This window comes from Malaclemys terrapin, chromosome 1, assembly GCF_027887155.1.
Source record: "Malaclemys terrapin pileata isolate rMalTer1 chromosome 1, rMalTer1.hap1, whole genome shotgun sequence".
Taxonomy (NCBI): Eukaryota; Metazoa; Chordata; order Testudines; family Emydidae; genus Malaclemys; species Malaclemys terrapin.
The window spans coordinates 48,165,369-48,309,547 of NC_071505.1; the positions used below are offsets into that span (position 1 = coordinate 48,165,369).

The window sequence follows — 144,179 nt, forward strand, 5'->3', positions numbered from 1 at the left end:
GGTGCTAGTGCTATCTGACCAGAAAACACACAATCCAAAATACTTTTAAAATTGATCAATCAATACTATTAAGGACAGAAATTTCTCTACATGTTTAAACAGGTGTGTTGGCTACAGATAATAAAATGTTATACCTGCATCTGGACAGAATTTAATCAATTTAAAGTTGAATATGGATTTCATGTATTTATTATTATTTATACTGCTATTGTACCCAGATACCATGATGTTGATCAGGGCCATATTGTGCCAGGCACTGTACAAACAGAGGAAGACAGAGTCATTGATTCAAAGTACTTACAACCTAAGGTCTGGAAGACCTAGCCCATCAAGCACTTCTTGTGCACCAGTTGGCTACAGCTCTCTGGCCCAGAGGTGGCTGTATTTCAGTGGGTCTGGGTGCATTTAGAGCCATACTGTAGCTCTTCTACATGCCCCTCCAATATCTGTAACCCTCACACTGAGACTGGTCACAATGGGATTGCCAGTACTCAGGGAGCCCAAGGATTCCACCGGGCTAACTCCACTGTCAGCTTCAGTCTCTGCAAAGGGGAGGGAGAGGATGCTGAGTCAGGGTCCTTTCCAATCCAGCCCTTGGCACTAGCCAGGCAGATAAGGAACAAATACCACACCCAGTCCATGGGTGATGCAGCAAGCAGGTTCATGCTGCATTCTCCAAAGCTCCAAGAAGGAATGTCTGATTTACAGGACTCTTAGGAGTTCTTGGAGTAGTGAGCTCCCCACTACCCTGGAGGCAGACTTCTGGCTATATGCCACAGTCAAGCCTGAGTTTGTAAAGCACTTTGTGATCTTCTGGGATGAAAAGTTCTCTATATATGTAAAATATTATCATAATTATTGGCTGCTGTTGGAAAATAGGGAACAGGAGCAGAGCTAGAAAATTACTCAAAGGCCAAACCTCCATCCAACCCTGCTGTGCCTGTCACATTTTGGCAGGAGAGAGTGGCAGAACCAGCCATCCTGCAAGTCTTGTAGTCACTGAACCTTTCTTTCAAGAAAGAACAATTATGAACTGTGTTTGGGGATAAATTACTGTGGATGTCCAGATCAAAAGAAATGATGGCTATAGAATATTAGGGTAGCGGCTTTTGAACATATAATGTATTTTGTTGAAAAAACCCTAAGCAATTAAGAAATTATGTTTCCAGTAATTTTTTAAGACCCTGGACCAGATTGCAGGAGGTGGATTTAGGGGAGGAAATTATTAACATTATCTTCACGGAGTTTTCCATTTGGGGAGATGGGGTTTCCTGCTATCCCATCCACAAGCCTGTTCTATGCAGAGTTGGCTGCACTTCTACCCTGAGAATATCACTAAATGATATCTCAGATCCCTTGAGACGTGCTAATTTTAAAGGGTCTGATAAGGACACAAGGCCATCCATATGAGGTCTCTGTGCCTTAATACTGGCACTGGGGACCCTAGCCCCTGGTTTAGGCCCCTAGGCAGCAGCTCTATGCTGTATTGCCAGGACTCTCACTGCCCTGGAAGCCTTGTTAAAGGGTATTTCCTAGCATGGAAGGACCTTTATGGAAAAGCTAATGCAGGTTCAGGCCACAACAGCATTTTGATGGAATCAATGCTGATTGCTGACATGCCCTGTTAAGGCTGTATCCCCACTTTGAACTTTAGGGTTCAAATGTAGGGGCCTGCATGAAAACTTTTAAGCTTAACTACCAGCTTAGCTCTGGTTCCGCTGCCACCATTTCAATGAGCTTCTTAACCCTTTACAGGGAAAAGGATTTTGGAGTCTCTGGCCAGGAGGGATTTTATTGTACTGTACACAGGACAGCTGTTACCCTTCCCTTTATAGTTATGACATGCCCCTTATGTCTTGAAGTAGAATCCTCCAAATAAGAAACAGTCTTTATGGAAAAATGTTAGGTATTATCCATTAGATCCCTGAAATTATGAAATAAGAAAATAGAGCATCTCAAACATATATGACGTTTTATATTTTCATTCTATTAGCTTTGGTTCTGTAGGAGAAAAAGTAAGTTGAAGAAGAAGATATCTGTAAATGTTGAGTGAAAACTTGCCTGTGATTGGAATCAGGCAACTAAGAAAATATTTCAAAATCACTGTAGCAAATGATTATTGATCCTTTCTAGGAACTTGAAATTATAGATAAATATAGAGCATAATCCCGCAACAGTTAAAGATATGAGTAGTTGACGTCAATAGAACTACACCTATGAATAAGGGCTGTTTGTATGATTAAGGGTTGCAGGAATAAGCCCAGACATTTTCATTGAAACCTCTGTGAGTTCTGATAAAATTTGCATTTTTTAATACTTGTTAGTGTATTTGCTCATTATGTGGGCAGTGTAAGACTTTTTATGTCCTTAATTATTCCTTTCCTTGCTTTCAATTGTTTAGATTTTGTTGATGCCATCAGTAACTAGAATGGATAGGTTACCAGACTATTACAGTGAAGGACTAAGTAAACTAATAATGACACCCACTGACCCTGACCTCATTTGATGCATGTCTGACAAGACACACATGTGCCCTTGGTATGCCGTACATACAGCCACAGTGCAACCTATCTTCACCCCAAAGGTTGGTAAGAAGAACTACAAAGCAAATGCAAATTTTCAGATTAGAAGCTAGTGTACGTCTCTCTCATAATCAAAGCATGACCCTCCAGGCTATAGTGTTTCCTAGCTAAGTTACTGGCCCTCTCTGTTACTCCTTCTGAAAAATGTTGTTACTCATGCTTTTCCTTTTTCTAGTGTTTTCCATCTGTAGATCTCAAAAGTGTGTAGATTTCCTTATCTTAAATTCACCACTGACCTAATTAACTACAAAAATTTGAATCAATTTGTATGACATGCTGTGACCTAGTATATAAGAGGCTGGCCTATGTACAGTTTTGTAAGTCACTTAAACTCCCTAGACCTGGTTTTCCGGTCTGTTCTGGCATCAGAGAGTGGGCTTAACTGGCACCCCTTATGTAAGAAGAATTCCCAGGTAGTGTAGAGTCAGTGGAATGGTATAGAACATGTTTCTGAGATGTTACGCTGGATGAACCCAGTGTGCAGAGAATCTCTATTGTAAATACTGCATAAAATTCATAGGTAGAAATATATTCAAGATGATTTTGAAAATTGGACTGAATATGGATTAGTCCAGATATTTGCGCAAACATAACACTAGCAAAGAAGGGTCTAGAAGCAGATCAAGGGGTGAGGACTGGGAGGCAACAGGGAACAACCTATGAACCTATGAATCAGCTATAGAAGGCCATCCAATGTTCTCTTCAGAAACTGCTCCCAATTGTGTTATTTCTATGTTGCCATCTAGAGTTGACTAAAGGAAAACAAGTGATTTCGCCTATTTATTTAATGTTTTACAACTCTAGGACTATGGGATCCAACACTATGAATTTCTATGGACCTGGGAGTCTGACATCTTTTCTTAAAACAGGATTATTTTAAAGTTATGTAGTAGTTTTAACATTTTGGGTTATGTTTCAAAAGTTATTCACCTTTATTATATCTGTGACTGGCATTTGCATGGCAGATAATGGCCCTATTCGGGCCTTGTTAACATTACAAGAAGAATGTTTTCAAATTAAGAAACTGTTCTTGAATAATTTCTTGACTGTTCAGGATCATGCCCTACACTTACTTAACAGGGGTGCTGGAATAATTTGGATAGTGGGCGTGCTGAGAGCCATTAACCAAACTGTAAACCCTGTACGTAGTGGAATCCACTCAAGCCAGGGGGTGTGGCAGCACGCCCAGCACCTCTAGTTCCAGCACCTACATTACTTAGTTTCAAGTTCCTAAAAAGGATCCATCATAACAATCTACAATATTGATTTTCACTTATTTACCTGATTCCAGTTACTAACTGGTTGGCCAAATTCTCCGTGGGTGCAAATTAACATTGCTCCATTGATTTCAGTGGAACTATGCTTATTCATTCTAGCCAAGAATCTGCCCATTATATCTGGATTGCACTGTGTAAATTTTACTCACCTTTGCATTGCCATCAAGGCAATTTGTCGTATTTTCTCCAAAAGAGACTCAATCTGTTTATGAGATTCATAAGGCTTCATTGTTTTCATGGATTCTGTGACTTACATTGCTTTTTAAAAAGTTATACATGAATTTTGTATGTGGGTTGGTAGACAAGATAAGAACTGCACAGATTTCACAGAGAATGAGAGCTGGTAAAAATGGGAACATTTTTCTGAAAAAAATGTTCCCTTGTGATCAAAAATTTTCAAAATTCAAAATATTTTTAGTCAACTATATTGAGAATACTGAGAATTATCTTGGATTTGCAGAGGTTAGTCAGCAACTGGTACATTCAAATCTGTCCACCAATACACAGCTCAAGCAAATTTTTCAGTTAGTTGCACTAAAACAGGAAACTTATGCCCATAATCTTGACACTTTTTCTCCATTTTTGTTAAAAAGTGCCATAATAAAACACAAGCTCTAATGTCTGGTGGAAATGCATAAATAATTACAGAACACTGCATTGTTTCTGTGGACAATTCTCACAACAGTAAAAACTACTTATTCGTTATTTGTAGATATAGAGTAACAGTTTCAAAAGCTCAGGCTGCTAAGGGCAGGTCTACACTTAAAATGCTGCACTAGTGCAGCTGCGCCATTTTGGCGCTTCTGTAAAGCATCGGCATAGTTAATCCACCTCCACAAGAGGCAGTAGCTATGTGAGAAGCCCTCCCATCAACATAGTCCTGGGGGTTAGGTCAGTACAACTGCATTGCCAAGGGTGTGGATTTTTGACACTCTTAAACAATGTAGATATACAGATGTAAGTTTATAGTGTAGACTGGGCCTATGTCACTTAAGTCTCATTTTCAAAGGTGACCTAGGCACTTAGGAGCTTAAGACCATGGGGTCTGAACAATAACTGGGGGTTTAAAACAATAGACTAAAGTCAGCTTTGAAAATGAGATATAGGCTCCTAAGTCACTTAGGGGGACTACTGAACACTACCCTAAGACAAAATACTGAGATAAATTTAATGAATAATTACCAATATGATGTCAAAGACAAATAATGCTGGGCAAATGACATGATGTCTTTAAGAACTACTAAGTTGATGTAACTTTTTGGTGAGCAATCCTATTTACATGTTTTACAACTTTGATCATCACGACAACATAATGTTGGATCCTCAAAAGGACAAATTGCTGCACTTTTTATTTTTAATATAGAAGAAGCTTAAAACATGAGGGGTGAGACGTAATGCAACACAGAAAGCAGAGTAATCAGTTAGAAATTTACCAATCTTATCTCACAAATATATGATATTTATTAATTCATTAGTATATGTTATGCATACAAAGCTTTTGATAAGTTGTTTCCCTCCTACAGTAGTTCTTTGTTCCTCAACACACAACTATCATTTTAAAAGATCTGAAATCATAATTTTTATAGGTTCTAGTCTCCTATATTTATTTTAAAATAATATACACCTCTATGCTGATATAACCCCGATATAACGCTGTCCTCGGGAGCCAAAAATATCTTACCACGTTATAGGTGAAACCGTGTTATATCGAACTTGCTTTGATCTGCCGGAGTGCGCAGCCCCGCCCCCCCCGGAGCACTGCTTTACCGCGTTATGTCCGAATTTGTGTTATATCGGGTCGCGTTGTATCGGGGTAGAGGTGTATAATATTGTAAATTCAGCAAATCTGTCTGTCTCACAAAGGAGCAAATTGTTCCTTTTGAAACATGCAAACAACTCCTTGCTGACACTATTGGAGGCTTTGCACAAGTAACTGAGGGCAGAATTTTGCCCACAATGATATTTTGATTTCTTTGAAAAAAAAACAACAGTGGTCCCTGGCACACAGAATATATGCGCAAAGGGTAAGATTATCCCCACCACTATGGCCTTTTTATGCTGCTGTGAGAGCATAAAAGAGCCAGTAGCACCCTGGATTTGTCCAGGGGAGAACTTCCTCCGGTACGGGCTTTATCCAAGGCAACTTTCATGGCTCTCTGTGCCTGTACCACAAATTCTGGCACAAGAGGCTGGTCTGCGGATGGGAGGGATGCATCAGGAAAGGGGAAAGCTTCAGCACAGCAGGGATTCCATAGGCAGCTGGCGACCGGTTGCTGGCAGTCAAAGTTATTTTGAGGGTCACATCAGCTCTGACGGTGGCTTAGATTAGAATCAGGAGATTAGCTGAGCTTCCCCTCATGCTGGGTTGACAGTTTTGTGCTTCTAGACATACCTCACAAAATCTCATCCAAAATGTCTACTCATAAATAATTTGAAGCCGCAATAGTCAACCACGGTCTCTTACATAGTATGGGGCTTTCTTCCAAACTTTCACAATGATGTGGTAGTGCCCTAAAGAAAAATAAGAATTTAAAATAAAAACTGAGTATCACAGTTAAGAGAGGCAGATAAGAGATCCACAGATTCATTTTTTTTGCGTCTCTGCGACACCATTCTATAGCTAAGTGCCACTGATTTAAAAGATGAAGGTGAGGTAGATTTTGCCCACCTTATTTTGAATCAAATATAATATGATCTTTACTAGGACTGTAAAATGGCTCTGTGCACACGTTTACGAGTCATGTTTCACCTACTTACGTCCAGATATTGCCTTCACAGAGTAATTACAGTTTATCACCTTAATAATACAACATCTGTGAAGCAGGTGGCATGAAAAATCAATTATTTGATGTATATTTATTTAAATGTTCCTTTATAAAGCACATATCGAAACCAAATCTATGCACAAATACAAGCAACTAAAATCAGATATCAAAAAACAGATAGCGCAGGCCAAAAGACCAGACACCTTCAACACCTTGCCCCAGATAACACCGATAAAACATTGCCACAATTAAAAGGCCTGAAAAAACAGGCAAGTCTTGTGCTTCTTAAACTTTGTTTCTACTATGAAAAGTGGCCATGACTCTGTAAAAATAGCAGTTTTATTCCATGGAGCTGTTCCTTTTCTGAGTTGTACCTGCTGACTTTAGTGACAAAAAGCTTTTACTGCTTTTTATGCAGAGGACCTGCAGAATGAACACAGCTACGAGAGAAAGATAGATTCTATTCCTCCTTGTTCATCTTCAACGGAATTCTTTAAAATTCCAATCACCTATGCTTGCGTATAACAACCATCATCTTGGTAGTCAGGGAAGATTGAACCCAGAAGTTCCATAGCATGAACTTAAGCTAATGGGCTAAGACTGCAATCACGGATATATGTTTGGAGGATTGTGGCATTATCCCCTGCTTGTACTGTTTGTAGCAAACCCATATCTTTCGTGGATCAGGCACAGAAGGGAACACGTAACACACATTGAACAGTAGTTATATATGCAAACTAATTGATTGCAATGGGATTTCACTAGGAATTCTCATTGGCTATTTCCAGCCAGAATCCTGAGTGGTGCCAAGTGGCCAGAATGACTCCAGCCCATCAGTTTATTTGCAACCTTGGAACAGGGCTTGGACTCAGGCTTCACCATGAAGTCACACCAGGACAGTCCTTATGGTAAAGTAGAGCAGGCTCAGGATCTCCTTTGGGAATATGTTCTAGAGTAAATCTGGTTAACCTGTAGAAGTTCGGCATAGTCTTGTTTCTCTGCTAATGCTGACTGCCAGGTCAGCCACAATCCTCAGGCTCCCCCCCTACCTCAAACAGCCCAAACTAAAGCTGTCCCCTAATGCTGCCTCACTAGGAATCTACACTGTAAGATTTCCAGGTGGAACTGAAGATTCCTTAGGCCTTAGCCTATAAATTCTTAGTTTGGGTCTGGCTGCCTGGGAGATTGCTTTGCTCCCCATTTGATGCTGTCACAGTTCAGTTCAGTCAAAATGCTTGATACGGAGGTCCCCCAATACAAAAAAGAGGTAGCTGCTGGTGGGCATTTTCCATAAGAGACCCTCCACTTTGGAACTTGCTCCTTTGTCTGCCACAGCCTGGATGTGTTAACCTTCTGGTTATGTTGCAAAGCCCATCGTTTTCCCCAGGTTTTTTGGGAAGGGATTGGGCTTGGGCTGGAGGGATCTGTTATGTTTTCTATGGGCTGGTTTGTTTTATTTATACTATATTTGCTCATGGATGTTTATCTGTTCTTCGAAGTGGAAGAAGCGATTCATGGTATTAGATTGCATGATTGATATCGTTACTGCTACTTTGTCTAAAAAGCACCCAGAGCACCTATTGAGGTGGGCACCTATTGAGACTTCTAGCAATCAAAAATAAATTAAATATTAATTTCTAAAAAGACACACACCCACGCACCCACCCATACAAAGAGATGCAATTTGTTGTGCCTCTTATAAAATCATCTAATAGCATTTCATTTTAAAAATTGGCTTTAATTGATTTTCATATTTCAAGCTTCATCCAAAAGGATCTATTTTTATTGTATTGCTTTGGCTTCGACTTTATTGTTTCATTCAACGCTAGTCTATTGAGATCTCTTTATACATGGTATTTTCTTCTTAGCCATATTTTATTGAAATGTCAACTAGTACTGGAGTTCTTCTTTCCATGGATTTTTGAAACTTAGAGATATCTTGGTTCTTACATGATACTTTAATAATGTTGCCAATCCTCTGATAAGTTGTTCACATCAGATATTTAGCCCCAATACCTAATGCTTGAGAATCCACATTGATTCTCTTCACGTTCTGCCTCTGCATTCCAAGATTTATGAATATTAAGTTGTGCTTGCCCCAAAGCAAAAGTATACTCGCTAAGATATTTGCTGAGATCAGGAGTCTCTATGCCCCATTTTTAAAACAAAGGCATTAATAAAAAAGCACTATAAAATGTACAACATTCAAAAAATAAGGAAAACAGGAATTCAGTATTTTTTAATAAAGTGTGGGGGGGAAATCAGTTCAAAGCACCCTATTCAGAGCTACCCTGAATAATGCAAGAGCAACATTTATGAGACTGGTACAGAATTATCTCTGCTAAGAAATGTGAGTAAATCCTTGAGCTCTACAGCTATGACCCTTGCTTTTAAAACCATGGTCGTCTACCGTAAAAAGGCATCCTTCGCTATCATTTTAACCCTTTCAGACACCAGGGGAATAACAATATATGGTTGCATCTAATAACATGGAACTCTTATATAACATGTTGCTTAAGGCCTTTAAGAAAGGAGCACTAAGTTCTCCTCCTCTTAACCATCCAGCAAGGAGACAAAATAGCCAATAGTCCTTGTTTTCACACCAGTGTTGGAAAACTCTCCAAACTAGATTGTATACATATTTCTGCAAACTTGATAGCAATACCTCCTACGTAGAGCATTTGAAGAAACAGTGAAGGACAGTAATTATTGTGTCTTATCCATCCCTATGTCAGAACCATAGTCTACATTATGTGTAATCTGGGGACACTTGTGACCAGTCCCTGAAAACAAATGGCATAATGAAAGTGAGAAGTTACGTGACCTAGCCACAAGTTTGGCATATCAGGGCCAATTAAATGAAATTAGATTTACTCCTTCTCTCTCTCTCTCTTTTTTTTTTTTTTTTGGTCTACTTTCTTCTTAACCATGAGGGAAAAGTACAGAAAATACATAGTCATCTCAGAACATGTAAGAACATTAAGGCATGCTAATCAGACATGGTTCCACTCAGGACATTGAGCCCATGTATCTAAATTTTACCTTGGTTCATATTTACTTCTTAGTCCACTAAATCTCAATTATACCTCAGTACAAGTTACTAACTGCAAAATATGCTTGTAACAGAAAAAAAAAAAAAAGCTGAGCTAGAACCTTGAAAATTCACAAGCCATGATCTATAGTCAAAATCTGTTTGAGCTACTTAGATTAGTAGGTAGGAGCAAAAAAGTTAAGTTAATCTCTTATTGAAATAAGTGCAAAACCTTTCAACGGAACAGAAATACACATACCTAGGGTGTGTCTTCACTACCGGCCAGATTGGCGGGCAGCGATCGATCCAGCGGGGATCGATTTATCGCGTCTAGTCTAGACGTGATAAATCAATCTCCGAGCGCTCTCCTGTCGATTCCTGTACTCCAGCTCGATGAGAGGTGCAGGCAGAGTCGACGGGGGAGCGGCAGCAGTCGACTCACCGTAGTGAAGACACCGCGGTAAGCAGATCTAAGTACGTCGACTTCAGCTATGTTATTCACGTAGCTGAAGTTACGTAACTTAGATCGACCTCCCCCCCCCTCCCAAGTGTAGACCAGGCCAAAGTTTCAGTACTAAATTCACCCGTGGGGTTGCCAGTACAGCTTCAAAGTTTTAAATACATGTACATACACAATTTAAAAAATTAAAAGTAATAGTATACTGGTAACAGATTTTTTTCCCAGAATGAATACCTTTCTCAAGATCCTTTCCAAAAGCACTCACTATCTCTGGAGATTTGGCCCATTCTGATTTGATTGTGGAAATAAGCATTCTGTATTGCAAACAAGTTGCAAAAAAACCCCAATCAAATGCAGGAAAGAATATAAATAGCTGCTGGCAGAGTTAACAGTGGATTACAGGCTTACTAACAGGTGGAACACACACGTAATCACAAAAGCATTGCATTGAGACAAGTACAGAACCAAACCAATACTAATCATTTATGGAGACATATATTAAGATATTCAAGGTTCAATTTCTAAACTGTGACTGCATAACATGACTTCTGCCCCTCTGTTTGTAATTACATCACTTTCAGTTATATGTATTAAATGGTCCCCAAGCTGCTCTTTAGAAAATAATAAATTGCTTAATTTTAAAAGCAGCCCCATATGGTTAAGATAATTCAAGAGATACAATTGAGTAATATAATTCATAATTTTTTATTTAAACCTTCATATTAAACTAAAAATAGAGATCTACAGTGTTTATTACAGTAAATATTCTTATAAAAATAACAGCATATGAGGAATTCCCAGCAGGCTCTGCATAAGCCGTCAGTGAAATATCTCATTGTAATTATTTTTCAGCAGTTTCCTCCTACTGTGATGCACATTGTTATTATATATACTCCAGAACACTGTGCAACAAAACAAGATGTTGGTACTTCTCAGTCTTCTGAATGAAGGAGTTTCAATGTAACTTTTATTAGCTTATAATTAAATGGTGGGGAGGCAGAGAGGGAAGTACATATTGAAAACCCAGCTCCATCCACAGGAAGCTGGTGGAATCCACAAACCTTTTTTCCTACATGTACAGCGGCTTCATTGAATATTGGCATGATAGCTGATCCAAGTGATGTTTCAGCACAGTGGCCTTCTTCCTAAGTGGCAGAATGAGGAAAACGCTTTGGGTTGTCCCACACTACATTAGGCTACTCCAAATAAACTGAGGATGAAATACTGAGGCATTACATGGATTGCCTGATAGTATTGTGGGCCACATTTTCTTTAACCTGCAGCTGGTCAGGAGATTGTAATCTCTTTTTAAAAGATACCAGATGTGGGTCTCCTCACAGTTAGCCATGCTTTTATCACCCTCCAGGCTGGATTACTTCAGAGTGCCCTGGATGATGGTGTACAGTACAAAGAAAGACTGTCTTGTCCTGACAGTCCTCCAGCTGGTATCTCTCAGGGGCTAGCAGAAGACAACCCTTAACTTTCAAATTTATTTCCCCCACCCTCTTTGTCCAACAGAGTGTGTGTGGTGACCAACTGGCCTCTGGTTTTATTCATACTCTTTCATTTGTTTGGAGAAGCAGTTTTGTTGCGTTTGCTAATTTATAAAGGTTTGTTTACCTGACACCTTGTTATTCATATTACTGTATTATTTGTATTGCAATAGCACCTAGGGATCCTGATGATCGACCAGGAGCCCATTGCGCTAGGTGCTGTACAAACTCAGAAGAAAAAGGCAGCCCTTTCCCCAAGGAGTTTGCAATATACGTTATGCTGTGTTTTCTATTATGACCATTGTAAATGCAACTAGAGGCTGGGATATGTATCTTATACATGGAAAAAATGAAAGATACACCAGTCTGAATAGTCAAAAGTGAACTTTACCTGCCTCCAGACCAAAAGCTACATTTTGCTCCAGAATAGCAATCTAACATGAGAAAAACAAGTGGAACATAATTTGAAAATAATCACTTAGAATTGGTTTCTGCCACCCTTACTTCGTTGTACCTTATTCCTTGAGTAGTTTCACTGAAATGAATGGGACTACTTAAGAAGTATAGGTACTACGCATTGTGAGTAACGGTGGCAGAATCTAGTCTTCAGTTTGAACAGGCTGCCTTTGAGAAATGGACCTTTGCCAATATAAAAGGAGCCTTCTGAATCTCAAAGATCTATAAGAACAACTAACAGTCACTGCATGCTAACTCTGAAATATAATACAAGTGCTAAGGAAGAGTGAATATTACTGATATCAGTAAACTAATTTTCTCATTATCCGTGATATAAATAGACCCTAAATGAATTACTGATGTAGTAGAACCACTTTTGTAAGGTGTAGGTGGGGGAGGGGGAAACCCTAAGGCACTTCAAAAATTATAGTGGTTTTTATTTTGTACTATCAAGGAAAGAAGGAATAAAACACTGGAGGAAATATATTCATTAACGTCCCTTGAGAAAATATATTAATTATCAACAAAGGCTCAGCCAAAACGCTAAGACAACTTATGTAGTGCATCAGACAAAATATGCCAACTAATCAAAACTCAAGACAGACAAGATTAGGCTTGTGCAGATTGTCTCCCTGACATGCAGCGTTCTAGACAAGCAAAGCGAACATGCTACCAGACAAGCAAGTGAACATATTACACAAGGACCTAAGAAAACTACAAAATGATCAAAGACGTCTTCAATATCATAATTTAAAAATATAATGGGAAGGTAGACAGGATGATATAAAGAAACAGATCTCTTTGATATGCAAGTCAAGAGTGAAAAAATGACAGGCTCATAGAATTTTCAGATAAGGATTTAAGATTGTCGTGCTTTCCACAAGAGCAGCCTAGGAAGTGAACATGAAATGCCCAGCTTTTAAAATGAGATTAGTATACTTTTGACAAACTATATTATTCCAATATTGTAAAATTCAGCCAGTGCCAGAAAGGAAGGTATCACAGAACTCAGTGATGTAACATCTAATTAAATACAAAGCTAGAGAGAGCAATGCAGTTAAAGGAAGAGTCAGAGTGAGTGTCTGCCCTCACTGCATGAATTGCAGAGAAACCCTGCTGTGAAATAATAGGACCAGGCTCTGCTGATTTCCCCACCAGCCCTCCAGAAAGAAGGAAGCTGCAAAAAAAAGTAGGGGCTTTTGGCAGGTCTGTGCTGAGGAGTCATTACTCAGTTTAACTGGAAATGGAGCATCACTATCCCAAAGGCAAGAGTGCTTTCAGAAACACAGGCTGCAGCACTAAATACACATTGGAAGACTGGCTGCAGGAAACCTCTTGTAACATTAAGATTTCAGCTGCAGGAAGCCCTATATTTTTATTTGTTTTAAAGCTGGCTGTGAGAAGTCATTTATTCTTTGCCAGACATTGGTCATGTGAGGAACTGCTTTAGCCTACTGCAGCTGGAAAAAGAAGGAAGGCAGCAACTCTGCAAAGAAGACACTGGACAATCATGTGCAGCAGCCAAAACATTTGGAAAATGGGGTGAGAGAGCAAAAAAGATTAACAATACAAATAAGATAATCAGACAACCAAACATCCACTGGGAAACGACAGGAAGAGTGAGATTTATAAACCCTTTGTTGGCATGCTCACTGCTTCTTGTTTGGCGTGGATCATTGGTGCTTTAGAGGTACAATACACAGATAATTCTATATCTAATGTATCTAAACTATGTGCAAGAAGGGGCTCCCTAAGGCCCTGGCTAAAATTGTCAGTAAAATCAAAGAAGGTTTGGGATGATCTCCTGTTTCTGATAGTGTTCACCCTGCTTGGATACAGCTATGTCACTCCTGCCAGAGGTGAAAATATTCATAGGGTTCTAACAATATCTCTGAAGAGCAAATCTTTACCGTAGGAACCAGGGCTGGCTCTAGGAATTTGGCCGCCGCAAGCAGCCAAACAAAAACAAACAAACAAACAAAAAAAGCCGTGATCGCGATCTACGGCGGCAATTCGGCGGAAGGTCCTTCGCTCCAAGCAGGAGTGAGGGACCGTCCGCCGAATTACCGCCAAACAGCTGGACGTGCCACCTCTCTCCGGAGTTGCCGCCCCAAGCACCTGCTTGGTAAGCTGGTGCCTAGAGCTGGCCCTGGTAGGAACTGACAAATGACATCAAAGGGCAGGTATACTTAAAAACTTTGCAGAAGGATTGCACAGTTCCCTGGTCCATCATGTTGACAAGCACCTTCTCTCCCAGTACATGAGAGTTAGAACAGGTTAGTGAGGAGATTTTTTTGCAAAAGCCTCTTTTTAAAACAAACACTTTGATAGCTCATCTCTTGGGACTTAACCCCCATTGACTTCAATGGGCATTGACTCAGGCCCTATATATGTAAGCATGTCAAGAGACAAAAGGAAGATAAAAGGCAAACACATTTATTGAAAGAAAAAAACAAACACCCTAACATATCTAAATGGGGGTTGGGGGTGGAGGAGAAATTTCAGCACTTCTGAGGATATGGCAAATGGAGAGAAGGAAAACAAGGGAATTTACAAATTTGGTCAAGAGTGAAATTTTACTCTTTCTGCCAGTGAACGAGTATTTTTATTTTATTTTTGTTTGTTTTGGTTTTCGTTTGTCTGAAAAACCTGTCATTGAATAAATCATGAATGTTCATGAATGTCACCAGTTTTAAACATAGCCATTCCCAGAGAGAAATAATACCCTTTTGACCTCCAAAACTTGACTTTGTTTGTTTGTTTGGAGGCAGTTGCTCAAAAGTGCAAAACAACAAAACCAAAAATTGATTGAATGTCTCGCTCTTTGCGTACTGCTCAAAAATGTGTTTTTTTTTTTTCACCTGGTTGGCTGGTGGTGTGAATGTTTTTTGCACAGCTCTGTAAGATTCCCCCTGCACTAGGAATAGAACAACAAGTTACGAAAATGGTAAGAGGAGTGCCTGGGGAAGAAAGCACTGCACAGAACATTATAAAGATCAGAGGGAGCCCAGAAGCGGAACTAGAAAAATCTGTTCACAGTGTGCACCACTATGTAGAAATTCCCAGAAAACTCAAATACCACTATTGTCATTTTCAAACCAAGAAAGCTAAAAAAGGTGACAAAAGGGACCTGAGAAAGTACAGATTGTAAGTAGTATGGAAAGATTTTATCATGACATTTTGACATCAAACAACAGAAATAATAGATTTCAAGTCCAATCAAGAGAATAATCTGTCCCTGAATCTAAATTCTCTATAATAGACCATCTCTATATATGATGAACAAAGCTGCTAAATATGCACATGTAATCTATCCACTGTGTATGGAACTCATTGACTGTAAGAGAGCTTTTGATTTAAATAAAAATAGATTTGTTATGAGCCAAGGCACATACAAAAAAAAAAAAAAAAAAAAAGAGTTATATCCAGCCTTTGAGAAATAAACATGAAAATGAGACTTCCACATACACTTAGACAAGTAAAGGGAATAATTGCCAAAACAAAGAATGAGAGACAAGACAGAGCCATCTCTTTTGAAAGTATTCAGCATCTATATAGACAATAAATACTGAACTTGAACTATTTCAGTGCTGCATATCTTGCCAATTGACAACATAAAGGAAATATAAGAATTGATAGAATATCTAATATGTGAGAGCCAAGAGAACTGAAAACTTAATCTGAGAAAAATGAATCTTATGCTCACAAAACGTAGCAGAAAATAGCAACATCACAAAACAAATATACCTGAAAATGGACAGAAACTAGAAGACATCAAGGACCAGGCTTAATGAGTTTGAAAATCATTCTAAAAGTACGAGCGCCATAGACACCCAACGAGGTCCTGTTCCTGCTGCATAGCAGTCATTGAGCAAAATTCTGAGCTCAATTACACCAGTGTAAATCAAAGTTGGTGGGCTGATGCTCTAGGTTTTGTGTAGCCAGGTGCAGAATTTGTTCCACTGACTTCAGTGGGGATGGGATCAGGTCCTAACATTTGTTCTGAAGTAAAATGAAGAGTTTCAAAGTTTGGTGCTTTTCTTAAAGACCCAGCTGCTGAAATCAAGAGTTTTCAGGAGAATCTCAGCTTTTTCTTTCCCTTTTTTTGTTTTTTTAAGTAAGTTCTAGCCCCCTTGGTTGAAGGGAAAATCTTGAAAATGTGAAAGCGAGTGTTATGTGGCAAATACCAATGGATCACTCTGGCATTCAAAGTTCAGATAGCTGTAGTAAAACCTTCTAGATTATGTTTTCAATTATCTCTGTGACTGACAATATTCCGAGATCTAATAATGTGTAAAGATGCAGGCCTACATGTATTTTCATTGTTATATGTCTGGACCCCAAGTGGAAGCCTAGCTGGTGGTATTCCACTGTGAGATTTAGCTTGGGAAAAGGAAACTGGGCTACATTTAGGACTGGAATTACATTGTCCCTGGGACAGATGATATGGTTTACATTTGTTGCATTGTTTGGGAGCTGCACGTCAGCATAGATTTGACTCTTTCCCCAATGCTTTGGCTTCTGAGCTATCACAGTAGGAGAGATATGTGGGCCTTCCACATGCTCACTTCTGAGTTTCCCTGGGTGCATTAGCTCTTCTTCCATTAATTTTCTAATGTGGAACGGGATTTCCTCTGTGTGACAAAACCACAGGGTGAACTCTGTTATCTGTGTAATTCAATTTGATGTCCTTTGAGTTTTCCAGTGCTCTGGAATAGGGCAGCATGCATTTGGAGTAGCTGATTCAACTTGTCAGACAGCACACTGTGTAACATGTGTATCAGTCCTAATTCAGCTGTGGAAGAATAGGGTGTCTCTCTTGTCAGTCACTCTGTATATTGGGCTATTCACAAGAGCACTGCAGAAAAAGATGTCAACTGTGAATACTCTAGACAAGGATATTTATTCTGATGTATTAAAAAGGGCTCATGTGAACCCTGGTACAAATATTAAAACTTCCAATCAAGAAACAATGTTCTTTATGCAAATGACTTAAGGGGCTATGGACGTCTGTAAGGATAATTCATAATTCAGGAGTGGTCCAGGATTCCTCCCTAACATTGAACACCTAGGAATAATGATTTCAACCATCTCCAGATGCTAAAGAAACTCCATCACATCCTGAGAGTCAATGACCGGGCCTCAGATGGCTGAGAGTCTTGGATAGTCATCATGCTGTGGTTAGCAAGATCTAAACGGCTTTAGAATTGATTCTTCTTGCTGATGTGACTTGGGGGAGGAAAGTAGGAGGCAGGAGGTAGCAGCTGGAGGACCAAGCAGAGGAAAGACACTAGCAATACAATTTGCATCCCACCAAATGCAGAAACCTCCTATCTTATGGTGCATAATAAGCAATTGGCACCCTGTTGTAGGCTTCCGCATGTGATGTTCAGAACCAGTTTAACAAAAGAGGAATATCTATAACAGAGCAAACACCTTCCTTTAATTATACTTGGATAACTAAATATATTATTATTACTAGCCACAACACACACAAAAACAGATGAGAAATCTAAAGAGAATCAAATATCTGGATGATGCCCTGGCATTCAGGATTTAGCTGAAAGATGTGTAGCCATTCAGGTGGGTAGGCAGATAGTTGGCCTAACTATACAGCTAAATACATCCACATACTTTTAAAAAAAATTATATAACTAATGTTTTATACAAGTTATATTAACGCATCCATTAATACGAATGTGATACATGCACAGATCACGCTTCTTGTCTATTTGGAAAATGCCTAGCACACCACTGATTCCTACTGAAAAGAAGAAAAATAAGCTCACCTGAGCAAAGAGTAAGACATCCTACATTTGTTCAAATCACATCCCATTTTGATGAATCTTCAAACACAGATGCAGAAAACACACTTTCTTTTTCTCATATGCCATTTTCAAAACGTTAAGGTCCTAGAGAATTACAGTTACATGTGTAGACAGCAAAGTGCCGCTCAGACACTCATATTATGCCTCATGTGTATCTGAGCTTAGAACTGGGCCCAACTAGTATAGTAACCCAAACAGTGCAGCCTGGTAGCACCTCATACATAATTAGTACTATATCAAGCATCTATGTATTACACTCACCATGGAGGACCACGGAGAAACAGAGGATATGCACTTCATATGCTAATTTCTATAAAAGGCTCAACAATGGATTGCACTATAAAAAGTCCTTATGCTTTCATGTAATGGAATGCCCTTTGTGTGCTAGAATCCTTGACGCGGTACTGATAGCCTAGTTGTATCACCCACAGTCAACAATATCTTTCCTTTCACCATACTGATTAAATGAGTGACATTTGCTATTGGGGAATCCCTCATGGAACAATAGGAGCTCATATGCACCTAGCCACACTACCAGTAATGACATGATTCTGAGGGAATCTGAAACCCTACCTCAACAAATTTATTTCTGTTTTTCAACCTATATTCAAAGCAATACTTTGGCATTGTAATGTGTTTCTTGACAGGGCTAGGGTAAATTCATCATGCTAAACTGAAATGTTTCTGGCAGATGTCTACTCTGCAACAATCAGACTGTGTGTACTATAATATGTGACAACCACAGTGCTACTTCTAGCTGTAAAATTACAAGTATAATACTTTATTAATGCTAAGTCTCAATGTAATTATGATATGCATTTTTTAATTAGGCAACTTTTTTTGCAAAAAAAATTTCTGTACTTTATTTATATATATGCAAAAGAGATTTGGTTTTAAAAGTAAATATTGAGGAAAAAATTACGATTACAAAGACACTAAAGAAGAATTTTTTATACTTACCAAAATTATTTTTCTCACTCAATTTACACCCCTGAGAAATTTGAAATAGATTTTTTTCTCCCCAATCCTTATCAAACTTTCTACTTCGCTACCTCTCACCGCTCATTTGTGACTGTTACTCTTGAATGACGGAATCCAGAAGCTGCTTTGGAAACAGACTGTGACTCAGAGGTTCTGAGTATTGGGCTCCTGATGCTTCAGGGAGGAAGTACACTGTGCTGAACCAGCAGCAGGAGCACCAGTCGATGGGTAACATACACTGTGCCAAGTCACAATCTGTTTCCCTCGCTGCTCCTGAGACAGTAAAACTCTGTGCTGCCCCTTGAGAGGATCAAATCATAAATCAAACAATCTAGCCCTAAATGAATATCTACACTGAGATATCTTAAATTTGAAATATTTAGAGAAGTCTGTGGATTTTGTCAATAAGAAAATTGACAAAAAAATGTAATGCTTTTAAAATTTTCCAAATAGCTTCTTGACTCCATCATTCAAGGGTAGCCATCTAGCCCCAAAGACTGTCCCACTACCCTTCCACCACCATATTCCCTGCTTCTTCCCATCCTGTGCTGCACCCTGAGGTATGAGTAGCTCACAAGAGATCAAGGGAGTGTCTTATATCCCTTTGCTCTTTTGCATAGGCACACAGGACTAGTGACCAGCTAGTCCCTAGTTCTGTTCTTTTACAATTTTTGAGTATATTTGTAAAGGTTGTGACTGAAGCCATGCTGACAGCTCCTGAGACTGAAATCCCAGTGACCCTCTCTCTAATACATCAGGCTGCATTTTGTCTTGTGAACTTTCAATAAACCCCTATAGCATGGATGAACTTTCACGTTTTATTTCACTGAGAGTGGACTATTTAGCCATTCCTCTTCTCCCCCTCACTCCCATTTTATTAACTTTTGTATATTAAGTAAATTCACTTTTTACCTATGATGTTTGTTTTACAGGTAGTTCATCTAATTTAGAGTATTTTCTCAGGAACTTCAATTTAGCATTGCCCTTGAAATTATCTTTTTATGTGTTTTACATTTTTGCAATAGAAATTAATCTTTATTTGCATTATTAGTCGAGAGCCATATCCTACTCCCATCCTATTTGATATTGAATTATTTGATATTGGTATTGAAAACATCTGCCTCTGTCCTGTTATCCCAGGGAGCCGCCTTAAAGACACATGTCTGTGTGTAGTGAGTCGGTGTGGCTCCCCTCCTGCCCGGAAGAGGGAGCCCACGTGCAGGCACCAGAGTGGGTGGGACCACCACCGCCTGTCCCCGCCCCCCGGAAGTCAAGGGGCGGGACAGGAAGTATAAAGGCCGGCCGCCAGAGCTCAGTCGGCGGCCAGCCACCGGAGGGAGCAGACGTGCGGCCGGGAGCTCCCGGCCAGGAGACCGTCGAAGACCGAGGCCTGGACCCTAGCTGGCCTGAGCTACCCCGGGCCCGCTACGAGGAGGAGCCGCCGGAGCCCGTTCACGCCCGCTACTGGGAGAATCCCTGGGAACCGCACCCCACTAACCCTGAGGGTGAGACTGGACCCGAACCCCTTCGCCCCTGCTGCTATCCAGAGGAGCCGCCTGAGGACCATTGGCCGGACTTCCCGGCAGAGCTACCAGACTTGCCGCCGAGCCCGGGCAGAGAGGAGCCCATGCAGGTGGACTGGCCCGATCCCGGCGCAACGAACGAGGTAGGCTTTGAGGGGGATCACGGAAGTAGCCCGGGGGTAGCCGACCCCGGTCCGGCTGTAACTGAGTGTGAGCCTATGTCAGTGTGTTGCGGTCTGGATACCCCACTGACCAGCAGCGGCAGCAACCGCTGTTAGGGCCCCGGGCTGGAACGCAGTGGAGTGGGTGGGCCTGCGTTCCCCCCTGCCACCCTCCGCACGGGTGGCAGGCTTCCCCCTCACCCAACGCTCGGCTACAGAAGCCTAGGCGTACCTTATTTGAACTATTTGCTCGCTCAGCCCCTGCAACAAGGGCCTGAGCCTAACTGTGTTTGCCCCGCCCTGATCCAGGGCCTGGGCTTTGAACTATTCACTCGCTCAGCCCCCTGCAAACAAGGGCCTGAGCCTAACTGTGTTTGCCCCGCCCTGATCCAGGGCCTGGGCTTTGAACTATTCACTCGCTCAGCTCCCTGCAAACAAGGGCCTGAGCTAACTGTGTTTGCCCCGCCCTGATCCAGGGCCTGGGCTCTGAACTGTCTGCTCGCTCAGCCCCTGCAACCAAGGGCCTGAGCTAACTGTGTTTGCCCCGCCCTGATCCAGGGCCTGGGCTCTGACTGCCTGCTCGCTCAGCCCCTGAGCTAACTGTGTTTGCCCCGCCCTGATCCAGGGCCTGGGCTCTGATCTATTTGCTCGCTCAGCCCCTGCAGTCAAGGGCCTGAGCTTTAACTGTGGTTGCTCCGACTCTGCACTAAAGAGCCGGAGTTTCGGGACTAACTGACTGCTTGTTCCCACAGTAGTGAGTCGGTGTGGCTCCCCTCCTGTCCGGAAGGGTCGAGCCCCGGCTAGGACCTACTACATTTGGCGCCCAAAGTGGGGCACGAGCCCCTGCCCCTGTGAGAAGGGGCTAGAGGGGGAGTGGCCGTTGCCCCCCCCCCCGTTCTAAGGATGGATATGGAGCGGCTGTTTCAGCTGCTCACGGAGAGCCAGGAGCGACAGCAGATGGCCCAGCTGCAGCAGCAACAGCAACAGCAGGCCGCTCAGCTCGCGCAGCAACAGCAGCGAGATGCCGCCCAACTCCAGTTGCAGCAGGAGCAGCACACCGCCCAGCTCGAGCAACAGCAACAGCTGGTGCCGCAGTTGGGAGTCAGCTGCAGCAGTTGCTGGTCACGCTCCCTCGCCCCGCACCGGGGCCGGCAGGGGAGGCTGCGGAGATGCCGCGGTTAGCTGCCCCCCTTCGCTTGACTAAGATGAGCCCAGACGACGACCCGGAGGCATTCCTGGTCACGTTCGAGCGGGTAGCCCTCGTCGCCGGGTGGCCCAGGGACCAGTGGGCTACCCTCTTAGCCCCCCACCTGACGGGGGCGGCCCAGGTGGCCTATCGGGGATTGGCGGCTGAGGAAGCACGGGACTACGACCTGATGAAGGCCGCGATATTGGACGCCCTCGACGTCAGTCCCGAGACTTTCCGACAAAGGTTTCGGGGCCAGACTTACCCCACCGGGGCCCGACCGCGGGTAGTGGCCCAAACCTTAAAAGAGGCTTGCCGACGGTGGCTACAGCCCGGCACCCGGACGGCGGAGGAGGTAACCGAGCAGGTGGTGTTGGAACAGTTCGTGCACACCCTACCCTCCCGAGGGCGCGCCTGGGTGCTTCGCCACCGGCCGACGACGCTGGCCCAGGCAGTGTCACTAATGGAGGACTTCCTAGCCGCCGAAGATGCGGTAGGGCCCACCTTCCGCCGCCCCGGGCCCGAACCAGCCCGCGGCGAAAAGAAAGGGGAACCCCCGAGCGGACCACGACACCCCGCACCGAGGCCCGACCCCCGCCGCGAGACCCAGACCCGGCACGCGGACCCGGCTCCTCGGACCGGACCAGTGGCCCCGGGCCAGGGGCCCCCAAGGGCTCGGCGAAGCCCCCCCCCGGAGCCCAAGCCGAGAAGGCCGCCAGAGCAGACGACCTGAACTCGGACCCTGCTTCAGTTGTGGGAAGATGGGGCACCTCCGGCGAGACTGTCCGGAGATGGATTGCAGCTATGGGCAAGTGTGGGCGGGCCACACTCGAGCCAGGCCAGCCATGAACCCCAAGCTGACCGTCCCGGCGGCCGTCGGAGGACTGACTACGCGGGCCTTGATCGACTCGGGTTGTGGCCAGACGTTGGTCCGTAAGGACCTGGTACCGCCGGGTGATACCCGCCTCGGATGTATTCATCTACAATGCATCCATGGGGATGTCCGACCATACCCCAGCGCCCGGGTCCCCCTAACCATCGCGGGGATCACCCGACATCTGGTGGTTGGGGTAGCTCCCCATCTTGCATACCCTGTGATCCTCGGTCGGGACTGGCCGGCCTTTGAGGAAGTCCTACGGTCCACGCCGGCCCTGGAGGCTGATCGGCTGGGGTCCTCCTCCGAGACCCCCGAGCAGGGTCCGGCGACCGAGATAGACGACACGGACGCAGCGGGACCGCCGCCGGAGCCGGCCCCTCAGCCCCGCTTCGATACCGATTTCTGTCGGGACCAGCGAGAGGATCCCACCCTTAGCCGCTTCTACGAGCAGCTCGCGGCAGTAGACGGGAGTGTTGTGGACCCTCAGCGGGCCACCCTGTGGCCCCATTTTGAGCTGCGCCGGGACCGGCTCTACCGCCTGGACCGTGACCCCCGCACCCAGGAACCACAAACCCAACTGTTAGTGCCCCTGTGTCACCGGTGGGCGGTAATGAAGTTGGCCCACGATGTGCCAGCCGCCGGGCACCTGGGGCGAGAGAAGACCCTCGCTCGAATCCTGGCGCGCTTCTTTTGGCCAGGAATCTCCCAGGAGGTGAAAGAATATTGCGCCTCCTGCCCAGAGTGTCAGAGGGTCGCCCCGCCCGGGATCCCCAAGGCACCCCTGGTCCCCATGCCAGTGATGGAGACGCCCTTTGAACGGGTCGCCATGGACCTCGTGGGCCCCCTCCCGAAAAGTGCCGCGGGGTTTCAATACATCCTGGTTTTGGTGGACTATGCCTCTCGGTTCCCCGAAGCCATCCCCCTGCGAAGTATTACCACCCGGACTATCGCGGGGGAATTGCTGAAAATCTTCGCCCGAGTAGGACTGCCTAGAGAGATCTTGACCGACCAGGGAACGAACTTCACGTCCCAATTGTTGCGACAGGTCTGTGCCCTCTTAGGCATCAAACAACTCCGGACGTCCGTGTACCACCCGCAGACGGACGGGTTGGTGGAGCGATTTAACCGCACTTTGAAAAGCATGTTGCGGAAATTCCCCGCAGAGGACCTCCGCCACTGGGACCAATTCCTTCCACCCTTGCTGCTAGCCATCCGAGAAGTCCCGCAGACCTCAACGAAATTTTCCCCTTTCGAGCTGCTGTATGGACGCAGACCACGGGGCCTCTTAGACCTGATGAGAGAGACCTGGGAACAGTCAGCGTCCCCAGCCCAGGGCCTCCTGAAATATGTCATCCAGTTACAGGAGCACCTTGCCCAGGCCGGAGCCCTGGCCCGCGAAAATTTGAAGACGGCGCAGGAGCGGCAGAAACGAACCTACGATCAGGGAGCCCAAGTCCGGGAGTTCCAACCAGGAGACCGTGTCCTACTCCTCCTCCCGTCTAGTGAGTCAAAATTGTTAGCCCGGTGGCAGGGACCTTACGACGTCGTGCATAAGGTCGGTCCCGTCACCTACGAGGTGCGGCAACCGGACAAGCGGAAGGGAACCCAGCGGTATCACGTAAACCTGCTGAAACGGTGGCAGGACCGGGAGGGCCTCTTAATTGACCCATGCCCGCCCGAGCCGGAATTGGGACCCCACGTACCCTCGACGGATGACCCCCCGGCACCCCAATTAGGACAATCGCTCACGGAAGAGCAATGTAAACAGACTAACTGCCTGCTGCAGACCTTCAAACGAACCTTCACGGCCGTACCGGGCTACACGTCCCTGGTCAAACACTCCATCCAGACCGAGCCAGGGAAAGTGGTTCGAGAGACGACCCGGCCCCTGCCCTATCGGATGCGGGATGCGGTCGAGGAGGAAGTAAGAGCCATGCTGGCTCTGGGCGTCATTGAGCCGTCCCAGAGCGAGTGGCGTAGTCCGGTGGTCCTGGTGCCCAAGCCGGACGGTACCCGCCGCTTTTGCATCGACTTTCGGAGGGTAAACGCCATCTCGCACTTCGATGCCTACCCGATGCCCCGTGTGGACGAGTTACTGGGACGCCTGGGGGAGGCCCAGTATATCACCACCTTGGATCTCAGCAAAAGCTACTGGCAGATCCCCCTCGAGGAGACCTCAAAAGAGAAAACCGCCTTTGCCACTCCAACGGGGCTGTACCAATTCACGCGGATGCCATTCGGTCTCCATGGAGCCCCAGCCACCTTCCAGCGGCTGATGGACCGACTTCTGCAGCCCCATCAGGACTATGCGGCAGCGTACCTAGACGATGTGGTCATCTATAGCCGCGGCTGGGAGGACCATCTGCCCTGGGTTGCGGCGGTCCTAAGGTCCCTACGACAGGCGGGCCTGACCGCCAACCCCAAAAAGTGCCGTATTGCCTGGCAAGAGACCAACTACCTCGGCTATACCGTCGGGGGCGGGCGGGTCAAGCCCCTCGTCGGGAAAGTCCAGGCCCTCCTGGACTGTCCCACCCCGTCGACCAAACGGCACGTTCGGCAGTTCCTGGGCCTCGTTGGGTATTACAGACGGCTCATCCCCCAGTTCGCGACCATCGCAGCACCCTTAACTGGGCTTCTGACGAAGGACAGCCCCCGGCAGGTACGATGGTCCCCCGAATGTGAGGCGGCCTTCCGGACACTGCAGAAGTGCCTCTGCCAGGAGCCGGTTCTCTATAGCCCGGACTTTAAACGCCCATTCATCCTACAGACCGACGCCTCCGGCGTAGGGTTAGGGGCAGTCTTGTCCCAAGAAGTGGAGGGAAAGGACCACCCCGTATTATATCTCAGCCGGAAGCTGTTCCCCCGTGAGAGGAATTACGCAGTGGTGGAAAAAGAGGCCCTCGCGGTGAAGTGGGCCTGCGATGCTCTGCGCTTCTACCTCCTCGGGGCCCCGTTCACCCTCGTCACAGACCACGCCCCCCTCTGGTGGCTAATGCGGATGAAAGATAACAATGCCCGCATTATGCGGTGGTACCTCGCCTTACAGCCCTACGCATTTACGGTCCAGCATCGAGCTGGTAAGGACCATACGAATGTGGACTTCCTATCCCGCATGGGGGAGATGGAAGGACCTGGCCCCGACATGCGGGAGCCAGTCTTAAGGGGGGTGTGTGTAGTGAGTCGGTGTGGCTCCCCTCCTGCCCGGAAGAGGGAGCCCACGTGCAGGCACCAGAGTGGGTGGGACCACCACCGCCTGTCCCCGCCCCCCGGAAGTCAAGGGGCGGGACAGGAAGTATAAAGGCCGGCCGCCAGAGCTCAGTCGGCGGCCAGCCACCGGAGGGAGCAGACGTGCGGCCGGGAGCTCCCGGCCAGGAGACCGTCGAAGACCGAGGCCTGGACCCTAGCTGGCCTGAGCTACCCCGGGCCCGCTACGAGGAGGAGCCGCCGGAGCCCGTTCACGCCCGCTACTGGGAGAATCCCTGGGAACCGCACCCCACTAACCCTGAGGGTGAGACTGGACCCGAACCCCTTCGCCCCTGCTGCTATCCAGAGGAGCCGCCTGAGGACCATTGGCCGGACTTCCCGGCAGAGCTACCAGACTTGCCGCCGAGCCCGGGCAGAGAGGAGCCCATGCAGGTGGACTGGCCCGATCCCGGCGCAACGAACGAGGTAGGCTTTGAGGGGGATCACGGAAGTAGCCCGGGGGTAGCCGACCCCGGTCCAGCTGTAACTGAGTGTGAGCCTATGTCAGTGTGTTGCGGTCTGGATACCCCACTGACCAGCAGCGGCAGCAACCGCTGTTACGGCTCCGGGCTGGAACGCAGTGGAGTGGGTGGGCCTGCGTTCCCCCCTGCCACCCTCCGCACGGGTGGCAGGCTTCCCCCTCACCCAACGCTCGGCTACAGAAGCCTAGGCGTACCTTATTTGAACTATTTGCTCGCTCAGCCCCTGCAACAAGGGCCTGAGCCTAACTGTGTTTGCCCCGCCCTGATCCAGGGCCTGGGCTTTGAACTATTCACTCGCTCAGCCCCCTGCAAACAAGGGCCTGAGCCTAACTGTGTTTGCCCCGCCCTGATCCAGGGCCTGGGCTTTGAACTATTCACTCGCTCAGCTCCCTGCAAACAAGGGCCTGAGCTAACTGTGTTTGCCCCGCCCTGATCCAGGGCCTGGGCTCTGAACTGTCTGCTCGCTCAGCCCCTGCAACCAAGGGCCTGAGCTAACTGTGTTTGCCCCGCCCTGATCCAGGGCCTGGGCTTTGAACTATTCACTCGCTCAGCTCCCTGCAAACAAGGGCCTGAGCTAACTGTGTTTGCCCCGCCCTGATCCAGGGCCTGGGCTGTGAACTGTCTGCTCGCTCAGCCCCTGCAACCAAGGGCCTGAGCTAACTGTGTTTGCCCCGCCCTGATCCAGGGCCTGGGCTTTGAACTATTCACTCGCTCAGCTCCCTGCAAACAAGGGCCTGAGCTAACTGTGTTTGCCCCGCCCTGATCCAGGGCCTGGGCTCTGAACTGTCTGTTCGCTCAGCCCCTGCAACCAAGGGCCTGAGCTAACTGTGTTTGCCCCGCCCTGATCCAGGGCCTGGGCTCTGATCTATTTGCTCGCTCAGCCCCTGCAGTCAAGGGCCTGAGCTTTAACTGTGGTTGCTCCGACTCTGCACTAAAGAGCCGGAGTTTCGGGACTAACTGACTGCTTGTTCCCACAGTAGTGAGTCAGTGTGGCTCCCCTCCTGTCCGGAAGGGTCGAGCCCCGGCTAGGACCTACTACACTGTGATTTGGTGGACTTACCCTTACCTTCAATTATATATCATTCCAGGTGTAATTTAAATGGATTAAAAATTTGCAAAAAAAAGTTACCTAGCTTTTGTAGGTTCTTCAAGATGAGTTGCTCATGTCCATTTCATTCTAGGTGTTCACACACCCACGCGCCCGGCCATCAGGAGATTTGTGCCTTAGCGGTATCCCTAGGGTTGGCTGTGGCGCCCTCTTGAGTGCCGCGCTCATGCGTCGGTATATTAGGCACCTCTCAGTTCCTTTTTGTCGGCAACTCTGACAGAGGGGCAGGAGGGAGGGAAAGGGAATGGACCTGAGCAACACATGTCAAAGAACAACAGTAACGAAAGGTAGGTATCAGTTTTTTCTTCTTCGGGTGCTTGCTCATGTCGATTCCATTCTAGGTAACTCATAAGCAGTATACCGGGAGGCGGGCTCAGAGTTCACGGTCGTGCGGCTTACAACACTGCTCTACCAAAGCCAGCATCTTCTCGGGCCTGCTGGGTAAGTGTGTAATGCGACGTAAACATGAGGATAGACAACCAGGTAGTGGCCCTGCAGATATCCTGAATCAGCACTTGGGCCAGAAAGGATGCCGATGAAGCCTGTGCCCTAGTTGAGTGGGCAGTCACGGTCGCCAGTGGAGGCACCTTCGCCAGGTCATAGCAGTAATGGATGCAGGCTATGATCCAGGATGAAATCCTCTGTGCAGACACTGGGCGACCTTTCATCCTGTCCTCCACTGCAACGAACACCTGCGTTGACCTGCGAAATGGCTTAGTCCTGTCGATATAGAAGGAAAGTGCCCTCCTGATGTCCAGGGCACGCAATTTGTGCTTCTCTTCCGATTTATGAGACTTCAGAAAGAAGACTGGTAAATATATGTCTTGGCCGGTATGAAATTGTGAAACTACCTTGGACAAGAACACTGAGTGCGGCTGCAGCTGGACCTTGTCCTTGTACAACATCGTATAGGGCGGCTCTGAAGTAAGCACCCTGATCTCAGATGTTATTGTGACCAAGGAAGAAACTTTCCAGGAGAGGAGGAGAAGAGAACAGGAAGCTAAAGGCTCAAAGGGAGGACCCATGAGCCGTGACAGCATGAGGTTTGGGTCCCAGGAAGGGATGGGATTCCTGACGTGTGGGTAGAGATGCTCCAGACCTTTCAAAAATTGGACCGTCATGTCATGAGCAAAGACTGACCTGCCCTGGAGCAGAGGGTGGAAGGCCGAAATAGTGGCTAAATAGACTTTGATCGATGACAAGGACTATCCTCAGAACTTGAGGTACAGAAGATAGTCCAGGATCGCCTGCAGCAAAGCCTGCTCAGCCCGGATGCCGCGGTCTGAGGACCAGCACATCAACCTCTTCTCACTTGGCCAGGTAGGTTGCTCTGGGGGAAGACTTTCTGCTACACAACAAGACCTGTTGGACATAGGCATTTCCATTCCTCCTCATTCAGCCATGCAGTAGCCATGCTGTCAAGTGCAACACCATCAGGTTTGGGTGCAGAAGACTGCCAGGGTTCTGAGACAGCAGGTCCGGCCAGAGAGGTAGCTGCAGCAGGGCGGCTACCGAAAGGTCCAGCAGCGTGCCAAACCAGTACTGTCGAGGCCATGCAGGGGCTATCAGGATAATCCTGTTTGATCTTTATGAGGACTCTGTGGATCAAAGGCACTGGCGGGAAAGCATACATCAAGGCCCCTGACCATGGGAGCAGAAAAACATCTGATAGGGAGCCCTTGTCCATCCCCCCACTCGAACAGAACACGTGGCATTTCCTTTTCTGACGGGATGCGAACAAGTCCACCTGGGGAGTCCCCCACCTCCAGAAGATCATACTGACCACCATCTCGTGGCAAGATGAGAAGGTCCTGCTGAAGTGATCTGCTAACCCGTTCCTGGTCCTGGGCAGATGCGCGTCTACCAGAAGAATGGTATGCCACACACAGATGTCCCAAAGGCAGAGAGCTTCTTGGCAAAGGCCCAATGACCTGTGTGACAGACCCAGACCAGTGGGTTACAGGAGTCTGGTAGAGGGCAAATATACTGGTCACTGGATGAGTAGTTTTCTGTTCCCTGAGTGACCAGAGCAGGGGCTGCACTAGAGTAATCAGGAACCTGCTAGAACCAGTTAAGGCAGGCAGGCTAATTAGGACATCTGGAGCCAATTAAGAAGAAGCTGCTAGAATCAATTAAGGCAGGCCAATCAGGGCACCTGGGTTTTAAATGGAGCTCACTTCAGTTTGTGGTGCGAGTGTGAGGAGCTGGGAGCAAGAGGTGCAAGGAGCTGAGAGGGAGAGGTGTGCGGCTGGAGGACTGAGGAGCACAAACATTATCAGATACCAGGAGGAAGGTCCTGTGGTGAGAATAAGGAAGGTATTTGGAGGAGACCATTGGGAAGTAGCCTAGGGAGTTGTAGCTGTCATGCAGCTATTACAGGAGGCACTATAGACAGCTGCAGTCCACAGGCCCCTGGGCTGGAATCCGGAATAGAGGGCGGGCCCGGATTCCCCCCAAACCTCCCAATTGACCTGGACTGTGGGTTCTTCCAGAGGGGAAGGTCTCTGGGCTGTTCCCCAACCCACATGGTGAATCTCTGAGGCAAGAAAATCCACCATTAAGCATAGGACCCACCAAGATAGAGGAAGAACTTTGTCACACCTGGCTCCACCCTGCCTGTTGATGTAATATATAACAGCAGTATTGTCTGTCAGGACCTGCACTACCTTGCCCCTCAGGTGGGGCAAGAAAGCCTGGCAGGCCAGGTAAACCGCTTTGAGCTCCCTGACATTGATATGGAGGGCCAGATCGTCCCGCAGCCAGCGGCCTTGCATACTGAGCTCACCCAGGCGGGCTCCCCAGCCCAGATCTGAAGCATCAGAGACCAGGGTCAGCGATGGGGATGGGGCTGCGAAGGGAACTCCCTCCAACACCAACCCGGGATCCAACCACAATCCAGGGATGACTGGATGTAATCCGGCACCCTGACTACCTGGTCTAGGTTATGCCTGTTGGGGATGTAGACCGACGCTAGCTATGCTTGCAGAAGCCTGAGATGGAGCCGGGCATGACTGGCCATGTATGTTCATGCAGCCATGTGGCCCAACAACAATAAGCGTCCTTCAAGTCGAGAGTGGCATACTAGTCTCCCAGATCGAGGAGGGGATGATGGAGAACAGACAGATCACGCAAAACTTCAACTTCTTGAGAGACTTGTTGAGGCGTCGCAGGTCCAGAATGGGTCTGAGGCCCCCTCTTACTTTCAGGATTAGGAAGTAATGGGAGTAGAACCATTTTCCTTTCATGTCCCGTGGAACCTCCTCTACCGCTGCCAGGTGCAGGAGGTTCTCAACCTCTTGAGCAAGGAGTTGCTCATGAGATGGGTCCCTGAAGAGGGATGGGAAAGAGGGAGGTTTGGGAGGGAGGGGCGACAGCTCAGAATTGCAGGGTATAGCCTCGAGATACTTTCTCTAGCACCCAGCGGTCCAAGGTGACCCGTGACCAGCCCGAACGGTAGAGACAAAGACGGTTGAAGAAAGAACAACGTGGATCCGGGGAGTTGACTGGGACATTGTTCTCGAGCGCACCTTCAAATTGAGCACTTCTGGCCTCCAGGATGCTTTGCCTGGCCGGGCTGCACAGGTGAGTGGGAGGGGAAGGGCGGCAATGCCTAAAGCTCATATCCCTTCTCCTCACAGACCCTTGTCAAGACTGCCAAGGCCTTGGTGGTGGCGGCCGGAACTGCTTCCTCTCCAAATGCCATGTATGCAGACTCAGGGAGCAAAGGGTGGCCCGAGTGTCCTTTAGGCAATGCAAGCATGCATCAGTCTGCTCCACGAAGAGAACATTCCCAACAAATGGGAGATCTTGAATTGAGGCCTGCATTTCTTGGGACAGGCTATCAGTCTGAAGCCAGGAGCTGCACCTCATGACCACCGCCGATGCAACCACCCTAACCGCTGAAGGATAAATGTCGCATTTGGACCTAGAAAGGACCTAGAAAGAGCGTGATATCCGTCTGAGGGCCCTCCTCATGGAGGCTGCTCTCCGCCCAGCTTCTGAGCCTTCCCGGCCGGATTCCACCCCTAGTACCTCAGTCTCGGTGCGTAGCGCACCCCTGGCACTGGGCTCTGCCTGGCACCGCTCTCAGTCACTGGTGCACCAAAAGAAGGCCAAGAGACACAGATCCCCAGCACCAGGGAAGAAAGGCCAGGGGATTTGAAGGGAGCACCTTGCTACCGCCGTACCCTCTTCCACCAGGGTGCCAAACTCCTGGGCCAAATCCTGGGGCAGGGATTCCTTTAACTTATGAGGGAGTCCCATAAGTTAAAATTATATCTGCCCAAGAGAGGCCGGTGGTTCGCCACCTGGAACTGAAGGCTGGCTGTTGAATAAATTTTCCTTCCAAAAAGGTCCAGCCTCTTAGCCTCTTTATTTTTGGGGCTTGAACTGGTATGCCCCTGCTTGTCCTTTTCATTGACTGCAGAGATGGCCAGCGAGTGTGGAGGCAGGTGGGTATACAAGTACTCGAACCGCTTGGCTGGGATGAAGTACTTTTTTCAACCCTCTTGGAGGTAGGCGGGATGGACGACAGGGTTTGCCAGAGGGCCTTGGCAGTTTTCAAGACCCCATCTTGCTCTGATAGTGCAACACGGGTAGACACCAAGAGCACATTGAACAGGGGGTGTCTGCCTGCTCGGCCATCTCCTTTATCTCTAGGCCCAAGTCCTTGGCCACCCATCAAAGCAGAACCTAGTGATCTTTAAAATCATCCAGCTGGCACTCAAGGGTCCGCCACCAACTTGTCCGGGCATGAGGACGATAACTATGCCACCGGGGGAGGCCCCGGGCATCATCCTCTGTGGGGGAATGGGGTTTCGGGGTGGGCACTCGTTCCTCTACCCCGACCTCCAAGTGTGCTTTGCACACCAATCCCAGTGCTGCTAGTGCTGTCAACCGTTGCTCCAAGGCAGCGGCTGACGAATGGTGCACAGGGGGTATCGGCATCACAGGCATGCCCAACGCACTCCAATAGGGCCACTGTGCTGCTACTGGCTGCGTTGCCAAGGTGGCATCGCAGAAGTGGACGCAGCCTCAGGTGCCCAATCACGCAGTAATACCTTGGTGAGGGGCTGAACTCCTCTCCTTGCCGGAGGAATCCCCTTCTGGTGACCACAGTAGGGCTGTTGATGTCTCTGTCTGATGGCTAACCATTGCCACTGGTGACCAGTGCTTCGAACGGGCAGACCAGGGCCGAGGGAACTGGTACTGCAATGGAGATCATTCCCACGGTGCGGGGGGCAGGGATCTGCACAGAGACGATGACTGACAGAAGGGTGAATGGTGCCGGTGATACGGTGACCAGCGCCTCCCCCTAGCTGACCTGCATCAAGAGGGTGGAGACTGCGATCACGGTGTGGGTGATCTTGGGTGAGCCACGGAGAACCTGGGCTGCAGAGCCAGAGATCTGCAGCACAGAGTCAGAGAGTGCTGCCTCAGCTCTGGGGATCGGCAGTGCTCAACTGCCTCTGAGGGGTCCTGATGGCTGGCTTGCCCTCATAGGGAGCCTTTGCTGCTTCCTGCGGCATATGTGGTGCTGGCGGCACTGGTAGAGGCCTTGCCACAAGTCTGAGTCCCCTAGCACTTCCGGGAGTGGGTGGCGGATCCCTTGGAGGTTAGAGGCCCCAATTCTGGAGGCAGGTCCATGTGGCTCCGGTGTGGGCGGGCGGCCCAAACTGGGTCCTTTGCCTGAAACCCTATGACCTTTCTTCCCTGGTGCCGGGGAGCCATGCTTCTTGGCCTTCTTTTTGGGCACCAGTGATGAAGAGCGGTGCCAGGCAGAGCCCAGTGCCGGGGGTGCACTAAACACCGAGGCTGAGGTACTAGGGGTGGTAAGACTAACCGTCCTGGGTGGTAAGAAGGAACTTAGAGGGCATAGGGCTGGAGGTGCCTAATATACCGATGCATGAGCACGGCACTCAAGAGGGCAGCCAACTCTACGGATACTGGTAAGGAAAAAATCTCCAACAGCCACGCACATGAGCACGTGCACACCTAGAATGGAATTGACATGAGCAAGCACTTGAAGAACTCATATTCCCTGTGCCCATATCATTTACTGTTAGAAGGGAAACAGGAAAGTATAAAGACATTGTAGAAACCATTAGAGTAAATCAGGTAAGAAACAATTCACATTTCAGACATAATCTATCTCTAGACCTTGATATTGTAGCACCCTTGGATTCAGCCCAATAACTTGTGTTTCACTAAAGCATAACGTGTGTATGGCGAAAACATACGAGAAACATACTTTCTTTGAATGAGCCCAGGTTAACTGACCTCCCTCATAATAAATTATCAGTGCTCCAATCTTTTTGTCATCCACAAATTTTATCACATCTTTATTAATGATCTAGATGATGGGATGGATTGCACCCTCAGCAAGTTCACGGATGACACTAAGCTGGGGGGGAGAAATAGATATGCTGGAGGGTATGGATAGGGTCCAGAGTGACCTAGACAAACTGGAGGATTGGGCCAAAAGAAATCTGATGAGGTTCAATAAGGACAAGTGCAGAGTCCTGCTCTTAGAACAGAAGTATCCCCTGCACCGCTACAGGTTGGGGACCAACGGGCTAAGCAGCAGTTCCGCAGAAAAGGACCTGGGGATTACAGTGGATGAGAAACTGGATATGAGTCAGCAGTATGCCCTTGTTGCCAAGAAGGCTAACTGCATATTGGGCTGCATTAGTAGGCACATTGCCAGCAGATCGAGGGAAGTGATTATTCCCCTCTATTCGGCACTGGTGAGGCCACATCAGGAGTATTGCGTCCAGTTTTGGGCCCCCCACTACAGAAAGGATGTGGACAAATTGGAGAGAGTTCAGTGGAGGGCAATGAAAATTATCAGGGGTCTGGGAAACATGACTTACGAGGAGAGGCTGAGGGAACTGGGCTTGTTTAGTCTGCAGAAGAGAAGAGTGAGAGCAGATTTGATAGCAGCCTTCAACTACTTGAAGGGGGGTTCCAAGTTGGATGGAGCTAGGCTGTTCTCGGTGGTAGCAGATGACAGAACAAGGAGCAATGGTCTCAAGTTGCAGTGGGGGAAGTCTAAGTTGGATATTAGGAAACACTATTTCACTAGGAGAGTGGTGAAGCACTGGAATGGGTTACCTAAGGAGATGGTGGAATCGTCATCGTTAGAGGTTTTTAAGGCCCGGCTTGACAAAGCCCTGGCTGGGATGATTTAGTTGGTGTTGGTCCTGCTTTGAGCAGGGGGTTGGACTAGATGATCTCCTGAGGTCTCTTCCAACCCTAATCTTCTATGATTCTATGATCAGCAGTGATTTTATATTTGCTTCCAGATCTGTCACGAATATATATGTTGAATAGCATACTGCCTGAAATGATGCCTGCAGAACCCCAATAGAAACACACCATTCCATGATGATTCTCCATTGACAGCTCCTTTTTGAGATCTGTCAATTATCCAGTATCTTAATCCATTTAATGTGTGCTTAATTGATACTGTATAGTGCTAACGTAGTAATCTGAAAGTCATGCAGAAAGTCATGCAGAAAGTCATGCAGAAAGTCAAATGCCTCACAAAAGTCTAAGTATATATCATCTACAGTTACCTTTATCAACCAAATTTGTAGTCTTACCAAAGAATGGAATCAAGTTTGACAAGACCTATTTTTTATAAAACCATATTGATTTTTTACATTAATTACATTCCTATCCTTTAATTCTTCATTAATCTCATATCAGTTTTTCCATTATTTTGCCCGAAATTGATGTCAGGCTCACCTGAGGCATTCCACTTGCTCTTTTTGAATATTGGCACAATACTGGCACTCTAATCTTTTTGGAACATTAAGTTGTACAATAGAAACATACCTCACAATCGTAAATTTAATGATCAAATTGGCCGAACTTTGCAACCACATCATAAGGCTGAAATTTACACTGACACACTTACTTAGCAATTATATTTATGAACAAATGGGTATAAGGCAGTAGAAAGCAATGCAATAAAAAAGGGCAAAGACATTTGGAGAATAGGTGAAGGTTGTTTTTTAAGGAAGAAAATATAGAAGAGGTAAAAACAGTGAGAAGCTTAAGGGCTGGGCAGGAATAGAATAGTGACAATTGGGGATTGTGTACATACACTTTCTCTCCCCCCTCCCACTAGATAATATAGGTCTCCACCCCCAGAAAGCCTGCAATGTAATTTGTGTTTGAGAGCTGTATACATAAATCAGTAATAATGTGGAGTCTTAGGACTACTTCCAGCCCTTCCAAAAGTAAGAGTGCAACAGAATCACTGTTTTAGTTTCATTGCAACAAAGGCCTATTCAGCTTTCCAAATGAGTGTTCCTGTGCCTGTATACTCTGCCCAGCCCTCTCCTCTATTCAAAATGCAACAGTTCCAAATCCCAACACCAAGCATGTCCTCTCCACGAGGCCTATTTACTTCAGCTTGGTTCCAATAGACCAAGTTTTGACACTTAGGAACATTTACGACTCACGGTACATTACATCTACGGTATGTGTTTATTTTCATACCATTGTATATTATTTTTACAGTATTTGGGGATTTAATCTTTTCTATTCTAACCTCATTTAAGCTTACTCTTCTGCTCCATATAGTAATAAAAGTAATAAATAATGCTACTTAGAAATGTAGCATGTTTTAAGCACGTACCAAACAATCTGTGTAATGTTTTGATACATACCCGATAGTGCAATTTGTCCTTAGTTTTATGTTCGTATTTTAGAAACAGAGTAGTTCTGGTTTTACATACTGTATTAAAAACAATTGATACAACTCTTAAAGGATAGTAAAATAAAAACATTATTTCAACAAACAATAAAAAAATACATATTTACCAAGGCCTCTTCTAACAGGTCTTGCAATTTAAAAATCATTTTGATGCATTATAAATCACCTGTAAATAAATAAATAAATAAATAAATAAAGTGAAGACATTCTGGATTTTGGTAAATATTTATAGAGCCAAACAATATGAAGTATATGTAACAATCAAATTTCTAGTGAAAATGTGTGCAAGTGGGTTTATTTTGAAAGGAAAATTCCTACTCCCAGTGTCATACCCAATTAAATTCTCCAGGTAATGACCCCATTTGCATAGAGAGCTGAACCCACAAGTGGGAATTTTAATGGGCACACCACCTGAGTACATTAATTGAGAGTGACACTACTTGAACTAGTTTTGTGCTTACCCCACTGAAAATTCTACTCATATTATTTTTAATGTCAAGCTACAAGTCAAATTTCAAGATGATGGATTTGTTCTTTTTTAAGCATTGAATTTGAATACAAGAATGCTTTAATTCTGTTATGCATTGCATAGCTTTGCTTTAACTAATCTGTAGTTCTGATTCTCACAATTGCTTCATTTTTTCAGTGATTGGAATTTAATTTTCTTCATTAATTTGTGAATAATTAGATACAAAATAATGCCTTCAGCAGCTAAATTGCTTTTGGATTGCTGTTTAATGTACTTTTACCGGAATATGTGTTACAGTTAAGCTGGCATAATAGTTTACTAAAATGTAATTGCGTAAATATGTCTAATTATTCTTTCTGATGTAACAAGATTGAATATAAATTTCAGTCATAGATGACGTCCCTTTTCTCAAACTTAACTTCACCAAAGCATAGTTGCCAAAAAGTGATCTCTGATGCAAAGATATTAGTTGTCATTTATGGTGGTTTCTTCGCATGGTGGTTCTCTTTATCCTTCAGACAGTGTTCATGATGACCTTGAAGTTATTGTGGATTCTAAGCCATCACTTGAAGCCTTCATTAATTATGTAATCAAGGTGTCTTACCACCACATCAAGAAACAGACAAATGGAGAGTTATGTTTTCTAGGCAGGCTAGCAAAACCTTGTCGTTTAATCATATCTCACCTCTTACAGTTCTGCTTGCAGGTCTTCCACTTACCAGTCTTAAACAGCTGTAATCGTTACAGAATTCAGCAGCTAGACTACATCATTCCACTGTATTATCTACCAAGCTTAGAAAAATGTGCAGGCCATACAGTAGAAACAACTGTTTCAAGATTGTCAACTTTATATTATAAATTATATAAAAATTATATAGCGCTTGGTTCAAATTATGAGATCTGTTGGTTCTTTAATTGGAGACATATTGATCAAACAGAGATTAACCAGGATTTTTATAAAGTACTATTTATTATTTGGCACTTATTTGAAATAATTTGTATGAAAAATATCAATGATAATGATGGATTAGCATATTTTGAATTCAAATACACTATTACAGTGGAAACCTCTTAAATTAAGTAATTTTTTCCCTCCATGTGACAACTTCACTATGGCCCAGATTCAGGAAGCAGTAGTCCATTATTCCATGGTTAATCCCACTGATTTCAAAGAAACCACTCATGCAGTGGGGTACTACTCAGCAGGAGTAAGGGAGGCCAAATGCGGTCATAGAAAGAAGAAATACATTACGGATCCAATGCTGCAATTCTACTCAAGTGAGTGTAGTTATTCAAGTGAACATATTTTCAGAGTCCTATGCATTGGTAGCATTATCTATTACCATATATGGGTGATACATTTTCTCCTTTACATGTTCTACGTGTAAAACATAGCTGAGTTACAGTTGCTGTAGGAAACCGATAGTAGGTTACTTAATAATAACTGGAGATCTCCAAATATATTACCTTCAGAAGTCTATTTTCTTGGAGTTGGATATAGTACAAATATGGACAATATAAGAATGCAGTCTACGATAGGACACATACCTTGACATGTCAAAAGGGTCCAAGACATCTACAAAGGAAGAACGTGTCCTTACCTGTTCTCTTCTTTGGAGTACAAACATTTAAAATAGATGGAGATCAGGTTAAACAAACAAAGGCAGGCACTGGGGAATGTTTGATATGTGAAATGCTATTTTTGTTTTGTTTTGTGTATGGTTGATTCCAGCCTTTTTAAATACAGTTTTAATATGCAGTGAAACATTTTATAATTATATAGTGTCAAAAGTTTGCTAAACACTTGAAAAAGACCCAAAGAAGGAACTGTGTGCTGAATGTATCATTTAAATAGAATACATACAGATGAAGAATGGGAAATATCAAAACCCAGGAAGATGAGTTGGAATGTTTAGCACACATTTTATTCCATGTATTTAAGCTTGCTTTTGTTTTGTTATATTTAAAGTTGCATTGGTTTGTTTTAACTAAAGTTGTATATATATTTGCATTTTCATCCACTGTTTTTAATCATTTAACTCTGGAAATTTGATCATTTGGACTACAATTTTACAGGCTTGGTCTCTGCCCAAAGGTAAGTTTCTTTGGAAAGTTTAATCTTTCTTTGGAAAGTTCAGACATTTTGGAGTACACACAAGTTCCTTATTTTTTTAAAAAATCCAGTTCTAACACCAAAACATACAAGGGTACAAAGTTGAAATGTGGCCTTCATTAATGAGTTTTCTCATTAATGGAAACTCCTTAATGAATGTGTCCAAGTTAGTAGGTGTTGAAAATTATACTCTCTGCAACCTCAGTACATTTTGCCCAGTCTCTCATTTGGGGCCTGATCTAAAACTCCATGAAGTCAAGAAAAATCTTTGGATCAGGCCATAAATTCACTAACGGTGCAACTGAAAAGACCATAGTGTATATGAATGAATGGCTGACAGAGCGTGGCTAACTTAGCTACCCAATGAAAACTTTAATGGAGGTGCATAACGAGGGAGGCAAAGACTTCACAGAAATGCCATATACTCCAAAGGAGTGCAGGAGAGGGGCTCTAAAAAGATTTGCTAAGGTTAATAGGATGCTCCTGAAGACCTATTAAGATGCCCGAGCATCTATTTTCTATATTTTCTTTTGAAAAAAAAAGGAGGGAATGAGAATGGTAAAGTTGCATGGTTAAGCACTCAAAAGTCAGAAAATGCCAAAGTCTGGCTGCACAATAAAACTTTACTCTGCTTCTTTCTACATATAAACATAATCTCATTACATGATCGCATGCTATTTCTCAACTAATATACATTTCCCCCCCCCCAATAATTTAAGTTCCATTCTGAACAACTTTTATTCTGCCTATACTGGACAAACAGTCCATTAAATTGTGTTTTCACTCAGCATACTACAGACTAAATAATCACATACAGGAAAAAAAACGGTTACCTACCTTACGTAACTGTTGTTGTTCGAGATGTATTGTTCAGGTCCATTCCATTCTAGGTGTGTGCGCACCCACATGCACAGTAAGTGATTTTTGCCTTAGCAGTATCTGTAGGGTCGGCTGAGTGTCGTGCCCATGCACTGGTATGTTAGACGCAGCTGACCCTACACCCTCTCAGTTCCTTCTTGCCAGCAACTTGGACAGAGGGGTAGGAGGGCAGGTAATGGAATGGACATGAGCAATGGTGACAATCGCTGGAGGTGGCACCTTCGCCTGATCATAGCAACAGCAAATGCAGGCAGTGATCCAAGAAGAAATTCTTTGAATGGACACTGGATGACCTTTCATCCTATCAGCCACTGCAACAAACAATTGTGTCAACTTGCGAAATGACTTGGTCCTTTCAATGTAGAAGGCTAGCACCCTCCTGACGTCTACGAAAAGCAACCTACACTCCTCCTCTGACTTACGCGGCTTTGGAAAAAAGACAGGTAAGTACACGTCCTGGCCCATATGAAATGTGAGACTACCTTGGGTAGGAAAGCCGGGTGAGGCCGCAGCTGGACCTTGCCTTTGTAAAAGACCATATAGGGTAGTTCCGCAGTAAGCGCCCTAATCTCAGAGATCCGGCGAGAAGATGTTATTGCAACCAAGAATGTGACCTTCCAGGAAAGGAGAAGGAGAGAGCAGGAAACCAGAGGCTTGAAGGGGGGCCCTGTGAGCCATGGCAGCACAAGACTCCCATGGAGGGACGAGTTCCCTGATGTGCGGGTAGAGGTGCTTGAGGCCCTTGAGGAACCTGGCAGTCATGTCCTGGGTGAAAACCGACCTACCCTTGAGAGGCAGATGGAAGGCCGAGATCGCAGCCAAGTAGGCCTTGATAGATGAAAGGGACAGGCCTTAGAACTTGCGATGCAGAAGGTAGTCCAGGATTAACTGCAGCGAGGCCCACTTGGGCCGAATGCCTTTATCCGAGGTCCAACAAGCAAACCATTTCCATTTGGCCAGGTAGGTCGCTCTGGTGGGCAGCAGAAAGCCTCCCAACAGGACCTGTTGGACACCAACTGAGCACTCCTACTTCTCCGCATTTAACTATGCAGCAGCTAAGCAGATTTGGATGCAGAAGACTGGCTTTGGGGCAGCAGGCCCGGCCTGAGCGGTAGCTGTAATGCAGCAGATACCAAGAGGTACAGCAGCATGCTGAACCAGTGCTGGCGCAGTCAAACCGGCACTATGAGGATCACCTTCACCCTGCCCTACTTGATCTTCGTGAGGACCCTGTGAAGTAACGGCACTGGGGGGAAGGCGTACAACAGAGCCCCCAACCACACGAGTAGAAAAGCATCCGACAGGGAGCCTCTGTCAATCCCCCAAATCAAGCAGAAAACGTGGCATTTCCTGTTCTGCCTGGGCGTGAACGGGTCCACGTGGGGAGTCCCCCACCTCTGGAAGATGACGCTGACCACTTCCAGATGGAGGGACCACTTGTGGAGAGATGAGAAGGTCCTGCTAATGCGATCTGCCAAAGCATTCCTGGCCCCGGTGGGCGGCTACGAGATGAATGTTGTGTTTTACACAGAAGTCCCAGAGCCTGAGGGCTTTTTGGCAAAGGGCAGACAATCTGGCTCTGTCTTGCTTGTTGATATAGAAGATAGCTGCTGTATTGTCCATCAGGACCTGGACCACCCTGCTTTCTATGTGAGGTAAGAAGCCTTGGCGGGCCAGGCGAACTGCTCTGAGCTCCCTGACATTGATGTATAGGAAGCGATTGTGACATAACCGACAGCCTTGCATGCTGAGATAGCCCAGGTGGGCTCCCCACTCCAGGTCCGCAGCATTGGCGACCAGGGTCACCTACGGGGACGGAGCCACGAAGGGAACTCCCTCCGATACCAATTCAGGATTATGCCACCAGGTGAGTGATGACAGTACGTGGTCCGGGACCCTGACCACCTGGTCCATGCTGTGTCTGTTGGGGATGTAGACCGATGCCAGCCATGCCTGCAGGGGCTTGAGACAGAGGTGTGTGTGTCGGACCACATAATTGCAGGCTGCCATGTGGCCCAATAATCACAGGCACGTGTGAGCGGTGATGAGAGAGTGGCCTTGCATGCATGAGATGAGGTCCGTCATGGCTTGGAATCGAGCCTCCAGGAGGAAGGCTCTGGCCTGAGTAGAGTCAAGGATCGCTCCAATGAATTCTGTGTTGCATTGGACGTAAGGTCGACTTTTTCTCATTTGTTAACAGCCCAAGTCGCAACAGGTGGAGCAAACTCTTGGGGCTGACAAGAGACAAAATGGCAGTGCTGTGAATTGGAAGTGGTGCTGGCCCACCACAAAACGGAGGCAGCCCCTATGCCCTGGGAAAATTGAAATATGGAAGTATGTGTCCTTCAAGTTGAGGGCAGCGTACTAGTCTCCTGGATCCAGGGAGGAGATGATGGAGGCCAGGGAGACCATGCGAAACTTCAACTTCTTGAGAGACTTGTTGAGGCGACACAGGTCCAAAATGGGTCTGAGGCCCCCTTTTGCTTTCGGGATTAGGAAGTAGTGGGAGTAGAACCCTTTTCTTTTCATGACCCGAGGGACCTCCTCCACCACCCCCACATGCAAGATGTGACCTGAAGACATTACTTCGAGCACCCAATGGCCTGAGGTCAGCCAAGACCAGGATGACCAGAAGGAGCATAGTCGGTCGAGGAAAAAGTGGGAGGGTGGATCCTGGGAAGTGACTGGGGCGATGTCCTCGAGCACATCCTCCGAATGCTTTCTTCTGGCTTCCCTGGCTCCTGGAAGGGTCAGACTGAGCAGATGTACCAGAAGACGACAGGTGTCGTCGCTTTGACCCCTTGTTTCTATCCTTTCCCTTTGTAGGTGCTCAGCGGGGGAGTCCCCCGGGACCTAGACTGGGGAGGTGGAGGATGGAACAGCTTACTGTCCTGCTGAGGAGTATGAAGGCCCAAGGAGTGGAGGGTGACATGGGAGTCTTTAAGACCGAAAAGCCTTGAGTCCGTGAGCACGGAGAAGAGCCCAGCCCCCTCAGACAGGAGTGCCTTAAGGGTGACCTGCATCTTCTGGGATAACCTGGAAGACTGCAGCCAGGAGCTATGCCTCATGTCCACCACCAAGGCAACCACCCTGGCCACTGAGTCTGTAGCGTCCCAGGCCATCTGGAGGACTCCTCTCACCACCGCTGTGCCTTAAGTCCACCAAAGGGCAAACTCCTGGGCTCGCTCCTGTGGGAGGGTCCTCTTGAATTTGTTAAGGGAGTTCCACAGATTAAAATTGTACCTTCCTAACAGGGTGTGGTGGTTAGACACATGAAATTGCAGGCTGAATGTCGAATAAATATTTCCACCAAACAAATCCAGTCTCTTGGCCCTGCCTGTCCCTTTCATTAACAGCAGACATGACCAGTGACGCCGCTGGAGGGTGCGTGTACAGATATTCGAATCCTCTTGCAGGGACGTAATACTTCTTTTCCACCATCTTAGAAATAGGCAGAATAGAAGAGGGGATCTGCCATAGCGATTTGCCAATCTTAAGGACCCTGGGTGGACAGACACTGGAGGAGGATATAACATTATAGAGGTTGTTGGATTCCTCCACGAACTCTTCAATTTTTAAGTTCAAATTGGAAGCCACCCTTTTAAGGAAGGCCTGGTTCTCCTGGAAGTCGTCAGTGGGGACTACCTGTTTGGGAGGGACCTGCCACCGCTTCGTCTGAAGATGAGGGAGGAGCGGGGTTCACCTTCCCTCTCTGGGGATGACTCCTTGGGTGCTGGAGCCTGCTGTGCTATCCCCGCATTGTATTCGGTGCCGTGTTCTGACTCCGGTGCCAGCGGTGCCAGAGGCGGTTTGTTCGAGGCAGCCAAGGAGGAATGGTGAGAATATGGGACAGGCATTATGGGTACACCCCGCGGGTTCCAGCATGGCCATTGAGCGGACCACTGTCCCTGCTGCTATGCTGCAGCTGCTGCACCGGTCTTGCAGATCGGCTGTTAATCACCTATCAAGGCCTCAGTTTGACGACTGACCCTGGTTGGTGATCAGTGAGACAAGGGTGAGGATCGGTGCCTGCCAGATGAGCGGTACCAGGGAGGGGGAGACTGGTGTCAAGATGGAGAGCGATCCTTCCCCGGTGCGGGACTGATGTCTGGGAGACTGTCTAGGCGAACGTGACCTGCGCCGCAGCAATCTTTGGCATGAAGCTTCCGGTACCACGGGTACCGCATGGGCAGTGGGTATAATAGGCCAGGGGAGGCTCAGCCTCCCCTGTTGCTGCTGTGGCTGCCAGACCCCCAATTGTGGGGTTTTGGGGGGAAGTTTCTGATTTATTATGCCCCATGCAGGTTCTGGGGTGGCTGAGGAGGCGGTATGTGCTATTGCCTCCTCAGCTGCCCCGGAACCTGCATGGGGCATAGCAAAAGCTTGTTCTGGAGAAGAGAAACACATGCTTTTCTCTGGGCGGCTTGAGGTCTATGGAGGGGTTAGGAGTGGAGGGGAGGTGCAGTTGCAGCTGGCCCTGGAGGACTCCTCCAGGCGGGTGGGTGGGGAGCTTGCTTGTTCCTTAGCTGCTGGGTCCACTTCAGGCAACAAGTGCCCTAGGAGAAGCCGGGATCCCCTGCCACTCCCAGGAGTTGGAGTCGAATCCCTGGCCAGGCTGGGGGGTCCAACCGCATCAGTACCCCCAGGAAGCCCCGAGGCAGGCCACATAGCCGAACATAGGTCCTTTGCCTAAAGCCCCTTTCCCCTCTGGTGCTGGGAGGGCTCTTCTTCTTGTGCTGCTTCTTAGGCACCAGTAAGGAGGAACGGTGCCGGGCAGAGCCCGGTGCCAGCAGCGCGCGCCACAAAGATGCTGAGGTATTCAGCATGGGGTCCGAGTGGGAGGTAGGGTGACCAGACAGCAAGTTTGAAAAATTGGGACAGGAGGTGGGGGGTAATAAGAGCCTATATAAGGAAAAAGATCCAAAAATCGGGACTGTTCCTATAAAATCGGGACATCTGGTCACCCTAGTGGGAGGTCTCCAACACAGGACGAAGTGCAGCCTCCATGCGGAGTGCCCTTAAGAGGATATCCTGCTCCTTTTGGGGTCTAGGGCAAATTTTTTGCAGATTCAGCACTTGTCCTTTCTATGGGACTCCCCCAAGCACTTCAAACAGCTGTCGTGGGGGTCACTAATAGGCATCGGCCTGTTACATGACGAGCGTGGTTTGAAGCCGGGGGAACAGGGCATGCGCCGCTCGGGGGCGAAGTCCCAGCAGGGATTCTAACTACCAAACTAACCTGACACTTAACTTAATGGCTAACTAAGTACCTACAAACTATATACAAAGAAGATAGACAATGGGCTGTAAAGAACTGGTAACGCGCTCACAATGCAAGACGAGGCGCTCTGACCAACCATCACAGGCAGTAATAAGGAACTGAGAGGGCATAGGGCCAGCGGTGCCTACTATACTAGCGCATGGACTCAAGGGGATGTCACAGCTGACTCTATGGATACTGCTAAGGCAAAAATCTCGGACGACTGTGAACGTGGGCATGCACACACCTAGAATGGAATCGACATGAGCAAGCACTCGAAGAATAGTGATATTTGCTAGCATATATAGGCCATCTTAGGTCTAGACTTTTCAAACATTTAAGCATGTATGCAACACCATTGATATCAAGGGGCAGAGCCTCAAGTGTATAAACTGTCATAGTTCCAGTGCTATAACAATTTACTCCAGCTGTTCCCAGAAGTCTATGCAGGATGATGACCTAAGTTTACTTAATAATAACGATCCTATCTTCTGCAATGTACCTACATTAGGTATGTAACTTAGGTATACTGTCTGTTTAGTGCACATAAAGTAGCTTTTTAGTTAGGTGCAACTCAAGGATGAAGTAGCTGAGGAAGGCTGCATTGCTGGTTGAAAAAAAAAATTGTAATAGTATTTGGCTGCTGACTACACACTTCAGAGGGTCATATAAAAAAAGATGCCCAATTATCCTGGACTATTATCATAATGAAATCAGTGAATGCATTCCAGAATAAAAATAAATAAGATGCTACATGTGTATTAAAGGTTATAGAAAAATATTGTGTACTATTTTGTATTTCAGTAAAGCGCTAATTAATTTTAGACTGTACTGTAATGCATAAGCACAAGGGGGCAAAATTAGTTTGCTTGCAGATAATTTAAAAACAAAGGTAATCCTCATACTAAAAAGTTAACCCATATACAGGCTCTGATCCTGTAATCAAATCCTACATCTGCCCCTATCTTTCAGAGTGAAGATGGTACTTCTCTCAAACTGTGGTGGAAATAGTTCACCATGGCAAAGGCTGATAAGGGAGGAAAGACCATTCTCTCAGCTAGTCAGTGCCAAAATCACTGTCAAAGATTTGGTGAAAGCTCATGACAAAGCTCCTAGATGAATGGGTAGATCTCTGTACAGGTAGTCAACTTCATCTTCTAGAAAGCTGAGTGCTCGATACAGGAGAACTTTTATGGCTACTTTAAGGAAACTTTTCAATTTCCTAATGTCTAGATTGGGCCAAAATCATCCTGCTACCTTTGGAATTGGAAAGTATTTGCAGCATACAAATACCAGAAGGCTTAGTTAGGAGGGGAGAAAGGTTAGTCTCTAACTAATGAATCCTCATTTTTTTGTAGGGCCCCTCAGGTCACTATTTTATTGAGCCAAGCTGAACTCAGCTGCTCTGAAGAGTATTCCAAATACCTGCATCACTGTTGGTTCAGAGATAGAATTCTCTGATTTGCATTCTCTCACTCCTAACGAGAACACATGATGACAATTTTGACAGGGTTTTCCAAATGTCTAAAAAAGTTCTAAGAACAGGCAGAGAGCTCTTTGCCATCTTTGGGACTGAGAGGAGTGAGAAATTTCAGATTAACAGAAGTTTTGCAGAAAGTTGTAAGGTATCTGATAAGAGCTTGTAATGGATTTGCCTCAGTGTAACCATAGTGTTCGTCTCCAAACACACACACACAGTCTCTCTCTCTCTCTATTATTGTGAATATTATTTGGGCATCACATAATAAAATAGTTAGACCTACAATGAAAAAGCTTTTCCCTTTAGAAATGTATTCTTTTCTTAAAGATGGCTATTCCCTTTGAGTTTAACCGTTCTTACTATAAATTACTAGTGTTAAAATACAGTTATTATGCACACTAAAGTTCCTAAATGTGGATCTCCTCTTGACTGAAGAAATTGTTCTCTAGAAATGTTATTGTTTATAGCCATCTACTATTATATATGAATAGCTGGAGTAAACCTCAAACAGCTGCTATTTGTAAAGATTTTTATTAGTGTTTTTATATGAACAATTATTTTCTACTAGAAATTTAGCTATTTTCCCAAAAGCAAAATTTCATTCAGTGCAACTAAAATATTAGTAACATTTGTTGGAGATTCTTTAGAATTATTTTTGATTTTCTAAGGCCTCATGTATACAGGAGGTTGCATCACTTTTTAAAAAAATGATTTAGTAAAACCATTGTAAAAGGCCTTGTGGACACTCCTCTTTCAGGGTATGTCTACACTACCCGCAGGATCGGCGGGTAGTGATCGAGCTATTGGGGATCAATGTATCGCCTCTCGTCTAGACGTGATACATCGATCCCCGAACGTGCTCCCCATCGACTCTGGAACTCCACCAGGGCGAGAGGCGGAAGCGGAATCGATGGCCGTCGATCCTGCACCGCGAGGACGCGAAGTAAGTCAATCCAAGTCGATCTAAGATGCGTCAACTTCAGCTACGCTATTCTCGTAGCTGAAGTTGCATATCTTAGATCAATTTCCCCGCCCCAATGTAGACCAGGCCTCAGTTTGAGAGGCTTATTTAGCTTAACCCTGTTCCCACTCAATTTGAGCCAAATTGAAATAACCTTAGTTTAAACCACAGTAGGTGCCACACAGCCTTTTGCACTGCTTTAGTTAAATTGGTTTAAAAAAAAAATCACACCTTAAATTAAAGCAATGCTACTTTCTTGTGTGGATGAACCCTAAGTTTTTGCAGTCTCATGAGTCCATTAATCTTACTCCCACTTAAATAATATTGTGAACCAACTACTCCATGTTTAGTGTAGCTTTTTCGTAATTTGAAAGGGATATGTCAGTGAATATATTAAAAATACAATAATTCATCCTTAGTGTTATTCCAGTGTAGTCAATGGAGTTACACAAGGGATAAATTTGTCCCACTAGTGTTTAACTTGCATTTAAAATACATTTTGTGTATTCCATATTACAAAGTTCCAAGTTATTTCTTCAGAAATTTTAAAGTCTAAATCTGCTATGTTGTGCGAAGCTGTACATAGTTATATTGGTTCACTCACACTGTGGGTCACCCAAAGATTACAAGCTGTAGCAGGAACTCTCGCATAAAGCAATGTCTGTATGCAGAGACTTCCACATGATGTTAAAATGCAAAACAGTAACAAGACAGTAACATAATAACAAAGTAGTCCAAAGTTTTAAAATAAAGTTCTTTTATTTCAAAATAGTGTTTTACAGTTACACAGATCCAGTTAATATAAAATACAAATAGTAACTTACCAATTTGTAAAAAACAGGGCCAGTTTGCAGAACTCTAAACTATAAAACTGAAACACTGTGAATGTCCACCAGAAATTTTACAAACTTGACAAGTACTGATTTTTTATTTAAACTACATTTTCACATTGTCTACTTTTAGTTCTGCTTGTTTTTATTACACAAGATGCTCATAAGATTGCCTACAGAGTGGACATAACAGAAGAGAATTTTAAGAATATAAATATAAAAAAGAAGTTCTTTAAACTACTCACTAATATTCTCTGCTGCAGAGATAAATATTACAAAAGTGCTAATATTTCTATGACAAAGAGTAGCAGAATAGATTTAAATGTTAAACAAATCACACAGTTAAAATTTTCAGAATTAAATCTGCAATAATCTGATGATAGTTCCAAGTCATTGGCAGGCTTTATATGTCCTATAACCTGCCAGTATTTCCACTTCCTAATATTTCATAAATCAAGTGGGCAAAAGAGAAATATTAAAATTAGGTATATATAAATATCCAGATTCTGATTATATATAAATTGGTTTTGGTTTAACAATATTGGAACTATACTCTTTAGAAAAAAGAATGAAATACGTGCATTTCCCACCTTTTTCTACTTTGAACCCAAAACATTTCCATTTGTTAAGTATCCTACAAGCAGTAACATTTGTGTGTATAACAATCTAAACAAGTAGTTTGTATAGACCATAATTGTTTGCCCATCTATAGCAGCCTGTGGTATAGTAATTTATTTTCAAGAGCAATACTAAACAATTCTTAAAATTCAATATTTACTAAAAGCTTAATAATGCAGATGTTCAGTTTTCCAGAAACCTATAAACCAAAATGTGACTGCTCTGGCACAAGGAGAAGACACAGGAAGCCCTTTTCCCCGATTCACAAGCGCATTCAAAACAAGGGACAGCCATAGCTTATTTGCCTCTGCTTAGCAACACAGGTGCTGGGACAGCTAGCACAGTCTTCAGTGGTACGTGGTCCCAGAGAACATTTCCCCAACACCTCTGTGGTGACATCCACCAGCGTTGTGCTGGGGGAAGCACTATCTACACTTTCCCAAGGTGCAGCAAGTCCCACTGCTCACTGTGATGCCCCCAGTTTCCCCAGAGGCATTATATCTTATAAAGGCAAAATGCCTCCAGGCACTGCCCCTCAGCCAGCATGCCTTTTCCCCCGTCCCAGTGTAGTTCAGACTCTAAGGAGTTATAAATGAGCCCCATGGGCCTGATTCTGAGCTCTGTGATTTTATCAATTTAACTATGTAGTTTTTTTACTACAGTGTCCATTACCATAATATCTGAGCACTTCCTTAATGAAGTTACACCATTGGAAAATGCTGACAGTGGAGAAACACCTGGTTCACCTTAATGTGAGATCAGAATCTGGATCTATCTATGTAGCAAAAACAGATGGGAATAGCTACTGTAGTAACTGTCAAAAATGGATAAAGATACCTGCTGAATAAATCTGCATTGAACTGGAATATACCACAATCCTGGAGAGGTCAAGGCAGAAGGAAACGCCTCCCTAGTTCAACAGAATTGTGATGGATACAGCTATTTTAAGGTTATCATTTTCAGTGAGAACTCACAGTAGTAAGCACTACTAGTCAGTGTTTGCAGAACCAGGCCCTAGGTAAGAACAATGTGTTGACAGTGAATTTCACATTTCCATGCTCTTTCAGTTTGTCACATTTACATACATTGAAATCTCTACAGTGGAAAGAACTGTTTTAGGGTCAATTCACTTTAAGGAAATGTGATCTTACCCATCAAGGACTGTTGTAGTGAGACCTAAATCAACTAGGACCAACAAACTACAAACAGGAAATATGGAGCAAAGTTAAACATGTGAGATCAAGGCGTACAGGTAGTTTACATAACAGAACAAATGAGGCAGAGGTATTGAGGGGAGAAACTAGCAGATGCTAAGGTAAATGGGCACCATTATTTCCCAACATCTGGAAATTGTGTAATCACTAGCTAAATTGGGCCAGAGTCTGTTCTCCATTATACTGAGAAAATCTAGTTTTACATGGTGTAATTAAGAGAAAAAATTGGTCCACTGAATCCTATGTGTTTTTAAAAGACATTACTATAGTTCCTTCAATTTTAAAGAGACACAATCAGCTTAAAAGTAACTATTTGAAAATTCTTTACATACTGTTTATAAGTAACACTTAAAAGAACAATATTTGAGAATAAGATATTTCATAAGTTTACTTTCTGCACTTGATAGTACTTCCTATCTAGTTGGTTTCACTATTTCCTCTGACTGTCCATTCCATCTATTTGTGTGGGTCTTTCCTACAGCAGAGGAAAGGGGTTGGGGGGGAAGGGGGAGAAAATTAAATTAGGAAATGTAGTTGTAAATCCATAAAAACTGGTAGGTTTAGAATCTGAAGTTATTTTTGATGATATTCCTTTAAATAACTAGAGTGATTTTGACTATCTAGTCCAACTGAGAAATGGTATGTTTCATGTTTACCTAGGCTTTCAAAACCTTGTTCTAAAACTGATCACTTCAAGTAACTAACACTGAAGGAAAATACAGGTTCCATATAAAAAGTTTCTTCTGGTTTGGAAGACAGTTCGTGAAATCCTGGCCCTTTTTAAGTCAATGACAAAACTCTCATTGACTTAATATGCCTGGATTTCACCTATTACCAGTATCCACCATTATAAGCACAGGGAATCTCTCTCAAACCAATGGAATACTCCAAAAGAGAAGAAACATTTCAATGTGACCACTGCATCAAGACCAATTGTAGATTCCCACTGCATATTTTAAATTCACTTTAAAATATAACAGGCCAAGGTTACTTCAAACCATAAAAGGTTGAAATAAAGACATTTTACTTTCAAGAACTCCTGCAAAAGTGTGTTAGGTATGGAAAGCTATTCAAGCATTTAAGAATTAAAGTAGGTGAGGGGGGAAATATTTAGGCTACTTTGCAGTCTTTTCTCTGGCCAAAACCTTTACTCAAATTGCTATTTTAACCAAGAAAGGCCTATTGTATCAGGCCTTTAAGTTGATTGCAGTCAACTGTCCCATTTGCAAAGCCAAAAGAGGGTTGGAAAGTAACTAGAATTTCACATACTAAACCATAAAACATTTGTTAGAGTACAGGTTTTTTGTTTTCTCTAAAGATTCTTTAAACATAGCAAGTTAACAGTGCAAATACTAGGTTGCTGTGTGAGACTCTTACCTTATTTTTCTTCAAAAGTATTTTAAAAAGCTCTCCAGTTTTTAAACAGAGTAATAAAAAAAGAGACACAAATATTTCATGTTGGGAAACAAATCCCACAGCATTCCATACAGATTTCCAAGCAGTCTGATGATTCGCAACAAGTGTCCATTATGCCACAATCCATGTCACATGGGCAGTTACAATCATCCCCCATTTCGTCCCCACAGCAACAACAGCAGGCCTCTGATGTACAGATGCCACAGGAAGCTTGTCCCAGAACAATATTACAGAGGGTGAGAAACTCACAAAACAAGCAAGCCAGGATACAGTGAACACAGCAATCTTCGTAAGTACCAGGTTTGTAGTGTGCCGCATTTAAAGAAAAAAAGGGGGAAAAAAAAGGACAAATCAGTATTACATTTTATGTGCAAATATGTCGCATAATAATTACTGGCACTGCTTTACAATCGGCAAAGCTTCCTTTCCCCTGCAACATGAAGTTCAAATTTTGTGTCCTCCTCTTCAGGGTCACAACACAGCCAGCTTAAATCTTGGATCTCATCTTGTATGTCCCCCTCCATTAGTCAATTATGCTAGCCTCGATGCCAGACTTCATGTCCTTTCTCTACTCTTGATTTCACATTACCCTCTGCATATCTCTATCATCTCCTCATTCAAATTTGTCTTCAAACTCACTTCTTCCATGACACCCATAAATTACCAGATAACGAAAGAAATATCAAGTTATCTAAAGTGACTGCTTCCTTTTGGTCTACCTTTGCATCTGTCTTCTAGAGTGTACATTCACCATATTTTATATCTGTGCCCTATATGGTACCAACCACAGAGCTGTTATATGAACATATTTGTTTCTTGTTGCAGGATCAGTTTGTGTGGCAAAGGTACAATACAATTTCTGTACTGTTTACTTTTATTGTTCATATATATTAGGAAACTTTTTTACTTGTAATTTATAGTTGTGTGACTAAAGGACAGGAGAACTGGTGCTGAGGGGAGGAATGGAATTAAGAACCATACCTCAACCCACATTTCAAGTCAAATCAAACCCAACAATTATGAGAGTCACCTTCATGAGACATAATTCATAAGAGACACAAAATCTCAAGAGACAAAGACAAAAACAGAACATGAGACTTTATGAATTGAGAGTTGGTCACAGCTACCTATAATTTATGCATAAATTATGTGCTTGATTGTTTTGTTGATATTTATGGAAAAAAGTAGTTATAGCAAAGGAGATGCCACCACAGCATGAGGATTTTGCTTTCTTTGTGATATCAGGCTAATCTCAAAAACAGCCATATCAACATGCCATACATACATCTACATTTTCAACAATGAAGAAAAAAATGTGTTCTGATCTCACATTTTAAATTATTCCTCTGCACAATTCTCTTATTAGTCTTAGATTTAATTATTTTTTAAAGCTAACTGGAAATTAGAACTAAACCTGAACTGAAATATCCTGCTGTCATGGGCACTGGTAAGTCACACATGGTAAATGAGAAAGTTCACTCGAGTAGTACCCCACAGATTATCAGTTGGAGAGATGGCACCCAAACAATGAATACATGTAATCACATCAAATAATTGTCATTGATATTTTGTTCTAATTCTATGATAAAGGATGGGGAAACACACAAAGATTGGAAGAATAGCAAAACATTGAGCAATGAGAAGAAAATTATAGTATTGAGGCATACATTTATCAGATTTTCATCAAAATCAATTCAAAGGAAACCCAGTTACATACAGTATGTTCTGAAATGCTCAGCAGAACCCCCTTCCCAGATATAGCTGCATATATCATGCACACAAGTTTAATTTTGTGTTCAGCAACAGATACTATTTGGGGAGGAGCATATTTAATTTGCGAGAGACAGGAATACTTAAAACACAAATGAAAATTTTAAAGTTGCAAGACTTTTAAAGCAAAAGGTCACTATAGGGTAACATCTTTAAAGCAGTGGAATAGTTGTTGTAAGAAATGAATGGTTCACTTGGACATAAAACAAATCTGATCAGAGTGGGTAATCAGTTTTGAAAATTAGACAGATTAAAATCTAAATTAGATTAACAATATTTATAACTCAATGGATAAAATATAGCCCTAGTGTTTTTTCTATTGGTACACTTGTAAGTTAGTTTGTCCTTTCAAAAACATTTGATGCCAAACTGTTTAGCTATTTATAAACAGTTATTGCAAGGTGATTTTCAAGCTAACCTACAAAGGTAACCAGAGGCAATAGTGATGATAACAGAGTGCTCAAGAATACAGTTAAAATTTTAGATGCTCGCTTATAGGCCATGTCACATTTTGAAAGGCTTTGTGGAAAAACTTGACCAGACTATATCTGTGAAGTCAAAATGTGGTATAATAAATGAGCTTACTAACTTCTTTATAGCAAGCAGCGTCCAAACTGATGTACTAAATTTGGAAGAAATCTTAAGTTAGTGTACGTACTAAAGATCTACACTGTAAGTAAAGGTGTGATTGTAAGCACATCCACGCTATCTTTAATTTAGCACAACTCAGCAACCTGAGTACATACCCAGAGTTCCTGGTGGGCTTGTACTGGCACAGCTAACCCATGCCAAAGCGCATATTGCAATCACATCTTCATTTGTAGCATAGATATACCCTGAGTGATTGTGATCAAGCAAGACTTATGGGTCTTTACATACATTTAATAGCGGAGAAATTAAAATTATAAACGTGTATTTTTGAAATCAAAGGCCAATTAGAAATTTTGGTAGGAAACAGCAAAGTTGCAGTTCTCATGTTTAAAAAATAAATGAATTGAGGTGATTTTTATTGAGCCAGTTGACACAGGAAAGTGTTGACAAGAGGATTATCAGTTGCAATAGGGAAGAACATTGTCATCTGCGGACATAAATATCTTAGGTTAGGTGCAGTACTTAAGCCAACAAATGAATTTATATAAATAATGAATAGAGGTGGCCCAGAATAAACCCTCAAGATGCAATAAAGCCAGAGAGCGAGCGAGAAAAAGAAAACAACTTTCTCAGAAATTCCTTATCATTGTGTAGGAAGGGGAACTGGAAGAGGCAAATGCTGATACGCTTCAACGGTTTTTTTTGTTTTTTTTTTGTTTTTAAACAGTGCTTATGTCTGTTAAAGTGGCTTCTTTAGATGAAAAAAAACCCTATACCTATTTAAGTGACCTTCATCCAAAACTCAGCAGATATGTGAAATGAAGTTGGGAAATATTAGCTGAGTGAAGATGACTAAAGCCACACTGACGGTGATTAATTAGCTTGTTGTCATGGAGATGATGTTAGATTTGTTCAGGTACAATTTCCTCTCTGATTTTTGATGTAAAGGAACTAGAGGTAGAAGACAACAGTCACAGGAGTCTAAAGAGTGTCCACATTTGAGGAACTGGAGTTATTTTTACTATTCTCTACTCTCAAGACAGGCAGATAGACAGAGGTTAATAATGAAAGAAAATTGGTGTGCAGAACACAGAATTTGTTAAAGCATCAACAAAATCAAAATCTAATGATTTTGAGTAGACTGCAGGACATTTCACAACTGTGACACAGAGAGATAAAGGCCAAAATAAAGAAACACATACACTAATCTTCATCACTGCCTCCTTTTCCCGCGATGTGTAAATCAGAGACAGAAGCAGATGGACACATTCAGGATATAGCACTACTTTGATATACTGGCTTTTAAAGCAAGAGGCAAAACTCACCAGAGTCTACTTTTCAATTCTCAGTGTAGTGAAAGACATTCCGTGGAACCTGCAAAGCTTTCCATTATGTAGATATTTACTGAAGCAGACCAATTGCGTTGGTCTAAATAAAGCTACTTCACTCTTGGCTAATTATCAAAGGCCAAAGCTATCCATGTATGCTCAATTACACAAAGAAATGATGCACTATTAATTTTGGCTGATGGTTCTATTATGGGTGTCACTATGGATGTTTTTTCTTTCATCTCTTCTTCACAGGAGTGAAGCAGAAACTTATGCACATACTATTTATTCTGATTTAAGCTGCCTTGATAGCAAACTCACACATTCTCCACTCAGAAGATATTTTGTTTCCTATGAGGTTTATTTAGCCTACATAGACTTCAGAGAATGAAAAGAAAAAAGGCATAACATCTGTGTTACTTACTTTATCCTTTCAGTGAACAGGGACTCATCTGTATGATGAACAAAAATTTTGGGCCATGTTTCAAGGGCAAAGTTGAAACATTAATGAAACTTTTTTCCACCTGTGCTACTGATTTTAAATCTGGACTCTGAACAGCTGTTGGACTAGAAGATTCTACAATATGTTGTGATGGGCAAGTTAGCATCACCACATCCACCTAACCTCAGATTTTTGGTGACTCTCAGTAGTTTCTCCAAAATCTCTATACTTCGATTGGTGCCAAAGGTACTACAGACCTGGAGGTTATGTTGAACAGAACACACTAGTAAGAGCAGGGTTCCAGTTGTATGAATTTAGATGGAATATATGGACCAAAGGTATTAACATAACCAAGTCATTGTCCAACGTTAAACAACTTTAAACAAGGTTCAGGATTTGGTATACAGAGACCTCAACCTGCTTAGTACCATGGCAAGCACACGATTAGAAATCCTTTCAACCTTTTATGAAAGATACAAGGAAAAGCAGTTAAAGCATTTGAAATGTAAAGCATTGAATAAGGTTTTCATTTTAGCAACTGCCTTTGCTCCCTTTCCCTTCAGCTGGGGAGCATTTTTAGAAGGGAAAATCCTCTTATTTGTCAGTCTCTTAGATGGCATTAAAGATAACTGTCCTTTTGGGGAAAAGAGAAGTTTGTAGGGATAGTTTGTAGCGAGCTGTTGTTAAAGTTTGATCTGTTTCGTAGAAGACAAAAGAAGACAAACGCTTGCAAAAGGAGAGAGAAAAAAATGCAAAGCTAGAAATGCAGCTTCTGTCTTTGGTGTTGTGCAACGTCATTATTGGAAAAAAGAGAAGAATCGGAAAGACAAGTGTCACATCCAAAGTGATATCTGGGATTCAGTCAAAGCCATTGGAGGCAGTGATGTCGCCTGGCTCCCCACTCTCTGGCCCAGTCTGGTCAGGACAATTTTCAGGATCAGAATGACAAAGGTTTGGGGCCCCAGAGACAGTGGAGTAGCAGCCATGATGGTGAAGCTCATTCCAATAGCCACATTTTTCCACCAAATCTCTTTCTTTAAGGACCCACAATTTTGATTCACTGATGTGACTCCCACACTGTTCTTGTTTACCAGGCATGATCTTAACACAGTCCTTCAGTTATATCAGTAGGACTTTTTGTTGGGACTAATTCAGTCTGTCTCGCTTTTGTACTTTTCCCATCAACGTTTGTTGTTATAGGTTATTGTGACATCTTATGAACTTACATTCACTTCTTACAGCTGAGCTCATAATTAGGCTAAATTTGTAGGCACAATTATTGCAACATCCCATCTAAGCATGTCATAAAGACAGTATTTCTTAGCTTCTTTAAAATGGAGACTGTCAGAGAAGTACAGGAGACATTTCATGTTGTATTTTCTAATGGCAATAAGAAACCTTGGGTTTATGAGCATGTGCAACAGATCAACATGCTGCAGAAACCACACACATGCCCGGCTGTGGTACTAGCAGACGTATCCTCGTTTTTCATCTCCAAAACTATAAGTATCTCTCTGTCACTTGGCCTAAATGAATTCTCTCTTAGTGGATGGTAGAGGGTCCCTTATCTTTTTTGTAAGCCAGTCACTTAAAGGCAACAGGACACATACCACTAGTATATTACACAGGATTCAGTCAAAAAGGTAATTTCAAGTTTTTCAATACCCCTTTGCAGACAGTTGTGTTCCTACTCCTTTCATAAGATTCTGAAATACTTTTTCCCAGGCTCCAAAACCAAGTCCTTATAGATTACTTAACTAGAACATCTTGGATAAGCACAAATATTTGTGATGATAGTGCTTGTATGAAAGATTGTTTCCAATGGAGTTTATTTCCACTTACATAAAAAACATAGCAGGTGCTACAGATGAGTCAGAAGTGGAACACATTAAGCCAACTATCTGGAACATGAGTTTCATTTTACATTCCCAAAGATGAGCAAAGATTACGGAAAAAGAATAAAGTCAGCAACCTGGAGGTGGAGGGTGTCTTTTTGCAACTTTTTAAACACCTATTCTTTTCTGTTGCAGAGACAGTCTTCTTCTTTATACTGTAATACAAAGTAGGGCTGCTGAACCTAAAACTGTCTCCTGATAATCCACAGAAGCTGAAGGTTTGAACTAAAGCCACTATTCACCTCAGTGACATGCTAACTTCAAAAATCTATTTCTTTGTGCAGAAAAACTCTCCCTTCATTCATCAATTTTTAAAAATCGGACGTTTCCTAGTGTAGGCTGGAGAAATTGGGGCCCGCACTGTCACAATAGCATTATTTAGTTCTTCATCTCCCAGTTTCCCATCCCACATACCAGTGCCACTTCCCCATAAACCAAGATATATTTGCCTTAAAGTTAATGGTGAAGCACTTTTGGTAAACAGTTTTCCTCTATTTTTGATCAGGGTAGAACTTGCTCTATAACAGACTGTGTCAAAGTGCTGGGCAACAGCAACTATACAGCACTTTGATCACTGTATCACCAATTAAATCGCCTATAGTAAGCTGGGCAGGCAAAGATAGATTGGAATGGTCTGGAGAGAGTTAAAGTGCTTAAATTATCCCATTAGCCCAGGGAATAGAAGAAGAAACAGAAAAGAAGTAGAAAGAGGGAGGGAGGGGCAGGCAAGCTTTGAGAGCCAGGGCCAAGACAGATCTCAGAGGGAGAGATTTCCCTCTCCTCTCTTCTCCTCGGGCTAAAGGGCTGAGAAATCATATACTATTCTATATAACGTGCTGCACAACATTGTAAAGTTGGGGGGGGGAGGAATCATAAATACTACATATGCTGTTTACTAGCGGAGAGTCTCTAAGTGCACAGAGGAAGACAAGAGCGAAGAGAGAGCCCTGTTACATAGAACTTTTCTCTTTCTCTCTCCACCCCACAAATCGAAAACAATTTCTAATTTCTCAACATCCTTTTTTAAAAGTGTGGACACCAGAACTGGACAAAGTATTTCAGTAATGATCTCATTAATGTGATATACAGAAGAAACACCACCTCCTTCCTCTTACTCAATAATACCCTGATCATACATCCTAGACTTGCATTTACTCTCTTTGCCTCTACACTGGACTGGGGGCTCATGTTCTGTTGGTTACGCACTACAACCCTTAAGCCCTTTTCAGAATCACTATTTGCCAAGATACTGTCCCCATCCTGTAAGTGTGACCTACATTCATTGTTCCTATATGTATGAACTTGCTTCTGGCTATATTAAAACTTACATTACTCAAATCAGCCCAGTTCACAACGTGATCCAGATTGCTCTATGGAAGTGACCTGTCCTTACCATTATTTACTACTTCATCAATGTTACTGTTTCTCACAAACTAGCAATGATTTTGTGTTTTCCTCCATATCATTGAAAAGAATATTGAAGAACATCGGACCATCCAGTGGGATGCCACAACAAACACTGCTGCTGGACAACAATTCCTCATTTACAGTTACTTTTTGAGACATATCAGTTAGTCATGCGCTACATTGATTTTGAATAGTGCTGTTTTCGTAATCAGATTATTGTGTAGTACAAAGTCTTACAGAAGACTAAGAATGATGTAGTTCCTTTTATGAACCAAACTTGTAATCTTATCAAAACACAATATCAAGTTCAACCAGACCTATTTCCTTCAAGCCATGTCAACTGGCATTAATTATTATACTATTCTTTAATTCTTTACTAATTGCATCCGGAATCAACCTTTCCATGATTTTGCCTGGGATCAACGTTAGGCTAACCAGCCTGAAGTTACCCAGATCATTCCATTGAGCTTTTGTTAACTATTAGCACACTAGTAACTTTTTTCCCTCAGTCCTCTGGAACATCCCCCTGTATTTTAAGATTTCTTGGACAGGGTTCTAAAAACTCCTGGTCAGTGTCAGAGCAAATAGGCAATAAATACCACAAGCTAGTCAAGGTTCTGCAGCTCAGACACTGCATATGCACAAAGTTACTTTCGGTAGATTTGGCAAGAGAAGGTTAATATTTAAATGTTGTACCCAACCAATACATATTTTGTAGTAGCTTAATTTGCTTATAAATGATACTTCAGGCAAAACCCATACAGGTTTTAAGCGCCGTAATCTGTTTAACAGCTGTTTCCTTGAGAGATTTAAGGCCCAAATGGCTTCTTCCTCCCTCCCTCCCTCCCTGCCAATTATAATATTTATGCTCATTTAGTCTGGGAACAGAAACAACAACTAATAGCTTGAATTTTCTAGAGTTAAAATTTTCACAGCAAACTATTCTAAAGCAAGCCATAGTGTTAAAAAAAATTGTAAAATGTTGCTGAAAACTTTTGAAAAACTAATGCATTTGAGGAAATCATGATCTCCTTATGGAACCTGTGTAATCAAAAGAAAGTCCTAATTTGTGGAGAACATTATTCATGGGAAATTATTCACGAACTTCTATCATTCTTTCAGATGAGGATGTAGAAGACTTTCTTCAAAGCTCATCAACACTTCATAACTTGATTGAAAGTGTGTACTGCTAAATGGCAAAGATCCAAGCTAGGTTTGGACCTGGCAGTCTTAATTTCTTACTGTTTATTTTTGCTAAATGAGAGGTTCACCCCTCACAATTTAGGGAGCAAAAGACCTAAAAATGAACAAAACTCTCCCAGGGCTCGCGCAAAAATTATATTTAACAGCAAACTTTGGTTTAAAAACAACTCTTTCTCAATTTGAAATATATTTTCTGAAAACAAATGGTCCCTTTCTTTATCAATATTTCTTTTAAGAAAGTGTTCAGTATCTTAGCAGTTGCATACATGCAGCACATTGCTGCAATTGAATGATAACTCCTTAAAAAAAAAAAGGCACTTTAGCTACATACAAACAGCAAGGATCTAAGTTAGGGTAAAGCCTTGCAGCCTAAACTTAACTTTCCGTAACCAAAGTTTGCCAAATCGTTCCTCATTTTTAGTTATATATTTTAATGTCGTCATTTTGTTTTTAAAGGTCACAATAATTATTATAAATAGTAGTATTAGCACAACATTTTTCATCTTCCTTATACACATTAACAATTACTCAGTATCCAAGTTAAATATTAAAGTTTGAAACAAGCATTTTTTCAGGTTAGCTTCCCTTCTGCTATCTCCACCCACTTCTTTTATTTAAACTGGGTAGATCTGTATAACAAATAGATTTTAAGAGATCCATTACATGACCATCTAAACGGCACAAGATCAGCCAAAGTTAAATTGCAACACGTAAAGAAAACACACACATGCAGGCTGATCTTTTTTTCTTTTGTAATACTTGACACTAACCTGTCACAGACTGACCCAATAAGCTTTCATATCAGGCAGGCAGGTCATATATGATAAAAGGTTTTCATGTCTGTAATGGTAAATAAGCTCACTTACAGAATGCTGACCTTGGTCAGCTTTTTAGCTAACTATATTCACACAGTTCAGACAACTCAAAACAAATCTCCCAAGCACTCTGCTGTCTCGCAGCAAGAATCAAAAAGGGCAAAACCGCAATCAAAGTGGCAGTTGAGGTCCTCAGCAGGGGTTTGCTCAAGGCCCATACAGAGAGATGAACAGAAGTCTCAGCAGGTGTTACAGGTCTCATGCAGATAGGAGGAGCAGACCTGGGGAAAGCCAAGGATGAACACTGAGCACTGTCAGAAGAGACAGGCCACAACCAAAGCAGCACAGCAGTCTGAGACAAACAAGAGACAAGCTGAAGAGAAGCCAGCTGAGCAAAAGTAAAATAACGACGATAATAATAATTAAATTAAATAGAGATATGGTATACATTTACAGAGCAGTGTGCAAGAGCTGACAGCATAAACCCTGTTATCTATGTGAACAACCCCTCAGCAGCTGCTCTCCACACCACCTTGAAAATATTCAATATTCCTAAGCAAAATACTGAACTACAAATTTTAAAAATACGAATGGGCCACATACACAGCAGTTTCCCCTAGTTTGGAGAAAAAAAACATAAAAAATGCAAAACATGAGAAGACATGATAGTATCAGCCTTTTAAAAACTGACAAAAGTCATTTCTCTTCTTCGGGAAAATTAAAAAGCTACCTGAAACAATCAGGCATATAACCTTGCACAACAAAAGAAAGCTTTCATGAGGGCCCATAATATGAGCTCTTGAAACACGTAATCTGATAAGGAAGATGATCCAATTTTTAAATATTGCCAGTTTAAATTAGATAAGGATACTTCAGAATCTGCAGTATTCCCTCCCTCTGTTTATCATACCAAACACTATGAATACTACCAATAATTAGAGCTACCAAAGCTACTGCAATCCGTAGGCCCTGATCTGTAATAGGTTAGTCTGACAGCCAGCTGCCCTAGCAATGGCTCCAGAATTTTCCTCTGTCATAGAATATCAGGGTTGGAAGGGACCTCAGGAGGTCATTTAGTCGACCCCCCTGCTCAAAGCAGGACCAATTCCCAGACAGATTTTTGCCCCAGATCCCTAAATGGCCCCCTCAAGGATTGAACTCACAACCCTAGGTTTAGCAGGCCAATGAGCTATACCCGCCCCCCCTACCTTGTTCTAGAATCTAGAGAGAGTCCTGCCGGGTTGTATACAGCATGCCTCTCCCTCCTGTGTATCCTTTCTCCTCCCTTTGGCATTCTGTCATGAGAGGAGGGGGACCTGGGTCCCAACCCAGGGTCCTGAAGGGGAGTTCCAGTGTCCACACCACTTGTTGGTCCACCCCACATTGCACGCCCCTATAGATCACTTCCTAATGGACTGTGGCTCTTCTGTTTGGGTCACAGTCACAGGCTCCGCAGTATCAGTGTAAACAATGTCCCCTGCTTCAGGGCCTCTCTTGGGTCCCAGGTCAAAATGTATGTGTTAGAGTTACCACCTTTGAAATGCAAAAAACCATCCTCCCCCCATCCCCCACCCCCCACAAGGCAAGCCTGCCGCAACCTAACCACAAGACAACTCCACAACCCCCGCCCTCAACAGCCAGTTATAGTATCTACAGAGAGAACACATCTAGATAAGACTGATAATTCCATTTTTTATTTTTACACTGTGATTCTATTTATCCAAGCTGCTTTGTTTGTGAGCATCGTCATTGAGATTATTTTTCCCAAACTGCAGTGAGTCTATATTTTAACTATACACTTGAATGTGAACGTTCTGGAACTTTATACATAAAAAAAATCCATTGAATCTATTTCTTGAATTTGTATTTACCATTTCATTTTGCCATTTCCAGCAATTTCTTATTTTTAACGGCAGCATTGTAGAATTCCACACAGGAATAGCAGAGGTTGCGTCTAATGCAAAGCTCACTTTTAACCACTTCAATACTGAGGTGATTCCGCTCATCAGTCCAAAGGTTTGGTAGTGGGCAGACAGCTGCTGTATTTTTAACAGTTTTGATTCGTCATCACTTAAACTGAGGAAGTGGGAACACCGCAGCATCTGTAGCTGGATACTAACTTTTAACATTAGATATCCCAGTGTATTGTGTTGATAATGCAAATCTTTAGACCCAGGTAAAAATAAAAACCTGGCAGATTAAATTATTTTTCTGGCAACTGGCAAATCCATATAAAAAAAGCCAGTCTGGTCAAATACCAGCCAGGTGGTAACCCTAGTATGTCGGGGTGAGAGAGAATATGGATCACAGTTTCCAGAGTGGCCATGCCAATGCTGTAGTCACTATTCCCACAGCTCTAGGCATTAGCCTCACTGCCTGGTGAAGTCTTTAACACCATCCCCCTGTCCCTCGGCTACCAATGCCCTTTTAAAAACCATTCCTCCACCTGCTGAGGGGCAAGCCTCCCTGACCTAGTACTGCTCCCCATGCCTTGCTCTGATTTAGCATAATGTCTGTATACCCCTTCATACACTCTTCCACTCAGTTCTGGATTCGCCAGGTGGACTTGTGTTGACAGGCCACCACATCCTGTGAAAAGAAGTCTGCATTTTTATTCTCTCTGCCAACTCCACGTAGCACTTCAAAGCAGTATGTTTGCAGAGATGTATACCACCGTAGGATTTCTGAGTTGTGGTTATTCATAGACTGTTGCCATTGTAGGGGTGTATGATCAGCCACCAACCGGAATGGGTGACCCCACAGGCACACCTACAATCCACTTTAGCGCAAGGGCCTCCTTCTCCATCACTGAATAGGCAACTTCCTGCTAAGATAAAGGATAGGATGTTCCACCTTTTCCCCCACTTCTTGTGACAGTATGGCTCCAAGGGCAACGTCAGATGTATTTGCAAAATGCAAGGTTTTGAGAACTTGGGGTGAAACCAAACTAGTTCCTGGGTCAGTCATTTTAATACCTGGAAGGCTCTGCCACTTGCTTCAGTCCAGCAGATTTTTCTTGGTGGGGTAATCTTCCTTGGAGATTGTTAAGAGGGCATAAACTGTGGCAAAGTGGGAGATGAACTACCTATGGTATTCCACTAGCCTCAGGAAGCGACATACCTGTTTCTTTCTAGAAGGGATTGGTCATTCTGATAAGGCCTTCACCTTTCGCAATGGGAGTAACCACCTCCCACCTTCACCACCAATGGGAGTAAATCACTCTCTGCCCACAATATATCCCAGGAAGCTTACTTTATGGTTGGCCAATTGACATTTAGTAGAGTTGGCTGTCAGTCTGGCTTCCTGGAATGCCTGTAAGATAATTGTGAGGTGCTTCCTGTGATCATTCCAGGTCTTGCTATAAATGGGTCTCTTCCCATTGTGTCCACAGACTCTCCACTTTCTTCCTCCAGGGCCTTCCTGGGCCCCACTTCTATCAATTCCCCAAAACTGCCAGTCCTGCCTAATTATAACAGGGTAGGCTAGGTTCGTGGTCACCCCCACACGGGCCAGGTCTGTGTGGTTCTGAATTGTTAACTGCACCCACCTTGTGGGGTATGAGGCATATATCCCCCGGGATGCACAGTGGAAACGTGGCACCTAATTGCTCTCCCTTGATGCCAGCCTGGTATCCTCTTGATCATCATCTGATTACACTCTGAGTCTATTAAGCCTTGGACCTGATCCCATTAACTTGCACTGGGACCACCAATTTTTCTGTTCTCTTCTTACGGGCGCTGGATTCTGCCACACAGACCCACCCATATTTGCAATCCATATTTGGGAAAACCTTTTCAGAAACTGCCTAGCTGCCCACACACAAAGCAGTTACCTGAGAGTGGAAGGGTCTTGGCTGCTTGTGTTCTCAAATTCAACAGTGTTCCTGTGAAGGAGCCTCTTACCAGGCTGGAATCTCCTTCCTGACTTATCTCTCCATGAGCATTAACTCCTGAAGGTGCTCTGCTCAGCTGGCCTTTCTCCCCTTGGATAGGGAGGTTTCTCACACACCACCCCTCCTTGCCCTTCCTCCAGTCACCTGAGTTGCTTGTGGCTGGCTGAGTACCCCTCCCTGCAGTGTTTCTTGGACAGGCCCAGTGGTCAGCATATAGCTCTTGGTCAGCGTCACTGCTTCTCACAGTCTCCGATCAGTGTCTGGATACCCATTCCTATACTCTGGGCAGGAAAACCGAGAGGAACTGTTCTAACATGATCTTCTCAGCCACCTGTACTCCCATTCTTTCATCAGACCGGAGCCACTACTAGCAGTGTTCCTTTAAAGCCTGGGCTACCACCGTGGGTCAAGCTCCACCCAAAAATTTCTCTGGCTGCAACTCTCCTATAACATCACTACTGTAACTATGACAATTGCTTCCATTGAAAAGCAATAGAAAATATTTTTAGTTATTGTCAGTATAATAAATGTCTTGCCCTCCTATCTATTCAATTTCTTTCCCTTCACTCCTCTGCACATAGTTCTCTGCTGCCTGGTCTCCTGACATCCCCCTACATATCCTTTCTTGCTACTTGGTTCTCTTCTCCTTGCTCCCCTGTACATGCTGCTCAGCTCTCTGTTCTTCTTCACCACCTATTCCCTGGCAATGATGCAGCTGGGCGGTAATTCCAATCTCTCCTGGACACTGTTCCTTCCAAGTCTACTCAGTGAATACTGATGTCTCCTTTACTTATGTAGCAAAAGGCCTCTAGAGGCACTGGCTATACTCCCACCTAGTTACTCATTTCCAGTTGTTTATACACGCCTCAAGGTGTGTGTTTGCAAAGAGGAGCCTATCGACATGTAATAGTACACCCCTACCCCAATATAATGCTGTCCTCAGGAGCCAAAAAATCTTACCGTTATAGGTGAAACCATGTTATATTGAACTTGCTTTGATCCGCCGGAGCGCACAGCCCCCCTGGAGCGCAGCTTTACCACGTTATATCTGAATTAGTGTTATATTGGATTGCGTTATATCGGGGTAGAGGTGTAGCTGAAAACAATTAAGAGAGTCAGCACTCCCAAACAAGAGTTCTGCACAGCTCAATCTGGGAATACCGGCATAAAGAAATACAATGTTAAATACAGTACTATTCATCCACAAAAAGATTAGCAGAGGACCATACAGAATGGGCTACCATGGTTGCAAACCTCCAGTAATGGAGATGCTACTTAAGAAGAAGAAATACAATGCTACCACCAATCTGCATAAAAGACTATTTCTTTGAATCAACATAAGAAAATTTAACAGAGAAGTTAACATTTTTAGTTCCAATGTGGCTATTTCAATTAGTAAAAGCAAGTGTGTATTCATGTATTTGAAAAAAATGAGTCAACCCAGCATGCAATGGTCACCACTGTAACATACCACCTAATCATCACCTTCTTCAGCTAGGTAAGTTACTATATTTCCAACAAAAAAGCTTGAGTTCTGAGCTGTAGCTCAAAAATTACTTTTTCAAGAGAGACGAGATATTGTCTTACCCTTTGAGAGTTTCTGTTGTGTTTGCAGTGGATGGTATGGAGTAGAGCAAGGTTTCTTCAGGGACAGCATGGATTAATAATGGATGCAAAGTAAGTACAGGAATAGTGAGTACATTTATACCCTTGTCTGGATGTGAAAGTATTTCTAAATTGCGTATTCTACTAAGCTGTCCCAAAGATACATTATCTAATTCTTTAAAATAGCAGAATTTAAAGGTTTCTACTACTGCTACTGAACTGCATGGTCACATTGTGTTGAACAGGCTGAACAGCAACTCCTAAAATCACCAGGCCAGATTCTGGCCTGTTGCAGTATCAGTGCATTCAGCGCTGAAATAGTTAGTGAAAAGGGATACGAGATTGTAGTGAGTCGGTGTGGCTCCCTGCCGCCCCAGAGGGGGAAGAGCCCATCCGGAGGCCGGAGTGGGCGGAGCTAGAGAGCTCTGAGCCCGCCCCTCGGGGGTCAGACGGTGACCCGGAAGTACAAAGGCTCGCCCTCAGAACTCAGTCAGGCCCCAGCCGCCGGAGAGACCAGACGTCTCCAGCCTAGCTCGGGGCTGGGAAACCTCCGCTGCCCGGGGCGGCCGCCAGGAGCCGCCGGGCCTGCCCTGCGCCCGCTACCCGGAGGAGCTGCCAGACTTGCCGAACGATCCCTGGCCTGACGAACCCAGCCAACACGAGCCCCCAGGTAGGCCCCGAGGGAGAGTGTGGAAGTAGCCCGGGGGCAGCCGACCCCAGTCTGGCTGCAGCACTGCCAGAGTCAATGTCAGTGTGTTGCGGCCAGGATCCCCACTGACAGCAGCGGGCCTTCTGCCGCTGCTAGGGCCCCGGGCTGGGACGCAGTGGAATGGGAGGGCCTGCGTCCCCCCTGCCACCCAACCTGTGGGTGGCAGTCTCCCCCTCTCCCTGGCCTTTTGAGGCTTGAGCCTACTATTGTTGCTCAACTCTGACTGAGGGTCTGAGCTCCTGACTCAGCGTTTGTTGTCCCGCCCTGACCTAGGGCCTGGGCTTAAATACTTTGTTTTACTGTTGCTTAGCCCTGACTGAGGGTCTGAGCTTCTGACTCAGCGTTTGTTGCCCCGCCCTGAGCAAGGCGAGGCTTACCGTGTTCTTCTAGCTACAGCAAGAGCTGCCGAGGGAGACCCACGGCCGGACAAGTTTCCCCAGCGCACCGGTGTGTAGTGAGCCAGCGTGGCTCCCCGCCGCCCCGGAGATGGTCGAGCCCCGGCAAACTCTTGTACAGAGATGTTTTCCCCTTTGCTGGTAGCAGGGCAGGATCTCAATTTAGCGCTTCAGAGAGCGCCAGCAGCAGTGTCAAACTTCTGTATGAGAAGATGTGGTCTGCTGGGTGGAGTAAGGTGTGGCTTTAGCTTTCTACTGCATATACTGAGGTCTGGAGCACATGCTAGCAGGTGCTGCATTCTGCTTCTTTTCCAGTGATCAGTGAAGCATGCCCTGTAGTGTACACCTCCATCCCCTTCTTCCCTGACTGATGGACCTTGTTCTGGTCAATATGGGTCTTCACCCTCCCGTGCTGCTCCAAAGCACCATCATGTAAGTGTAAGGTTTTGTCCATAGATATTAGATTTGGTAGTGAACTGATGGACCACCTGGCATGAACAGATTAATGTACTCTGAAATACATATTCAGCACATCACAGACCCGGTAGCCCAGCTATAAATGGGGTCTTGCCTTTATATAAAAAGAATTCTTAAATAACACGGAGTGAAGGGAGAGTTTATCGCACCACCCAATTTCTTTCATCCTGTTGGTATGGCAGTATGGAATTTTACAAGGCTCAATCTATGCCTAGTGATTTCTGTAAAACGATACTTTCCCCTTCCCCATGGCCCACCCCAATACCTTATGATTTAAAATCTCCACTTAACTCCTACAAGAGAAACCCTGTCTCCATTTACCTTCCTCTTTGGAAGTTGTACACCTTGTGAAAACTATTACTGTACTTTCATTAAAAACTCATTTTCTGTCATTATTATTATTTAAATTATCTGTGCATTCTTCCCAGTCCATGGTTCATTTGGATTTTTATCTTCCTAAAGCTCACTGGAGCCTCTTCCTCTACTCTTGGGTTCCCTGGGCTCGTCTCTCTGACTTGTTTTTACTCCCTTTCAACGAACTCCAACCCTGATCCCTTTTTGAGCTTCCTCTATTTATCCTTGCTAATGTGATATTCCCCACCCCCCCCACACACACACCAGCCCTTCTCCTTCTTAATAAGCCATATCTGTCCTCTTCCCCCTGCTATTTCCACTCCTGCACATTATACCACTCCTGTGCCATCCCTGTCACTCATGCACACACTCCTTCTGCAGGCTGAGTAACTACAATTGATTAAACTAACATTTTCTGTACTAGTGGTGTTGGCAAAGCCACCTCTGGTAGATACTTTTAGTGATATGATACATTCTGATGCTGCAAGGGCACATTTGACCGTGGGTTCTAATGAGTTTGACTGCAACACCCACTCCATGTTCACAGTGATCTTGTTTGCTTTTTCCATGCCAGAAAAAGGTGTCATGCATCTTGCAGAGAGAGCCTGTGTCAGCTAGTCTGATTTCAGAGAAAGCAGCTACGTTGATTCCAAGCTTCTCCAGCTCTCTGTCAACGACAGCATAATTTTCAAGGGTCAATGACCTCCTCTAGATTGTCTGACATGCCCGTGCACATTGTCCTCACATTCCAACAAGCAAGTTTGAAGAAGGCATCCATTGAACCTTCTGCCTAGGCAGAAATACAAAAAATAAGACTAACACTTGCCTTGGAACCAGAGCCCTCCTCTCAACAGTACTGACTAGGCCCAAGACGTTTGGAAGGCAGCACAGTTGCAGGAGATGCCAGAGAGCAGGGCTGAGTTGCAGTACCAGCCTCTTGATGTTTTCTCCACAGGAAATTTGGTTCAGGCTTTGTTCAACCAAGAACTAGCTGCAAGACAGCAGCACCAGATGGACATTTTTGGACATTGTTTGTGGACGTTGTTTTTCAATCCAGTAGATAGCTGGCATACCCCCACCCATCGCCAAGCACTCAAACACATGGCAGGTTGTACTGGATATGCGATACCAGTATCCGGGCCTTATATGCCTGACCTGACAATCATTTCCTAACATTACTTTTCTACGTAAACAATTGCTATCATTGTGATGTGATTGTCAATTAAGCACAAAAGAGAGGGGGGTGTTCACAAAAAAATCTTTGTTAGGAAAGATATGGTTCACAATACGAAAAGGTTTTAGAAACTATACTCAAAATTTGTGCACACGACTGCTAGGTGTATAAATGTACAATGTTAGTTACAACACTGAGGAGTGTGAACCTATATATTTGTACGTTTAACTATATTTGTTACTTTAATATAGTAGATTGAATATGCACTTAATTAATCATAAGCAAATTAGCCTTCTATAAGAAGTTACGAAAGAGTAACATTTTCATAACTGCCTTCAGAGCTGGGCAGCTGGAAAGCGGCGGCTGCTGGATGGGCACCCAGCTCTGAAGGCACAGCAAAGGCTGTTGCCCTGGCGCTCAGCTCTGAAGGCAGTGCCACTGCCAACCGCAGTGCTGAAATTGCTTCTCTTGCCACCCTTGCTTCTCCACTGCTGCTGGCGGCGGCGCTGCTTTCAGAGTTGGGTGCCTGGCCAGCAGCCACCACTCTCAGCTCTGCCTTCACACAGAAGGGGAGCATGATCAAATAAAGTTGAGAACCACTGCTCTAGATAAATGTTCTTTTCTGAAGTGGTGATTTATTCCCTGTGCATTTAGATCAAATGACCAGTACCAGTGTGTTCACTTGTGGGTTTAATCAACAAAATGAGTGATGAGAGAGCAAGATGAATATTTCCTGCATAATAAGGACTTAGTACAAACATCACCAACAGTCTTCAGAACTCCACCTCCACTTCCAGCAGAAAAAACTACTCAAGTGCTGAAAAAGTTGCCAGCAGGTTTATCCTATTTTTTGACACAGATGCAGAAGTGTCTACCATAGGACCACAATGCAGAATAAACCAAGTTATGGAAGAGAAAAATAACATTTTTCCACAGATGTGTATTCACCACCTGATACCTCCATACAGTTTAATTACAACACAATAAAGCTATGCTGCACTCAAACTGAAAACAGTTGAACCTGAGCAACAATTTCAGCAGCTGTCTTAGATCATACTATTCAGAGCCAATACAAATATTCCCACCTCCAAAAACCATAGTATTAAAAGCACCAAATTAAACAAGTCTAATTTTAGCTGTTGGATAATTCTGTATCTAGAGATTATACATGACAGTACTATACGTGACTATACAGGGAGTGTACTGTATATTTAATTTATGGGACTCGAGTATGAAATTACCTCAATATATGAATGGTGACATGAAGTGAAGCAACAACTGTATCAAGCAGAATTACTCAAACTATGAAAACAGTAAGTACGTGCTAACAGTTCCATAGTAATTTTTATATATTATATAGATACATGTTTTCACATATGAACAATTACTTTATATTTTAAGCCCCGCCAGGTAGGGCTTAGCTCATTTCTTTAAGTAACTTGGGAGATCCCTGCAATTAAGAAGAGTAAAATAAGCCCTCTCTGCCTTTTTTTTTTTTTAATATAAAAGAACACCCAAAGTCCACTGAATGGATCATACAGAAGGATCCTCCTACTTCCGCCTTGCTCCCTCTGGGGAGTAAACAATAGAGGAAGCAAGGGGCAAGCGGGAGGACCCTTCTATTTGATCTGTTCAGTGGACTTGGGGTGTTTAGGGGAAAAAAAGGCTGACAGGACTTACTTTACTCCTGATTTCCCCAGGACAGACTGTGCATAGCTGAGGCAGGATCTCCCTGATGCTGCCCCGCAGGCAGTGTTGCTCTGTGCCACCCCTGCACAGGCCTTTGTGCAAACTGCACAATCCAGTCCTGACTATAAAGTGTCATTTCTAAGCATACACAGCGTAGTATGTGTCATTATTGAAACTTTCCATGCTCCATGTGTTTACAATGTATTGAGGGTCTATGCTGAACTACAAAGCAGCAAATCCACAGGGAATCCCCTGAAGTTTCATTTGGGCCAAGAAATGAGAGCATAATGACTGGAAGGAAAACAGGACTCAATTTAAACACACATCTGAAGGGTTTATTTTGCTTTGTAATTGATTTTGAAAAGGGAATTAAGTTACTGAGAAGTTGTGTCTGCATATAGGACCCTTGTTCCAAGACAATGCTTCATAAGAGATTTCAGGGCCTGAATTGCTGTTGTTCAGTGTTAAATTTAAAAAAAGTAATACTTCTGCCCATTTTATTTTGAAGGTTTACAATTAGCTGTTGAAGACAGAATTGAGAGAACTGATTTCCCGGTTATGTTCTCAACTATGCCACTGACTTGCTGCAAACATGGGCAGTTAAAAGAACAATTGGATGCAAGTTTTTATTCTTTTGCATGGTAAATATTCACTAATTTGAATGCCCAATTTGAGACACATTGAACCTGGTTTTCAGAGGGGATAAGTGCATTCACAATCTTAATTAGGTAAGTGGAGTCTCAGGGGTTTAGCATCTCTGAAAACCAACCTGGAGGTGTCACATTGAACAACAAAAAATTGACACTCTCTATGTTTATAAGTGGTAAGTCAGTTTTTTCACTTGCATCATTGTGTTGACTTGCAAATAGTAGTAATTCTGGAATTATACAGCACAGGCAGAAGCAGAGCAAACTTCCTCATAGTGCACTGTGAATGTGCCTCAACCTTGACTCAGGGTTACCATTGCCAGGGATAAGCGAATAATTTAATATATAACCTCATTCCATCTTTGCTGAGGTTGTCAATAAGGGTACTGGTTATCGTGCCAATATGACTCTGGCTTTTAGTTCCACGATTGACATTAAATCTTGAATTGGAATTTATAGCTATACCTGCCCCTCTTAGCAGTCAGTTTCCCCCTGAACACCAGTCATGATTATTTTTTTGCCAATAATGTGACTTTCTTAAGTAGCAGCTACAGTCTTACAAATTCACATTATACATATTTCCCTATCCAGCAACAGGAGCACCCATTTTTAGTAATACTAAAATATCCTTTTAAGAGTCTGGATTTTCTAAACTCAGCAATGTTCAGTCCACATGAGCCACAAAAATAGCCATGTGTTCAGTCCACATGAGCCACATAAAAAGACAATATGAAAAATGAGTGAGTATGAGGAAAATATTGGGTAGGGAGGTGAAGTGGATTTAAAATGGAAATAAAACAGTAGAGGGGTCAAGCAAAGCACAAGATGGTGCATTTGGCAGTAAATTTGAAAAGAATGAGAGGGTAACCAGAGAGTAATAGCAGGTAGTTGAAAATATCATATGAAAATAAATTCACAGTAACCAGAAAGAGCCCCACAGTACCAGTATGAGTGACTCAACCCCTGAAGTAATTATACATTTTCACTCAAAAGGAAAGGCTACTGAAGTCAAAGGGAATCATTCCACTGCTATAACAGGCTTTGGTTTAGGCCTGATATGTACATATCTTCTGATCCTCTTCTCCTTAATTCTCCGTATGCTTCTTCTCCTCCCATCCAGATTGAGAGTCTACCCCATGTCTCTGAACAAAATTACCTCCCAGACCCTGTCCCCTAAGATTCTGTGTTCCCAGACTGCTTAAGCCTGTTCCACCTTCCTCCCCACAACAGTGCATGAAAGCCTGCTTCAACATCAATAAAACTAAGAGAGCTTCTAGCGTAGCTCCTGTTGTAACAGGCAGAAGAAAAGCTTTCTGAGTATATTAATACTAATGGAAAGGCAGTGAATTGAAAATGGGTTCAGTAACTCTGAGGCCATTAGAGTAATTGTGGGCAGTGAAAAATAAACACAGCTAAACATAAGGTAAAATTTTACTTTTATTCATTTAAGCTATGCATAGGGAAGAGAGGGTAAGAAGCAGTTGTTCCATGCAAAATATTTACAGACTAAATATAGTATGATGCATGATAATAAAATAATAAATAAATAATAATAATAAACACTGGTCCAATTTTAACTTCTGATGTTCAGATCACACAGGAACTCAGGAAATCTGCTAACAGCACATTTTCAGCAACAAATCTTGCCCTGGGAGAATCTGCCATTACAGGAATTAAATGTTTACTAATCTCCCAAACCAATGCTTGTACACCATTTGTGGTGTATTTGTGAGGACGTTGCCAATTTAGAATTGCAACTATTCAGTCTGAAAATATTATCCAACTATGGAAGAGAAATGTTTGAAAGCAGGAAATCAAGTATTGCTTCAATTTCCTTCAAATACTTAATATTTTCCTTTGGGGAAGTAACTTGTGATTTATCATAATTTTTTCTATTTGCTTCTGGAGCCTGAGCCATGCTCTTCAATTATTTTTAGTTGATTGTGTAATTATGAAAGAAAATGGTTTTTTGTTAGTCTGTGTTTGATTTGGTGTGAGGTTTTTTTTGTTTTTGTTTGTTTGTTTTTATAATAAGAATTTCATCTTACCTTCAGGAGAAGAACCTGGCTTTTGAGAATATGCAGAGCTTATTTTACTCTTCTTGCTGCTATCACTGTTGACGGACAAGCTGGACTGAATTTTTCTGTGCATTTTTTGTGAAACAGGAACTGAACATTTTCTATTATCTGTAGCTAAATGTTTGACCCCGTTGTGAATTCCATTTCCATTACTCAGACCTGCATGACCATTCTGTATCTTGCCAGTTTCTTCCTCGCTCTTTTCCAATGCTGAAGTATTTGGCTGAGGCAAGCGTTGAGGTTGTGCTTAAAACGAAAAAGAGAGAGTTAATACAATTGTCAACTGGTATCTGAAAAGATTGAGACCTGACTGGGAACGTAACTATTTATTGCCTTTATTCAGTGACCAGAGAGAAAGAGGAAGAGTATATGTTAATAGAAAAAAAATCTCTGGACTAAAAATTATGGAGATTAGTGCAATTTAAACATTCATATAATGCCATAAATATATGACACTTACAAAGTCAAGAATAAGACTTGGTCCTTACCCTGAACAGTTTACGATTCAGCATGAGTTAGAGGGAGACAGCAGGAATAACAGAGAAGAAAGGAGAGAAGACTTGTGCAGATGGAAAGAAATGGGAAGAGAGAGGGAGAACAGGAAACTGAAGAAAGGGAAGGAAGATACAGGAATGGAGAGAAAAGGAGCTAGAATGTGGTAACAGTAAAAAGGATATGGGAAGATAATGAGGCAAATGAGACAGAAGAGGTAAGGAAGGAGAGCAGGGGAAAGAATGAGAGTATACAAGCATGACAGTACAGAAATGAAAGAGGAGGAAGGCAACGCAGCTAGGCTGGTAGAAATATCCCAGATGACAAGGAAAAGGAGGACAGACAGACAGCAAAATTCTGAGCTGAAACCCGTGAAGGCCAATGTTTCTTGGGAAGGACTAAATCACCGAGAGTGGGGCAATTGGTTCAACTGACAGGTGCAGCATTTTCGAAAGCATTATGCCAACTGATTTGTATGGCAACCAACAACCCATGCAAAAATCAGATCCTCCCAATTCAAAGTCACAATTTAAAAATGTTTATAATGGCTCAATTCAAATTTTAACTGCTACAAATTTAAACCGTCAAAAGAACAGTTGCCTAAACTGTGTCCAGGACATACTAACACAAGTTCACAATGCTCTGTTAAGATTATTCAAATACTTCTGTTATAAAGTTCTATTAATAGGACGTCTATCACCAATTTGAAATTCTCTCTGGTCTAAAACTTGACGTACAATATCTCAAAGCAGCAGAAAATATTTGTGGACAATATCTATTCCAAGGATTTTTAAGTTTATATGTAAGGAAAAGAGTAGTTAGGGTTTTTAAATATGCTTTTTATGCTCTTAATTTTAAAAATGTTTGTGTTTTTAAATAGAAATATTAGTCCCTAGTATGGACTAGTCACGTTACCTTAAAAAATTGATACCTATGGAGTTTTCAAATGGGTGAAATCACATTATAGTGACATAATGAGGTTTGATCATGTACAAAGCACCAGCTTGAGGCCACAAATGCACATACATGAGCACTGCAGAATCTAAAAATACCCCTAAATTCCAATCTTGAGTAACAAAGAGTGGACACATTCCTTTTATCCAGTATAGGTCTTCTAGGTGCTTCCCCTAAACTACTAACACTGACTCAGTCTTTTCCAGATTAAATCTCACTCAGGCACCAAATCAGCCATTTTGCATTTAATGAATCATAACAACAGATTTATAATACTGAAAGCAGTTTATCAGATTTCTTATTAACATTTCATCTAATTGCAATTAGATTATAGTAAAACATACAGATTGAAATCAGGGAATAATTTTAATGTGCCCCTGAACCAGATGTTGTTTTCCTCTACAGTAATCCCAAATGAAGCTACTATAGCTAAGTGAACATTGCTGGGGGGGGGATAAAAAAAAGAAAAAAGAAAAAAGAAAAAATGAGGGGTAGTGGTTCATTTTCTCCCCTCTCTTTACAAATACATTTCCCATTTTTCAAAATGTTTCTGCCTATCTCAAACACATGCCTGCCTCACTATGCTGACTCAAGACCAAAGCTTCAATGATAGAAACCAATGGAATTGTTCCTATTACTTAACTACCTCCCCTTTCTTGGTCCTTTAGATCATGACATAAAAAAATTACCAGAAACTAAAAATTTTATTAAGATGATGTTAAAAAAAAAAATGAACGGTACAGAGTTTAAGCATAGACGTTTCTGGTTATCAGGGAATAACATACAGATTATCGAGGGTACAAAATTTGGTTTAAGAGTGGGTGGCATAAGGAATACATAATCTGCAATATCCCCAAATGGGGGTAGAAGGTTGATGGGTCATAGTACAGACATTGAGATATGAGGGTATGAAGTTCATAAAGTGGCTATGTTTGGGTGTGGAGTATAATGAGTGGATATGATGAGGAGGATGGATTGACCCTCATTTGGTGAGATTTAATGTTCAGGGAGTTTAGGGTTCCAATTCATATGATCCAAAGGAGCAAGTCTCTTGATCCCTTTCTCGTAGTTGAAGAACAATGTCACTCTGGGTCATGCCTCCTGGTATTGTCGGTGGCCGGTGATGTGCTCGATGTAGATGTCCCTGGACCATCGGATGGTGTCTGAGACCATGAGGTGCCACATGACCCGTGCGTAGCGTTGACCGATCCCGCAGGTCCGCAGCACACGCTCATTGCAGGGGTCCCAGGTGCACAGGGCTCCGACGATCAGGGCATCCATCTGCACCTCATAGCCCTTCGCTCTCAGGGTGTCGGCCGGGGGGGGGAGGTGTACTTTTCCAGCTTACAAGCTCGGGCTTTGCAAAATGCCAGGGTCCTGTTCTCAAAGGAGACCATGACGTCGACGAGGATGATCTTTTTCTGGGCCTTGTTGGTGACAATGACATCAGGTCATAGCTGGCTGTCGGTACCGGGGATGGCGCAGTTCACGGAGATCTCCCCCAGGCGTGGTGTGATGGCTTTCACCAGGCGGTTCTGGATGGCGTTGGTACTACCTGGAGGTCTAACCCTACTAAGACTGAGCAGACCAAAAATGCAGAGGGTGAAAGGTTCACACGCACACAGTGGAGAGTTCCAGGGACACTGCCAGGTGAGAAGACCAGCTCCATGTCCTCTTTTTCACTCAGGAGAGGGATAACAAAGTTTTGTCCCCAACTTGGAGTCTCCATTTTGTATCAGCCTTCCTTCAGTATATCTAATACATCTGAAGCCCAATCACCCACACTGCTGTAAGGGAAAAGATAGGCAGTGTTGTAGCCATGTTGGTCCAAAGATATTAGAAAGACAAGATGAGGTAGTATCTTTTTCTGGACCAACTTCTGCTGGTGAGAGACAAGCTTTTGAGCTTACACAGAGCTCTTCTTCAGATAAGAGACAAGGAGCTTCTCTTTCCCCCCCTAACCTCCAGAATCTGCCTGATGGTGGAGTTGGCAGGCCTTCATTACTCTACATGTTGCCTGATTCCTGGTTGGTGTGGCAACGGAGAGGAGGTGGGGTGGAGGCTCTATTATTCTTCCAATCATCCTGCCTTTGTTTATTGATTACTTCTTCCTCTAATAGCTTTGCCAAGTGCAGCAGCTTGAAACGGGCCTGATTCCTGACCATTTCACTGTTGCCTGTAGGTTTGGAATAGAAATACTGAAATTGACTCGTGTTTTGAAGCTTGGCAGATCTAGAAACAACAGCACAAGCACTTAGGCTTCTTCTCTACAGACTCTGGAGAGTCTTGTTATACATTTTGTTAACATTAAAAACTTGTCTTCATAACCATAAAAGGTCTAGAAACAATTTTTGGGGAAAGGAAAACTTGGAAAGAACCCATTTGAAACAGGATTAGACAGGGAATTACAAGTATACTTTAGGGAACAATCTACATAAATTTCACCTGCATAATAGTAAAACTGTACACATATATGGCTAAGTTAATCCAATGGTCTCAAACCACTATCCAATGATATTAGCTCCATTTTGAAAATGGGGAAACGGAGACACATGCCCATGGTCCCACAGCAAACTATTAGCAAAGTAAGAAATAGAATTCTTACTTCTCAATTTCTAGTTGCTCTAACCATATATGTCCCAATAGTTCTTTCCCATCTCTAATGTATATAATTAGGAAAATTGAAGTGATCCTTTCCAGATCTCAGAGGAAACTAAACTTGCTTTGCCCACTCAAATTTCTGCTGGTAAGTATTTTGCTTAGGATGCACTGGTACCAAGTATCAGAGGGGTAGCCATGTTAGTCTGGATCTGTAAAAAGCAACAGAGTGTCCTGTGGCACCTTTAAAACTTACAGATGTATTGGAGCATAAGCTTTCGTGAGTAAATGCCCACTTCGTCGGATGCATTCATCCACGAAAGCTTATGCTCCCATACATCTGTTAGTCTTAAAGGTGCCACAGGACTCTCTGTTGCTTTTTACTGGTACCAAGTGTTACAGCAGCACACCAATAGCCTAAGGTTGCTGAGGGAGTGGGTAACCTTCCTCAATAGATGAAAACAAGAGAAGATAGTAAGAATTCTGTGTGTCTAGACACAAAATTACTAAAATTGACAGTTATAACCTTTTCCAAGCCAGCTAAATTGGTGGTGGTGGCTTACAACTGTTTGTGCATGTTTGGAGCTTTATTACAATACAATAACTTGACAAATTATCCAATCTTCAATCTTCAAAATTATGTCTGTTTCTGTCAATTTGTGGGTGAATGGGAAGTCTTGAGGTAACTAAACTATACTCAGTTATTTGTTTTAGCTTTATTTTATTATTATTTTTACTAAGGATTTTTTTTTTTATAATAATTCTGTTCCCAAAGTACTCTTACTTCAGCCTTTTAGCATTAACATACAGTTTTTTAGCTGACTGGCTTTACAGTATTCACATATGATATGTAGGTCAAATCTGAATAAAACCCCCAAATGTATTAGTTATCTCAATTTAAATTTATTTTAACTTTATTGATAATTTTTCACCAGGGAGACTTGAATCTTATGGTTAAAATACACTTGAAACCAATTAGGAACCATAGGACTGCATTCTAGCATAAAGAACAAAAGCACTTGACAGTTCTAAGATTAAGCACAATCATTTGGTTTAAAACAGAAATATTTTTACCTTATTTTTTTTAAAAGGTTGTGTACATCTTAAAAAAAAAAAAAAAGAGTAATATGGGAAATGACACAATGCTTCTTAAAACATAGGGATACCCAGGGACCCTCACTCTCCCTTTAATGATCCACTGCTCTCATTCAGCTGTCTTTCTTTTTTCAAATCTTTACATATGTGACAGCTCTCAAAAGTAGACCATAGACCATCTGGCATTTTCAGAGGTGTAACTTGTGCAAATTCAGCTCTACTGGGAACACAATGCTATCTTCTGCCTGCGTTATAAAAGATACAATAGAATGTAGAACTTATGAGTTGTTTTGAATTATTCATTTTTTGCCTGTATATTCAAGAAATTTTACAAACTCTGCATTTTGTACTACATAATCACATGCGTTAAAGGTACAAAGAAACTTTTTGACACCTCTTTTCTACAGAAAGATGGCATTTTGTTTGATATGTGAACATTCAGCGTCTGTTATATCATTCTAAACAGGCCGCGTGCTGCTACAAAAGACCTCATTTTACACTCTATGTATGAGCAAAAATTTTATTCTTGATATTCAGTAACTAATGCAATACACATCAAAATTTCAAATACCAGGTGTATGAACATTCAGTATCTTAAAACCAGAATGGCACTGGTCACCTACTATATGTTAAAGACATTGGGGGGGAAAGGGGGAGGAGAAAAACTCTCCTTGCACAACACAGAAATATTGTCATTTTAAATATCCTCAATGAATAGTTTCAAATGTCCTAAGAAATACTATGCTTTTTAGGTTAAAATGTTTTCAATGTATAGCAAAACCAGTAAATTTAGATCAATATTTTATACAGTGCTAACTCTAGTGAATTTTCAATAAGAATGATAAATACTGGATTAATGATTCAATAGAGTGAATCTCTTGATAGAAAGCTAGCCGATAATGTAGCTAGCAATAACTATACATGAATCTGCTGCCTGTGGAAAAGCAATAAAAAGGCAATATATTGCTATAACATATAATCTATTAGCGTGTTTCACTGCTGCCCTGTCATGAGTCTCTTTACAAAGTGGGCCTTAATACAGTAACTGCTGTTATTTAACCAACTTTATATAATAATTTAACTGTAAGGTGAGTAAATGGTAACAAAGTATTCCAGTATTTGAACATTTACTATGCTTTTGATAATTTTGAAGTGATTATTTGCATTCTTATTCCGATTCTGAATGCAAGCCAGTTGTCAAGGTCACAAAAAAGGCTTACTTGAATATACATATAAACACATATCCCTATACACATAAAGAATATGACTTTTTTAATGATTTGGATAGATTTAGAAAACTATAAATATGCATTTACTGTACCTGTGACTAAACCTTTACTCATCTAAAGAGAAAATATATGCAAACATGGGGAAATTCCCTTTTTTAGCATAAAAAGATCTGTGTAAAGACATTTGGGGGGAAAAAAAAGTTTTACACAAACTCTTTAACTAATATATATGTAGAGTACACAAAATTCCTCAGAGCTGAAGGGAGTCAAATGACAACAACATCAGGAGGAAGAAAACCTGAGACCGCTCATTAGCAGCCTACTTACATTTGAAAACAACTCTAAGGCTGACAACACAATGTGGAGTTTACCAAGCAGCCCATCTAAGGAAAAGTCCTCCAGTTTATTACCTGAGTCATCGGATTATTATCCAGAAAGAAGATCCAACACTATGTGGTGATTCAGGACATGGCATCACAATACTCATTAGAGCCACATTTTTGAAATAATGTAAAAAAATGTAACTTGGATACACTGAGAAAATATGAAGGACTATTGCAATTTAAAAATGTACTTGTCACTTGTTTTTCTCCCTATTTTAAATACAGCATGTGGAGTAATCATCTTTTAGGAGATAGGAAGGTCCTGCTTTGGTCCAGTAACAGCAAAGGACTGGCTCTCCACTGCTTTGTATGGTAACTGTTTACACCCACTGTGCACAGGCTGAAATGATGAGACAAACAGCAAAGCAGTGAAAAGTCAGACCCCTAGTTTCTAGCCTGCCCGTCTTCATGACACAGATCTTGTCTTGAGAAAAAACACATTGCAACTAACCATGGGTTATTAAAAAAAAAACAAAAAAACAAAAAACCACAACTGTAATTGTCTCTATTTAAAGTAGGGTGACCAGATGTCCCGATTTTATAGGGACAGTCCCGATATTTGGGGGGTTTTCTTACATGGGTGCCTATTACCCCCCACTCTGTCCCGATTTTTCACACTTGCTATCTGGTCACCCTAATTTAAAGTAAAACTAAGATGACTATACAACTGCTTCTAAGAAAATCCTGATGTAAAAGGCAACATTTCAAAATGATTGTTGCACAAAAGCTTATATTTTAAAAATTACAAATTGAGTGTGTTCATACCTTCCATGAACATATCATTTTAGTAAAGCTTGTAGGACTCAAAGACCTCAGTAGTTTCCCCTCCTTCTTCCCCCCTCCCTTTCAAACTAAAATCCTGACTAGCCTCTACATGAATCTTCAAACTACATCAATAGGTAGCTCTGCATAGCTATCTAGAATATTAACATTCAGGTTACAAGATGAACCCTTTGAGTCAACCTGTGAAGTGGCTTTTGTCAGCAATTATTTTTGAATATTTTCTAGGAAATAAATAGCATATACTGCACCTTCTGTATCAAAGAAAGCATACATTAACTAAATAATAAGGTACCATCAAGGTACAATCTATCTTTTAAAATCAATTTTTCACACTGAATTTTTTATACCATACTGACTTTAGAAGGAAAACAAAGTACCAACTAACAGCATCAACCATTTTTTTTTAGAAATGTCTTCATGTTTTACAAGAAGCATCTTCAAAATGAATACAATATATTACTATGAAACAGGATTTCTTTGTAAAGAAAATACTTCAGTGAAATTGCTGGTAGAAGTTTTACAAGACCCACACTGAGAACAGTTTGTTAGAATGTGTCAGAAAACACATCCACAGAACACCAAACATAATAGGAGTGGAAAAATAAATTTTATAACATCAGTTTTCAACCTAGGGAGAGGGAGACCAGCCTTTGGCAATTGTGTGCAAATTTGAGAGGTGAAAAGGTGTCAAAAAGCTGTTCCCATCAAGCTGGATAAAATATTTAAAAAAATAATTTAAAAATCAAATTTTATTTACATTAAATACATTTTTCTTTTTAAAAATAAACCCACTTACAATTAAATCTGAAATTGACAACCTATGTTAAGACCTAAGCTTATTATAATCTATGACAATAATTTAAATTAAATATAAAAAACAATATCAAGCAGTACAAGTACTCGCTGGGTACTTGAAATTTTAAAGAAAGTCAAACCACTGAACTGGTAGAAGTCACTGGCTAACCATCCAGAATCAGAGTCTGTTGAAGTGTTAAACTAGCTTTTGACAGAAGTATTCTCTTCTGTAGGTGCAGGGAGAACATTAACTGCAGTTCAGTTCAATGACTAGCTCATTCAAAGTTGAGAAACCAACAGAGTTGGGCTTGTTTTCCTCTTCCAATCTATGAATCAAAACTAGGTGTGAGAGAATGAGATCTACTAGTTCTGAAGTCTTAATGGACATGGTGACCATTCAATTTACTAACTATAGATAATGCTTCCTTTGTTTTAATAAATCAGTTTGTTTGATATGCAAAACATGTCTTAATAAAAACTTGATTTTTCCCTTATATATCTAGCACATTTAAGGTAGTTTCATTTAGCTAATGAAAACAAATTTAAAAAACTGTTTTGTGCATTTTAATTGAATTCAAATTTCCATCCAAATGCAGTCTAACCCAAATCATGAGTAAAAAACAAAAAAATCTAGTAAATAAGAAATGTGCTAGTCACCATTTTCTAACATAATAAAAACCATAAAAATTAAGAATCTGAATAAATGTGTGTTAAGATATCCAATTGATTAAATAAATGTGTATTGATACAGGGTAATACCAAATTATTCCAATCATTATCTTTCTTAAGAGCTATAACTAAAAAGTGCAAATGTAAAACACGACTAAAATTGACAATTTAAATCCAGGTTTCCTGGTTGCTGATTTAAATCATGATTAAAATCAATTATTTAAATCATTTTGAAATTGATCTACCCTGGTTCCCATCCCATTTCCAACCTTTTGTGGAACTTTATTTCCTCAATCACTTGCAACCAGTTCTTCAGATGCCAGAGGTATTCTCAAATATGTGTATGCATACCTATAGCACTTCCTCTGGAAGTACTGCAGGATCCTGCACCTCTTTTGAAGGGCAGCAGGAACTTGTTCAAATGATTCTTTGATATATCCAAAAGAAAGCCGTTATAAATTCCATGGAAAAGGTTGAGAACTACAAATTCATACAGTTGACCAGCATTCCCACTGAAATAATGTTAAATATTCCATTTATTAATCCTCTTTCTTCAAATGGAGTTTCAAATGTTGAAGGAGTCACCATCTAAGAAATGCCTATTCAATTTTTTCATTAAAAATAACAAGTTATGAACTTTTGCTGAATTATTCTATTCAATTTTTTAAAAAATTGTCCATGTCTTAATATTCTAACATTAGGATATTTTCCTGCCCTTTCATTACCTTCAACTGGCCAAGAGGTTTCTCATTCCTTCTCAAATGCTAATCATGCCACCATCATCCACATTTGTGTGATGTTTAGGCTAAACCACACTATGCTGCTACCTGGGATTAACTTTAAAGGCAATTTGGAAGCTCTCAACAGAGCATAAAGTAGCTAGCAACCTCCAGCGCAGTGAAGACCTTTGAAGACATAGTGCATCTCTGGTTTGCACACAGCAACTGTCAATCCATTTATAGAAACACACACACACACGGTTGCTACAAGGCCCTAAATGGCCAGGCCTCAAGTTATTTACAGTAAGAAACTGGCTTTCCCTCTCTGAGCCACAATACGTAAGTTTGTCAGGAAAACCAGACAAAGCCAGAACAGTCTAGGAAGAAATGTGCTCACTTCTGGAATTTGCACTGATCCCCCTCCCACCCTCTGAACCCCTCGATCCCACCCCAGAGCCCGCACCCCCAGCCAGAGCCCTCACCCCCCCCCCATGCCCCAACCCCCTGCCCCAGCCCTGATCCTCCTCCCGCCCTCCAAACCCCTCGGTCCCAGCCTGGAGCTCCCTTCTGCACCCCAAACCCTTCATCCCCAGCCCAACCCCAGAGCCCTCACCCCCTGCATCCCAACCCAGAGCTCCCTCCAGCACCCTGAACTCTTCATTTCTGGGCCCACCCCAGAGCCCTCATCCCCAGCCAGAGCCCTCACCCCTTCCCGCCAGTACCCCCAATTTCGTGAGCATTCATGGCCCGCCATACAATTTCTGTACCCAGATGTGGCCCTCAGGCCAAAAAGTTTGCCCATCCCTGAGCTTGAGGGTACACATATGATAGATCAAAATAATGCACCAATCACAGAAATTAAGCTCTTCTGTGAGTTTTTGCACTACTGAAAATTCTGTAAGTCAGGGGTTGTCAACCTTTTTCTTTCTGAGGCCCTCACCAACATGCTATAAAAACTCCATGGCCCACCTGTGCCACAACAACAGGTTTTCTGCATATAAAACCCAGGGCTGGCATTAAGGGGTAGCAAGCAGGGCAACTGCCTGGGGCCCCACGCCACAGAGCTTCCCTTGAAGCTAAGTTGCTCAGGCTTCAGCTTCAGCCCCAGCCCCGGGTGGCAAGGCTCAGGGACCTGGGCTTCAGCCCAATGTGGTGGGGCTTCGGCTTTCTGCCCGGGGCCCCAGCGAGTCTAATGCTGCCCTGCTTGGCAGACCTCCTGCAACCTGGTTGCGGCCCCCCGGTTGAGAACCACTGCTCTAAGTCAAATATTGAGAATATATTTGTAATAGATTAAAAGAGACTTACCCCAAAAAGTATACAGGAAAATTCTAGAATTTATGCTTAATGTAAGATCCTAACACACCAATATGATCAACTGTTTCACTGAGAAACAGAGCTATGCTTCTAGATTTATACTTTATAAAGAAGGCAAGTGTACCTCTAGGTGCCAAAAAGTAAACTGCGCAATTGGAATGACAATTACAGCAATCATGTAATTAGTACATATTACAACACATGGTCATACCACTACATAAACACACACTGGTGTCCAATGAGATTTAGACATACTAAACCACATAGTTAGAACAATTTTGATGCTCCCCACTAGTCTACCTGGAGGATCTCAAAACAGTGTTTAAACAGAGGACACCAAAGACAGGATACTGGCTGCTGGTTGTCACCTACTAAGCTGCACTACAGGATATACAAAACAGGACTAAATGACCTCACCCAAAGAGAGTGCAGAGTTTCTCATTCTCGTCAGTAATTCCATCAGCTAGACCCTGTGTGAAAGCCACCCTACACACAAGCCAATCAAACAAAAAAATAAAACAAAAAATACCACAGTTCAAAAATTAGTTGGAAAATAGCCATTTCCATCCTCTGCCAGGACTGACTGCGGAGATAATAAAGGGAGGCTAATGCCATTCCACAGGGTTGTCAGTATTCTCCCCACTCCTGCCATTCACGCCCCCCACCCCGCAGAAATGATCATCAGGCTTATTCACAGTGTGACTTGTATATTTAACTTTCATACGACTGGGGCTTCACAAACACACACATGCACACACACTTTCAAAAAACTGCCAACAAAGCAAAAATTCAGGAGCTCCTTTAAAATTTGTACCTCCCTTGATTTCTAAGATTGCATTGCCATTGCTACTCATACTAGACTTAGACCCCTAAAGTTGTTTCTCATGTCAGTAGTGGACTTCAACAGAGTTACACTTTGGGGGTGAATTTGACCCAGTTTCCAATTTTAATTTTCCTCAGTTCTATAATGCTATGTATTAGCCAACACTTAATGTCTCAGACTTAGCAATAAGATTCAGAAAGAGCTAAGTAGTGCAAAAATAGAACGAGTAAAGGCAGAGAAAAGGAAATATCCTCGAGAGCAGGGGAAATGGAAACAGAACAGTGCAAATTTTTAAAACGGGGGGGGGTAGATCCTCTGTTCTGTGTTTCTGACACCTTTGCTGCACCAATTTTCTCCCTGCTTTTCTTTTTGTCTCTTATGTATCAGAGGACAGAGAAAGATGCAGCTAAAGTACAGTAGAAATGAAAATGAAACAAGAGGAAAGCAAAGGGGTCAGGAACCACAAGCAGCAGAAAGAGACTTGATTTTTTCATTATTCAAACAAGATACCTGAGGTGTGGAGGAGACAAGATAATGTGAGAAAATAGTGGCAGCCACCTGACAATTCAGGAGAAGACAGTGTCAGAAGAGGAAGCAGACAGAACCATTGGGTTTTTCTGGGGTAAAAAGAAGCACAACAATTGTAAGAAGCCCCTCAAAAGCAAAACAAAAATCCAAAAGATGTAAAAAGCTATATGGAGATAGCTAAATGATTTCCCAGAATTTTTAAATGCAATGGAAATACCAAAGGTAAGTCAGCAGTCAGCTTAACACTGTGAGACATACGGATGATAATAAATAGGCGTTACTTGGAACAGCACAGTGATCTATTAGCAGCACAACACTTTCCTCTTATGCAGGGCCAGAGTTTGACTTTGATACAGATCATCAGGCTGGAAGTCAGCAACACTGTGTTCCAGTGGGGAGACATAAAATGGAAATCTGGGGCATAGATGGGAAAAGGAGAGGAGGATACATCATGCAATTCATGATGCTTTAACATCCAGTCTTCCTCTTCTAGAGGACTAGTTGCAATTTTGAGAGTTGGGAGGGTGGGTCACAGGGGAGGAAGGAAGAGGAGAGCACTGGAAGGGGGAGGTGTCCTTGAGACTCACAACTAGAGGATTTCCTAAGGTGAAGAATCAAGAGATGGGGAGGTAGAGAAGCAGAATGTTCTTGAACTTATTATGCTGCCATATTGGAAGGAATTCTCCTCCACGACAGCCCCTGTACACTACTAGAGTCCCTTCACCAGGGACATTCCCCAGCACAGTTACTGTATAAGGGAGCTGGATTGGCCCCCTCAAGCGCCATTCCAGCAGATATGCCTGGGCCCAGAGCAGGCGTAGGAGGGGGATCTCCATAGCAAAAAGCACTATGGGGACTCCAGGGCAACTTTGGGTTTTGGAACTATGCACAGCAAGACCAGGTAGGGATATCATAATGCAGAGCAGCTCCCTCGGCTGTGTTATGTCAAGGGCTGCACCAGGTCAGCATCAGAATGGTAAAAAGGTGGCTGTCCCTGCTGCCCTTGGGCTGCAGCTATTTGTGTGGTATGTTCTGGAGTTGCAGCACTGAAACTCGCCAAACGTATTTACTTTGTGTGCAGAAAGCACAAGTGTGTGAGGGAAGAAGAAAAAAAGATAGAATCTTTGAGCTGGTGTTAACACAGTTTTTATATTGACTTATACAGCTGTTTCTAAACTGATATAATTAAATGAGTGCAAAAAATGCATGTAGTTTCATGATACGTTTCAAATGCTTAAAAATGTTATTTTTCAGCACTGAAAACAAACATGAAAAATAAATTATCTGCCATGTCTCTGAGTATTCATTTACTGGACATTTAACTGCAGATACAACTTTGATTTGATCAATCTGATATTCAGCACATCTGAAAGCAGGTTTTCTTACTTCTGATTTACTCTACTCTACCAGAGAAAAATATAATGATCTAGAAAGAATTCTTATTTGACTGCACTATTACAGTGCTCATCCATCCTGGCAATCCTTTCATACATGAGATTCATTGCATGGAAATGATACACAAACTAACGTTAACCTATTAGTAAAACAGCTTTTGTCTATCAGTTGTAAACTCCCCTATATAAGACTGTAGAACGTGGGATGACTGATCAGGTCCTGTGAACTTCCTGTAAAAGTGACGCACTCAGTTTCCTGAGAGGAAGTAGAGCACAAGATGCTAGAAACCAATGCCAAACAATTTGGGAGCAGCACTGGTATATGAATCAAATAACTGGTGGCAAGGATCCAGTACCGGTTAAGATGTCACATCAGTGACGAGCAGGGGCAGCAAGGCACAAAAACTGGGGAGAAACAAAAATACAAATTCACAGGGCAAGATGAGTAATAGAACATTCACTGAGAAGGTAGGACAGACTGCCATAATGGGATGAAATTACCAATACAACTTTTTTTTTTTCAGCGAGTTAAAATTCTGATCCTCCTCGCAGTTCATGGAACAAGATATAAATCTCTATGAAATCATTATGCTCACAATTTCAATACAGCTGAGGCCAGTGGCACTCACAAGTCCTTATCTTGTGGAATTAACTGAGTGGCAGCAGAATACTTTTTTTTATCTTTAACATACTAACAGACTACAGTAGTCTTATTATAACATTATAAAAAGCATTCAGCAATAAAAATGAGAGTTTATTGTCATTATAAATTGAAGATTTTTCCTTTAATTTGTAAAACTAATTTGGCCCTGCTGCAGCTTATTTAGTGGACCTCATGTTTAAAAATATTCCTAGCTAATGTTTGAAATCTGCTAATGTTCAGCTTTTGAATGATTCTCACTCAAGGGCTTCTTGTAACATGGATTCTTTTCTGAAAAATACCTCGGCTGGAGTGTGTTTAGAAGGCAGATGCTGTAAGACTTGTATAAACCCTTTCCCATTTTCAAAAAACATCTGGTTTTCTTCTCTTCAACAGTGATTATTTTCTTAACACAAATGCAGACACATTAGTGAAACCTTTATTATAGTAGCATTATTTGTGATACTATGGTAAGCGTGTCAGAATTTCCATTACAAAACCATTGCTTACAGGATTTTATAACTCAGCTGTAAAATTTCACAGCCAAGGAACACTGTTTTAAGTTGAAGTGCTGAACTTTCTAGTCAAACTCCTTTTTCTGTACCTATCCAGTTCAGGAGCTAAAAAAACAGTTAAAAACACTGCCTCTGACCTACCCACCAGGACCAAGCTCCAGTGCAGACCTTTTACCCACAGCAGAGAAAGCAGCTGCATCCCATGCAGACAGCCTTCCTCCCTACAGAGGTTATAAAAGCCCCCACAATCTCCACAATTAATTTTCTCTTAATTAATTGGCCTCTCAGAGTTGGTAAGACAACTCCCACCTGTTTATGCTCTCTGTATGTGTGTATATATATCTCCTCAATATATGTTCCATTCTATATGCATCCGAAGAAGTGGGCTGTAGTCCACGAAAGCTTATGCTCTAATAAATTTGTTAGTCTCTAAGGTGCCACAAGTACTCCTGTTCTTCTAATCTCCACAAAAACACTCTGATAATCACCAATAATAGTTCTCAATCAGGCTCCTACTTAACAAGCCAAATCTGTTGCCTCCTTCCCATTGTCTCCAAAGGCTAAGCAGCTGCACCAGACATCTCAGCCCTCCTCCTTGCACTTCTTGGCCCCAATTATAAAAGCCCCCAGCCCCGTACTGCAACTACTGCCAGAGGGACAGAGCTCCAGCTTCTTGACACTTTCTCATCTGCAGCACTCAAGGCTCATATACTCTGCCATTTCGTTTACACTGCTGCCTTGTCAAGCCAGTTTTAATTAATTCCACCATCCTTTATTTTGCATTAAGCTATTTCATAGTAGCCAGTCCTCTAATTCTACCGTACTGCCCCATGTCATCTCCCTTTGCCACTGGAATCCTGCCATTTTACCAACCTTTGTTTTCTACCATGTCTTTGCTAACAAGCACCTTTTACCTTCACTTTCCCTACAACAGCCTCCTGCAGGTCTTTCTCGAATTTTCACTTCCATTTGCTTTTCCATATCCATGCACCTGCCCCTGCGCCTCTTCATTCTTTCATCATTGTTCACTGTCCTCTCTTCTGTCTATCCCATGATCTCCATCTTCAATTTCACCATTTAATGCCTTCTCCCACCACTCCATGCAGGGTAGACTGGGAGTTAGTGGGATGTATGAACTCCTATTTCTCATTTATTTGCTCCTCTATTCACTCTACCTCCCCGCATCCCAACATCTATTCCATTTCAGGCCCAGCAGCAAAACCCTATCTTAAATTTCTAATCCTTCAACCTCTTCTCCTTCCAACTCACTATTATTGGTGCTTCCCCCACCAATCTCTCTCTTCTTTAGCCCCATTCACTAAACCTTCAAATATGCTCTCCAGTTTCTCCTCTCCTAAACCCGCCCTCCTCTCCTTTCTATCTAGATTCTTAGAACCAGGGCTCCATGTGTTCTGTGGCCATGGATTTTGCCAGAGCATTGTGCTGCCTAATTTCAGCCTTTGTCTTTGTAACAAAAGGATTGAGTTTCTAGTCCTTATGTTTGCGGAGAAAACCTCAAAAATATGAATCAAGTGTAAACAGATGTAGTGTCACTACCTAAATCTGCAGAGAGCCTGGATCTATAGCTATCAAAGGTGTGACTTGCCCCATTCACCTCACTCAGAGCCTCCTGCGCTTCACAATTCTGCAGCTGCATAATTTGGTATTTTTCCAAGATAACACAGAATTCATTTTGCTGAAGCCAGACACTTCACATTTTGTTTTCTGCCTCTCTCTTATGCCATGACCTACCTAAACTGCCTCTTGCTCTGCAGATTTCCCCATAGAAGAAGTTAATAGGATTATAAGGCACACTCCTGCACTGAACCACAGAAGCAGGCAGAAGAGGCTTGGGGAGCAACAACTGGAGTCCAGCTACCAGCCAGGGAGAGGGAGACACAAATGGTGGCTGGCAACTTAGGAGAACAGTGCAGCAGTTGAGGCCTGAGAGCTGGGGAATTAAGCAGTTGAAGTCTGCTACCATTTCCCTCCTACGCTGGCACACATGAGGACAAGGAAGTTCTAAACTGGGCTGCCTAGGCAACATAATGGGAGCCAACCCCTGGGAAGTGGAGCCAACTGCCTGGAGACCATAATGAATCACCCATTCTTGAAAATCATCATAAATAGAATTTACATCAATGAATATTTTAAACTATAAGCCACCACTGGGCATATTTTCATGGGGATTGAGGGGATGGGAATGAAGGATATTTTATAGCAAGAGAATAAAGTAATGCTGCTACAGAATTGCAGAGCTATTGCCACAATATTTGGTCCCACTATGCTGTGGAGCGCACAGGACCCTGATTATAAACAGAATGAATTATCTTAGTACTAGAACATCTCCCTAGAAATAATTACCAAAATCTTTTGCTTCCAAGTTCCTCAAGGCTTGCATTCTGCTCCTGCTGTCTTAAATTTTCCAACACTTTTCTGGATTCCAGGTCTCCACCCAGTATTTAGTCAGTGTTATACAGTCTAATTTCAACTATGACTTTTCTGTGGACCAAAAACTGTTGCCATTTGCTATACCCTGCAGTATTACAAACCCCAAGCATAAAAAAATATTAGTCAGTCCCATCCCCCACAAAATTACGAGACTGGCTTAAAAAACACTGGATTTAAAAAATAGTTTTATTTCCTTTATTGTCTGGGTTTTGAACCTTTAGGGTTCATGTTTTCAAGTTTTCTCAGCAACCATGGAGGACTAGAAACTCTTTTTTTTTTTTTTTTAAATGAAAGTTGAAATTCTCATGTAATCAATCACCTGACTCTAGGTACAGTTGCCAGGCATCCGGTTTTTGACCAGAATGCCCAGTCGAAAAGGGACCCTGACAGCTCGTCAGCACAACTGACTGGACCACTAAAAGTCCAGTTAGCCGCAACTGGTCAGGCAGGCTCCATGCCCAGCTTCACAGGGCTCCCGGGAAGTAGCTGGCATGTCCCTCCGGCTCCTAGGTAGAAGGGCGGTCGGGGGACTCCGCATGCTGCCCCTGCCCACAGGCGCCACCCCAAGCGCCAGCTCCAGGAAGCGTGGCCAATGCGAGCTGCAGGGGCAACACCTGCAGGCAGGGGTGGCACACGGAGCCCCCTGGCTCCCCCTCCACCTAGAAGCCAGAGGAACATGTTGCCACTTCTTGGGAGCTGCCGGAGGTCAGCGCCACCAGGAGCCCGCACCCCAACCCCCTGTTCCAGTCCCGGAGCCCCCTCCCATACTCTGAACCCCTCAGCCCATACCCCCAGCCGGAGTCCTCACCCCTCCTGCACCCCAACCCAACCTGGTGAAAATGAGCGAGTGAGGATGGGGACAGCGAGCGATGGAGGAAGGGGGGATGGAGTGAGCAGGGGGCGGGGCTTCAGAGAAGGGACAGTGCAGGGGGGGGGGGGCAAGGGTATTCAGTTTTCTGCAATTAGAAAGTTGGCAATGCTAACTTTTCTGGAGCTGAGACATCCAGAAAAACAAACTGTCACAAGGCTCTATGAATGCATAGTAACCTTTTTCATAAAACTGTTAATGCACTGTTCTCTAATCCTCGATAGTCTAAACAGTTATAATAAAAACTTTGAGCAGCACAAGATTTCCAAGCTAGATTTTGATATAAAATACCATGAAGGCCAAAGTCGACCCGTACAGCCTTACATTGTAGCATTTGTTTTAAAAAAAATGCCAGTCACTCTTTCTCTACTCCCTGCCCATCACGGCATACCTTTGCACGCAAGCAGTGAAAAAGTGAAACTAAAAAGACTTTCAAACTCTCAACAGTAGAGAAGGGGATGCGGAAGAGAGGCAGAGGGAGGCACAAAAACTTTCCAGTGATCAAGGGAGAGAAAGCAGCAGGAGCTAGTAGGGAGGAAGCAAAAAGAAGTGTCCAGAAAAAGTGAAGAAAAAAAAAAAAAAAGCTAGCAAATGAGGGGAAAGAAGACAGACTGTAACAGTGCTGGAACCATGACTTATAACGGAAACAGAAACTACTAAGAAAGATGGGAAAGATGATTGTATGTACAGTGTGTGTGTCTATGTATGTATGTGTGATTTTATATATATCTCCACATGTGCACACGCACACACAAGGCTGAGTTGAGAGTGAGATAAAAGGGGAGCAAGAAGAATGCACTCATAGAAAAGGATTAAACACAAGCAGCAAGTTAAAGTATTTTTATAAAATAAATTATTGTGCATTTACGAATCGTCAGCTATTTGGTAGCGTAGCTTCGATACCATTTCTTCATATGACAAATGTATGTGATTAATTTTTAAATGGCAGAATATTATCAAAAATAAATAAATAAATAAATAAGCAAGCAAGCTTAATAACCATTTTAAAGCAATGTGATTGGTGTAAAGTATTATTTCTGTTTCAAAATGCTGGAGGACCCAAATAAAGTGAGCTGTGGGAAGTAGAGGAAGGCAGGGATTGGGTATATAGCAAATGGAAGGATTGTGGTTATGGTGAGAACTCTCTCTCCTCTCCACCCCCATGCAACTATGGTAACCATTATTCTGCATCTACCTTGTTTATGCTCAATATCCTATCCCTTATTTCTTCCAAAATTTGCATAAAATGCCTTTTAAAGAATATTATCTGCATCACCAAAACATTCAAATGTTGTTTTTATATTACCAAAAATTTAGTTTCTGACTCCTGGTCAGCATTTTATGAGGCAGAGCAGACTACTGTATTTGACCTTTGCCCATGTTATGGGAAGGGCTGCCCAAGCAACTGATCCACCTTTTCAATATGTCTGATCTGTTCTATGACCATCTATCAGATGATCAGGGACCAGAGCACCAATAATAAGGGCTGTAGATAAACAAACTGCAATGCTGGACACAAGTCTGCGGAAGCCGCAATAACAGCATTCCTGCCTGGCAGAGAAGAACCAAAAGATGAGCAGGGAAGGAGGAAATTGTAGGCAGATTAAGAGGGACTGAAAGGCAAGACAAAGCAAAGTAGAGACAGGATAATTTTATTATTTCTATTTTAATTATTCAAACAACTTTAAATAAATAAAGGATATTAAAAATTATTTTATTTTATCTTTTTCACATCTCCTTAGGTTCCAATAGTTGTAATCTTTTAAAGATGAAAATTCACATTAGTTTCACACTTCCAAGTCTTGCTCCAGTACGACACACCTTACTAAATCTGGCTACAATTAAGACTACCACTGTATATGTAAGAGGACCTAATAACTTTTTCAGATTATGGGTGCATGTTGCTTGAGGCATTGTGAAGGAGTTAGTGTAAAGATCAATTGCAAAGACTTTTCCCAGACAAAAATCTTTCTTAAGACAGACTCAGGGATATAAAGATGTTATAAAGATAACATGAAAGACTTTACCAATTATATTAAGAACTTTTGAGGGAGGGGCAAATGATATTTTATAAGAACACTGTAATTACACACCAAAAAGCCAGGAAATGCTAACTAGTGAAACTATATAAATCTGGAAATATGGAAGTCTACTTTAGAATCACTCATAAAGCCTTAAATCTGCACCCCTGTCATCACCATCACCATCCAGTATACCTAATACATAATGAAACTTCTACGGGAGACTCAGTGTTCAGACCCTCAATCCATGACAGACTGGCCCCAAATCCTCTACTATCACTAACCACATTCTTTGCATCCGAAGAAGTGGGTATTCACCCATGAAAGCTCATGCTCCAATACGTCTGTTAGTCTATAAAGGTGCCACAGGACTCTTTGCTGCTTTTACAGATCCCGACTAACACGGCTACCCCTTTGATACACGTTCTTTGGAAATTCAAGCAAAATGAACATTGTCCATTAATGTATTGTAGTCCGAATTATATATTTACAATATTTCACACATCACATTCTGGGTTTAAAATGTATTTAATGATGAGTCATGCTTGACTAAGGCTATTTTATATAGTTCAATAAAATCCATGTTTTACCAGTTGATTAGAACTTACAGAGGACAGAATGCAGTAAAAAATTTGGTAGGATCTGTAATTTTTTCCACCCACATTATTTTCTCTTGTTCCCAATAAAGTAGGGGAAGAGGGATTTTTAGTGGGTTATGTCAAGGATTTTTCAGAGACATATATAAAACTACATTATGAAACTTATCCCAGCAAAATCTGGGCAGAGAAAATATACATTGTATGCTACAAATTGGGTAAGGATCATTAGGTTCCAGAAATTTTTTTAGATATATCTTCAATATTAAAGTCCATTATGATGTTAACCAAGACTGAGAAATGATTTTACAGTCACTTATCAAAACTGTTATCCAGACAATTCCTATCTCCTACCAAAACTTAGTCAGAAACATATGAATGAAAATTTCAAAGGTCAGCCAATTTGAGTAATTTTTGTGAAAAAGTGATAATTTATTTCAAATATTGGAAGTATTTTGTCAGCCTTAAATAATTTAGCAATTACTCAACAGATTTTACTCTAACTTCCCAAAAAATTAACACACCCACCCACTCAAGAAACACCCCCACATACACAGGGACCAAGCATGGACATTTTTAAGATCAAATGGAGAATATTACGGGATAACAAGAAAGTATAGTTTAGACCGGGCTCTTAAACTCAATTTACCTTAGGGCCAGTGCAAGTCCTCAAAACCTCCCAGCGGGCCAATAATGTCACTGAAAATGGTGTTCAGAAAAGAAAACGTTTATATTGTATTTTTTATTTTGAATTTCTTAGAAATAATAAAACTGTCATTCAACTTTATACAATTCTTCGCTTGCCAGACATCTGGCAATGCTTCAGTTCTTGTTTGTTGATGTTTGGCCTCAGTGACTGAGCAGTTGAAACCTTCAGGATTGCAGCAAGTTGTGCATCAGAGAGTTGTGTTCAGTATTTTGACTTGTTTATATTCATTGTAAAAAAAAAGTGATGCTGCCTCCACAGCTGACTCTGCCTGGCAACTAATGATGCTGCCTCCATGGTTGACTCTGCCCGGTGACTAGTGATGGTATCTCTGTCCGTCTCCCCCAGCCAATGGGAGCTGTGGGGGGTGGCAGCGTGTATGCATTCCTCTCTCCTCCACAGGCCACAGTGGAGAGGTTCTCGAGCCGCAGATGGCCCGCACGCCTGGACTTTTGAGACCCCTGGTTTAGACTGTTTTGCAACCTGGCCTATAGTGCCCATTATCAAGCAAACAATGGAAGATTGCCACATACAGTCCTCCCAGAGAGTAATTTAGTAGCGTATGTGGCATTCCACATATAACATATTTGTAAGTTGAGCAACATGTACCAGTCAGGGGGAAAATATAAAATTTTTCTGTTATAGCAATGCACATTCTGAGTTAAAAGTAGTCCCAGTGTTGGTCAACAGGCAGGCTGGAGTTAAAGCCCTATTCAAATATTATAGCTTTTTAATTTTTTTAAATCCCATTATAGTCTTAACACCTATTAAGGCTATATTTTCCTGAACGTGAAAATAACTTCTCATTTTTTTAGTAATTATATTGATACTAATTTTAAAGAGATACATTATCAGGTTAAGAATTATTCTTTAAAACTAAATACTCTAATAATATTTTTCTGAAGCAAATTCACTTATTAAACCTGAAAGAGCCTTTAATATCTAATTCACTTTTCACAATTTATGTTGTATACTTTTTGCAATTCAGTTGCCTTAGAAAATTAAAATGGAATAGTCAGCTTCCCTTTTGTGTATAGGCTGTTTCCCATCAATTTTACATTTGACTTCTCATGTATTAGCAAACTGCTGAAATGTCTGGGTTGCAAACACTGGAGAGGAATGATAATTTGTTGGGGGGGTTTCTTTTTTTAATTCATTAGATTTTATTATTTTATGCAAGCATTTTTATGAGACCTTGCCTTTTAAAAAGTTTATTTTTACATAGGCTAAAGTTTGAGCTAAATTTGATCCTACAGTGTACCTCTAATAACAGTCAGATTTTATTTTAAACATATTACTTGCTCTGCAGATGACTACAGACACCATCACAAATTTTACAAGCAAATAGATTAGTTGTCTATGGTCTCAGACAAATAGATATTTCAAGTCCTGTTGATATCTGAAGATACAACAACAGCCTGCTCTCACTTGCCTACATATACCCACACAAATAGTGATCAACATTGTGCTACACCTCATATTTTGCTACTCTAAGCGGGCTGTTTCTATAGTTTTATATAATCTCAAACACACATAATAAAACCTGGAACTTAATTGGAAATCACAAAAAAACACACCACACCAGTACAGCCTTAATGAACATGAGCATTAATAATAGAGTAGTCAAAGACACAGAGGGGGCCTGGGCACCCATAGACTTTCCTAGAAGACCAGAGGACATCCAATCTTTATAGATTGCAAGCTCTTCAGGGTAGGCACCTTGTCTTCCAGTATGCGTAAGCAGTGCCTCAGATAGGAAAAATGTTGCAAACAGCATCAACCTTTGCACATTGAGTTTCTTGATCTAACCAAAGCTTTCAACATGGTCAAATGCACTGCCCTCTGGCAACTGCTCTCTAAATTTGGATGTCCGGATAAAATTTCATGATCATTTGGCAATGCCACAAACCACATTTAGAAGAGTTAATGTTGATGGTGATCTAACAAACCCATTTCCAATCACAAATGGGGCGAAGCAAGGATATGTCCTTGCTCCTAGCTTTTTTGGTTTATTCTTCACTGTAATATACTCGAGGAACACTCCAAGACTCTTCAAATGGAGTCTTTATCCGCTTTCACACTGGTAAGCTCTTTAATCTCTATCATCTACATGTGAATACCAAGGTGATCGAAGCATTGATCCAGGAACTACTCTACCCCAATGATTGTGACTTCGTAGCACATTCTGAAGCAGCACTACACGACCTTACAAACTGCTTTGCTGTGGCAGCTCAGAACTTTGGCCTTACCATCACTCAAATAAAAACTATGTACTAGCCAGCTCCTCAATGACCTTATCAAGATCCATATACAAGTCTGGAAGGTACCATGCTCCAAGTCGTCAGACAGTTTAGTAATCTCAGCAGCATGTTAAACTATCATATGACAATCAATCACAAAGTGGATATGCAAATAAAGAAATCCAGTGCCACAATATGGTTTCCTTTATCACTGAATCAGAAAGCAACATGGAATCTCTGTAAAACAGACAAAAATCTAAGTGTATAATGCTGTTGTCCTAATGACATTGCTCTACAGGGTGAAACATGGATCTGTTATTAATGGCACATTAAAAACCTTGACAGTTTCCAATTGCAATACTTATGATGACTGCTGGGCATCAAATGGTAGGACCAGCTGTCCAACAGGGAAGTCTTGGCAAAAGATAGTTTGGTTGGTATTGAGGCTCACTTGATTTGCACCCAACTGAGATGAACTGGTCATTTAATTTGTATGCCTGAGAATCATCTAGCAAAACAAATTCTATATTCTGAATTACGCTCCAGCAACCGTAACTCTGAAGAGCAGATAAAACACTTCAAAGACACTCAAACAAAATCTGCACAAGATGAATATTTCTGATTCGATCTTTGATAAACTGGCATCTGACCACATCAGATGGTAGCACACAATAAGTGTGAGTGTCCACAACTTTGAGGAGAACCACATTGTGCAGCTCGAAGCACAGGGCCAGGCATGGAAACAACATGCAACTCAATTAACACTGGCAAGCAAATGGCTCTGTGGACAGTCCGGCAAATGTTGTTCTTCCCAAATTGGTTTACTGAGCCATGCAAAGCCCCATTAGTACAAACTGTGATTGTTGATGTCACCCTTGAAATTGGGGTGACCAGTATTATTAGTAGGCAGTGCCTCACACACTGCGGGGACTACCAGAATGCAAAATAAATTAATAACGTTCAGAGATCCTTCTATCCTCTGGACAGTCAGAATTCAGATTCACATAATCACTCATTAACTTGCAGTGGGAATTGGGGATCTAAGTCCCCTTAGACGATTGCTAGTTTGTCACTCAGGACAGGTCACAAACACAGAAGTGTTTATAAAAGACTAGGAAGTAAACTACTAATCTGGCTCTCTCATTTTAAGAATTAAGAACATAAGAATGGGCATAGTAGGTCAGACCAATGGTCCATTTAGCCCACTATGCTGTCTAGCAGATGGTGTGATATGCTTCATAGGAATGAATAGAATAGGGCAATTATCGAGTGATCCATCTCCTGTCATCCAGTCCTACCTTTTGGCAGTCAGAGGTTTAGGGATACACAGAGCATGGGGTTTGCTAATAGCCTTTGGGGGAACCTACTCTCCAGGAACTAAATTTAATTTTTTTTTTTGGCCTTTGCAAAATCCCCTGGCAATGAATTCCACAGGTTGACTGTGCATTGTATGAAGTAGTACTTCCTTATATATGTTTTAAGCCTACTGCCTACTAATTTCATTGGGTGACCCCCTGGGTCTTGTGTTATATGAAGGGGTAAATAACACTTTCCTATCCACTTTCTCCATGCCATCAATTGTATAGACCTCTATCATATCACCTTTTAGTTGACTCTTTTCTGAGCTGAACAGTCGCACTCATTTTAATCTCTCCTCACATGGAAGCTGTTCCATACCACTAATAACATTTATTGCCTTTCACTGTACCTTTTCCAATTCAAATATATATTTTTTGAGATGGGGCAACCAGATCTGCATGCAGTATTCAACGTATTCAACCTCGGATTTACATAGTGGCATATAATAAAACAGAAAATATCAATCTCTTTCCTAATGGTTCCTAGCACTGTTTGCTCAATGTGTAGCATGTGTCTAAAAAGCTGATATTTTCAGAGAACTGTCCACAATGACTCCAAGGTCTCTTTCTTGAATCGTAACAGCTAGTTTAGATCCCATCATTTTGTATGTATAATTGGAATTATGTTTTCCAGTGTGCATTACTCTGCATTTATCAACATTTACTTTCATCTGCCATTTTGTTGCCCAGTCACCCAATTTTCTGAGCTCCTTTTGTTACTCTTCGCAATCAGCTTTGGATTTCCTGAGTAATTTTGTATCGGCTGCAATCTCTGCCACCTCACTATTTACCCCCTTTTCCAGATCATTTATGAATATGCTGAACAGCACTGGTCCCAATACAGTTACTGGGGAAATCCCACAATTTATCTCTCTCCATTCTAAAAAATGACCATTTATTCCTAGCCTTTGTTTCCTATGTTTTAACCAGTTACTAATCCATGATCCCACTTATCCCATGACTGCTTACTCTGTTTACGAGACTTTGTCAGACGCTTTCTGAAAGTCCAAGTACACCTCTACCTCGATATAATGCTGTCCTCGGGAGCCAAAAAAATCTTACCACGCTATAGGTGAAACCGCATTATATTGAACTTGCTTTGATCCACCGGAGTGCGGAGCGCCCGCCCCCCCCCCCTCCCGGAGCACTGCTTTACTGCGTTATATCCGTATTCGTGTTATATCGGGTCACGTTATATTGAGGTAGAGGTGTACACTATAAAACTGGATCACCACTGTCCATGTGCTTGTTGAGACCCCCCCCCACATAATTCTAATAGATTGGTGAGGCATTATTTCCTTTTACAAAGGCCGTGTTGACTCTTGTCCAACATATCATGTTCATCTACATGGCTAATAATTCTGTTCTTTACTACAGTTTCAACCACTTTGCCTGGTAGTGAAGTTGGCTTGCCAGCCTGTAATTGCTAGGATCACTTTTGGAGCCTTTTCTTAAAAAATTGGCATTACATTTAGCTATCTTCCAGTCATCTGTACAGAGGCTGATTTAACTGATAGACAGAATTCACTGTGGTATGTAACCTATATATGCATGCACACACATATATTATATGGAAGACGCATTAACAGTCTTCAGCTATGTAACCTACATCAAGTTATGCTATAAAACACACAAAAAATACATATAAATTAAAATGATAAAGGCTAACCATTACTGCAATAGTTCACGTTCATGACTTTTGGGGGAGGGGGGGCAAAAATGTATTCTAAAAGTACAAATCATGTATGATCATGTTTTTGTACAGTATGTAATTTGTTGTCTGCAATGCTAAATATTGCAAATTGAAACCAGTATTATTGAAAATAGCAGACTGAAGCCATGCTTACTCAGGGAATCCATAATATTTCACACTGAATTTGGTCACATTTTTTATTCCTCTTTCACTTTAAAGGCACAAGACAAATATACATGATATTTTCCAATTAAGAGAAGTAATTACAATTACAGTGAACTATTTTTAAAACCAATTCAGCATATAATAGTTTTGGATTAAGTTTATCTTACATCGTACCAACAACAGACACTATTCTGAAATGTATCTAGAATTTACTTTATATTCAAAACATGGCAAATGTATCTGGAAATCCCAAACTATATGCAGAATTTATGATTGTCATCCTAGCAACCAGGCAAAGTGCTGTTGAGGCGGGCATGCAGTTATACAGAAACAAAAGGCCTCAAATAATCTTGGCCATTAGTATACGTAGCCTATGTGCGTCAACACTGTGATCACCCAGCGCAGCATCGAAGTGCATGTCCACACTAACCCTCCACTTTGAACTAAGATACGTGAATAACATAGCTGAAGTCGAAGTACCTTAGTTCGAACTTACGGCGGATCCAGACGCGGCAGGCAGGCTCCCCCGTCGACTCCGCGTACTCCTCTTGCGGAGCAGAAGTACTGGCATCGACGGCGAGCACTTCCGGGATCGATTTATCACGTCTAGACAAGACACGATAAATCGAACCCAGAAGATGGATTGCTTACTGCCGGACCGGAGGTAAGTATAGACGTACCCTAAGGTTCCTGCTGGAATCATGACTGCTACTATATACGCTAGTTGTGGCCATAACAAAAACAAACAAAAAAAAACACCTTCTTCCACATTCAGTCACCTGGAAGGTTACACACTATGGAAACTAGCCATGGTGGTTAAACCACCGCAACTCATTCTATCTGGGGTTGTGGATTAAAAACCAAGAAATTTTCAATTTATACAGAATGCAGCAGCCCCCCCTTTTTAAGCGAAAAAGGCTACAAAGTGCACATCACTGGCACTTTGCTAATTCTACTGGCTTCCAATATCTGGTTCAGTTCAAAGTCCTGGTTCTAACCTTCAAGGACCTTAACTGATAAGAACCTGATTATCTCAGATACTGTCTTACCATCCAAGTCAAATGTACTCAAGGTAATAGGTTTGCGCCACAGCTCAAAGAGCCGAGAAGCTGATAAGAGTCCAGGGTGAAATTCTCCAGAGTAAGGGGCAGAGCATGCTCAGCTGAGGGACCTTGGAATATCTTACAGCAAAAAATAAGAATGATCCCAAAATGAACCCTTTCCAGGTACAATCTAAAGCCTACCTTTTTGCAAAAGCCTTCCTCACAATAGGAAAGAACAACTCATCCACATTTCTCATTAGAAGAAAAGGGGGGGGGGGGAGAGAGAATCTAAACAATCAGAGCTCAATCATCAGAGAGTAGTGATGAATAGAATCCATTATGGAGAAATATAATGTGACTCCATTGGTTGTGCTACCTCAGAACTGTGATGAGCATATTAGGAATATTCAAGATTTTTATTCTGTCTGGTGTGTACTGCTGTTAATGGCTTACGATTTCTCACTTGCATTTACCAGTTTACAGCAACTGCACTTGTATCCAAATCTTCTAAATTCTCCTCCTTTAGACTTGATGCACCTGTATCAGGACTAAACTCAAGTGCCATAGAAAGGACCAATTAAGAGCCCACTCTAGAATACAAGAAGCACATAATGCAGTAACCTGCCCCAAGCTGACTAAGCCCTTAAACTTCTCATTCAAGATCAGAATTCCCACAACTGGTGTACAATCTAAGATCAAGCTTATCAGAAGAACTGTATATAGTACAAGACATATAACCAATATAATACAAGACGTATAACTTGTCCTGTGTTGTCTTTTTAAAATAAAGTTAATCAATCAAAATTAATGTTTTGGTACTTACTGGTTGAAAAGTGTCACAATAAGTCACATTATTCATCCTTATGTAGTGCTGAAAGGATTAGCTTATGCTCAACATTTTGAAATACAGTGATTTCAAAAGTATGCACTTTGTGAGCAATCTTAGTATTTGGTAGGTCATCAGCCTTTTGGGTGCCAAACTCTTTTCTCCACTTCACTGTAATAGTTCACTTGAATAAACAATATAATAGATTTAGTTTCAGATAAGGAATTAAACAACCGGCTGGGAAGAACAAATTAAAATACACATGGCATTAGGCCAGTCAGTACATACTGGAGGAGATCTGAGAGTTGAGAGAGAGGAAGCACATTAGAGGGAAAAGCAGAAGTTAGTAAAGGAGGTGTATGGTAGATGGGTGAGAGGTTAGGGTGATCTGGTTAAAGGAGAAATCGCTTAGGTATCCCAAGAAGTGGCTACACATAAAGGTGCTCCTAGACAAAACTACTAAATCTATTGTCTGGACACACTTCCTCTGAAAATGTGTTAAACGTCTCAAAGAGGATCAAACATTCAAGATCATATCCTAGATGCCTTTATTTGAATGTCTGGGCACTGAAATAAACAAAGCTGGACTGTTTATTTCAGGGGTCGGCCACCTCTGACACGCAGCTCGCCAGGGTAAGCACTCTGGCGGGCCAGGCCAGTTTGTTTATCTGCCGCGTCAGCAGGTTCAGCCGATCACGGCTCCCACTGACCGCGGTTCGCCATCCCAGGCCAATGGGGGCTGCGGGAAGCGGCGAGGGCCAAAGGCCAGTTGGAGCCGCGGTCGGCCGAACCTGCCGATGCGGCAGGTAAACAAACTGGCCCGGCCCACCAGGGTGCTTACCCTGGCGAGCCGCGTGCCAGAGGTGGCCGACCTCTGGTTTATTTAGGCACACTTCTGGTCACATGCTTGCTCATGCACTGCATCTATCCCATTTGGAACATTCGGCAATTACATCTTTAAGGATGCGGATGGACTACTTAGGATCAGTATGCTATTTTCATTCATTTTTCTATTAATCTAATTTTTAAAGCATTTTAGACTTACAAAGTAACTAGCCATCATAGAGGATTTGCCAACTCTGAAGTTTGAAAACAGCCATTTGAGTTACTCCAAGCACTAAGACATTTTTTTAAACAGAAAAAGATTTTTCATTCTCATAACTTTAAACCAGTTTAATACACTATAAGATTTCTAAAAAAAATTCATCTTCAAGGGATCATTCTAAAATCAGACACTATAATGTGAGTTATAAAAATGTCCTATTTTTAAATTGTATCATATAACGTACCAAAAAACAAAAATACTGCATTGCAAATACCGAAATAGACCTTTTCCTTTAGCAATTGTTTTCATTAATTAACTGTAGAAAATAAAATCTGTGTAAATTTGAGTAACAGAGAAGATAATAAATCTCCTAGAATAATATAATCACACCACCTTCCTTACCTCCTTTTCTTTAATTAAGATAGTGGGCACCACAATGTACATAGTAGTTTATCCCCCCAGAGATGGATGAAGTATCCCTTTCCCAAGAGAAGAACCCTTATGCAGGATGCTGTTTAGTAGAGGAGAAAGAGGCAATTGAAGCAGAGAAATGATGGATAGCAATGACCTTTCTATCTGTAAAACATGGGCATATTTTAGGCTATTTAATTTTCAGAATTGGATTATTATTAATCAATTATTCATGACAATTTGAATCTATGGGAGATGATTTTTGTTTTCTTAAATATCACAAAGCTAAGGTCCTTCTTGAGAATGAGAACGGATATTAAATCCTCACAAGTAAATAACGATCAAGTCACTGAAACTCTCCCCCCATCTCATACACATTCTTTTTCCTACATAAATCGTACATTAATGATGACTTTTCATTTTCTGTAAGACTTGTCTAAAATCTACCTACTTAATCCTTTTGAATGTTGTTTTGACTATAAAAAAGACGTTTTCTGTGCCAGTATAGTTTGAGTATTAAACTGCAGAAGCCACTGTAGTTTGGGATCGGTGAAAGAATGTACACTCCGTCTCTGACTGGGGAAGAGAAGCACTGCCACAAGCAGTGCTGTTGCATCATAGCCTTTTCCACAGACAAATGCAGTTAAACTTAAGCACCTTTTTTAATTTCAGCTTAACAGGGGGAAAAACATACAGAGCCTTTGAAAGGTGTGGGTGCACAGCAATGGGCAAGGACAAGATAGGATTAATGGGCTCAGCATATATAGCTATGGGGTGTATGTGAAAGGGTGTATGAGTGATTGTGAATGTTTTTTCCTGGCTGGCCCAGCCTATTTTCTGCATATCTGGATAGCGGAATTTCTGTTCCCAGAGCACTGATGTTCCATCAGGCATCCCTCCCCCAAGTATCAAAGAAGGGTTGCTGAAGAAGTAGAGTCTCCATAAAGGATGTCTGACTACTCCGATGGGGGGGGGGGGGGGGGAAGAGCTACTAGCTGGTATTTAAACACGCAACTAAGGAAGAAGGCAAACCTGATATGAGGCTGGCTTTAGAACAGCTTCATTAGAGGAATAGTATCCTGAATGCTTGCAAAATCCTGAAATAAGAAGGCCGAGGGTGATTCTCTGTGTAAGGAAAAAGGTTTATAATCGTTTCTGGGATTTTTCAAGGCTATAAAATCCTGGCTGATCAAAAACTCTAGGAGCTGCTAGTGCAGAGAGGAACTCTCTTACAACAGGAGCAATATAGAGCTACCAAATTCAAGGCTGGAGTAGACTGATTACAGGAGATTACCATCTGAAAGATGAAGTCCAGAGGAGGGCCTCAAAACCAAGAACTTGGTGTGAGAGGGTTGCAATGTGGTAATACAGAGTTCTTGGCCTGCCTCAGAAGAAGACAATGGTTCTTCCAGGTTGTGAGGCTAGATTCAAACATTCTGCTACCTGCCTAGCTAATTATACTAGAAGAGCTATAGCTATGTTTTGACCCACTGGGCAAAGTGTTGCAGATGCAAATACTAACTATTGGGTGACTAACCACTTGATAAGCATCATACACACAGAATTCACTTGTGAGAACACACAACATGTAAGTGCAAAAAAATTCACTTACAACAGAAATGGTGGGCTGAAACTCTCTTCCAGACCACTCATGCTTGGATGCTTTCCTTCCCACTACTGTTTGTATGTTTCTCTTCATAGACTGCAAGCTCTTTGGACCGGACCTTTTGCCCTCCTGCACACATGGGCAGTGCCTAGCACACTGTTGGCAGTATGAAATGCAAAACAAACAAACAAACAAGGTTGGGCTCCTTCCTTCCTCCAGGCAATTAAAGAATTCACACTAATCTGTCACTGGCTCTAATGATTACCAGTTAGATTGATTTGTATTATTCTCTTCCAATGAGGATGAAACTGAAGAAACTAAAGAAAAAATGCAAGAAAAAAAGTATGTCACAGCATGCATTTTATAACATTTCAGTGTTAGATAGCTAACTTCATGCATAAGTGTTATACTGGGCTGGATGGACCTTTGGTCTGACCCAGTATTGCCATTCTTATGTTCAGTTTATTAATTCTGCCAGGTAACGTGAATTTACAAATGCAAATGAGCAATGATAAAAATAGTGAACTCGTTACACAGAGTCCCTAAAATTCTAATCTATTGTACTATATGTGGATCAGTAAAACTGACGGATGAATTTAGTTACATACACAGCAGGATAAACATCTGTAAAAAAGAAAAACTTGGAAAATTAACAGATGGAAACATTTAGAATATGAAAACTAAAAGGTTCTTATTACAAAAGGAGACATGTATCAACTGTGTGGGTGGACAAAACAATCCATATGGAAAAAGAGAAACTGAATCATTAGAACAGTGGTAAATAGATGGCAAGACTCTTGAACAAAAATTACAATGTGTCCTTTGTTTAAAATTAATTTAAAAACACAAAAAGCTAATTATTTGACTAGGCAGTGTAATGTAAATTTTCTTATTTAAAATATAACCATATGCTAAAACACTGTTTACTTCTAGACCCAGACTTATTTTTATATACAATATTTCTTGAATTTACTTGAATAATACAATATACTTGGCTGAATCATTGTCATGCTTAGCTGAAGTACTTATTATTAAGATGATAAACAGCGTTTTAGACACACAAGGTTCTCTTTATTGTACTTGTTCTGTTATTCAAGCTTCAATTATCAAGAAGACCAATGTATAAAACTTTTACAAATAGCACTTGCGGTATGTAATTGAGTCAAATACTGTTCATGCGATGTAAAAGCTACGTCTCTCCTCATGCCCACAACTGATGAACAGTGAGAAAATCTGCTTTAGTATTATGATTTTTACTACTTTTTCTTGGAGGATCACTTTGCTCTGCATTAAGAAAATTAAGGAAAAAAACAATGGTGAAATAAAAAATGAGTATTCATTATCTCACAACAGTTATTCACACATGCTTCGTCATAAGACAGCACTTTACTGCTATATGAAACTCAAATAGAAAGGATGGGAGCTTTAGAGGTATTCAGCACTGACCTAACTCTGCTGTCACTGAAGTCAATGGTAAAACTGATATTGACTTCAATGCAAGCAATTAGGCCAATGCCAAATCCTTTTGAAAATCCTAATAAATATTTTGGTGGATGTTTATCCTACTCCATTCTTATCAATGATGAGATGATCCCTCCCATTACTCAGGCTTTCAATCATGGTGTCATTTTAGACTCTCCTTACTTCCATGCACTTGATAATTCCTGCTGCTTCTTACTATACCATATCTAGAAAAAAAATCATCCTTCTGTCTCCAATCCAATTGCCAAGAACAGAATCCACTCACTAGTTTTTATGTCTTGACTACTGCAACCTTCTGCTATACCATTCTCTCTCCACTGCCGTTCAGTCCATCTAAAATATTGCTACCAAGTGATTTTACTTTCCCAGAACTCTAGGCCTTCCTCCCCAATCTCTTTTCTAATCCCACAAAAAATTCAAACTTCTTCTCTTAACCTACAAGGATCCCCGTACTCCTCCTTCTGCGAACAATTCTACCCTCATCTCCTCCACTACACCCATCTCCCTCTTTGCTCACTCTCAACTCTGCATCTTCTTGCCTGTCACCATTACATTTAGAACATCACTCTCTTCCTTTCCAAACCCTTTTAACATCCACTTTTTCCAAAGAGCTTTTTTCCAGTTATGGCTACCAGCTACTCTGCTTTTCTAAGGCCTAAAACTTAGGTCGACCTAGCTACATCACTCAAGGGTGTGAAAAATTCACACCCTGAAAGACGGAGTTATGACAACCTCAGCCCCAATATAGACACCACTAGATCCACAGGAGAATTCTTCCATTGATCTAGATTCCACCTCTCAGGGGAAGGGGGAGGAATTTCCTACAGCAATGGAAAAATCTCTCCCATTGCTGAAGCAAATGTCTGCACTACAGGCGTACAGCTGAAGGTTTGCGTCTGTAGAGCTTGTAGTGCAGACACACCTTAATACTCGGTAGAGTATTTTGAACTGCCCTAGCTTATACCCCGATACTGATAGTCCTTTGGGATAAGGAACCTGTTAATTGTGGCACAGCTCTCCCACCATACTGCTTTACATACACTTATGTCACCATATATAACAGTGGTTCTCAAACTATTGTACTGGTGACCCCTTTCACAGAGCAAGCCTCTGAGCGCGACCCCCCCTTATAAATTAAAAACACTTGTTTATATATTTAACACCATTATAAATGCTGGAGGCAAAGCGGGGTTTGGGGTGGACGCTGCCAGCTCACGACTCCCCATGTAATAACCTCGCAACCCCCTGAGGGGTCCCGACCTCCAGTTTGAGAACCCCTGATATATAACAACTATTACCACAAACTATGAAAAATGTACAGATTTACCTTTAGATAAATTTAAGCTTTCCTAAGAAACACCTAACTAGTAATAGAATACATCCAAGATACAGCAAAATATTTATGGAGTTATCTAAAAAAGGGAGAAGTTGATATTTCAAGAGAGACTTTTATTCAGCTGCTCAGAGAGGGGAGCAGATGGGACCACACAAGGGAAAAGAAATGCTTAATTATGGAGAGTTCTGAGGACTAGAGTAGCACAAATTTATCCTACTGAAACTCCGCTGAAGAAGGACAATACATGCAGACTGTGACGCAACTATGACCTTTAAGCGGATGGTCAGTCCACATTGCTCAGGTTGAAAGTAGATGCGAAATGCTGCTTCAAGCTTATTCAATTTATGAATATACCTTATAATTAGAGACATTTCCCCATGCTACCACTCCCTTAACTTTCAAAAGTTCAACTATTCACAGAATGTTAAAGTAAACACAGTATTAGCACTAACAATTATTAGCAAAACATTTTATCTTTAAACATGTGCAACTTTCAGGATACACTGGGCAGTGCATAAACATTGACTGAAAAGAGAAAATGGAAATAGCCTTACGTTCTTTATTTAAAATAAATTATAGACCGAGGTGCAGCTTGTAAAAGCTATCTAGTGTTAATCCCTTACCAATCATGCTTTAAGATATGTTTTACAACATTCTTTTAGTTCTGTGTCTGCCAAGGCTACATTTTGTTATGCAAGACCTTTCTGCAAGCGTGCTACTTTAGGACTTGAAATTCCTTATGAACTTGTAGAATGCTGTTGCTCAATATATCTGAATGGAAGCTCTAGCTTTAGAGAAAGCTGCTCTGAGCCTAGTTTACTCTGCCACTTAAACATGTAACTTAAACCTACGGTGATAGTACCTAGTAAAGTTGCACACTGCAACTAGTTTGTCTGCTACATAAACTCATCTTGTCATGAACTTATAGGCAAAGTACATCATATCACATAATATTATGTCTTAAAAAGGTAAACTGTACAGGAGTTCCTTATTGTACTGTTATGCAGAGACACTCAAATCACCAAAACATCTTGTTTATGTCTTGGTTTCAACCTCTTGCTGATAATGCTGACAGGAATCATTTCAGGGAAGAAATTCTGTTGACATACATTATGGTTGCAACATAATTGATTTGACACATTTAACTGAGTCAACAGTCAGTACCCCATTAGACTAGTAAAGCAAGCCTAAACGACAGCAATTTGTTCTGGAAATACTTACTTCTGATGAGGTCACCATCAGTGCGATTTCCCCAGACAGACTGGTCTTGTATCTCTGGTTGTATGCTTTGGTTATTGGAAGGTGGTGTTATGTCTCTCTCTCCTGCAGCTGTATTCACTTTGTCACATTTTTCTAAATCAAAGAAAAACATATTTTAATTTCAAATCACTGATAACAGTAGTAAGTATTGTTATTCTCCCTTTTAAATAATTCACAATAATGTTAGTTTTCAACCAGTTTTCCCATCATTTTTGCTCATAAGATTAGTTCTTTAATGAAAGTCTTTCAGTGGGCTTGCATTTTACATGTTCACATGCAAATATACTTTAAGAAAACAGTTGAATGGCAAACTGTGTTTCAAGTTTAACAAAGTTTATTTACCTTCCAAAACAACATTTTCAGATAAAACCTGGTGTACAAACTACTTGCTATGTCTGAATTTCATAAAAGCTACAGGAACTGTGTCAAAGGTCTGAGATTCAACATATGACTAAGGTCTTTTATTGACTAATAGCCAAAACTGAAGGAGACAAAAATCCCATGGTAACAGAACTTTCAGTTGTTGTTTTTTTAAAGATATGAAAAGCCATTGTTGAATTAAAATGAATTTCTAATCAAATTTACAAAATGCTGTTCTTTCTGTAATAAACATGCTCCAACCGTAAGGAAGCTTACTTCACGGTGTTGGCCAAGAGACTTTTAAGCCTTCTTTACAAATACTATGGAATTCAACAGTAATATGTTCACATGTAGCTTCCCATATGAAGTTTCTTCCCGCTGACAAGCACTGACCCATATTTTCACTCCCCAAAATAAATGAAAGCTTTCATAGGTATCTTCCATAGGCAATTATTTTATTCACAACACATCAGTCACTGATAGATCACCAGTCTAAAAATCTATATTCCATGTTAAAATGGTTCATAAAATACTGCACTTAGATTTCAAGTTGAAGTAATATTTCAAACTGCATAACATTTTTGAAATGTGTTTTATAATGTGTGCTATTTAAAGCTATTTTAAAATAAAGTGAATTGCCACTTGTTGAATAAGTGGGGGGAAATGGCATGAAATTCTTAATGTTGTTACCTTTATTAATTTACTGTATCTCTAGCACACAGATAACAATTTAAATCATTTTAAAAGATTTTGCTCTTAAACTAACCAGAGTAGCAAAATTAAGAAGATTATGACACCAATCATGAATTGCTGGAAAACAATTCACTGTGCAGCGGTAACTGTTTTGTATAAGATGTGATGGTGCACAACCCTATTTAAAATCTTGATGTAGTAGATGATATTAAACAACAGTCCTACTGAAAGAATAACTGTATTTTGGGGCAGTCAAAATTCCAAATTAAATTTTAGTCAAGTGAACGGGAATTCCGAGTGTAGAACCAACCATAAGAGTGAAATTTCCTTAGATGTCACCACACTTACAGCAGTTTTCATTCAGTCTTAAGTAGACATCTTCCCAATATCAAAAGTCTGCTATGGTCAGTGGAATAGTTCATAATTCATTACCTTTACTTTTACTTTTCTATTAGTTTTATACTCATTTCCCAACTTCTTTTCATTGCTGAGGATTAAACCATACTTGAATTCTCTCATTTTTGTTTCCTCTGTTTGAAAAACTATGATGGTATATACAGTATACCACTGCTAGCCAGCACTACTTAATTGGCTAGTCTGTGAACCAATCCTGAAATTGTGAATAAATTGTTAACATCAGGAGAACAAAGGTACAACATTTAAGAAAGGAGTGTGGTAATTAATCAGTAAAATAACTCTTGATCTGAGGATTATCCAAAAATGAATATCTTAAATTGCTGAAGGGATATCAAAGGACAGATGCAGCATAACACCATTAACTTCACCAAGTGAGGGTCTGCCCCCAAATGTCCATAGACAAAGTCTATCCCAACATTTTTTCAAATTTCACAGTGAAAGTAATAACCATTGGCTTCTCGTTTCCCTCTCCTTCCTACCCCCCCCCCCACCCCAGCAGAATATCTAAATTTATTTATTTAATGGGAATTTTCCCCATAATTGAGATCTTAGGCTTCCTGGATTGCATTATTAGGCTTCAAATAATGGAGAAAAATCTTGGATTCTATATTAGACTAACACCTGTCAGGAATGGTCTAGATAAGTCCTACCATGAGTGTGTTTTGTTATGAAATATACCTGAAAGCAAGATCAATAAATTAAAGCATTACAATGACTATTACCAACAATCCAAGCAAATGCTTAAACCTTGGTTGATGTGTCATACCTACTCAGAAAGTTTTCCCAACAGAGCCTAAAGCTGATATGAGAGCAATGGCATGCTCAGGCGGTAAACAGGTGCACTCCTTTTTCATGGGTTTTCTGTAGGAACTTATAACACGTTTGAACCAGAAAAAAGTTTGGTCTTGAGATTTCTCTCTCTGTATACTAGCCTTCTCTTCTCCATTACATCCTTCAGCCTATATGAAATTAACCCCCAAAATTGAGAGCCAGTAGGAAAAAGAGATGCTCTTCAACTCAGCTTATTTCCAAACTCTAACATCCTAGATATTTTGTTTGATATTCATTAGAATGCGTTCATCCAAAAAAAACAATCTCTCTTCAAAACTTCTGTAAGTTTTTTCAAATGATACAATAAAAGCATCATACCCTTTCCATGGTTATTACTGTTATTCAATTGTATTACACTACTCAAGATCAAGTCCTTCTTGTACTAGGAACTGCTGCTTTAAAAAAAAAAAAAAAAAAAAAAACAGTCCCCAAGAGCTCAGAACTAGACCCACAAAAGTACTTATCCATTACAACTTTTAGCTGACCTGCTTCTCAGTAGAATCCTTGGATTTAGGCCGCAAAACTGGCGATTAGGTGCCTAAATCCCTTTGTTGATCTAAGGCCCTGACAGAATCATAGAAACGTAGGACTAGAAGGGACCTCGAGATGTCATCTAGTCCAGTCCCCTGCACTCATGACAGGACTAAGTATTATCTACACCAGTGTTTCCCAAACTTGGGACACCACTTGTGTAGGGAAAGCCCCTGGTGGGCCGGGCCGGTTTGTTTATCGCGGCCTCCAGTGGCCGCGGTTTGCTGCTCCAAGCCAATGGGAGCTGCTGGAAGCGGCGGCCAGGGGCTTTCCCTACACAAGCGGCGTCCCAAGTTTGGGAAACACTGATCTAGACCATCCCTGACAGGTGTTTGTCTAACCTGCTCTTAAAAATCTCCAATGATAGAGATTCCACAACCTCCATAGGCAATTTATTCCAGTGTTTAACCACCCTGACAGTTAGGAATTTTCTTCTAATGTCCCACCCAAACCGCCCCTGCTGCAATTTAAGCCCATCGCTTCTTGTTCTATCCTCAGAAGTTAAGGAGAACAATTTTTTCTCCCTCCTCCTTGTAACAACCTTTTATGTACTTGAAAACTGTTATCATGTCCACCCTCAGTCTTCTCTTCTCCAGACTAAACAAACCCATTTTTTTTCAATCTTCCCTAATAGCTCATGTTTGCTAGACCTTTAATCATTTTTGTTGCTCTTCTCTCGACTTTTTCCCAATTTGTCCATATCTTTCCTGATTGTTCCTTCTTAAGTGGAGTACTTTGCATTTGTCCTTATTGAATTTCATCCTATTTACTTCAGACCATTTTTCCAGTTTGTCCAGAACATTTTGAATTTTAATCCTGTCCCTCCTAAGCACTTGCAACCCCGCCCAGACTGGTATCATCCTCAAACCTTTACAGATGTATCCCAGCCCTGTGGACATGAATCATTTCACTGGTACTTTGCATATGAAACTGAAAGCTGAAGTAGGTTTACAGGAAAAGCTACAGTTATTCATTTATGAGTTTCTGCTTTTCATTTGGTGCTACTTTAGAACCAACACTGGCAACTATGAAGTAAACCAATTTCACAAAAATAATAAGCCAGATCATTTTATATCTGGAAACACACAAAGTAAGTACTTAACTAGTTTGGGAAAAAATAACTATAATTGCCCAACAGTTAAAAAAAAAAATCCCCATTACTCATAACACTCAGAAACTGCTGGTAAAGCGTGACTATTACGGCAACTGGAGTAGCTAGCTGTAACCTTAAGAAATTCTAGGAGTCCCAGTGAAGCAGGATTACTACAGTCCAGTCCAATCTGGGTATAGTGTTCTTTTATGGCCCCAGGATAGCATCCCTATTCACATAAGAACTAAAGCATGCAAAGTCAATGGGACTTTGAGCACATGCTTGAAGTTGAGAATGTGCTTGAGTGCTTTCCCGAGGCACTGAACATTAATTCTTCTTTTTTCAAACACTAAATTAATTTCATATTTTGAATTTGGATGGAAGTATATTTTGCAGGGAAAGAGGAGGCTGCTGGATGTCATTTTCAGAATTTGTCTCTTTATTTCTTCTATTTTTTCAGCAGAAGTGTTTTAATCGGTTTCAACTCTCTAAATCTTCTTTAGATATCTGTTACTCTCTAAAGTGCAGTTACTATTCTTCCTTTCATACTAACACTGTTTGTTTCTCTATTTTGCTAACACTTAGGCAATGTTCACTAATTGTTATTCTAGATTATTTTTAGTTACGAACCGGCCAAGGTAAAAGCTTGCTCAGTACTCTTAGATGATACTCCAAAACAGTTGAAGATATGGCCTGATTATTCAGCTGGAGTTCTGTGCAAGATCAACCTTTTAATAGTGTGCAGTTTATTTAAATGCACAGGATTTAATATAAAAAGTCTATCCAGGGGTACAAGTAATAAACAGCACCAGGTCAGTGCTAACATTTTAGACATTTTACTCCAATGGGAGCTACTGGTGCTCAGAAATGCTGAGAGTCAGACTTCTTATTTAGGTGCATTAGGTCTCCTTCACAGTCCAATCTACATCCCACAGAACACTCATACAGGGGGCAGTCAGGCAGCTGGAGAGCACAGGAGGTGAAAGGTGCTAGTACTGCTAGTTCAACAACTACAAGGGGCCTGTCCAGACAGGATCATGGCCCCACCCAAGCAGACCTAATCTTTACTGGGGGAGGAAATGCACAAGTACCTTCAAAGGTATATCAAAGGTGCATTCTTAGGGCTCTCCTCAGTGCCATGTATACCTCATTGGTACCAATGAGGTACCTCACTTATGCCAATGAGGCTCTCAGGATTCAAAACTAAGCATTAAAATGACTCCATTTCAAAAGGGACGACACTACTAATTCATTTGCTCCTGATGGTAATCCCAGCAATATGAAGAGCCAAATTCCAATTACCTTAATCACACAAATATTTACCAATTAATTTTAAAATGGTCTAATAAGAAAGGTGATTGGAGAGATGCTCCGATGCCATGTTGGTGAGCCTGGTGTAAAAAAAAATTAGATGTGGCCCAGTACACACTTGATAACTTTTGCTGCCATCATCATCTTTCTTTCCCCACAACTTGCATGGGTGTACCCAGCTAGCTGCTGAAGCTATTTTCTTCCACTTCTTTTTTCTTAGTCACATAACTGTGGCATTTTTCAGACATTTAAACCTTAAATAGTTCTTCCTTATAAAAAGTCTTGTTTTAAGAGGAAGAGCACATTTAGGCTTCAGCTCTCTATCTGACAGTGCAACTGAAAGTATAAGTAGTTGAGCGAGGAGAACACCATTGGAGAGTCTGTTTTCCTTGCAACGCAGTGCAGAATTATGGAAGAGAAGAAGAAATGGATGTCTTCAAGAAGTGAGTCTTTGCAAATAATTGGAAAACATTTTAGAAGGTTGTATTATAGATTTTCTGACTGAAGTGTACTTAATATTTTCTATTCTACACAAGAAGCCAGCTATATCTAATTGATGAAACTTGGTCAGTTTTCCCAGGCAAACAGAGATTCAGTTAATACTCTTTATTGCAAATGTATGGGTCCTAATTTTAAAATGAAGACGTTTTCAACAATATGATAGCAAGAATTGTGTAATTAATTACTCAGATTATTTCTATGAACCCCCCGACCTACCCCAAAAAACATTCTGGTCTTTCAGTACACTAAACAAAAGCTTTTCAAGAAACCTACAACTTCCAGCGAAGTCAGTGAACTCATAGGTGTTCAGCAGCACCTAACAGGGTCAGGCCACAAGGAAATCGCTCTACAGAATATTGCACATGTTCATTGCTATTTCCCTGCAAGTCCTGTTGCTCAAAATAAAATTCATACAAATTGATTTGCTAATATTCAGAGTTATTGGGAAAACTGGCACTCCACTTCCATGCATTCCTATATCTGTTTCCTAACAAAGAAAAGAGTATTTTAGAGGTATTTCTTCTTAAAAACTGATTTAAAAAGCAGCAACTTCCTCTATTTAAAACAAATGCTGTAAATATTTCACAAGGGTCTTACTTTGAGGGTGAGGTGGATACTGTTTTCTTTACATTATATACAACATACCTTTAGACATGAGAGAACTAATCTCTTTAATTGAATCTACAAGATATACTTCCACTGCTAGTCTGTAGACTTCATTTTTCTTCAGTTTTTAAATATTTACTAGAGCACATACTGTACTGGGATCACATTCATAAAAGGCATAACATTAGTTTATTTATGCTTCCCCAAAACAATTTTATTCATCTAAAACAGCAGTTTTCAATCTTTTTTTCATTTGCGGACCAGTAAAAAAATTTAAATGGAGGTACAGGCCCTTTTGGAAACCTTAGACATAGTCTGTGGACCACCGGGATTTGCAGACCACATGTTGAAAACCACTGATCTAAAACTATGGACTCAGTTCTTTCACCCTAACACTGAGTAGTAACTTACTAAGCAACAAGAACAGGAGTACTTGTGGCACCTTAGAGACTAACAAATTTATTAGAGCATAAGCTTTCGTGAACTAGAGCCCACTTCTTCGGATGCATACTAAGCAACAGGAGATTAATATGTATAAAGGTGAAAGTCCTAAATATTTTTCCTAAACCTTCAATTCTGTAATTCCTGAATTACCCTGGCTTTGTAACCATATACTGCTAAACTGATTGAAGCGCCGGAATAATGATTGATAATGATATAAACTCACCTCTTTCCTTCTCCCCTCCCCTCCAAAACAGATTTAGGCTAAAAGAAAGTAATAAATATCCACAAATACTACTCAAGTTTAGGTTCATCATCAAAATACATCACATTTTAAAGTTGTAGCAAATAAGACCCCAATCCATCAATGGAACTTCTTACATGCTTAAAGTTGAGCATGTCCTTAAGAGTTTGCAGGGCCTGTGACACTGGTAGACCCTGTGCCAGCACAGAGCACCAGCCACCAGTGGTCTGTGCTGCACGGGAACGGGGCAGAGAGAAGGGAGGGTTGGATAGAGGGCAGGGGAGTTCATGGAGGTGGGGGTGTGGATAGGGGTCGGGGCGGTCAGAGGGCGGGGAACAGGGGGGTTGGATGGGGCAGGGGTCCCGGGGGGCAGTCAGGAATGAGAGGGGGGTTTGGATGGGGCAGCCGGGGGCAGTCAGGGGTGGGGGGTCCAGGGGTGGTCAGGGGACAGGGACCAGGGAGTGGTGGATGGGGAGCAACAGGGAAGGGGGGGGGGGATTGATGGGGTAGGAGTCCCGGCTGGGGGGGGGGAGCTGTCAGGGATCAGGTGGGGTTGGAATCCCAGGGGGGCCATCAGGGTACAGGGAGGTTGGATGGGGCAGGAGTCCTGGGGGAGCCGTCAGGGGGCAAGAAGCGGGGGGGGGGGGGGGGGTTCGGATAGGAGGCAGGGACCGGGCCATGCCTGGCTGTTTGGGGAGACACAGCCTCCCCTAACCGGCCCTACAATTTTGGAAACCCGATGTGACCCTCAGGCCAAAAAGTTTGCCCACCCCTACTCTATAAATTGGTTGTAAATTGCTACGTGAATTAATCTTATTGTAATCTCTGTATCCCATGCTATAAGGTTATCTTTTGCTTTATAACTGTAAAAATGCCTGCTCTGAACTTGATAGCTCCGACAGGAGGAGTGGTTCCCCCACCCACCAAGGACGACTATGAGACTAAATGGACCATTGTAAGACATCACGATACAAAGACTTTTTGCTAATTACGCCAACACAGGCTACATGCAGAAGGCCTTGTCCCATCACTTTGAATTCTGAAAGAAGGAAATAAAGATAGCTAACATCAAAATTTTTCATCTTTGCAGTCTGGACTCTCTCGAGGCGATAGAAACTAAACTGAAGCAGAGATCCCCAGGGTTAGCCCTGGGTCCACCCTGAAAGACATTTTGAATTGACAGATTACTATAGCTCTGTCACTTATTTGGAACCATAGACTCATTTTGGTGTATATTTCTGCTTGCTTTAACCTGTAAATAACTCTCTCATTTCTTTTCTTAGTTAATATAGCCTGAGTTAGTTCACTGTAGGATTGGTTACCGGCATTGTCTTTGGTGTGAGATCTAAGGTACAAACTGATTTGGGGTAAGTGACTGATCTCTTGGGACTGAGAACAACCTGAATATTTTGTGATCTTTGGTATAAGTGACCATTTATCACTAAATCCAGCTCGCCTAGTTGGCACGATAGACTGGAGTGCCCAAGGGGACTGTCTGTGACTTCCTGGTAAGACTGGTATAATGCTTCAGGACTGGGTTGGTGAAATCTAATTATAGAACATACAACCGGTTACAGGTGTATGCCCTGAGGCTGACATTTACAGTCATGAACACTCCAAAGTATGTGACAGACCCCAACCAGTGAACAAATCTAAATCAAAGTACTTACAATGCTTGTGATTCATTGGCTCTTCAGAATATGATCATATACTCCTTTAAAATGATAGTTACACATGTAATAGATGTCATTCAAATTTCTTCTTACACATAGTTTGCCCATGGCCAAATCAGTGTCATATTAGGCTTTTTATTTAATGACCTGGGACAAAATATTTGGAAGCTAAATGATTTTATTTCATATTAATAAAATACAAAAACCCAATTCAAAGCCTCAAATCTTAAAAATAAAGTCATGTTCCTAAATCAATTATTTCACTGACCAAACTTCAATAATTTCTGCATATGGCCTGCATGTAAAGTTTAACCAGTATGGACACTTGATTATATGACACAATAAAGGTGACACTTAATACTCAAAAAAGCATGTTGACAATAAATATGTATTACAGACATTGGTCCTTCTGGCAAAAACATGGTTCTAACCGTTCAGTTCTGCATGGTTGATCTTCTGTATCTAATTTAAAAAAAAAAAAAAAAAACTTTTGCTGTTTAGCAGTTATGAGTCACTCTCTAGGACAAGAAAACAATAAGATCAGTATAAGCCAATTTAACATTTCTACATGCCAGAACATTTTTATTTAGCTTCGGATACTTTCTGGTTTCTCAAATGAGACTTCAACTTTGATTCCATGTAGCTATTCATTTAAAGATGTTGCCAAAGAAGAGAGGGTGGCTTTATTATACAGTTGTACAACTGTGTTATCATGCTGTGTAACTTTATACATAGCTGGTAAGTGAAGCAATTTTAAATTAGATTCTTCCTTTCTATTCTTCAGAGACTTATTTTATATCGCTATCAGAATTCTTGAAATCAAAACTGCCAGCTGTAAAAGAAAAAGATAAAGCCTGATTGCCACAGATCATAAGTATGTACAGTAAATGACCACATCCTCCTGTATGTTATCTTCAGAAGATAAGTCATCAAACTAATTTACATGAAGGTTTTCCAGAAATCAACTCATTTGGATGCCAAACTAAAAATAAAATCAGATTTAATTCTGAGAGTGTGGTACTAAGATGAAAACAAATGATATGCATCCCTTTGAATAGTGGATTAAAAATAAGTTAATAAAGCACAAACTGGGTTTATCAGCAGTATCTCAGGGTAGCCTCAAAGGGAAAACAAAGTGACCTCCAATCTGAACAAGTCATGGTCACAAACCTGCTGCCTACCTCAATCTGCTCGGAGGACACGTTGGGAATTTGAGAGGCATTATAGAGAAGTGCTTACAAACAAAACCACAAGTCTGAGAAGCGAAATAAAGTGACCGTTTAGCAACTTGGGTGGTGGGGGGTGAGACCCACCTACTTTTTTTCTGTTGGCTGCACAGAGACACATTTTAAATAACAAGCGGAGTCCAGAGGAACAGCAGAGACCAGGGCTGAACACCCCCCTCCTTACACACACCGAAGGAACCAGCGAATGTACCATTCCAATCAGAGGCGCAACAATTGGAGAGAAACTTTAAAGCAACTCACCGCGAGGCAGCAAGACCAGAAGGCTACGTTCAGTCGAAGGTGCAGGCGCCGGCCCGTCAGGCCCCGGAGGAAGAGGTTCCCTCGCTTGGGACATCTGCCAGCTCTCTCCCCGCGTCCTAGGAGCTTGCACCCCCGAACCAGCCTAACACGCCACCCTGAAGGGACAAACACACGAGAGGCCTTTTGAGTGCATTGCTCCGCCGCACACTCACGGCTCCGGGGCGAGGGCTTGGGGAGGGGCCGGCCCCAAAGAAGCAACAACTTTACAACTCCGCGGCAGACGCGTCCCTCCGCCCCTGCCCTCCCCGCTGCATGCGGAGGGCGCCTTTGGGTGCACAGGCGCAAAGTGCTTGGAGCGGAGCCCCCGGGGTTCCTGAGCTATGGGGGGCTCGGCGGCGCCCGAGGGATGGGGAGTGCTCAACGCCCTATTGCCAGCAGACGCCACCCGCCATGCCTTGGCATTGCCTTCTGCTCGGCCCCTGCACACTCCCCTCCGCCACCTCCTGTGGCGGGATGTCCCTTTCCTCCCCCCAGCAGGGGAAACTTACCGAGGCTCCCAAAGCAGCAGCAGCATCTTCCCTGCCGGTACGGCCACCTCTTCACCTCCCCTCTCCAGCTGCGGCTGCTGCCTCCGGGCTCCTACCGCTGCAGCCCCTGGCACCCCGCCCCGCTCCCGCGCGGGCTCTCGCCCTCTCCAGCCACCGCGCTGCACACACCAAACGGGGACTTTTTTCGTCCTTCTCCCGCCCCCCAACGCTTCTTTTTCATCATTTCCGGAGACTGAACACATCCAGCTCTGGCTGGCAGCGATCGAGGCTTGGGGGCGGCGGCTCCCCAGGTCCCGCTGCCCGACCGGTTCTCCAGAGGCTGCGGCAGGGACGCTGGACCAGAAGGAGGGCATGGGCCCCAGGCCCAAACTGGGAGCATCCTTCTACCCATGTGGCTGGGGTTGGGTATGGGCCATGCTGGGGTTGTAACCCTGCAAGTGTCCTGAGCAAACCGGCTGGCAGCAGAGGGGGAGGGAGAGACACCACTTCCAAAAAGGAGGCTTTCGTGCCTGAGCTGTGTTTGCAGCTGCAGCGTAGGGCTGGGGAGAGTAGCACTTTACAGGGCTAACCTCGGACTCGGACATTAGTCACTTTGGTTTGAAAAACTTAGGCTACTTTTCAGGTTCAACCAGTTTGCAAGTAGCAACGTGGTTGAGGTGACTGTTCTGCGAAAGTTGGAGACACAGTAGGCCCTAAAGCCCAAAGCCTTCCATCAACAGTAGAGATTTACTTTTAAAAAATCAATGCAACATTTACATATTAATGCACAGGTAAGATATGTATTATCTTTAATGATTTTAAACACTTACACAAAACTATTTAAAAGGTCTGCACACAATAAAGAAGGAACAAGCAAAGATTTTACAGAGCAGATACCTAGAAAGCTAAACCACTTCCTTCCTTCCACCAGCACCTCTTCAGTATGCACCTCTCACTTGCAGGTCTGTTCTTATCCATATAGAAAAGAAATTCTTGTCAGTCTTAGAGCTTGTACCCACCAGCGCTTACTATGGTACAAGGCATGCATCTGACGAAGTGGGTATTCACCCACGAAAGCTTATGTTCCAATACATCTGTTAGTCTTAAAGGTGCCACAGAACTCTCTGTCGCTTTTTACAGATCCAGACTAACACGGCTACCCCTTTGATACTATGGTATAAGTCACTCAGGGAAAAGTGGAAAAGCCACGACCCCTGGTGTGGACAGCACTATGTCGGCAGGAGAAGCAGTCCCACCAACGTAGCTACCGCTGCTTGGGCAGGTGGAGTAATTATGCTGACAGGAGAGCTCTCTCCTGTTGGTATAGAGCATCTGCACTAGCAGCGCTAAAGTGGCACAGCTACATCGGTACAGCTGCCCTGCTGTAGCATTTCTAGTGTAGACTAGCCCTTAGGCCCTGATTCTGCATGTGCTTAGCTTTATTACCATGAGCATTCCATTGACTGCATTAGGACCATACTTGATAGTAAAACGAAGCACACGTATTAAGTGTTTGCAGGATTGGCGGCCTTAATATGCTCCTATAAAGCAATTCGAACTTCTAAAACAAAAGCAATTTGTATGATTTAATTGTAATTTCCTTTAAACTCACTAGCAGATCATACACCATGGTTCAGTCCCCATATTTGAACCTTATCTTTCATCAAAGCATATTTTCACCTCTCTCTCTCTCTCTGAGAAATTGAAAAAAAACAACTAAGTAGGAAATATGTGACTAAGGACAAAATAGTCGAATTAATAAAATTTTGAGAGCAGGTGAGAGGTGGATGCTAGTTTTGATATTGTAAGCACTAAAAGACATGGCTCAAGTGTTCTAGACAGAAGTTTCATTATAAAGCAACATTTCTCTGCAGTGTTTGCAAACCAGCCATTGTAGATTGTAAATTCCTGGGGTTAGAAGCTATCCTTATATGCCTGCAAAACACTATGCAGCTTTGGGGCCAAACCTTATTCCCATGGAAGTTTTGCATTTGATTTCAGTTAGAACAAGATTGCATTCGTATGATGCTATTGTATAATCATTGTCATCACTGAAAAGATAGCACATGCAATCAGTTGCCTCACACTGGTATCCAAGACACAATTTCTCTCTCTCTCTTTGAATAGGAAATAACTTAATTGTAGTATCTCCTGGAAAATACAGATGTAATGACAACCACTATAAGTAGTAATTAATAGTGCTGGTGCATGAGAACTTCAAATTGCAACTTACTAAAGAGAAATTGATCATTATTGTTTATTGACAGGATGAGAAATAAAAAGGAAAAAAATACAGCTAGTGAAATTTAAATTCGATGTTATACAATTTTTTCAATTTGAATAATTTAAAGTAAGTTTAACAACCCAACAATATATGTTTAAAGCTTTTCATAACAAAATGACTGAACTGAAAAGATGTATGTGTAAGAAGTTAAGTATGTTGCCAGAAGCTCGGAATGAGCGACAGGGAATGGATCACTTGATGATTACCTGTTCGTTCCCTTTGGGGCACCTGGCAGTGGCCACTGTCAGAAGACAGTATACGGGGCTAAATGTATCTTTGGTCTGACCCAGTATGGCCATTTTTACATAACATAAGAACGGCCATACCGGGTCAGACCAAAGTTCCATCTAGCCCAGTATCCTGTCTACCGACAGTGGCCAATGCTAGGTGCCGCAGAGGGAGTGTACCAACAGGCCATGATCAAGTGATCTCTCTCCTGCCATCCATCTCCATCCTCTGACAAACGGAGGGTAGGGACACCATTCCTTACCCATCCTGGCTAATATCCATTAATGGACTTAACCACCATGAATTTATCCAGTTCTCTTTTAAACGCTGTTATAGTCCTAGCCTTCACAACCTCCTCAGGTAAGGAGTTCCACAAGTTGTGCGCTGCATGAAGAAGAACTTCCTTGTATTTGTTTTAAACCTGCTGCCTATTAATTTCATTTGGTGACCCCTAGTTCTTGTATTATGGGAATAAGTAAATAACTTTTCCTTATCCACTTTCTCCACATCACTCATGATTTTATATACCTCTATCATATCCTCTTTTCCAAGCTGAAGAGTTCTAGCCTCTTTAATCTCTCCTCATATGGGACCCGTTCCAAACCCCTAATCATTTTAGTTGCCCTTTTCTGAACCTTTTCTAGTGCCAGTATATCTTTTTTAGATGAGGAGACCACATCTGTATGCAGTATTCGAGATGTGGGCGTACCATCGATTTATATAAGGGCAATAATATATTCTCAGTCTTATTCTCTATCCCCTTTTTTAATGATCCCTAATATCCTGTTTGCTTTTTTGACCACCTCTGCACACTGCACGGACGTCTTCAGAGAACTATCCATGATGACTCCAAGATCTTTCTCCTGACTTGTTGTAGCTAAATTAGCCCCCCATCATATTGTATGTATAGTTAGGGTTATTTTTTCCAATGTGCATTACTTTACATTTATCGACATTAGACGCAAGTCTAACGTTGGTACCGGGCAAATTAGTCGAAACAATAGTTAAGAATAAAAATAACCTTAACTATACATACAATATGATGGGGGCTAATTTAGCTACAAGTCAGGAAAAAGAGCTTGGAGTGATCGTGGATAGTTCTCTGAAGAACTTGATGTTCTTAACATGTTTTTTTCCCCCCTACGAAGATATTTATAGTTTGTTCTATTCTATAATCATTTGCATACATAACGTTTTATGGAATTATTTGTATAACTTTATTAAAGCAATCCAGATAATGTTTTACATTTATTTGGAAGAATGTTTTATCCTGAAGCATCCCAAAGCACTCCAGAAACTATATGTATAAAGTCACCTTTGGGATGGTGGGTGTGATGGGGTTCCCAGGGTGCAACCTTGACTGTTGGACCGCTGAGCCCTCTAAACGTACCAACCTGGGCTGCCTCTCACACTGTGATGCTGATGTCAAGCTACAAGCCTCTGACTGGCACCGCACTTACACAGCCATCCACAGGCAGGGACACACCCAATTGAGTTGATCTCCTGGCCACTCATGAACCATCAATATAGATGATCCAGCCAATTCCCCCTAGCTTCCCAATCTTGCACCCGAGAACTGTAGCGTCTTGCAATGGTCAGAGGTGTGGCCCATGTAAACTCATTACCTAGTTTGCCACTTGTTCATAGGAAAGTGGATATTCATCAGCCTTTGTAAACTGAGCTGAGATTTCCCAAGATCTTTCACCAAAACACAGAGTTTCAGGTAAAATATAAAACAGATTTATTAACTACAGAAAGATAGATTTTAAGGGATTATAAGGAACAGGCATAGATCAAAGTTGGTTACCCAAGAAACGAAAATAGAAATGCAGCCTAAATTCTTACTTAAACAGACTAAGCAAGATTTGAATCAAGCAATGTCTCACCCTAACAGATGGTACAAGCAGGTTCCAGTTCCTCAGTACACAGACTGGACCACTTTCCAGCCTGGGACCAAACTTCCCCAGTTCAAACCCTTTTTCTTACAGATGTTTTTCCAGGTGAGATGGGGAGGGGAGGGAGAAGTCCAAGTGATGATGTCACTTCCCCTCTTTTATACTTTCTTCCAGCTGCTAGAAAGTGGATACCAGCCAACTGGTGTATAGATATGAAGTTTTATATACTGTGCAGCATCATGTAGAAATATTACTCAGAACACTCCTGTGAAGTAGATGTGAAAGTATTGTTATCCCCATTTCACAGACAAGGAAATTGAGACAGAAAAGTAAAATGACTTCGCTAAGGCTACAAAGCAAATCAGAGGCAAAGCAGGGATTAGAACTCAAAGTTTCTTGACTCCTAGTTTATGCTAATTCTTCCAGTAGACACACTGCAAAATTTTAGCCAAGTACACTGTGGCAAACTCCTACTTCTTCAAAACATGCCATTGGATCATAAATGTCAATGTGGAGCAGACATATCAATATTTCAAGTCTTACAATAAACTTGATGGATAAAGTATGAGTTTATTCTGCCAAGTTTCAAGGTGCAGGGAATCTACATATTTTAGATTGAATCCATTACAACAGTTTGAAACAAATGAATAAAAGCAAAAAACATTCTCAGTTGAGATTGGCATATTGTAATTAATTGACCTGTGATATAGCTTTAAGAAATTTTGGTGAGAAAGATAACTTAAATTCAAGGGTGCAAAAAGTTCCTGTTCAGCTCAGTGAGGTATTTACTAAAATGTGCATACCACGCTTCACATATGGTATGGGACACAGAGATATGACAAAGTCCTCCATCCCACTCCTGTTACCACAGCAACCTTAGCTCTGGGCTGTTGCACATATATATTTTAATATGTTCTTTCATTATGTGATAATAAAATCCCTGCATACTCTTGCAGCCCATAATGACAGTCTATGACATGGGTAGGAAGGGGAGTTTAAAATGTTTTCAAGAGATTAGATGGAAGGTGGGCGTGATCATTGTTCAGATCTAGACAGCTGCTGGAGGGTGGGAATGGGGATACACTATTACAAGGATAGTGGCCTGTGTTTCATACAGAGCTGGTGTAAAAGATGTAGTCTACCACTGATATCAAGATGATGAATTTGGGAAATGAGGCAATTTTTTGAGGCATTATATGAGTTTCCTTTTTCTGTGAAAACTGTAAAAAATATATAATTCATTTTTGTTATTCAATGACTTTAAGGCTAGAGTAGACTACTATGATAATCAAGTCTGACTTCCTATGGAAGACAGGCTATAGAATCACCATTGAATCAAGCCCAAAAACGTGTGGTTGAACTAGAGCATATCTTTTAGAAAGACATCCTGTGTTGATTTAAAGATTTCAAGTAAATTCACCATTTCTCATATTATAGAATCATAGCATATCAGGGTTGGAAGGGACCTCAGGAGGTCATCTAGTCCAACCCCCTGCTCAAAGCAGGACCAATTCCCAACTAAATCATCCCAGCCAGGGCTTTGTCAAGCCAGGCCTTAAAAACCTCTAAGGAAGGAGATTCCACCACCTCCCTAGGTAACTCATTCCAGTGCTTCACCACCCTCCTAGTGAAATAGTGTTTCCTAATATCCAACCTAGACCTCCCGCACTGCAACTTGAGACCATTGTTCCTTGTTCTGTCATCTGCCACCACTGAGAACAGCCGAGCCAGCACTGAGAACAGCCATTGTTCTAATAGTTGATTGCTCACACTGTTAAAAATTATGCTTTATTCCTAGTTTGACTTTGTCAAGCTTCAGCTTCTAGCCACTGAACCTTACTGGATATTGGTTTGTTTGTTTTTTGAAAGGTAGATTTAGGTAGCAGTGAAACCATTTACTGCAGTGCTCGTAAGATGTTTATGCATAACCGTACCCTAGTTGGTTTCAAATTAGGGCTTTCAAGGGATGAAAAAAAATAATTGCACGATAAAAAGATTAATCGTGATTAATCGCACTGTTAATAAAAGAATACCATTTATATAAATATTTTTGGATGTTTTTGAAATAAATAGATTTTAAAATGTAAATTACAACACAAAATACAAAGTCTACACTGATCACTTTATATTTATTTTTTATTATAAATATTTGCATGGTAAAAAACAAAATAAATTGTATTTTTCAATTCACTTAATACAAGTGTAGTGCAATCTCTTTATCACGCAAGTAGAACTTACAAATGTAGAATTATGTACAAACAATAACTGCATTCAAAAATAAAACAATGTAAAACTTTAGAGTCTACAAGTCCACTCAGTCCTATTTCTTGTTCAGCCAATCACTCAGACAAACAAGTTTGTTTGCATTTGCAGGAACTAATGCTGCCTGCCTCTTGTTCACAATGTCACCTGAAAGTGAGAACAGGCGTTCGCATGACACTGTTGCAGCCAGCATCACAAGATATTTACATGCCAGATGCGCTGATTCATATGTCCCTTCATGCTTCATCCACCATTCAAGAGGACATGCATCCATGCTGATGACAGGTTCTGCTTGATAACAATTCAAAGCAGTGCGGACCGACGCATGTTCATTTTTATAATCTGACTCAGATGCCATCAGAAGGTTGATTTTCTTTTTTGGTGATTCAGGTTCTGTAGTTTCTGCATCGGAGTGTTGCTCTTTTAGGACTTCTGAAAGCATGCTCCATGCCTCATCCCACTCAGATTTTGGAAGGCACTTCAGATTCTTAAACCTTGGGTCGAGTGCTGTAGCTATCTTTAGAAATCTCATATTGATACCTTCTTCATGTTTTGTCAAATCTGCAGCAAAGGTTTTCTTAAAATGAACATGTGCTGAGTCACCATCTAAGACTATTATAGCGTAAAATATATGACATATAGGCTCTAAAGTTTTACGTTGTTTTGTTTCTGAGTGCAGTTATGTAACAAAAAAAATCTACAGTTGTAAATTGCATTTTCAGGATAAAGAGATTACATTACAGTACTTGTATGTGGTGAATTGAAAAATACTATTTCTTTTATCATTTTTGCAGTGCAGATATTAGTAATAAAAATAATATAAAATGAGCAGTGTACACTTTGTATTCTGTATTGTAATTGAAATCAATATATTTGAAAATGTAGAAAAACATCCAAAAATATTTAATACATTTAAATCAGTATTCTATTGTTTAACAGTGCGATTGAAACTGTGATTAATCACACTTAACTCACTTGATTAACTCAAAAAATTAACTGTGATTAATCGACAGCCCTATTTCAAATACACCTCTACCCCGATATAATGCTGTCCTCAGGAGCCAAAAAATCTTACCGCGTTATAGGTGAAACCGTGTTATATCGAACTTACTTTGATCTGCCGGAGTGTGCAGCCCCGCCCCGGAGCACTGCTTTACCGCATTATATCCGAATTTGTGTTATATCGGGTCACGTTATATCGGGGTAGAGGTATATAAGAAAACAAAATATAAACAGAATAAAGATGTAGTCTCCACCTTGGGAACTTTATAATGTACCAACAGCCAAATGTAGCAAAAGAATATTACAGATAAAAAAGGGGAGGTAAGGAAGAGAGAGAGAGACAGATGAAAGTTAAAGCAAAGAATGTTATTCTGTAAAAGAATATGACGTTGCAAGTGAAGTTTACAATTTCTGATGTTGTATTCTTTTACATTTAGTATGAGATAGGGAGTATACAGCACATAAGTGGAGATCAAGGCCTAGTCTTCACTTACCGGCTGGTCCGGCGGCACGCCATCGATGTTCTGGGATCGATTTATCGCGTCTGGTTAAGACGCGATAAATTGATCCCGGATCGATCCCGGAAGTGCTCACAGTCGGCGCCGGTACTCCAGCTCGCCGAGAGGAGTACGCGGCGTCGACGGGGGGAGACTTCCGGCCGCGTCTGGACCGCGGTAAGTCCGGAGTAAGGTACTTCGAATTCAGCTACGTTATTAACGTAGCTGAATTTGCGTATCTTAGTCCGAAGTCCGGACTAAGTGTGGACCAGCCCCAACAGTGAAAAAGCAAGGTAAAAGAAGTGAGTATTGAAAAGGAATTTTCCTGCATTTAATAAAATTATCTTTGTGTCTTCAGCGAAGGTTAGAAATACTTTTAACATGGTCAGCAACATTATACACTGTAAAGCAAAATAAAATATTATGAGACAAATTCATTCCAGATGTAATTCAAATGAAGTCAAAGAATTTACACCAGAGATGAATTTGGCTCAAGAAACTTTATCCCACTTCTAACAAAGTAGATCATATGGCATTGTTTATGGTAGTTTCAGATATTTCTGAGCAAGCTCAAGCAGGTAGTTCACTCATGGAGGTAATAGATCTCATGTAAAAAAGGAATGAATCATACTGAAGCATGCAAACTGACATTTCATCACAACAAATTGTCAACTAGCAATTCATTATATTCCCACAAATAAGTCAAGAAGAATTATTCAAGAATCAAGCAAAAGTAAGGGCGTTGGGTTGCAACAATTAATTTATTTGCAGCATATACTCAGCATTCAACTTTTCACACTACAATACAACCTTAAAGAGAGCCTATCAATAAGAATCTTTAATTTCAATAAACATTCAGGTTTTTGAAAGAGCCCTTTCCAATACTGTATAATGATTTTTTATTAAATCCCTTCAGAACATTTTTAAAGGTTTTTCTGCTCCCCTGATGTTTATAAGGATCTTCTCAGAAAGAAGAGCAAATGGGCAACAACACAAAATTGCTAGTGAATGGGACAGGAAGTTCATAACAGTGCAGCTGACTGTACACAAAGCACTGTCACATGCACCAAGTAAACAAACTGAATAAACAATTTTTTCCTCACCTACATCTTCCAGTTATAGTAATCTTTGGTGTAACTTGTATCTATAACAGGTAAAAGAAAGTTGAGATAATGTGATTCTCAAGTTGACTGTACTCCTTTCTCTTTGTAACTCAATAAATATTTGGATGCAGTGTCACTCACTAATTATATTTTACACACACAATTGTAATTTTAATAAGTACTTACATTACAGTTTCGCAACAGTATCATACTAATAATTTGTCACCATCAAGTAAAGCTAGTGAAAATACAATACACAGAATTACACACACACCTCCACACACACAAAAAGATTTCCATGTAAAAAAGGCTCTACAACCCTTTCAAAATATTAAAATGAAAAATATCAAAAATATGCCTATTATACAAATAGAATGAATAATGCATTGGAACAGAATATTGTACGTTTTATTACTATGTTACATCAGGATATCACATCAAGGGACCCATAAAGATTTAGCCAAGTTTTTTGTATGTAATTCTTAATATGCATTCATAACATACACCATAATGTCTCCTTCTGAGCTGTTATAGTGTATGGTATGAATGGATATTAACAATACTATGCATTCAGTATTATGGATTCATAATATAGAATACTCTTAGTTACATATTGTGTATTATTCCTAATACATATTCAGAGCATATCTTGTAACAGCTCCTTTGGAACCATTAATGGCTATGCTGTGAATACGTATTAACAGTAGAATGTATTTGCATATTATGAGTCCATAATATTGAATGCATAGTAAAATCTTTTATAAAAAGTAGTTACTATACATACACACAGAAGCTGTTCACTCATGCTTCTCACTCAAACACCTTTGCCATTTTGTAGAGTTGTTTCTCACTTATGTCTGTGCAACTGTTGAGGAAAACCAGTTCTGAATTGTAACAATTCAATGAACTATTTTCTTACTGCAATATATTTCAGAAAGTCATTTCTCTCTCTCTCACCCTGGGATAACGATCACCAAGATTTTAAAAATGGATGCCTCAATTGTGTTCCTGAATTTGCATTTCGGCACCTAAGTGTTCTGATTCTCAAAAGTGCAGAGCCGCCAGAAGCTCACATTAATGATTTTTATTTATATAGATAGATAGATAGATAGATAGACCTTATCAAAATGTTTTTGTCAAAAATAAAACAAAAAAACAGCCAACCAACACATTTTCAACAGAATAAAAAAATTCTGTGGAAAATTTTGAATGTAATGATTGTTTATTTCAAAATTCTTTGCAAAACATAGTTAACATTTTCCCACCCTCTCTCTCTATACACACACACACATACACACACTCTCTCTCTCTCTCTTCTGGCATTCCGACCCCAGCTCTGCCATTAGGGTGAAATTCATCTCTTACAGCACAAAATTGTATGACACTAATACAATATTTTGATCAATAAAGGTGACAATATTACTATACTGATAGATAAAGAGCCTGATGAACTTGTGTAAATAATGCATAGTATTTGCATCACTGTCTCCATAAAAAAAAATTGGTATTAGATTGTGCCTTGTCTTACTTGCCCAAGCAGAGGAATAAAGGAGAATTATGCTCTGCCTAATTCACTTGCTCAGCTAAGTAAGACCTACCTGGATCTTGGGTCCAGATCTGGTGCAAAGCACAGCCCATGCTCTCTGGATACTCCCCCCAATTTTGCAAGTGGATAGGGCAGGGAGCCTTGGTTCTTCCTGCCAATGACTGGCCAGAGTAACAAGCCAGATATGACTGGGGAAGTAAGCTGCACCCTTTCAAAGACAGCAGTCAGTCACTGCCCCTCCAATCCCCAGAAACAAAAGAGAAGCAGGTGAGGAATTGTCACTTGCTGAGCCTCAGTTCCTTCCCAGCATGGCTATGCACCACCCCCTTACTCAGGGTTGAGCCTAAAAGCTCAACCTAACTCCCATAAATGTGTCTATGTAATTATAGAGAAAACTCACAAAATCTTTAGCTTCTTGTAGAGATACAAGGGTTTTCAGCTGGCAGAGCAATGTATGTACATTTAATGCCAGAATGTGAACTCCTTTTCCCATTGTTGAGCATTTACTTTCACAAGAAGAGCCACTGAAACCAGTTGGAGTGCTGTGAGTGACACTTCTCTTGGGGTACTCAGAATTGTGAGTCACTGTTTCCTCTCTCAGCCTCAGCCAGTGAGAGCTTTGCTGCTGCTAGACTATGTGTCAACTCTCTGACACACCAGCTTGTCTGCCTTGCCAGCAAACTACTGCCAGTCCAAACCTTGCCTTGCAGGTAATAACCAGTGAAACCCAATTGCAAATATGTCTCTGCAGTGTCCTGTAATTCTCACTGCACACTCACAGAAGTGATTAAGTTCACTGCCTCCAGAGAGACAGTATGTACATTTAGCGGAGAACTCACTCTCCACTTTAATACACAGCACTGAGATAAATAAGTTTATAATAAAACAAGAATAAGTTTATTCACAAAGAACAGAGATTTAAGTGATAATAAATAAGAATTAAAGAAACAGGTATAGTTTCAAGTAAAACAAAACAAAATGCTTTCTAGCAACTAAAACTTAATTTCAGCAAGTTACAATCTTTGTCTAAGCAGATTTCTTGCTTGTAGTCAGTTTCCAGCTACTGACTCCATGAACTCAGAGAGTGCTGCTCCTCATTGTCCCTAGGTGATAGATGATACAAAATGTCTCTTTGCCCCCTTTACATTTCCCCGAAGTTAATTATGTCTGTTTCAAGAGCTAGGAAAACTTCCTGGGGATGCAGACTCTATCATCCCATTGTGATCATTAGTGGTCATCTCCCCCAATTGCTAACTTGATGACTTTATTTACCTTATATGTAAAAGTCCTTTTCACTGTGCACTACAATCAAGCTGTTCAGAGAGGTAAATACACATTCCTTTGTCTAAGGCAGGCTCAGCTTTAGGTGCTGACTGCCAAATACATTTTTAGAACATATTTTCAGCACACATTTTTATCTCTTTTTATACACTCTACGTACATCACACAATGTAACAAAGTGCTGTTTGTATATAATACTTTACACGACACCCTTGCAATACAGACTGTGACAACAGTGAATTAGGGCAATGAGTATGTCAGGCCTGATGTGAGTTGTAGTATGCTGTGCCCTCTGCCAGCTGGCATTGAGGGATTCCAGGGTCACAAGTGCTCATGTGAGTAACTAGTCATGGGAGTAAAGGGTACCAGACCTGCTTTTAAAGCAATAAGACATAGAAGATATAGCTTTATTCTTCCACCCTTACTCATGTTGAATACTACTGTACTCCTTAAGCAGTCCCATTGAGTACACCAAGGATTGTGATGTGATGGCAGGAGTTGGCTTCCCAGGAATTTCCCCATGCAAGAAGAATCCTCAGCTGTTCTATTAGGTTTATGCTGGTTTGCACTGCAGGAGGGTTCATATCAAGGTTGGGGAACTGGATGCTTTTACTCCAACTGTTTGATTTCAGAGGGATCAAGGAAAATACTCCTCAAGATAACTAAGTGTGACAGTATCTAGTCTTGAGTGACTCTGGGTAGATGATATGTGCAATAATCATCAGAAATATGTGGACTGGATTATCCTATTTCCATTCAGCTGAGAATCACTTTACAGAATACCTTGCTAGGAATGCTTATAAGATGTATTCATTTGTAGTTACAGGAATCTGTCAAATCACCTTTCTTAAAGAGTGGTAGCATTGCCATTCTCCATGTACTTCATCCTTCATCTAAATGAGATTAAATAGTTTCCAAAGGAGCATAACCATTCCTCTTCCACCATGTTTTAACACTTCAGGCAGTACCACCTGGACCAAGTGCATTGTTGTTTTTCAGGGACTTGATTGCAGTTTCAATTTCTGCTTCTAGTATGTGTTGTTGTTCTTCATTGTTTCCTTTGCAGTTGATGGTCTCAAGGACAGCTGAGTTAAATTGACTATGCATGTTCAATAGCCGAGGAACATATTCTTTCCATCTTTTGAGCTTCTGATCCTTTTTCTGCTATATTATTCTCCTGAGTGTCGCATAGCTGACTTGATACAGGTGTTAATTTATTTGATAGTAATGAAGCTTTCTGAAAAAGCCTTCTGCATTGCTTTTTGGAAATTGTCTTTCTTAGCCTTTTTGACTCTTCTTTTAAGTTCTTGAGCTGTATTTATTTGTTTTTCGCCTCAGGACAGTCTTCAACTTTCACATGTTCTTTATGCACTTCCTTTTTAATTCTTAACAGATTTTCGATCTCTGGTGTCACCCAGTATTTTATTTTTGGATTCGACCCTATCACTAAAACCTCCTTACTCATGATCTGCATGATGCCTCTCACCTTTGCCCAGTATTGTTCTACTATTGTGCCCTCTAGGTCTAAAGAGGAGCAAAGTGTCCACCAATTGTATTCTAAAAAAATCACCATAGTGTTTGTATTTTTCAAAATGTCAAACTATAAACTCTCTTGTGTTTTTATTGTTTTTTAGCAAATTTTGAAGTATTAAGAACAGAGGAAATCCTTTCTGAATCACAAACTGGTTTTAGACCTGGATGTTCCAGCGTAGATCAGAAATATGCTTTTCGTCAAATCTTATAGTGACACAGAGTTCAACAAACCCCTATTTTGTAGATTCATTCACTTGAGGAAAGCATTTGACTCCATTAACAGAGAAAATCTGTGGCAAGTCCTCAAGTGGTATGGTTTTAGCAGCAAACTGATTCAAATACTGTGGTCTGTGTAGCACAGTGTGGCATGCAGTAAGAATCAATGGACAGATGACAGAGTGATTTGAAGTGAAAACTGAAGTCAAACAGGGATACATACTCAGTCCAGTACTTTTTGCTCTATATTTAGAAATCAGCATATTGTCCACCTTCCTTAGGAATATTGATGGAGGCTGCATGATATCAGAGCAATTTATCAGTCACCTTGACTTTGCAGATCATATCCTAATGATAATTCCTATGGAGCACTACAACCAAGAAGCCGCAATTAACCTGTACACTACAGCCAAGAATGGGATTAAAATTGAATGAAAGAAACCACCAAACTAATAGTAACATCAAATGTCAAGAAAGAGGCTAAAGTAGTCATGAACAGTATAGATTTTGAACAAGCAGACAGCTTCTGCTACTTGGGCTCCATCATAAACACATAGCAACTGCTATGAAGGGGATATTGGCACGCAGATACTTGCTGCCAGCAGAACATTCCTGTGCCCGAATAAAAACATTTGGAACCTTAAACCAGATTATATACAATGCAAAACATGCATTCTGACAAAGTGTGTGGAGCAAAAGGAGCATTTGAAATGAAGTGCTTGGATCATATCCTAGATTTCATAAGGCTAGACAAACTAAGGAATGATGACATCCATGGAAGACTGAAAATGTAGTGAATGCCTGCAGTCATCAAAAGGCGCTAACTACAATGGTTCAACCACGTAGCCAGACTGTCCCCACACCAACTGCCTAAAAAAAAACTGTTCTCTATGGAAGAGTGCATGGTGAGAGAGGCCATGGATGTCCAAGAAGATAGTGGTATAATACAGTATACAAAACCATCTGGGCAACCCCCCCAACAATTTCAACAGATGAATCAAAACAGATGTGAATGGAATCTGCTCATAACCTTGGTCCAGCCCAAACCTAGTGTTGGAAAAAGGAGATGATTGTCTTATTAGTATTATTATTAGGCAATGCAATTTAATAATAAGGTAACAAACAATAACATCAATCAATTAGAATTGTACATTTACTGGGCATGTTAACATGAGTGTGACCTCACTGACAGCCAGAAGTTTCAAAGTATGTTCAGATGTATTACTTTAATAAGCATTATTATTAACAAGTATTTCATACATAGTCTATAAGCTATTTTATCATCTTAATATTACTTTGGAGACAGTATCTCCAATATGTTTTAATATTCTCTCAGGTAATTGATAGCAAGTATCAAATATCAACAACCCAAGATGTTTATAAAACCAAACATAAATGTAATAATGCCTCAGCTGGAAAACTAAGAGGTCATAACATAGAAACTAGAACCAAGAAAGCCCCCAAATACAGCAGGAACAGTGAAATTAAGTTATTGTGGGGGAGGGTAATCCTGCATAGTACAATGATCAAGTAAATGTCATGACATCATTATTTATCAAAGTTACAGCAGAGAAAAAAAACCCACTGAAATTTTAGTGTTTTCTCCTTTATAAAGTAAATGGTTACCATTATAGTTTAGTGGATAAGGTTATTACATTGTACAAATTCATTCATTTCTCTCTTCCTCTATTTCTAATATATTTTATTCTTACCATTTTTGAAGCATTAATGAAAATGCTGTAAAAGTTGTAATGTTAAAGTATCATTTTATTTAACTTTATGTTATCAAGCCTTATAAACAGCTTTATGTAAACTTATACAAGCAGCTATTTGGCGGTTTGAGGTGGGCTTTTTTTTAAACAGGCAATACACTACAAATAAAAAAAGATAGTATTTGATTACTTAGTAACAATCCAGAACCACAGCTGTTGTGTCTCATTTTCTTGAAGAACATGTATGCTTAGAATTCCAATAGTTTTCAAAGTACCTTAATTATCAGCAACCAACAAAATAAAACACTCCTCTGGGGCCTTCCAGGATTGATCCTAGCAGGGTTGGTCTTTAAAAATACATGCAAAATTCATGCAAGATTATTTTGATTTTGAATTATTATTGATTATTTGATGTTAATAAAAATAAACACAGGCTACAGCCAAGCACAGAGCAGACAACTACAGTGCATCCTAATTATGCCAGTGGAAATGGCCTGACCCCAAAAATGCTGTCATATATTGTTTATGGCCTGGTCTTCCCTACTAAAAAAGGCCCTGACTTTGTGCACAGCCTACCCAACTGTACAGCTGTGGGGGCAAAGAGTTTTAAAAGATCACTTGGCCCAAAAAGCAGATGGCTGAAAATCCCCTCACTCATGCCTCAGGCAATTCAGAAATTTGGGTAACAGCAGGATTCCTATAGACAGACAATCTTTAGGTTTAACTTCCTAACCTTGGCAGGTGCTCAGATAGCAGTTATGGGGTCAGATTAGAATAGATTTTGATACATTTAATTAGTTTACATAATAGAAAGGAAATCAATTGGAGATTTTTCTGTATAAGAGCTACAGGATTATATAGCCTACATTTTGTTAAAACCATTTGTGGCTCAATCCTACTCCCATTGGAATCAGGGAGATCAGCCTTTGGACTAAAAGTTAGGAAAGGATGATGGAGGTCCTCTCAAAAAGCAGAGCATGCTGGGATTGTATGTTCTGCAACAAAAGAGCCCATTTGTATCTAGAAACTTCACTCCTGGTGAAGCAGGTGTACCAATAAGAAATCTATGAATTGTGTCTTCCAGCAGTAGTGTTTCCATAGCTATTCAAAAGTCTGGTGTTCCAGGATACAATCGGAGTTCAGGCCAGAAATAAATGCATGATCTTCTTCCCATTGAAGCCAATGGGAGTTTAACCATTGACTTAAATGGGAGCAAAACTGGGCTCTAATTATGTAGGAAAGAAGAGATACACTTTGACGCAAGAATGCAGTAACTACTGTGTTTAACCAGCAGTAACCACTATTAATCAATTCACAGAGAAAAAACACACTCACATAAAATAGCTTCTGTTTTCATCCTTCTGGTCCTAAAGAATTTGGGAAACTATCAGGAACTACTGGGAAGAAAGGTAGAGCACATTGGTCACAAAATGTTGGTCACAGTGAGTGGTAGGTAGCAACCATTATGATGGCTCATTCCCCAATCTGTGATTTATCATGTATTTTCTACTTCAGAAATAAAAATAATACCAAGTATTTAAACAGTGTTTAAATTTTTAATGCACTGTACAAACATGGACTAATTAATCAACATCCTGTTCTTCAACACAAATATTCATAGTGTATGTCCTTCATGAACAGCAAAGAAAAAACTGCCCTAAGAAACTGGGGAAAGGGGATAAAGAAACATAAATCCATCAAGACAGCCTCTAAAAGCTATATATTTTTTTTCATTTTATTTATATTTTCAGAAATGTACATCAATTTAAAATAAAAAGAGTAATTGATACAAAACATCCACACAAAAATCAGACAATGATAAAATAAAACCAATTTAAATATTGGCTTAAGGCATGCAAAATTATCCCATATAGGTTATAAAAAAAAAAAGTCTTAATGAAATTTAGGAAGAATTAGTACAAAAATCTAATCTTCAGAAATATCTAAATTATCATTAATCAGATTTTCTTTTTGTACCTCTGTTGTTAAAAAGAAAAAGAATGAGCATATTATTTGTCAGCATTAACTGAAAAACATTTTGATTGTACATCTGTCAAAAGTTTCTTTCTGTACAGATTTTGTAAGCATGAAAAATGTGAATTTCTGTATCAAAATATCTAAAGTCTCTTTTATGACTCCAGGTTACCTTTATTATATTTTCTTATCAATCACACAACCAAAGGAAATAAGAAGAGTCCTACAAAGTTGGAGAGAGTTAACTGAAGTGGTCTGAGTCAGTGATTTAAAAGTTGTTCTAAAACACTTGAGAGCACATAAGGACCATTCAAACTTCTGACCCAATATTTTTACAGACTAAAGAAAAAACCTTACACAAGTTAAGTTCTTTAGCATTTTCTGGTAGTTATAATATTCTCACCTTATAAGACAATATATATTGTAAAGTATTTTTATTTTACAATGGAGTAAGGTGATGGCCCAGATTCTGTCCTGCATCACTCTCTCTCTCTCCTCCCCATAAAAATTCCAAAAATATGACTTCCCCCAGGAAAGCAATGGCTTAAATTCCTCTTTCCTGTGACATCCGCTGATTCGTATCTGAACAATGGTCATCTGCAGAAGGTAGATTTTTTTTTTAAATTATAGAAGAACAAATTCTAATCTAATTTATACCAGTCCTGAAGTCAGAGTTATTTGGCTTTACAGTGGTATAAATGAGATCAGAATCTTGAACCATGTGCATAGCAATATTTGAAATGTTGTATTCCTTTGTACTGCAGTTTTGCAAAATTTTATGTGCGCACACACACACACACACACACACACACACACACACACAGTAATTTCTTGGAATCTGGTACATTAAAGCAAAGGTTTTAGAAATAGTCCATAGACTACCATACATATACATAAATGTTTATCTAAGTATCTGTCTAGAACCCATTTTTAGATATACTCATACTCTGCATGTGTGAAGGATATGTTACAGTAGACCACAAGATTATACATTTATCTTCATTTTTGAAGGTGAATGCCTAGAACTCATAAGTGGCAAAGGATAATGTACAGTATTTTATCCTCATCAATATGAGGGGAGACAGGGTAACAGTAAGGCAAACCTATAGTACTAAAAAAGGAAAAGGCCTTTGAAAGGAAAAAAGTAGCTGAAGAGCAGAAGTTCTTATTATGCAATAGTTAAAGAGAGTTCTGTGAGAGGATACTTATTTCAACCCCAATGTAGCATCGAAGTATCAAAGAACTATAATTGTCATCTAAGTTAACCAATGTGACAGATGACAGTTCTGATGACAGGATCTAGAACCACTGTAAACATGTGAAAATGGCAAGTTAAAGTTGACAGAATGAAAATAACATGGTGGCACTGTACACTAAGAATTGTGGATTGTTATTCAGTGCTGCAAAAAATTTTTATTGATGAAGTAGAAAATAATGAAATTAAATAATTTACTACCAGATTTTTTTTCACTCTACCAATGAAAAAAAAAAGTTGACTTATCCCTTCTTTGGTTTTTGGTTACATTTTAAAAATTTGCATATTATTTATACAGTCAAATATAAACTGATATAAAATGTTTTTAACCATTGCTTTTTTTTGTGGGGCATGTGTGACTTAGGGGATTGATAACCGGGCAGATTCAGGTAAAGGAATTTTGGTCATGTAGTAATGGTTACACTGCTGCTGCTTCTGTTATATTCCGTGCAAAAAGAGAAGATTTCAGTTCCCAGCACTGTCTCTCCAGCACCTTTCACAAACACTAAACACACTTACAGAAAAAAGCTTTTAGTTTTCTGTTTATGAGCAGTGTTGCACCAGTTATCAGTATAAATTAGTATGGCATCAGCCATACTGACACAGCTGTGATCAGCAGAAGCCCTTGATATACCTGGGTGCATATACAGGCGAGTCTCATCTTACGCGGGGGTTCCGTTCCGGGGTTAGCGTGTAAAGCGAAAACCGCGTATAGTCAAAATTACATTGAGTTGAATGGCGGGCGGAATTGCCCGCACTACAGGTGCAGTATTAAAATTGTTATTTTTCTCTTTTTTTTTTTTTTTTGCCGACTGTGTAAAGCTGAAATTGCGCATGTTAAATTCGCATAAGATGCGCCAGACCTGTATGAGAGAGATAGTCTCATAGGACATCTTCTGTATGGGCTCATCAGCTTTGGAATTCAAACCCCGCTCCCCACCCATGTTGTTTCTAAATTGCCAAAGTCTGTGAGCTTCCAGGCACACTTTAGAACTCATCTGCTCAGCAGGCATTTGGGGATGGCTCAGACAGTTAGGGTGGTGTACTTTGGGGAAGGTGAGGGTTGGTAATTTTGATTTGTAATACATTTTAGGACTGGTGCTATGTTGTATAGCAGGGAAGTGGGGAGAGGCTTGTGCTTCTGTTTGAGTTGTAATGATTTTTTAATTTAATTTGTTTTAATTAATATCAAGGGCACCTACAGCCCATAATAGGCATCTTTTTGTCTTAGTTTATTTACATGAATAAATAAAATACACTGACTAAATTAATAGATTCATAAATGTGAAGGCCAGAAGGGACCACATGATCATGTAGTTGAACAACTGCATAACACAGATCATAGCATTTCACCGCTAATTCCTACATTAAAGCTATAACTTTTGGTCAGTCTAAATACTATTTTTGATAGACATCACAACTTGATGTAAAGTATAGATAACTATGAAACAGTATAAAGTCCAAATTTAAAAACACTCAATTTTTCCATTGCTATTATTTGGGGAAAGAAATAACCTCAACTCTTGAATCAGAATAAATATATTGGGCCAAATTTAAATGGTGGTATAAGATAAACATAGCTTGAACAATCCTGTTAATAGTTTTTCCTGCTACAGACATGTCTGTCTTTCCTCTCAGCATTCATAAGAGTTACAGCAACTTAACTGATCTCTAACTTATGCCACAATTTACATCACCACTACATCTGGCTCATCTCTTTCATGACCCACCAAAGTTCATATGTAAATGCGTAATGTCTCTAAAACTTATTAATGCAGTTTAATTAAGGGATAACATTCATGGTGGTGGTGTATATGAGGCAATTTATGGAATTTGAGGGTGATTAAATACTGAAGTAGAGCGGAGGCATTGGTAAGTGCAAGAGCTATTTATTGCTAGAATATTCCAATCCCATAAACATTATTCCTATGAACCAATAAGGCAGAAGTAGATTTAACAAACAACATAACGTGAGGAAAAATTATTTTTCCAGATATGTGAACATTTGAAGTTCTGCAATGCAGTTGCTACCTAAGATATGACATGGAGAGCAAGGTTTAAGTGAAGTACATGTAGTAATTCAAAAAGTGAATGTCATTCTCTCCAAGGCTTAGGCTAAAAAACAAATAATCGTGCGGGGATTACCTGTGTAGAATTGGAGTGATGAGACTGAAGAGTGAACACACATACTTCAGCATATAATGTATGGTTTATATTCCTATTGCCACTGTAATTGGGTAGTAGGGATCTTTTGTCAGCCCATACTGTTAGGTGTTAGAAGCCTGTATAAAGTTGTTGAAATTCTGCTGTCTCGTGGCAAATGTAGCTCTTTAATTTCTTTAGGAATATAAAGGAGGTAGGGAGCTGCCTTCTAGGAAGAGAAAATTAAGGAGTTAGAAGGGAGGTCCTGGTGGGAAACCCCAGTAAAAGCCCAAAGAGGAAGCTTAGGCTAAGATTTATACTCTATTATTTTTGAGATACCAATATAGCCAAATGCCAGGGACGCTACTCAGGCCCCTACCAGCTCTGTGACTACCAGAAAAGAACTCATCCCACTCACTGAGCATACACCGTAACTTAGGATATAGAGAATATTCATATTTATTGCATAAAATACAAGATCTTGGTACAACTGTGTGAGCAATCCTGGTTGACGTCTTGCACTTGTGTGGAAGACTCCTCTCTCCCCCATGATAGCACCGCTTAGCACTGGTACATTGGTGTTCCTTTGTGCAAGACAGTACTGTGGTACAGGCTCTGTAACACCAGCACAGTTATGCCCAGCTGTTTAATGTGCCATCCTCCATGATGATACACTGTTATCACACTGTTGTTCAAGTCATTCTATATTACTTCCACTGGCGAAAAACTCTTATCATTCAGTCTACAATGTAAGGAATTAGCATAGAAGCACTTTAAATAAGGTTCTGTCGAGACCCAAATTTCATCCCCATCAGCCTCACAATCATTCTACATGTCTGTTAGTCTATAAGGTGCCACAGGACTCTTTGCTGCTTTTACAGTCATTCTAGCTTCCAAAGCCAAGTAGACTGCTCTGTAATTTGAGGGCATGTTTCAGCTCAGAAGCGCAAATCAAAACTCACACAAGGTAACCAATTTATATGCCAGTCGCAAAGTAGTGGAGTCATTGGGACTGATTCTCCATGGCCTTCTATCTTGTGCACTCATTTACACCAGTGCAAAATGGGTGTAAATGCTTCCATTCCAATTTGGTGTAAACAAAAACACAAGTGCAAGCAGGTAGAAAAGCAACTGTGACTCCATCCACACAGTGACATTATGGAAAGCACTCAGCAACGTCCTAGTGACAGGCTAGTTCTTCCCCAAATACCTGTCAGCCATCTGGAACAAAGATTTAAAAAGATCCCCTCCCAGATGACAGCTGTGTTTTCCTGGCAGCTTAGGAGAAGAGGGGAAAAAAGGCCTCAGTCCTCATTTGCCCCAATATTTTTCATTCTTTGTACCCACAAATGGTGATCACAGGAGAGTGAAGGGAAGAGAAGAGACACAACATTTAGCTTTGCCTTTTTACCACAGTGATTTGGAATGGGAGCTGTCACCACTTCAAAAACAGCTGATCATGGGTAATAGCTGTCTCAGCAGCTCCTTACCAGAGATGGGAACCAGAGACTGCAACCCACCCTACAACCTGAATATTTTTATTTATGGTTTCTAAAGCTCTAGGACTGTAGTTATTCCTACTCCCAAGATGGGTGAGGGAAAGGGGAAGGAATAGTAAGTAGTGCTGTTTAGTATACATGGAGCTGATTTACAGACATTTCTCATTAAATGTAGTTGCTCTGCTGTTCCAGCTTGCAGAGTGGGTGGAACATAGGAATTGCCAGACTAGATCAGGCCCAAAGGTTTATCTAGTTCAATATCCTGTTTTAGACAGCATCCAACACCAGGGGAAAGTCTGAGAACCTCACAGTAGGCAGATGTGGGATAATCTGCCCCTCGCATTTGGTCACACCCTAATCTGAAATAGTGAGTGTCTCTTTCTTTGCCTCGCACACCATGACTTTAGGCTCCCCAGTGCACAAACGGCTTACACAGCTCAGTCACTGTATCTCATATAAAAATCTCTCTCACACCCTCAATCCTCAACCCAAGTGTAAATTCAGCACAGTTGAGGATTGATTTCCAAGTATGCTTTTCTTTTTAAGGCAATTCTTCTATGCATCTCCATTGAGTTTTGTTTTGTTTTTTATTCAGGAAGCCTCTGTTCTGTTCTTGACTGTATCACAAGCTTCCTGAATAACTAAGTAATTCACTTAATCTTTATGTGCCTCCTTTATCTAATATATAAAAGAACGATAATATCTACCCCTCAGGAATGTCGTGTGCACTGCTATTTACAACATGCTCTGAGATCTGTGGACAGCAGGCACTACTGAACTGCAATGTATAATTATTTGTTAAAAATCCAAAGATGAGAATTCAGGAAATTTGCAAATGCAACTCTCAGCCATCTCCAATGGGAAGAAGTTAGAAGACTCTGTCACTAGAATGGGCAGTCAAAAAAGAAAATGAAAACAATTTAAGGTCTAGTCTAACTCACCTGAGGTCAGACTTTAGACACTCACCTGTCACAAAGAGTAAGGGAAGATGTGTTAACTAAATAAGAGCTACCACTTGTCATGACTGAGATGAGGGCAGTCAGACCTAGTGACTGGAGCAGGAGTCGTCAGTCAGGCCAAATCAGGTACCAGGAGGTCAGAGTCTGAGACA

At 41.6% G+C, this 144,179-nt stretch overlaps 1 protein-coding gene and 1 long non-coding RNA gene across 3 annotated transcripts; both read right to left on the reverse strand.

The window, feature by feature from the left end:
- Positions 1-5,403: 5,403 nt before the first annotated feature.
- Positions 5,404-121,049, reverse strand: MDFIC (MyoD family inhibitor domain containing). 2 transcript variants are annotated; one of them, XM_054023800.1, is made up of 5 exons: positions 120,661-121,049; positions 120,113-120,267; positions 109,889-110,020; positions 73,860-74,135; positions 5,404-6,370 (listed from the first exon to the last, which is right to left on the reverse strand). In XM_054023800.1, exons 2-5 carry the CDS (start codon positions 120,204-120,206, stop codon positions 6,306-6,308), a joined length of 567 nt encoding a protein of 188 aa, XP_053879775.1. In that variant the 5' UTR covers positions 120,207-120,267; positions 120,661-121,049; the 3' UTR covers positions 5,404-6,305. The 2 variants fall into 2 exon arrangements, with proteins under 2 accessions (XP_053879775.1, XP_053879767.1); XM_054023792.1 differs by lacking the exon at positions 5,404-6,370 and adding an exon at positions 48,087-51,703 and having other exon boundaries at positions 120,661-121,045.
- LOC128834752 (uncharacterized) lies at positions 102,801-105,359 on the reverse strand. The gene is made up of 3 exons (XR_008444481.1): positions 105,276-105,359; positions 104,235-104,343; positions 102,801-102,971 (listed from the first exon to the last, which is right to left on the reverse strand). It is a non-coding gene; the product is annotated as an uncharacterized LOC128834752 (long non-coding RNA).
- Positions 121,050-144,179: the final 23,130 nt, after the last annotated feature.

What these genes read in the sequence shown, in the direction of transcription:
- MDFIC (XM_054023792.1), bottom strand. Translation starts at nt 120,206, where the DNA reads ATGTCCCAAGCGAGGGAACCTCTTCCTCCGGGGCCTGACGGGCCGGCG. An exon ending in TCTGGTCTTGCTGCCTCGCG is followed by an intron (nt 110,021 to 120,112) that starts GTGAGTTGCTTT and finishes TCTTTGATTTAG; the next exon opens with AAAAATGTGACAAAGTGAAT. An exon ending in TGATGGTGACCTCATCAGAA is followed by an intron (nt 74,136 to 109,888) that starts GTAAGTATTTCC and finishes TTTCGTTTTAAG; the next exon opens with CACAACCTCAACGCTTGCCT.